Raw genomic sequence first — 144,179 nt, forward strand, 5'->3', positions numbered from 1 at the left:
TTCGATACGCAAGTATTTCCTAAAATAAGTGGGTAAAAACATCAGCAATCTCATTTAACGGTTTCATTTCGAAAGTTCAAGGCCGATACAATGGCTTTGTCAAAAACAACCTTACATCAATCAATGCTAACTGACAGTTTTCATATTAATTGTTTGCCCATTATTTACTCAACGTATTCTCTACGATGTTTTGCATTTTTTTTACAATACCAAGAAGCACATAGTTGTAATCGGTCGGCAGGAAAGGCTCTCTCTTAACCTTTCCCAACCTTTGCTGTTTTAGAATCCCGTACACCCGATTTTTTTAATGAACTCATAAGCTTAAGGTAGGATTCTTCTCCGGTTTCTGACAAGATGAAACATTCAAAGCATATTTGCTTATATGTCTTACATATTGAGGTGTAAGGAATTTAAAAGACCATATTTTTCTTTCCTCGTCACAATTGTACAACTTTAAATAGAAATGGTAAACTGTGTTTGAAAACTAGCAGGGACTATATTTTTGGCGGAATAGTGGCGAATGAAAATATCTTCTTTTCTGCCTCTCAAAATTATAATAGAACAATAAATTTAATTATAATTTTTACACAATCGAAGACTTGGAGAAATTTTCAAATGTAGGTTAGATTAATAATGAGGGATTAAACTTTCAAAATATATCAAATAAATATGATTTTCAAATAAACTAGAACTTTATTAGCTTTTAAACGCTTCCTATCAAAGTGCAGATTTGAGCCAAATATCTATAAAAAGTATTTTTTCTCTCATAGTAAACGATCAAAACTTTTTGTTTTTGTATCATTTTGTACATTTCTAAGACTACTTTATTATATGTGAAAATAAGAAAACGTTAAATATAGGAAGCATATGAAAATAACTAATATATCCTATTAAAAAAGTTAAGAAAAACAGAGAAAATTCGGATTAACCAATATCCAGTTAAGTTAAATTATTCATGTAAATTTGGTAATATCATGCTATAGACCCGATATAGTAATATGTTTTTAGGCAAAAAGAACAATCATTAATCTTTTGAAATAGAAGTAGGTATCACATGATTGACAACAGTTATTTTTTATTCTTAATGTCAAGGAGAAAGATAATGACCTTGACCTGACCTTGCCTCCAATATAAAACGGTCAAATTTAATTTCACTGATACCATCACTTACTGATATTGTCTTCTTGATTCTGTGAAAATTTCATTAATTCTTAAATATTAGAAATATGAGAAGAATCCTACCTTAAATAGTGTTTATTATACCCCATTTCCTTTCAGCAGCCTAAATCGGATAAAAAAGAAATTTTAAAATACTATCAGTTGGCCCTGCTCTTGTGCACCAAATGTGATCAAACACATTTCAAACAACTGTTTTTGGAATATGTATAGGTCTAAGCTGTTAATTTGCCGTTTAATCCTTAAAAAATATATCAGTAAAAGTTGAGACAGATAAACCAGAATGAATAGTAGAATAGTTTTGACCATGTTTCCGAGTACATACATGTACTTTAATTTTGATATAGAGACAAATTAGGTTTCCCACAGTAGACAATATTGTGAAAAATTTTGGCAAGATAAAGATATGCTGAAAATAAATCATGGGAATTCTTAAACTTTACTATTGCATCATCGAATTATCACTTGTTTATCATACCTAACTAAATGTGTCGGGGTTTTTTGGTTTTGATTTTTTTTTACATTATTAACATTAGAATGAAATCTTTTATTACTCATAATTCATTTGATTCTTACTGAATTTTTATTTTGGAAAGCGCACAAACATGATAAATGATACAAATGTAACAGGAAGGGAGAAAATGCATGGCTGGGCCGGGAATTGAACCCGGGACCCCTGCATTTTCATTCAGGTGCTCTACCAACTGAGCTATCCAGGCCGATATCCACGGTCCAAAACATTATCTTCCTCCCACCTTAAATGGTCTTTGCCCTTGAAGACACAACCCAGGTTCTTATTACCCCCTGGCAGGACTTTCTACCGCAATTCCAGAGGTGGTCAACGGCACCAAAGGATGGCTGAATCGGGAATCAAACCCTGGACCTGCATCTCAAGTCAGGTGCTCTACCAACTGAGCTATCCATTCCGATATCCGCGGACCAAACTATTAAACAAATAACATTGATTGACTAGAAATGCTCCCTTCCATCTTTATTTCTGCAATGCATAAGAACAGTTCATTGTTCTGACTCAGGAACAAACGGTTGTCAAATAATGTGTGTTAAAGCATTATGTTTTATATATTGTCTTTATTTTAAATTTTTACTCTCATATTGAACATTCATTGACTATAAATACTTTTAAAGATGTCTTTCTCAGAATGTCAGAGCATTGTTCAATTTTATAAACAGAAAAAATAAATGGCTATTTGAGTATTTCTACTTCTGCGGAAAGAAAATCGATTCATAAGTAAAAGATTTTCTAAGACTGTAAGAAGGATATGGAGATAACGAACAGTATTCAATCTCAAAGTCCATAAAACAATGCAAAACAAAAGCAGAGCAAACACGGACCCCCGAAACATCAGAGGTGGGATCAGGTGCCATGGAGCATCCCCTGTTGACCGGTCACACCCGCCGTGTGCTCATTGTCATGATCAGGAAATAGCGGGAAAATCTGTCGTCAATTCAGTGTATAAATAATGGACTAACAATTGGTATGAAAAATGTCAGTCGGCATTTGACTCAATGATAAATTTTATTTGCTGACAAGGTCATTGTATCGACCATAGAACTTACGAAATAATGACTGTTGATATTCTTGTTTCATCAACTTGCTTGTCAATAATTTACCTCGTTTTAGAAATTGTTCATACATAGAGCATGCTCTTGCGTATCGAACCAAATGATATATACACACGCCGTATGCAGGTGATGAAGGAATATTGCTGCATAAGTAAGGGAAGTTGACGATAGAAAAGTTAAAGTCGTCACGTTTATCATATAACTTAGTTGTTAGGTTACCATTAACGTCCTTTTCAAGTAAAATATCCAAGTATGAAACAGATGTGTCAGACTCTGTGGTATCTTTTATCTTTTATCTCAAGGTCCCCTGGATATATCGTATCGAAGTAGGAATAGAAATTACCATTGTTAATTGACAATACGTCGTCGATATATCTGAAGGTCGTGTTGAAGGCCACAGCAAGTGTTTTCTTCTTTTCACGCATAAGATTTTGCATGAATTCTGCTTCATATGAATACAAAAATAGGTCTGCTAATAACAGAGCGCAATTAGTTCCCATGGAAATTCCAATAGATTGTTGGAAGTCTTGGTCTCCAAAAACCACATAGATATTTTCAATCAGAAACTCAAGAATCTTCTTGTGTGTGCGATCAGAATCTTTTTTAACAAAATAATTTTGCAAATGACCAATTACCAGGTAAGTAAATCTACGAGTTCCATTTTTATTGAAAAAGCAGCTGTCAATGAAATCAAAAAGCCTGGATTTTAATTTATCGTAGGGAATGGTTGTGTATAAAGTTGAAAAGTCGTAAGTTTTTAAGCTGTTGATTTTGGTAAAATCTTGTGATTTAAAATTGTCCAAAAGTTCTTTTGAATTTTTTAGTATCCACATCTGATTTACACTACTTCTTGAATATATGGTTGCACAGTACTCGTGAAGTTTTTCCTTCACTTCCCTCAATATCTTAGTGAGGAGTAACGAAAGAAATTAAAGTACTTGTATCTGTATTGAAGGACATGCTAAATGAAAAAAAAGAATATTTTTAAGACAAACGTTTATTTTTAAATTGCAAGAATAACGTTTCCCCCTTTATTGCAGCGATGATTTAAATCTAATAAAAATCATTTATGTCATTCAATGAAATAGAATTTTGTTGTTTTTTTTTAAACGCCCACCCTTTTTACTGACTTTAGACATTAGTTTTTTAATTTGCATTAATAAATTGTTTCAAAGGTATTATAGGGAATAGACAATCTTACAAGAACCAATGGCTTTTTGTGAGGATTTTGATTGGATTAAAATCCGTAAAAAGTACGATAACTCTTCCAACAAAACCAAGGGTTGCGATTTCGCAATGAAAGGTTATATAATAATTGCGTCTGCGATAAAGGTGCATATCCTACAAACTGCGCTGGGTTATGCAGGATTATCCAACAGTGTAAAATCTCAAAAATTTCTCATAGCGGCATAAATTGAATTACCTGTGATAATATTGTTTTATATAGAGAGAAAAAAAAATGAATGATTGGTCTTACAATTACTCACTTTGTTGTAATAAAAGATTGTGAAACGAGTTTAATTTTCATTTTATTTCTGAATTTTTCTCAAACCGGCAACCATTATGCAGATTTTAACACTGAAGATATAATGTAAATTTTTATCTAAAAATAAAAGACTTAGTGCAATCAATGGACATTTTTAGGGGTTACAGGTCACTGCTGCAAATATACTATTGTATTATAAAATATTTTGTTATAGAACAGATTTTACTGAGTTTTAGTAATAGAAATTAAAAAAGAAATATCTTCTTGCACTGTACTTATTCTTCAAATGAATACTCGGATTCATTACAAGCTTAACAGATTTAGTCTCTGATACTTTGATCTCAATAATAAATACAATAATTGCAAAAATAAAAATAAAATAGTAAGAAAATAGCAGTTGTTTGCATTGCTTACTGACGGATGACTAATATATAAATTATGACATTCAATGCACATTCCGTGCTATGCAAAATTAATGTTAAATGAAAGGCTGTATCATTCTTTGGTTTTGTCTCTGTAAAATAAAGAAAGCATAATTAAGTCTTGCATAAGAAACAATGACATTGAGATAGAATTTCAAAGTAAATGTCGGTTTCTTCTATTTCGGACACAAGGATTCCACCACGGTAAGATAAACATTTCTTAAATTTAATTCTTAAATTTGTTCCTCATTATATTTCCTAATTGATTATGAATCTGATTGAAAATGCTTCATCTTGAAAAAAGAAAAGTTATTATTTTGGTATATATCTAACTTTTTATCATAACTTCATATATATGTATCTGACTGCAATTTTTCTTTTGAAAATTAGTGTTTAACTGGTTCTTTCTTTTTGTCTTTTTGATTAAGTCTAATAGAAAAATTGACAAAGGTCAAATAACAAACACAACATTTTTCAAACATTTGAGCAATGTTATGTAATGACCTTTATATTAAGGTCAATGCTGAAGTATACTTATAATGTCTTTTTGGTCCCTCGAATTTGTTGTTTTCTAATTGCTTTGAATACAAAAAAAGTTTGTTAAAACATTAAAATATTATTAAAGATGTGAATCAATAATAATAAAATGACTGATAAGATGTGTGATTTTAATAATATAGATACATTTTATCATTACGTTTTATCGTACAAGAATTTTGTTAAAATATTTTAACGCTTGATATAATGATCTGAAAGTGTTTGCCTATGAACAAAACATATTGTCAAATTCAAAGAAACAATAATTTTGAACAGAGAAGAAATTCTACTTTGTAAGTTTCAAAAATAAGAAAATATATCAATCTTGTGTAATACTATATAATTTACCTTTATTTTTGATGGGGATTTTTAGCAACAGTTTCTATATGCACACATCAAGTTACGCAAAGCATAATGCAAAGTCAAAAGTCTGATTTTTTGTTTTGAATGAAAAAAAAAAATTGCCTGATGCAAACACAAAAATATAAATAAATCACAGTCAGTGATCGAAGACACTGAAACATAATTTTAAAAATTAAATTCAAAAATAAAACATACTTTTTAAAATTAAAACAAATGAAGTTAAATAACATTGTGAAGAAAAAAAATCGGGATACTTTCTTTATTTTATTCAAAGTACAACTAATACATTTTTGATGAACGAATTCGTGGAAAGTTAAAAAAAAAAGAGTAAAAGGGCTTCTTTATTTCCTGGTTAATTTTACATCGAATTTGATATATCATTTATTGATGTAATTTGATTCAAAACTTTTATACCATAATAAGAATAAGATAACAACCACTAGTCATGATATAAAGTCCATTACGTTTACTTATCAAGATTTATATTTTTTAATACTTTAAATCAGTTTTTATTCGCGAGAACTTTATTTTTGCATTCTTACGCGAGACAATGAGCTTCTCGTTTTCATTCTCGCGTATAAAAGTATTCCTTTCGATTATATAGAGGAATAACAACAATTCGTGAAATTTATCTCTCGCTAATAAAGAGTCAATGACTATCTCGCAAAAAATAAGGTTTCTTGAAAATTTAGTGATCTACAGTATTCATATATTGAAAAATGTCAAATATTATCATTTACGATGCAGACCAGCATCACTACAAACACCAAAAGATATAATGAAAAAAATGGCCAGTATACTGATTTATCATACGAAAGCTGAATTGGTCAAAAATGTTTACATGTTATATTTCATTTTGCTTAAAACGTGCCGCATTAAAAAAACTTTTAGTATAGGGTTGTTTGATGGCACCTAACAATTGCGATGTGATTGTATTTTTTTCAAGTTTTATCAAACAATATCGTGTAATTAAAATCTAATTTATGATCAGAAACTGTAATAGCAAAGGTAGTGTTAGTACAAAGGTAAAAGAAAAGCAAAAATCCCCTCATTGAAAAAAATGAAAGTCAAATTTCAAAGGATAGAAAGGGGCCATCATCGGTTTACTCTTACTTTCCATAATCACAAAAATGTCTGGATTAGTGTCAAAATGTGACAGTGTAAGAATAACTTATTCTTTGAGAGCAAAATTACTTTAAACGGGTAATAATTATGCATTAATTCCAAAAATTTACTCTGCATTCATGTGGACAACCTCGGCATATTTCGAGTCATTCTGTAGTGCAAAGATATGAATCATACCATTATTTTTCAAAGTTATTTTAGTTTTGTTTCAATATAATATTATTTTGCATACATGTATACACTAAAAAAATATTTGTTAATCTACATAATTATGTATTATTAAATAGATACCGAAATAAAAATGGGTTAAAAGAAAAATAATATATTTTTACAATTATTTGTGTACATCTCATTAAACTGTGACTTTACTTTAAAACTGATAAATGTAGGTACATGTACATGTAATGTTAAATTATGTTAAATTCCACTTTATCATTAATTAATATTAACACCTCAAATACTTTGAAAATCAAATATGTTTCTCTTCCAAAATTTCAAATCTCGAATTTATTGTGTCTTAGAGGAGTTTTTTTTCTTTTGTCAAGAAAACATAGTTATAATTTCTGTATATACACGCGAATAGGTAAGACTTTTCGGCGTAAGTGATCAAACATTTTTGCTCTGTTTGAGTAAGGAGTGTTTTTTTTTTTACATATGTGTGCTAAAAGTGAAGATAATTTATTTTTTCTCTATATACTTCATTGAAAACAACAATTTGTAAAATAACATAAATAAAAAATTGACGTATAGCTGTTAATTTTTTTAAAATGAAATTATATACTTTGAAAAAGTTACTTAGTAGATGTAGTATAAAAAATTTGATTTATTTTAGAGGTATTGTTCTTGCCATTTAGAGTTTATTTGCACCGAACAAAAGATAAAAAAAAAAAACTTAAGATTAATCTCTGTTCCTTGGAATACATTTTCATATTATGTTTCGCAATACTATCATTTCTAAATATTTTCCCAAAATAGTTTTTGAACAAGGCATATAAAGCTTGTATATAAACTGCAGGCTTACAATAAGGACGATAAAACTATGTTAAGGACATATATTTTTGTCTTTTTCCATGGAGTTAAAGAGTTCCAATTCTTAAAAAAATTGTGTGCTATATTTTAATGTTTATATTTGGTGTTGTACTCTTCTTCTAAAACAATATTGAATAAAAGAAACACCTATAATATACGTTAAGTATTTCAAATATATTTTTCTTTGAATCGCTGAAGAATTTTGATTAATTGAAAAGCCCCTTGTAATGCATGTTATTTTTTTTGTCTATGAACATCTGATGTCACTATAATCAAAAGTTAAGAATATCTTGAAAAATTATCAGTAGGTAAGGTACGCTGCGTATGTCTTAATGTGGTAAATGATTGATGTCTTTAAATCATTTAATTTTACTGTTGGTGTTAGAAACAAAGTTTAAAATACCTAAATACTGTAGATCACTTTATTATCATAACAATTTATTATCCCGTCTCATTTATAAGCGAGAAGAGATTTTCGCTACTTACGTTTTTTTGCTTATAACATCCTCACTAATACAAACATACACGACAATCTAATTTTCGCTAGTAGACAAACTCACGTTATTATGCAACAATTATGTTCTCACTAATAAAAAGTAATTTACAGTTATTGCTTTTAATAGGTCACAACTTTAAATATTATTGATAGTGTACTGTTAATCATCAAATTATCTATTAAAATCTTATTTTTGCGACATTTGAAAAATTGATGCCAGAAAAAAAATTCAAAATTGTTTTTTGTGAATATAATTTACAGAAATTCTTTAAAATACAGCTGTACATGCATATGCGAAAACTAAAAAAAAAAAAAAAATTAAATAAAAAAAAAATCGCTCCGACATAGTTTTAAAATTTTTATTGGGATTTACAAATAAGTTTAATTATGCAAAAAAAAGAAGGTTTTTTTGTTTTGTTTTTGTTTTGTTTTGTTTTGTTTTCAGTTTTGTTTCATTTAATTTCTCCCTGAAAGACATTTCAATTAGAGATACGTTGATACAGTATTTTTTTTAAAATTAAAAATACCTACATATTCATCATGCTTACGTACATTCTAAATGTTACAAAAACAATTTTTATGTGTTTTTTTTCTTTATATTACTACAATTCGTTGATAAGCAATTAATAAATCAAACTAATCTTTCATGAAGTCCTTCAAACGGTTTCTTTCACGTTTTCTAGTCAATAAAATTGAAAATAAAAAAATACAAATAAGTCATTATCTTTTCTTTAATGAATACTTGTATTTTAAACATATACTAACAACACCATAAAAAGTGAAATACATGTAGAAATATATCTAAAATGTCGGTGAAGTATGTACGTATCAATGTGTATAGAAATTAGATAGCTGCACTGTAGAGGCGCCATTTGTCACGATAATTTTTGAAAGGTCATGAAGTGGCTAACCAAAATCATCTTTAGAGTGAAAAGGTGTCACCTAAATCATTTAATTATCCAATAGACAACTATGGGGATTAACTTCAGAAAAGTACACGATTGAAATTCTGGGATCAACCCTTATTGTTTGATGAAAGATGACAATGTTTTTTTTTTTATTATTATTATTATTATTAAAATTCACTTGCTTTCAAACAACATGAAAGTGTTTTATTTCACTTTTATAAAATTAGCAAAAACAAGCTGCGGTGATCTTGCTTATAAGCATTAGAAGACATAAATCAAATAAAGTTCGATTTGAAAACAATATCAGAAATTTTACACTCTCTTTTGATCTACTTTCTAAATCATTTTGATTGGAACTAGTAACAAAATTTTTTCAATGAAATACATCTCATGCTTTGAAAGTTTTCTTTATTGTTTTAAGGACAGACGAGATGTTCCTTAATAATATATAAAATTTTCCAAGAGTTTGTCATTGAAGTATTGCTACTTAAACATGTTTACTCACAAAAAACTGAGGCACATTACCAGACATTTTTGCAAGATACCAGGGGTAGTTTTTCTTATATAAACCTTTTGGGAAGAAAAATAATTTTCAAATTTCAAAAGTTTAAGTGTTTGGATTTTTTCAAAAACGTTTGGAAACTGATTTAGAAATCAGAATGTTATTAAAATTTTGAATATTTTTTTTTATACATTATGAAGATATACAATACAGATTTTGAGGAACGTCTCGTCTGACCTTAAGGTATTTCTACATAAACAAGTGACAGCAATCTTTTAAATAAAGTCCTTGCTGTAACATTCCCAATAACTGTAGGGATATTATATTGAATCCGTCAAAAGAAAAATACGAGAAATTTCTATTATATCATAATTGAAATGTAAAATTTGACATCCCCTCCCCCCCCCCCCCCAAAAAAAAAAACAAAAAACAAAAAAAGACAAGAAAAAAAAAAAAAAACAATATTTTTCGTCTATATCTGTTACTCTCTTTTCGATACATTTAAATAACTTCATTAAATTCCTTTCAATGTAAATTAACGTTAATTACAACTGTAATGAGTATTTATTAGTGACTTTCAACTTTTTTTCATGTGTATCATTGTTTCTATCGCTTATCTCTATTACAAATTTTGTTTACAAAAATGCTCTTCAAGTAAAATTTGTATAATTTCAAATAGTTTCAAATCCTCCTAATTAAAAGTAAAATAATAAATTCAACTCAATGGGGTATAGGGTTCGTTATTTTAATTTTTCTTTTATAATATTTCATTTGGTCTTTTTTCTTTTTTTTTTTTTTTTTTTTTTTTTGACAAATTTGGGATATTTAGTGAGAAAAATATGTTTTCTATTTATCATTCATTTCAATGAGTACATTATCAAACGAATCATTTTTAACGATCAAAATACTTTACTGTACTTTTTCAAAAACCCAAAATCTGAGCATATGGTTTCAATCAGCTTTAAAAATGGACGCTCATCAAGATAAATTAAATAATTTGACCTTATTTTCAAATTAAAAAAAAAATTAATATTCCATATTTGCCTGTAAGTTCTTATATCTATAAAGATTTTCATATTTCTAAATGAATGTAATAGTATAACATATTTAACTTTGTAAAACGAATGCATGATATTGATATTACAAATGTAAAAAATGATTTCTCACATTTTTGCTTTAAAAAAGTAAATCACAATACAAAAAATCTTCTTGATTTAAAATTAGGTGATTTACTGCACATGAAATTAACATTTTGCTGACATTTTAAAAGAATAAATACAAATAAATAGGAAGGAAATTATCCTTGTTAAGGCAAAAATATATGCTCCTAATTCTGTTTTATAAATTAGATATTGATCTTTTCCCGTCCACTATATACATGTATTTGTGTGGGAATAACTTTAATAGATGACGTAGATTCTGTTACAATTTATTCTTTAGCATATCATTCACAAAGGTCAAGAAGGACATATGTTATAAACAAAATTCGGACACCTTAAATGTAGGTTAAATAAGTAGTCCAAGGTTAACAGTTGAACCCAATTATTTTTTAATCTTTTAAACCTAAAGCACTTGTCATAAAGTTTTTATCTGAAATTTTAGTGCAATTTAATGTCACATGCACACCTGTCTCCAGAATGCAACTCAAATATAAAAAATATATATATTATAAATGACAGAATATACTGTCGTACTGACGAAAAAAATACATGCAACGTGAAAAAAATTACAATAAATAGACTTTAAATCTAAAGAACGAACGTGTGTTAGAATTTTATTTAATTAAGGAAAGGTTGATTTTTTTCTCCGTTGGAGTAAGGGTGTAATGAAATCTGAGGCTTAAAACATGAACTTATAATTATATAAACAAGTCAAAATGGAAATGCTAAAATTAATTTTATGTGTGTTTTGCTTTAATATGATTTTGAAATATATTTGCATTCCATACACCATAGTTTTTTTTCAACAGTTGCCCGAGAAAACTTCATTACTTTTTCTAAGGAACTGTATTTTTTTATTTTAGGAATAAATACTCAGTAGAGAAATGATAAACCAAATGTCATATTTAACACATTCAATAAAATATATAACAAAACATATTCCCTATTTCACAATAAAATTAAAATGTACTCTTGAAAAAAAATACCGAAAATGAATTTAAAATCAGTTTTAATGACAAATATATCCAAAGAATGTTTGCATAATTCTTAACTTATATTTCCGAATACTGTCAGAATATTAAAATAATGTAGATTTCAAGGAGTTAGGAAACATATTTTCTCAAGTTCAGTTAATTATTTTGTAAATAATAGATAAAGTTTTAAAATCCAATTTTTTTTTCATTGTTTTAATTTTTACAGAAAGACGTTTTTTTCTAGAAAAGAAGCATTAGATTTAAATCATTAGAGCTAAATGGTAGAGAAAAAATATGTTGAAAATGAAAATAATTAACATTGAATTAACAACAAAACTCTATAATAAACATGACTTCAATTTTTTGCCATTGTTAACTTGCCATTTTCATTGGGCAGAATACAAATATTCTTTCTTAGGGACTATATTTCTCACATCTGATTCAAAAAGTAAGAGCATGTTCTGTCTGACTTTTTCATATCGACTGATAGGCTGTTATGTCCGCAATTTTCCCCCGTTTTTCCGAACATGCCAAGTAGCACATGGCTGGTGTGACAGCTCGGCAGGGGATGCTCACTCTTCCATGGCACCAAAAATTGACTCCATTAAATGACATTTTGAACCATGTTTATTTTTTCAAATAAAAAAATGTTTTAATATATATTTGGAAGATATATTTGCCTTATAATCTTAAACAATTGATAAACTTTTGAATGGGCGTTTAATTATTTTTTTTAAATTTGAAGAAGTGGAAGGCGTTATTGTTTTTTATGCAAAGTAATAGCCATTTCATTCTAAAAAATCAATTACTCTCAATACAAAACATGGCTTTAAATGTCTTTTTACATTTATCATTTTTCTGTTTTAGACATAGAAAAAAACTTTTAATGCATAAATTAACTGAATTTACAAATTTAGATAAACCATTTGGTTTCAAACACGACTAATAAGGTTAAATATGTGAAATAACAAATTTTCTAGCTTCTATGTTTTCCCCCTCAAAACAATTTTTTCATTATTTTGATATTACATTATTATGATGATTTATTTTGTGGACTAATTTTAACTAAACACTGTACAGACATTTCAGAGATCAGAGTCTGAAGATAAATATGTAAATATTTTTTAGTATATTTACAATTTAAATTAAATTTGTATGAGAAATCTTTTTCATTATCAACTTTGCTGAAATTCAAGAAACTACAACAGGAAACCAAAAAATTTAGAAAACACAGTGGGCGGCGAAATCTTAATGTAGTCAATTAAAACATTTTCTCATGCATGAGTAAAGAAAGCAGTCCCAGATAAAATATGTTTGCTTTTAAGAACAAAGTGGACTCACGACAGTCTCACAACAGTGATGTCCAAAAGCAAATCAACACGAATCCTAAAGCAGTCTCAAGGACTGTTCTCGGCCAGGCAACTTGGGTGCATGTCTGGCTGAGTAGTTTTGGTACTGTAAGTTCATGATGCAAGGCTATCAACTGTGTTGTTTAAAGTCGGCATTTCACAAATCCTTTTGTCAATACAATGACCTTGTTATAATTAGCCAATACAATCAATCTTCAATTAAATCTGAAACATTTTCAAGCAGATTGTTGGGCCATTTTTATGACATTGAATGGTGTATTGATTTGTCTCTTGGTCACATCTTAAAAGGAGCACATGGTGCGAATGACTGGTCAAAAAGGGATGTTCACTCATTGATGGCTTTTGATTCTACTTCCAATTTTTTGATTGTCCATGTTTTCTCTGATCCAAATTTACATTGTATATGTTTTGGACTTTTGCGCTTGATAACTGTTTGCTATCCTAATATTTATATGTTGTATGTGAATGAAGATTATGATTATTATTAGCCGCTCACGTTTATTTAGAAGAAACTTAACCAGTGCGATTGTAGTATCTTTATTCGCAAAATGTCGTAATCAGGATAAAACATAGATATAACTAATCGTTATCAAAAGTCCATTCAAACTGTATTAATAGGGATCACAGCAATAGGTCATCTTAAAACACAAGCGATGGCATCAATTACCACAAAGAAGTAGTATCCTCTGTTGATTAGTCTTCAATTTTGATTACCTTTAAAAAACGAGAGAGAAATTTCTTTTTTACGCTTTAGTAGAGTAATATCGTAATACTCCTATTGTCTACTCTATTTACTCAAATGGAACACGCCTTACTCATACATGTACTTTGGAAAACATATCTCTAGATATTTTGTTTATTAAAATACATAAATACATGTCTTCGTGTAAATTTATCATTCCAGTGGGTAGCCTCAGGCTCCGGATTTTGAAAAAAAAAAAGTGATATATGCGTAGAAAACTCATAATTTTAGATTTACCAATTGGTTTGTATCACAAGATTTTCTTGGCTACAATCATGTACATGATCCAAAGCACCCCCCCTCTTTTTTTTTCTTAGACCCGGTGCTATTTAAGTGTCAAACATATAATTTGAGAATATATATAACTTAGTTCTAATATCATAAATTTTTAAAAAGCATGCGAAATTGTTTAAGTATATATGATTAAGTAGGGTGCTATCTTGATCTACGGCTAGGCAAGAAATGTACCTTTAGTTTTAGCTTCTCTAATATTCAAACCTCATTTACACTGTAAAAATTATAATGCAGAAACGTTAAGTAGATAATTATATCTGACTTTACCTTTGCACAAAAGGTGACGCCCTTACATCACTTCCAATTAATTCTTTCCTTTTGTATCGTCTTCATAATTTACCATCAATCATAATCTTGAAAGATTTGAAAGAAGGATGAATACAGCAAATAAACTTATAAAAAGTAAAAATACAAGCAATTTTTGTATCGAAATAGTTTTTAAAATAATGAGAAATATACATACATAAAATAATAATCTATAATCAAATATTTAAAAAAAACAATTGTTTTTCAAAACAGTATAACTATATTACTTTTTTAAAATAATTAACAATCGATTAATCTATAAGATATAAATTAATTACTTTGTGATACTTATTAGTAATAATCTGTTCACTATACCATCATATATAATATTTACTGATACGTGTATTAAAAAAGCCATAAACAAACAATATTATTTATTTTTATTTCTTGCTTGAAAAGGAATTAATTATAGGAATGTGGCATTTCAATTCAGGTATTTTCGCAACATTTTTTTCACACAGCAAATTCGTTTTGTTTCTTTTTGGTCTTTTATTGCTCTTTTACAGCCTGCATATTGTTGGGATATATTTAAATAGTTATGAAGCATGTAGTGCCCTTTTTATTAAAATGTAAGTTAAATATCAATTATAGTGTTTATGTTTATATATAGTAAATATTTATCTGACTGTTACAATCAGAAAAGTAGAAATTAATTGAATACACCTGCAAAATAATTTAACGAAAGGTGTAAATTATTTTTTCTGGTAGCACAAACTAGCTTTTGTAATTAAGAGGTTAATTAAGAAAATAACTTAATAAAAGTATGTGGTACCTAAATGCTAAAATTTAATTTTAAGAAAAGCTTAAAATAAAAAATTAACCAATTTTAGTTTCATATTGTTTTTCTTTCCATTTATTCATAAATAATGAATTTGAATTGGATTTTACATTAAATTTCATTAATTCGTCAAAAAATGATTAAATATTAGATACCTGCAATAAATGAATTTAAAGATTTTTCTATAATTATTTATATTTGCTAAAATATTCTAAAAACATGATTAGATTAGTCATTCCATCCTTTAATTAACTTTTACCAAAAAACACCACTTTTTGTAAAATTTTGCACTCTTTATTGTTGCTTTGAATTCATAATTTAACAATATATATACAAGTATATTCTATTTTACTGGCTAGAAAATTGTGAAGATATAATGTGATATTTTAATTGTTTATTGATTGCAAATATGTTGTGTCGCCCGCGTGGTGCAGTGGTTAGAGCGTCTGCTCTAGAGTCGCAAAGTAAGGAGTCAATCCTTACGTCGCGGGTTCGAATCCCACTGTGGGACGTGCAGACCGATTCTTTGGATGATACCGTATGATCCGAGGTCCCGTGTCGCAGTAAGTGCAGGCACAGACAAGATCCCTCCCTGCTCAATGGCCACCGGCAAGTGGTAGCGTCTCCATATGAGTGAAAATTCTCGAGAGGGACGTTAAACAACAAGAATCAATCAACCATATTTGTTATTTTACACCCCGTTTGAGATTTTTTCCCCGACTTCTATAGATAAACGTTGCAGAGTTAATGTAAGAATCATATTTCTAAGTATTTCAATGTAATATTACTCTTTCCAAAATAAAATTTTTCTATGTCTGTCCAGCAGTGGGGTAATTTACCAGATCGTCTACATAATTGAGCATTTCACCCCTATCTTGATTCATTGAAAATACGGTAATGGATAAAGGTTTTGATATTGCTTATAGAACAAAGATTATGAAGTGAATAATATGTAGCTCAAGGAAAACAAATCCATAAATTAATTTCCATTGTCACAAACTGACCTTTTGGAATTTGACACTAAACACGTGTCGAATTAAGTAATTTAAACTTTGCAGAAGTGAGATAATGACATCGTATTATGTGTAGGAAGTGACAGTTGTATATAAAAGGCAGAACCCTGTCGTGCCTGACACAAATCTTAGAATTCTCTCATTAATCCGGAAGATGGAATCGATACAAATTTTGTCGGTACTTTTACTTATTTATGAAGTTGTGGCCTCCTGTACAGAACCTCGCCATGATCAACAATATTTTTGCAGGGCACAAAATGGTAGGCATTTTTTTTTTTTGTAAACTGTTCTCTTTTTTCTTTAGTAGAAATTCCATTATCCTTATTTGATATTTATTGCAAGATGATTTTAAAGTTTAAGATGCACTTTAAATTTTCTGTATCAATTTTTAAATTAAAACTAGAGTTATAAAAGCGACAAGTTTTATAATGCTACGGAAGTAATTACTGTGGAAGTATTTTTTTCCCGTGTGGCATTAATCTACGCTATGAACATGATCATAGAGTTTCCGCAGAAATTTATCCCAGTGCTCTTAAAGTACATTTAAAGAATATTGTGGTAATCTACGAAAATAAGAAATAAGAAATATCTTTTTTACCAGTGGATGGAAGAAAAATTGCAATTCCGAGGATTTTCACCCTCCTGGAAAAAAGTACATTTACAATATTTAATTTTTTTTCATTGTTTCTGTTTAAATGTAATTAAAATGGGGGAATCAAGTTATTTTTCTTTCATTTAATTTCACAATAATGGATTAGTTTTAATGAATCTTGTAAAATAATGTCATTCTTTTTTGAGAGATAAACGTAAATTAGATATAACTAAAAAAAATTGATGTAAGTTCTGTTTCCGTGGCGTATCATCAAATTTACAAAAAGTCATAAAAAGGACAAATTTCATTTTATGAGATCATTTTATAAAATTGCACCCAAAATGTACTGAAAGAATTTGTGCATTTACTTCCCAAATGCATATTTGTTCATAACCTTAAACCAAATACATGTACAATGTGTCATTCATTTGACTATTTGAATCGGACATTTTAGCATATGACTGTTGATTTTTATTCTAAAATAGGTTTATTTAGACATATATTAATTTAAATTAATGTTATAATTATGAGAGTATTGAAGTGCACCGCTTTTTAATACAGCAATTTTTATCATTCTGGATTATGTCAATTATTAAGTTTGCATTTATTAGATTACGAAATAAAAATGAAATTTATATACTCGTTGTCAAACTTAACTGGCGTCAGGAATATTTTAACTGAACATTTTTGAAAGCCGTTTTTCATTTTCTTTAAGTAAATGAATACTTTATATTATATTATCCTAAATGTAAAAAAAATCTAATGTATGAAAAATAGTTCTTTTTTCGACAGAGGTTACTCATATATATTACTTACAAACATCTCAAAATAACTCCATTTAATTAAAAAAAATGTTTTAAAAAGCAAAATCATAGACATGATTTATAATGTTTATGGGGATGGCATTTTATAGCTTGAATTGTTTGTTCGCCTTCAGGAAAACAATATTTCAAAAATATGATTCAAATACTATAGTTCTTTTCTGTGAATCTGCATCAGGTTTTGTAATACTGAAAATATATAATTAAGATATCAAAAGTTAAAGAAACAAAATGATCGATTTAAGAAACAAAATAACATAATTACATTTCGTTTATTTAGTATCTCTAAGTGTACATTTATCTTCATATTAAAGTTACACGTATTATTATTTGAATGGTTTCTTTTGGACTCGCAAAGACTTGTAAATTAACAGTGAAGTAATAACTCTGTAACGTAAGACACGAAATGATTGATTGATTGATTAATGTTTTACGCCTAATCGGCAATATTTCAGCCATATATAGGCGATAAAAATTAACATAATGTGGCAATTTTTTAAAAAGTTTTTGTGTTTCTCATAAACAAAATGAAAATATTGAGAAATAACAAAATTGGAGTTGTTTTTTTTTTTTGCAGCATTTACAGCCTATGTTGATGATGTTACGGGTCCACCCGGTGATCCGTTCGATAGGACGTATGCAGTTACTGTGAGAAGAGTATATAAAGTAAGTCTAACTAAACCAGGCTCGTTTATTTTTATTTTATTACTTATGAAATGAAAACTATTTTGATAATAAATAACCTTTATAGTTAATTAAACGTCAAACAAGTTTCAAATTTACGACAGTCTCCTTGTTGTGGTTTTTATGTCAGACAATGGTATTGCTTAAATACACCTAGTACAAAGTGCCTAAATATGATTTTCAAGAGCTGTTAATTTTCTAATTGTTTTATATTAATGTATATAAACCGTAAACAATAAATTAAATTAACACCTGAAAGTAGGACATAATATCACACGCAAAACAAACAGGTGCAAGAAACCGAAATTTCACTCACATATTTAAAAAAAATCTATTTTTTTTTTGTTTTTAAGGGAACCAACGTTTCACCAAATACAACAACCACCTTGTATGGAAGGTCAACTTCATGCGGTCCAACAATTCTGGACTTGAAAAAATATTATAAAATTTATGGTAGGAATTATAATAATTATCAACAACAACCACAATAATAAAACAGTTTTGGTAGATCATATTCAATTATCTAAGAATCAGTTTGATTCAATCCATTATAATGTACAAGATTTGTGTTTTGTAATTTTTATCAAAATAAATGAAAAACATTTTCCATTGTTCTTCATTAGATGAAAAATATTATTTTTTTCCTGCGTAAAAGAAAGATACAGGACGTGCCAGGAATTATCTCCTATATTGATTCAATTCTTTCTTAAAAACTCCTTCAGCTCAGGATATGTCTTCATTGTTATTGATTGTTTGATTAATAATTATAATTTATTTCCTCGTGTTTCAGCAAGGACGAATGGTCCTCGATTGGAAATCATTAGCCATGAGGAAATTCCCCCAGCTTTCGAAGGCCGAATAAAGATGTACGACTGCTCTTGTCAGGTAAGTTTGAGAGAGTTCATACTTCAAGATCTAATAACCAGAAACTCTTTAACCACAAAATATGAAGAAATGAATGTATTTATATTTCACTATCAGAAAGATAAATGGCGTTTTGTATCGAACCACTTATAATTTTTCCATTTTTAAAATCAAAGCGTTATGCTAAGAAGGGGTTAACGATTTCCAAAATTTCGTTAATTGACTTTAATATAAAAAGTTAATTCACAGAAAGATGATCATTAGAAAAGATATAAAATCTCATACATATTTTATGAATAAGTATATTATTTCATTTCCCCTTAATAAATTATAAATTAGCTTCACTAAGATATGTAAAGAAACTTTTAAAAAAATAACAAATTACTCCCAGTATCATCGCTGAAAGTCGTTTTGATTTTAGAAAATAAGATGTGTATTAACGCCATGTATGCAGCAAGTAAACGAAATAAGAATTACAATTTTTACCTTGCATTGAAATCATTTATACATTTTCTTGCACTTCACTTCAATTAATATTATTTACAATAAAGGTCGTGAAAATCCGAAAGTCAATCCTAAAATGCAAACATTAAAGATTTAAAATGTAATGAAAATATCTTTCGTATTTGTACGCCCTTCATCATCAAGAAAAATTGTTACAATAATGTTGCTGTGAATTTGTATTTTGTCAAGAACTTTTCGTATACTGTAAATCATTAATGAAAAACCATAAACGATATTGACGAATCTTTCTTTTTTTTTGTTATAATTAGTTATTCCACTTATATTGGTAATAGAAATAATTATGCATGTTTTTTTTTTTCTACAAATATGTAATTTATGATTGCAGATTGAAATTCATGCAACCAGAAGTTCGAACTCTATAAGCTATGAAGATGACACGAATAAGTGTATTGTGACAACAAGTGGTAGAGATTGTCAATTTAGAAATGGATATTGCAAAAAGACAAATAACCTTTGCACTTGGAAACTGTTTCCACGTGCTCAACGAACAATGAATTGTATTCGACATTGATAGAAAAATATTGTTATAGTTACTGTATATAATACTCATTACATATGTTGTGTTTCATTTAATTATTTGAGATATTTCTATTAAATTGTTTGTTTTGGTGTTACTTTATATCAGTTAATATGTAACAATAAATTATGCATAATTCATTTTATGACCTCGTGTTTCGTGGTTTTTCATCCTCTCTAATGCATATTTTCTTAATATGTAAATGCTAGAAGGTCAAGGAATTCTGAGTTAAAAATTACCTCAAATATTTCTTAAGTCCTTGCATGACACTCTTTGAGACAGAAACCTTTTGTCGAAATACTTCGGTGTTTCAGTGCGTTATGCAACATAAATGGTTTAACATGATAAATATAATTATAATCGATTTATTTCTTTTATATACAACTGCACTATATTTATATAATTATTATTTCAAAATCACTCCCAGAAAATGCGTACTCTTTCCTAAAGTAAAGTAGGAATCACTTTTAAGGTAAGCACTGAGTTTAAAAATTGTTTTTAAAAAGGCACCGCCAAGATGATTCAACTGATGGAAAATTCAAAAACGTGCGCTTCTTCAGAAGAAATTGCTGAAGATGGATAAAGCCGAAAATGAACAATGAGTGTTACAAATATGTCGTTGCTTTAAGTAACGCAATATGTTAATGCCAGAAGTTGGTAGGACACTTAACATTTTAATCATCAATTTCGGTAGAGCTCTGACAGAGAGAAATATGAATCTAAAAAAGCAAGTAAGCAGTCGATCCAAGGTTACGTCGCAGGTTCGAATCCAACTGTGGGACGTGGAGATCGGTCCTTTGGATGAGACAGTATAAACCGAGGTCCTGTGCCGCAGTAGGTGCTGGTAGAAAACGAAGAAAACGAAAACAAAGAATCATAGAATGGAAAAGAAATATCAAAGTAAGAAACATTTTCAAAGCGTAGTTATTCTCCGTATTTGCTAGTTCTCATATAAAGTAAGATATTTTTTGTCTCAAAAAAAGTCAAGAAAAAGAAAGGAATAATTTATTTCTTGTGCTTTTATTTTTAGAAAACATTTTGCATTACTTTGCATTACAAAACATTACAAAAATATGATGAATGTGTTATTGGACAGTATGCTTTTTGTCGACCGCTTGATCCAAACTGTTTAAAAGGTCTTGAAAGCTCGGGCAAAAAGGTTCAAAGTTATTACAAACACATGTTAGCGTGGCAGTCAACAAATATACACAATGAATTTTTTCCTAAGCAGTACTACATGATTTTTTTTTCCATATTTGTAAATACATGTACACACATCCACTAAAAATTAAATCCCATAATAGTTATTATCCTTATTGAAGATATGGGGTCTTCTATCACTGTAACGGATGCACATATTTTAAAACATTTTACGCCATTTAACAGATGATTTATAAGAATACAACATTCAACACTAAAATGTCTTTATTTGTATTTTATTTCAGTGAAAAACTGTAAGCATATTCATTTCTGAAAATAATGCCTAAAATACTTACACAAGTATTTTTTTCTGTTCTTTGATTTTTCAAGGTAATTTCTGCATAAAACTATGATTTTTATGAGTTATAAATGTATCAATAAACCTTATATAATTTTCGAATGAGGGATACACATTATATTCAATATGTTTAATATTAACTCAAGAAAGAAGCTAACATACATCATATGACACAAAAAAATATCCAACAGTATGAGAATTACATTACTTTAGGTGGCAACAATACGCAGTTCATATTTATAAAGGGGAAACAATTATTTTTTCACACCTTTCTCAAAGTCATAACATTTTAAAACAAACTTATAATTTATTTTAAAAAGATTATGTACATTTAAAACCATCGAACAGTTTAAGGCACAATTATTATTATAGATTTTGTTCATATTATTTATTGTTCTCTCCAACCCCTTCAAAAACTTGGGATTGTTTTAATTATCTTACATGTATATAATTATCTGATATTATAATAATTTTTTTTTTAATGTTACACTACATATAGGTAAAAAAAACAATGCAGTGTCTCTTGAGAAATCTACGTACATGAATGCAAAACATAACATTTCTATAAAAAAAAAAAAAAAAAAGAATCTCTTTTAAAGTGCTTCGAATGTGAAACCATATTTTGAGAACAGATAAAACTACAAGAAAAACATTTGTTTCAAGGGCCGTCTAAATAATGATTCTTTATTCATTAATCTATAAATGATTGAATCATTTATTTTTATGAGAGAAAAAATCATATCAAAAGCTTATTTTTCTTTTGATTTTGTTTTCACAACATAGTTTAACAGAAAAACTCATGTAATTATCAATAGCCATAGGTATTAATGTTTCAATATTAAAAAGAACGTAATATTTTTTAAAAATATTTTGTTTTGGCTATATGAGACTTAATTTGCCAATTTTTTGTTTAAAAAAGTTAAAATCTCTTGTTATGTATTCAGACGTAAGCAAAGTTCGTTTCTACAAAAATAAATCAGACGTGTTTAAGCTTTTTTTTTAACATTTCTCAAGATTAATTTTTAAATTAACAAATTTACAGTGAACTTGTACAGATACATGCAATGCAATTATACATCTCTAAGTCTCTAATGTTTACGAATAATTAAAAACACGTTCCGAAACGTTAATATCTTAAGTAATGGGGAAGACACGTATATTATCGACATATGTGTGTTTTTTCTTTGACATTCATTCTAAATACGACAGCTACGTACCGTAAAAGTGCTATGTTTAGATTACGTAAGTAACGAATGCAAATAAAACAGGATGTTTTGATTTAATATTTCAGTTAATGTTTCAGTAACTGTTTACCTTAAGCGACCTAAATCTAATTTAAGCCAAAAATAATTTTTAAAAAAATACAATTCTTGCTTTAAAAAAAAAAAATAGATGATTTGCATCTACATGGACTGGAAAGACTTACTGATAAAGTTAACTGACATTGAATATATATGTTATATTTCAAATAATTTTACGTTCATTTAAAGGAACCTAATAAAGTGCAACCTCTCTTTGTGATCGGCACGTAATGCCAGACGAAGACTTATTATTCTCTTCCATATCCCTTTCTGGTTCATCTATATATAAATTGATTCATGTTCATACTTATATTAAATGTATTAATAAAGACTTTTATATCATTATAAGTATCTTAAAGTACTTGTGATTTTAATTAATGACCATTTTTTGCATTTTTTTTTATATAAGCGTACATAAATTTACGAAGCAACAGAAAAAAGATGTGTTGAAATGCATTGTAATAGGAATTGAATAAATACAATATTATTAGCATAAACAAGCCTGAGAAAAGTTTTGCACTCAAATGAAGAACAAGTTCATCGACACACTGTCTGCTGTGTGACATGTTCGGTTTTTTTTACTACTTTGTTACGGAAGTACACACGATGTGTACTTTTACAGGACCATGATTTGGTCCTGTTTGTTGTGAAAAAAACAAGAACAAAAATCTAATTCTTTGAGTCCCTCACAGAATTATGTATCTGAGTGTAGTCTACTCGTGTGCCAAGTTATATTGAAATCAGACCAAAACTGTAGGAGAAGTAGCATTTTGAAAGTACTTTACAGATATTTCTATTTTAAGTAACCTAGCTCGACAACACCGTTCATCGAAATCAAAAACCGATTTAGAGAATTATGTATCTCAGTGTTGTCTACTTGTGTGCCAAGTTATATATACTGAAATTAGACCAAAACTGTAAGAGGGGAAGAATTTTGAAAGTATGTCACATAAAATTCTATTTTTAGTAACCACGGAACCCCGTTTATCGAAATAAAAAACCGATAAATAGAATCATGTATCTTAGTGTAGTCTACTTTTGTGCCAAGTTATTTTGTAATCAGACAAAATCTGTAAGATACGGAAGCCCATTTAGGACCTATCAAAAAATATTTTTGAATTCGATATAACGATTTTTAGAATTCATTATAACCAGAAATTTCGAATTTTATTTTTAGATTTATTGAATTCGTTATAATGAATTTGATTTGTTATAACAGATTCATTGAATTCGTTAATACGAATTTAATTTGTTATTACAGATTTATTTAATTCGTTATAACGAATTTAATCTGTTATTACAGATTTGTTGAATTCCTTATAATAAAAAACAAATCGATAAATAGAATCATGTATCTTAAATTCGTTATAACGTTATAACGAATTCAATGAATCTATTATAACAAATTAAATTCATTTTGTGCCAAGTTATTATTGTAATCAGTTATAACTAAAACAGAATTCAAAAATATTTTTTGATAAGAGAAGTAGCATTTTGAAATTTCTTTTTACAGATAGACAGCTATAGACAGACGGCTAATAAAAACGATAAAATACTAGTTTTAGATAGACTTAAAAATCCAGTTGCTCGAACTGTATTTTGATGATTTACGGGTATTTATAAAAATATAAATATTGCACAAATAAAAATAAAAAGAGTTCAAATAAATGATCCTATCAATACTCAGAAGAAGAGAAGTAGATTTTTTAAAAAGAGCATGTTCACCATTTAAAAATCAAGAGAGTCGATCCCTTTCACCAGAACTACATAAGGGACAGTGGAATTCATAGATTTAGAAGACGCCCCTTGCTCATCAGAAGCTCTTATTATTCATATGCAGTTCATATGCTCTTATTATACAGGGGAGAGTAAAAGCTTCATACAGAATTTATGTATTGCACTTTATAATTAATTGAGCCCCAACCTACATGTAACACTACATCTCTTATCCTGGGGCCATGCATTTCGCAATTTAGGCGAAATTCATAGCTTAACTTGTCATATATTGTAACAATGCCATCAGACTGGGTTTGACTCTTCATTTCCAGAAAATACTTAAATAAATTGTACTAAAGTTTTTGTCCCATTTCATAATCTCCAAAATCAAGGTCAGGGACCATGATATTCAAATTTTTGCCTTCCCTTTAAAATTGATCAAGCGGTTTAAGTATTTATATATATGTATGCTGGAAATGGTCAATGTTTACGGAAAACTACGGACAACAGCAATAGGTCATCTGAGTGACCCATTAGGAGACGTAAAACTAGATGTCACTTAGGGAAATATATTTTTGAAGGTCTTTTTGTTTTTGACAAAATACCTCATGCTGTTAGAGATCTTGAAAATTAATGTTCTTATTATCATTTATTCTTAGATGTTACATGTACGTGTACATGTATTTACCAAAATTTGTTGAAAACGGCACACTAGTACTAGCTAGACCAAGACAAAAAGCTTTTACATGTAAAATCAAAAGTTTAAATTAATTGGTACTATAGTAAATAACTAAAATTACTAAATTGCTACTGGCAAACAATTGACATTACTGGTAAAAGTATTTTGACAACCTCATTTAAAGGCAGGATTTCGTAATATTCACTTGTAAGTAAATAAGCTTATTTTTTGTCGTTCTTCGGCTGCATGTCGAATTTCATTCCAATATTAGTTAAGACCTTGTTTCTGAATACTAAATTGGACTACAGAATGTTAATTCCGTGTACCTGACTTATACATTAAGATAACCACAGGTGTCACGGGTCCACAGAGGGTATTTACTTCTCACAGGCGCCTGATCCCACCTATGGAATTTCATTTCAAGCAGTTCATTTACCCCGCTCGCATTGAACGATTTAGCGATTTACATGTTTATGAGCGGATCAAGTGATCTTATTTTAATCCGAATGGTGATCTGTGTCCTATTTTCAGAAAATAACAAACCTTGATCAAGCTCTACATCCGTTGAAACAATACCAATCGGCAGCAGAGCTCAAACAGACATTTTAAAACTTCAGAGGTGAAAATCAGGTCCATGGATGAGTGAGAATCTCCTGTCAAAGGGTCACTCCCACTGTGTGCTCTTTATAATAATCATGAATAATCCACAAACAATACAGTGTGAACAGATTGCATTAATTTTGTAGACATAGCCATTGCACGGACCATAGAACTTGCGGATTGATGGCTTTAAACGAGGCTGTTGAGTGTTGATGATATGTATCATCAAACTGTCAATAGTTTGCCTCGTTCTTTGTCATCTTTAAAATATTACATGTAAAGACACTAATTTAAAAAAAATTCGAAAACATAGATTGTTTCTACATAAAATTCATCTGGAATGCTTTTAGCATTTTTGTGGTTTTTTTTTTTTTTTTGGTTCATTTTTTTGCATTCTTATTGTTGATTTTTGTATTTATTTAAATGCATTATCAATGTTATTAATGCAAATCATAACAAATACTTGTATTCACGTTTTAGTCTGAACTTAATGTATAAAGATCCCACATTTTCGTGGAGTTAAATTTTCGAGGTTTGGGAAAAATATATTGGTTTGTGGGAATTTGATGTCATGATTGAAAATGTTTACTAGTAATGCATAATTATGAAAATTTACATTTCGTGGTGGTCATAAGTTCGTGGGTCTCTCCATAAATCGAAACAACGAAAATTAAACTCCTCACGAAAATTAGTGATTTCACAGTCTTTGCTTTTATAAAACGGAGCAAAGTTTTCCTGCTATTCACTAATTTTCAATAGCAACTAAATTCAAGTTCTGTACTTTAAGCTGGAGAAAGTGGATACCTACAAACAGACAAAATATTCACTCTAAGACATGTTAATCCTTCTAAGTAATATCATAATACTAGTTTGTAAATAATGTATTTAAAATATATGTTATATGATTATGCAAATAATGCAATGTATTATGCAAATCATTTAGATATGACTGAATATTGAAATATGTAATAATTACATGAAAGATTTTAAATAAATATGAATATTACTCTAAGCAAAGTTGTAACCAGTAGATGTAGAAATTATTGCAGTAAATAAAATGAAAAATGTGTAACAAATAAAGATATCTTAAATGCATTTATTTATTATTTAAAACTGATCATAAAGTTTAAATTTTAATTGATTCTTATTATTCTAAATTATATCATTCCAAACAATTACTTGTACAAATAATTCAAAATATATTGACATAATATACTTAAAAATAATAATAATAAAAGTGAATATAAATTATGACATCATGACAGTAAAGTAAAACATATATATTTTAATACGGATAATTTTTTGGAAAAAGAAATGCACAAACAATTTTATTTCCTATCAAACACTAAAGGCAGTTCATTGTTTTTTTAGGCATATTCCGTAGTTCCTTTCAAAAACCCATAAAGTGTGTCAATGTTATTGAGGAAAATACTTGCTGTAAAATCATTTCTCTTCAAAAATAAATATTTTCAAGTCGAATTGTACAAATTATACAAGGAAATAATAAAATGCAGTCATCATGGTCTTTGGTGTGGAAATTGAAATATAAAAGTTTGAAATTTCAATAAAACTTGGATTAAATGGCCCTTTTTGGTACAATGTGTTGTTCCCTTTCCATTGGAAATTTCAAACAAAGGAAATATTGATGGCTAAAACTAAATTATTTTTCTGTCAAATAAAGGCAGTTTAGGTAATTATATGCCTCTCCTCCATTTACGGCACGTCTTCATAAACTAATATAAAATGAATTTATATATATCATATAAGCACCATTTGCTTGCCATTTAAGTTTAGTAAATTTTATATGCATTCTTGGAGAAAAGGATGATAGGTTTTTATTTCAACTGGCGTGGATTTTTAAAGATATATAATACATGTTTTTCACATTTTCAAAGAATTAGATTAACTTTTGTTGCTTTTTAAAAGAAACACTTAAACTCATATAAGATGCACGTTTTGTTAATTTAAAAGTAATTGAAATATGAATTAAAGTGTAAACCTTTATCAATTTATTTCAAATATGTATTGACCATTTATGTTTAGTATATAGTATATCTAGATCTTCTCATAAAAGAAATTAAAATTACCCTTATATGTAGTGGTCTATATGTTTAAGTTAAATAGGATATTGTTTTGTTTTAATTGGTTTTTGTTTACTCTGCAAAAAGCGGAAATAAAATGTGCAAGGAAGGGTCGTGGAGAGACTTTGTCAAAAATGGGATGCAAGTGTATATATTGGAGATATCTACATGAATCTGTTTATCAAAACTACAGGAAATGCTTACAGTAGTCACCTCATATCCCTGCTGGTTGTCACTGCATGCTTACTACAGAAAGCAAATAATGATTAAATGAAAATAAAAATATAATCCTATAGATCAAATTGTTTTCATTCTATGCTTTGCTTACAACAATATGAACATGAAAAAAAATATACAACACACATAAGGCACAGAATTTCTTTTCATAAATAAAACTCATTTTTACAACAAAACAATATTGGTCAAATAAACTAAAATAAAGACTAAGCCTGTAAAAATATGGCAAATAAATATAAGCAGATCAAAGCTTCTGGCAGAAATTAAAGGGTGTGACAGGAGACATCAACGGGTACCTACTTTTGAGCACACATTAAAGTTAAGTTCTGTACGGCCATTAATGTAGACTGGGCATTTTGTCCTGTTATTAAATGTCTGTCTATGATCACATGCACTGCATCCATGTCACTACCTGAAATGATAAAACATCTCAAAAGATTCTATCACTTTTTTTTTTAGCTTTCTCATTAAAACAAAAAAAAAAGTTTTTGTGTAGGAATACATCAAATCAAAATATAGCTAGAACATTTGAGAAGTTGTACAAAATATGTTCAATATTGTATCAGTAGTCAGTAGACTTACTATTGTATTTTCCCCCATGATCTTTGATGAAGTCCTCCACAATAACAGGAAGTGATGCGAAATCTTGATTTCTGGCCAGTTCAAACACAGAGGGCTGTATGTAACATAAAATTTTTAAAAAAGTAGTGATCTCTGCACCCCCACTAATACATTTGTAATACCAAAATTAAATCCTCGCTAAAAAGTCTGCTATTATATGGTAATTTTACTGTATTCAGTGTGATTTAATTTATTATAAAGCCTACCCCTGTTAGACTGTAGTCCTTGAATCCCCAGTGCTTGCTGTCAGGCAACCTTGCACTACAAAGAGCTGCAACACCCATTCCTATTGCACATATTGGCTCTAAAAAATAAATATAATGCAAATGCATCAAGTTTTTAAACTCTATTTTTTTTCCAGAGACACCATTTGCATACAATGTACATATGTAAATTGCACTACAATTATAAAGATACAGCAAAACTCAGCTATAAAGTATCTCAATTAAAATGAAGCCTAAAGACTTTTAACCAAATTTTATTGTATTCTTTTCTTCTGGGTGTTGTAGATATCTCAAAGCTTATCATTCAAGAAATGAATGGTAAGATTGCAAAATTGATGTCTTACTTTTTTCTTTGATGAAATGCGTGATGATTTGTGCGAGTTCTGTGTTATTTGCCAGATCATGTACAGCTCCTGGAGAGGACGGTATCAACAAAGCAGAGTATCTGGCAGCTACAAAAAAGAAATCAAACATTGAGGACATTTTTTCTTTAATTATTGTTAAAGGTGAAGCATGGTCAATTTTATGCACAGATTGCCTACCCTCATCAAAACACTTTAATTATATGTATTCCAGTATCCTTTTCAAAGCAATATGCATTTGTCTTCCAGTTCCTAACATACAAACATTTCCTTCAATTATATTCCAAATAATCTTATTTTTCTCTTTCATTGAGAAGTCTATGAGTGAATATATTTGTAAAAACTTACAGTCAACAGTTTCAAAGGCTATTGGAGTAGAAGAAGATTTGCTTCGGAATTCATTAAACCATCTTCTGTTGTTATCATCTTGCTGAACATATTCTATATTCTTACCCTAAAATGCATAAAATTATTAAAATACAAGTTCTTTTACAACTTAGATGTAAACTTTCTTTATTATATAACATCAAAAAAGTTTTCTTTTATCAAATTTGATATCTGCATAATTATATTAATTAGGGCTGGGCAATAATATCGATATTTCAATATATTGCAATACAATGACAAAAAATATCGTATCGCAATACAATTTTGTAATATCGATATATTGGCAATATACATAGATTAAGGAATTTTGTTATTAAATATAAAAATGGACTTATAAAAGTTTGTTATTAAGCCAAACAGTAAGTCAGAAGTTGTTTTGTGGTAAAATTTCATGAACATAACTTAAATGAAATCAACAAGATTTTTTTCCGTGTCGGTTACTTATCATAGTTGTGTACATTCTGCATGTAAATTAAAGTAAATATAGTAAGAAAATGCCATTTTTATTACATTGAAAATATTGCAATACATATCGCAATACATTTAAAAATATCGCAATATATCGCAATACGAATTTTCAGGCCAATACCCAGCCCTAATATTAATAGATAGGAACTTCAATTTACTTAAATTCAAACTTCATAGATTTGATCCCTATGCATTCTGTGTCGATTTTAATTAGATTGAAGGAATTCTTAAGTACGTTCATTTTTCAATTTCAATATAATTACACTGCACATTTTTTTCTTTTATTTTATTTTGCACAATGCATATGCACATTTCTCAGAAATGCATGACATGTTTTGCAAAGCTTTAAAGAGTAGGTTTTTTTTTCTTTTGGATTTAAATGACTTTGTAAATGAACTTACATGAGATGAAGCCAGCTGTATGGAGAAATTTGAACTTGCTAGAGTGTATGCCTGAATGAAAGAATGGGCTGAAACTCCTGTAATAGTTGAATTATAAAGGTATCTCAATATTTCTTGATATTTAAATTGAATTTGATTCAATTTGTGTATATAAAAATAATTGTTGAAATAATCATGATATCAAGGCTGACACAATATCTTGAATTAAAAAATATTCTTGGAAAAAAATGCATTTATCTTGCTTAATCAATAATCAAGCTATTTTTGGCTTTTTAAAGCTATATAGCTATTTCAAAACATATACATGAAGCTATTTCAAGAGACTGTGCCTGACTTTATACAATTTGCTGATGTTTAGACACGCCCACTTCTACAGATAAGACTTTATTATAAGAAACGTTTTAAAGTATAAAATACTGTTGATTTGATAAAAAAAGAAAACAAAATGGAATGATACTCGTGTGTTACAATGATATCTGCTCTGACTTTGATGCAAAACATTGTATTTTACCCTCAACAGCCGAACTAAGTACCATCAAACAATGCAACCTGGGCGCAGACATCTTTGTTTATGATCAAAACAAAACTTCGATCTCGATGCATCAAGTTTTCAACAATTAATTTAAGCACTTAATATTGATGAAGATACTGATTGAAAATTATATAACATGAGTTGTAAAAAAAAAAGACACAGGAATTTTATTGTGTTGAACATAAAGTGTTTATCGATTACGGAAGATGACCGTCTTTGGTTTTATATTCGAGCCTTTTCTGCTTGCTTTGAACTTCCGATTGTTTTTGTTTAGTTGTTTTGACTCAGCTGTTCATCAACTTCTTGGGGGGAAAAAAAATGGATGAAACGATTGATGATATTCAGAGCGATTGGACAAATGGTTTAGAAAAATATCCAATATATTGCAGAGATAATGGAAAATATATAACACGAGACACGAAAGTAAAGAACAGTCTTTTCGACAAAGGTTCCAGCTAGGGACCCACTACCATACTTGCCAGTCTACCAGAGACATAAATAATTATGTTTCTGAACGTTTTTTTTTTTTTTGTTTTTAAATCAAAGACCTTTTAAAGAAATCCGTGCATACTCATTGAGAATTTATGGAAGCAGAGACATAAATAACATTTATGTCTCTGATGAAAGTAATGAAATGACAAGAAAGCCAAAGTAATTTATGGTATTCCCATTTTGGGTGTTTCTGCATCATGAGAAACTATAAAATAATCTTAATGACCTCTGGGGGTAGAGAGGTGGCAGGTTTCATTTCCTCTGTTGCCCTCAACACTAAAGCTTTTTTTTGTGATCTAGCTAGGTGCATGTACATTTGTTTACAGTTGTTACCATCAGACTATGATGTTACACTACATACCAGAATAGATCCATATATATTACATGTACTTCACATAATTACTGTGTATATCTGATAAGATTCAAAAGAACAACTCCTTCCTCTGCGACTGGAGAGCAGATACTCTAATCACAGAGAAATTGTTAAAAAAAAGTTTACATCACCAACGCCAACCACAATGATTATAACAGACAACAAATAAATTTTGATCAGATAAACTCACTCGAGCCTTCAGTTGGCTCAGGTGAGGTAAACAGAATAGAAGCAATCTAAAACAACAATGAAACTGTTTTATATATCTTGTTTTTCTACTACTTATTAGCTGTACATGCACCAATGCGCTTAACAGATTGTTTTAAATAGGGACCTATATACATGTACTAGTAAGGCCATGCAAAGTTAATTCTTTGGTTTTCAGACCTTTTTTTCAAGAAATATGATGAGGGGGGAGGCATTTTTTTTTTTTACTTTTTTATTGCCCCCAAAACTTGGGACAGCTTTTTACATTGTACAAAACCTCAACAAAATGATGAGGGAGGTGATTTGTTGTTTTATTTTATTGATTTAGCAATAAAAAGGGTAAATGAAGCACCCTTGGAAGAGATGAGGCAGGGCCTGAGAACCAAAAAATTAATTTATATGGCCTAATCATTGACAAAAACTAAGCAAAGGGCAAACTAGTTTACATGTATCTAACTTCAACTCATTTCTTTAGTTTCAGTATGTAAAGCACAATATCCCAGGCCCTGGCACACAATGGGAGAAATTTGAATCTCTGTTTGAAGGTTGTTCTTGTAAGGAATGCCTCAGCGACTGTCCCTGTATCCAGCGCTTTGGAAGGAATTACTCAGAAGATGGAAAACTCTATAGTAAATATCTCCATGGAGAAGAACAGAAAGTGATTGTTGAATGCAACAGCAACTGCACTTGTTCAAAAAACTGTGTGAATAAAAATGTTCAGCATGGAGTACAGATAAGACTTGAGCTTTTCTGCACTGCAAACAAAGGTGCAGGTGTTAAAACTCTTGAGGATGTGAGTCCTGGAATGTTTGTATGTGAATATGCGGGGGAAATTTTGACTTATGAAGAGGCCAAGAATCGTAGCTTAGCTCAACAGAAAAGAGACATGAATTACATTATAACTGTCAATGAACACTGTAAAAGTGGGGTGATAAAAACTCATGTTGACCCCCGGTACTTTGGGAATGTTGGCAGATTTCTGAATCATAGTTGTGATCCTAACTTGACAATGATTCCCATTAGAGTTAACAATGAAATTCCCCTGTTGTGTTTGTTTGCCAACAGAAAAATAAACACAGGAGAAGAGCTGACATTTCACTATGGACTTTCAAGTGAAATAAACGTGAAAAACAATACACAATTGGAAGTAGAAGACTCAAATTTAATACCCTGTTTATGCAATGCACAAGGATGTTCTGGTTATCTGCCCTTTGATAAGACTCTATTTAATGACCATTAACTTAAAAAACAGGAACAAATAATTTTTTAAATATTTTTTTTTTTATTTCAGAAATATCAAATAAAAATATGAATATTATAAATATGTTTCAGATTTTTTTTTTGGGGGGGGGGGGGGGATAGATCCAAAGGTCATTTTTGTACATCATGTTTTTAAAATCTTTTCATATCCAAGAAATTCACTCAAAATAAATGATTCACTCTGTCATTGTTATTTTATATCTGCATATGCACTCTCTTTTAAAAATTACTATCATTTTTCTGGAGTTTGATAGTTTCGAAATAGTCTACAGACTTCAGGTTTCCTGGATAGCATGTCAGGGGTGGTGCCAGAGTTGTCTGCCTTGATAACAGCTCTGTGCTGTAGGAGAAACTGACAGGTCTTTGAATGCTGAGCTCCCGCAGCAATGTGTAAAGCTGAAAAGATAGAAAACTCTAATTACGGAAATGAAATTACTATTTTTTTTTAATTATTTTTTTTTAATTTATTTTTCAGATATACGGTACATGACAGAAATTCTCCTGAAATGATTTTTTTCTGTAAAATTAATTTGAAAGTTTCCTGTTTGAATTCTTAAAGGCCGTGCAACAATATAACGTATAGCGTTTTTTTGTTGGCGGGTGTAAAATTTGGCATTTTGCCTGCTCAAAGGTATACCAATAATTTTGGCGTAATTTATTTTAGCGGATGCAGGGTTTCAGCTCTTTAAAAATGGACACTTAGAAGAGTACTGACTATTTTGGCGATTAAAATTTTAGCGGACTATCATAAAAACACCAAAATTAGCACCCTGCTATACGGTATAAAAACAATGATGCATTCATAAATTTCATACTGGAATATTAGAAAATACATGATCACTCCATGAAGCATATTTGAGCAAGGGTAAGAAAATCTTATACAAGCCTCCATTACATATTAGTCTATAAAAAAAAGGTCACAGCATAAGGCTGTTTGGAGGACTGAATATAGCTTTAGTTAAGGCACACCATTACAGTTGAAATTATGATGCTTTTGCATAACAAAGCATTACATGTGTATAAATCATTATAAGTATGTCACAATGCTTATAAAGATTTGGGAATGCATATGGTTGTTTTGGGGACTGAATATAGCTTTAGTTTATTATGTTACTTTTATTTGTTCAATAGTTACAGGATAAATATACTTACCTGTTCTTCCCTTATTGTCAGTGAGATTTACATCAGATCCAGATGCCACTAGAAAGGATATCACAGATAACTGACCTTCCTGTTTATGAAAAGTATATAAAATTAGCTTTAGATTGGTAGGTATGCCTATAATTACATTACATTTACATGTACAATTTATTAACCCCCCACCCCACCATCAAGTTGATATGGTGATGCAATTCATACATAAATACATATACCTTTGCAGCTACAAAGAGAGCTGTAAATCCTTTTGATGACCTTGAGTCGACCTTGACCTTTAAGCTTTCCACCAGAAATTTGACTGAAGTTAGACATCCAGACTGAGCTGCTAGGTGAAGAGGCTGTAATCCAAAGTTATCCTCCTCATAAACACTGGCCTACACAAAAAAATGAAAACTCCATCAAGGCTCAAGCCAGATGCCAACAGTAATTTCAGTAAATAAAGATATTCCAGAGCAAATACATGTATTCTTTCATATACATGTACACGTGTTCATGTATCTGATACAGATATTCAATTATTTAATATCTGATCAAGGAAGCAATTAAATAAAAATTCTTTTATTAATACCTAATGATAAACATGCACTACCTTGTTTGGAAGGTCCAAGTGACTTCCTCTCCAAAATTCAATGACATTTGGTTGGCAGTATATAATTCAGACAAACAAAATAGTCTCTACAAACATAAGAACATTAAACAAAATCTGCTGTATCAATCTGGTTTTGACCAGTGTACCTTTTGTCTGCTGATCAGGGTTTCTGCTACATGAGTATGACCTGATCTAATGGCGTCCATCAGAGGAGTAGTCCCAGCACTGTCCTTGCTGTCTGGGGGATAGCTCCCTTTGTCCAAGAGAAAGGAGACAACTGGAACACAGCCATGTAAAGCTGAAAAGATACAAACAGAACTGAGGCTCATAAAATGAATTAGTAAAAGGTTTTAGGATATTATATTGCTGTATGATTCACCCCTTTTAGGGATGGAAATTGAATTCATGGATGTCAATTTTCTATCTTACAAGTTCCTGAAATATGTGATGTTCAAATACAGAGTATTTGTAGATTCCTTATTTTTTCTTGAGTACTCATTAACTCGAACTGGCTATTTAATGTCAAATCGCGATAGTAATATTTCGTGAATGGATGGTTGAATGACAGAATTTACATTGATTTGAACACCATAAAAATTAAAGCGAGTAATATTAATTCGCGACTGATGCTTCTCGCGAAAATTACGTGGAAATTAATTCCTCGCATATAATTAGGAATCTACAGTACAGAATATTTGTATGATGAAACTTTTCTTATCTAATATGTAGTGGGAGATAAAATTTCTGACAGATCAGGGAATTTGATTGGATTGAAATTGCCTGATTTTATATATACATGTATTGTTGCCAGATACATTGTGTCGCAGTATACTTCACAGTACACAATCTATCATTGAATAAACAAAACTTTCTTTCACTAATGTAAAATCTTTGTTACATGTATGGTCGTTTGAAGGTCACAATATTTTTTTTCTTGATTTTTGCCAGAAAAAAAATATGAAAGAAACTTTGGTAAATTTCAAGTGAACATGCACTTCAAAGACATGAAATAATTGAAATCCAACCTGTTTTTTTCTCCAGTAAAACAGATAGCATCTGATTGGACTTAATTTACCTGCAGTATGTAGAGGGGTCCTTTTATTCTTACTGGCAGTGTTCCAAACTGAGTTGTCATGCGTAAAAAGAAGCTGAACAATGTTTATGTGGCCTTCCCTGCAATTCAAAGCAAAGAGTACATGTAATTATAAAGAATATAGCAAGTTTTCACACAAGAAGGTCTACAGAATTAATTAATAAGCCAGATACCTTATAGATATTTTCTAAGATGTGTGCAGATGTATTAATATTAGCAAAGTCATTTCCACTAGCTATAAAGCTGTTTTGAATATTTTTGGGGGTGTTTTTGTATCAGGACTTTTTTTTTAACAGTGAGTTTATCATGTTAAATGAATCATTCAATGAATGTTTTAAATATCACATCTTTAGGGAATACCTTTTTTACCATCTTTACTGAAGGAAAAAGCATTTTGAATTTAGGATTTAATTTAATTGAGCGACATTAATTTTACCAGTAGGCAAACAAATGATGCATCTATTATATGCTTTTAAAGTTTTATTTCCTAAGACTCTTCTGACCTGCAAGCTATATGAAAGGGTGTCCATCCATCTTTGTTTCTTAAGTGGACACTGGCCCCAAACTTCAGAAGAAGCCTTATTACATCTTCATTGTCTTTGGTACAGGCAAGCATCAAGGGAGTCCTGGAATACACAATTCAAACTATCAGTCAGCACATCCATGTCTAGTATTTTAAAAGTAGTCCTCTTACATATATATACAAGGGGTGATCAAAAAGTTTGCGAACTAATTGAATAACTTCATAAAAAGAAACAATATTTGGTTTCAGTGTTGGTTATATTTTAAATCAATCTTCTCCAGTTTTAATGCACATCACCCACCGTTCTGCGCATGCGCGAATCACATGATATTGGCAGTCACGTGACCCCCTCCTTAGCGTTCTGTCACAAAAGTTGAAAGATTTTTCTGAGTTTTATATTTATTTCCATGTGAGTTAATTTTTATACCAAGAACAGTTCATTTGTCGGAAATAGTCAAATCTCGGCAACAGAATGGGTGGATAAGAATATCCTTTCCAAAAATAAGCATGCCGACCATTAAATCACAAATCTTCTGTCTCGGAATAGACCTTTATTCAATGAGGATAGAGAATAAGTGCCTCCTTTTTATCAAACCTTATACATGTTATATGTTTAAAATCTAAAGTAAACAATATTTTAGGTATTTAATAACTATATTATTGTTCAAATATTCAACTATTTTTCAATTGTAAATTGGAGGCCTTTGATAGCAAATTGCTTAATTAAAATCACATATCTTTTCAAACTTGCTTTCACTGGGCAAGATGACAGGTATCATATTTAACCATCTGCCTTCCTTCACTAGAACGATCAATCCAATCATTAATTGAATTTATAGGAACCCATTTATCTTAATAATCTGTGTACAAATAATTATATGATACCGCAGAGGAATTTCTGAGTTATACAATATATTGTACAGTCGTTTGTTGAACGAGTTCGACTTATACAACCATTTTTCGTCACAAGTGACCTACATAGTGACGTCATTTTCACATTGTGACGTCACAAACAAGGAGAAAAACTTTATTCAGCATACCCTATTTATAGATCTTGTGTATGGCTATGTGTGTACTGAATTTCATTCTAATCTGAATTGTGGTTTTGTAGATATAGAGATAGTTTGCGAACTTTTTGATCACCCCTCCTATTTTTGCTAGCCAGTTAATTATATTTTAACTGGAGTAGTCTTGTGTCAAAACTCTAAAGTTGCAAAGCTCTCACTTTTTGTTGTTTACATTGCTTGATAAACCTGCGAACTCCCCAGAATTGTGGAATTTTACTCAACCTCTCCATCAAAAAACATGGTTACACAAAAATAAACAGTAGATATGCCTATAATGAAAAGTGTAAGCACTACATACAACTATCAGTCTATAATCAATAAGCTACTGGTACTCACTAACCAGTCAGCCCTCTTTAAACTGTCCACCTGCGCCCCTGCCTTCAGTAAACTCTCCACACAGCCTGTCTGACCAGCCTGGGCTGCTTCATGTAGGGGCCTTTTACCGTCGAGATTCGAGGTTTCTATATCGGCGCCAGAGTCTATGAGATACTGCAGAAGAGGCAAGTGGCCACATCTAGCTGCGATGTGGAGGACAGTGTCACCCGACTTGTCGTATTGTGTGTTCAATGTCCATGTAGGTTTTCCTTCATTATTTGTATTTACCGTTAATGTTTTAAAATATTCAAGATCGCCATGCTGTGCTGCCTTGAAATATTCATCCATGAACAGAATTGACTTAACATCGAATGGACTTTTGTTTCAATTCTGTCTCAAAATATCTCGACACTAGGACTAACTCCCTAACTCTAAACTCTGTCATGCTGTTTACATCAAAATTTTACTCGGAAGAGAATCGCGGACGATTATGTCCAAAACCAAAACCGCCGCTGATAATTTCCCGGATTAACATCTCTCTCTCCACAGGAGTTCGCGTACCTCCTGTGCTCTCTCTCTTATTTTTTTTTTTTATTTTCACTCAATATTTTATCGACAAACAGGGGCACACTATCTGAAAAATTCGATTTGCGATTAATTCCATTCAAATGGAATTGAAACAGGAACAACATGTACGTGACTTTGTATATATTTTGTTTTTTAAGAGGATTTTTCCCCTTTTGAAGTATCTTAAAGTATTTACAGCACTGCTAAGATAAGAATTCTATTTTCCATTCTGATACTGCTCAGAGAGCTATCTTTGTGAAGTGAAATGTTTTATGATGATTCTAAAATATCCAAGCATATTGTGACAAATGAAATTAATATATTCTGAAATTCCAAAATTAAAAAAAATAAATCAACCACAAACTTTACACTTTTTAAAGTATTTTTTTTTCTTTTACATCAAAGACCCCTATATAGGTCTGATTTTTTGTTTCTGGAGATAACTTTGATCAATCTGCTTATAAATTTAGCAAGCGTTTAAGACATTTGATAAAAAAATATTTCTTTGAAATCATCATTTACTGTCCCATGGTTACATCTTAATAGTTCACAAAATATTTGCAACAAATACTAAGTAATAAGAAAAAAGTTCATTGTAAACAATTACTTTTACTCGGTATGTTTATTTATTTAGCTTCTTCTTTTGAATGCAGCTTTATAGATTTATGTTGTACTTTTTATGATTTTTAAAGGTGAAAATACATTTTATAAAAAAAAAATACTGCATTGAAATAAGTTTAACTATGAGTAAATGTGCTAAACTGTACTGTAATGCATTAAAAAAAACTGTTTGTCACATGGGTGTTGATGCTTAAAATATTTTTGTCCCCTAGTTTTCTTCGATGAAAAAACTCATTGTCCCATGTCTGTTTGTACCGGTCCCATCATTGTGATAAATTTTGTCTGGTCCCTAACAGTTACACTTTGAATGATGCAAAATATATACTATAGTGTTTAAATTTACTCGGATAGAATATGACCTAAATTTTTACCAGAAGAAATTGTATTGTGAAGAATTCTATTTGAAAAAGAAACCCGTATACCACAAAATCTCAGTGCAGTATAAAATGATAACATTGCATATAAAAATTGTAACAATTGACATTGAAACATTGATTTTTGGAGTTCAAAGCGATACCTACTTTTCTGTGTTGTACTGTAAAAAGATCCATTATTTGAAACATTTAATATCAGGTTACAATTTGATAAAATATTTGCGTGTTATTTTTTTCAGTATGGATTTGCTGATGCAGGAAAACATTTTTTCCCATCCCTATCATCTTCTTTTCATTCCAACATGAACATCAAATTGTTACTGAGCCTTTGTTTTTTAGCTTACCTGTTCTCTTGTGTACTTTCGTAAGATGACTTTTCTATATGTCAATTTTATATTTCTGTTTTCAAGTGTCGCTAAATTTGTGTTCACACATTAATTCAGTGAATGGTGATTATTTAGATATTGTAACAAAAAGACTGGAATCAAAACCTATAAATGTTTGACCATCTCAAAATCTGGAGGATATTGGTCACCATCGAGGCATGGGTACAGGTATGTTTAAATTCATTTTAGTAGATAAAAAAAAAACAAAGGTATAAATAAGAAAATATATTTATTACAATCAGGTTTTCATACATGGTTGAATAACAAAATAATGACCACCAAACATATTAAACTAACTATAACTGATAGCATATTTTTCACTTATGATATTGTAAATGGATTCAATTCCAGGTCCCAAGATCACAAACTAAAAGCAGACTTAAGTAAACATTTTAATAACACAGAAGTAACAATAGAATCGATAATTGCAAAATAAAGCTTTAGAATTTTATTAGTAAAACTTAAGTTAAAAAATATCCGGATTAACATCTAAAAAGAATTTCTAAAATACGTAACCAAAAGAAGTAGTCTTTGTATGTTTCAAAATGGTGTCAGGGATAAAACTTTGAGTTTCTGCTACTGTACATGTATATGTGAAAGAAATTAGGTTTCTGATTTTTTTTTTTTTTTACATGTTTGTTTTTTTTTTTAAAATTCTACGCATTAATTTAGTTTTATTTTGTTGGATACTTAATTGTTGCAGGTTAAACTTCTCTTAAGAGTAATTTTTCAGCATACTAGTATGTTAGATTCCCTCATAACTTGGTTTGAATATTTCAGTTTAGTTCAATACACTACATACATGTAAATAGCTTGCTTTCGTAACTATGAAAATTTAAACTCCTTCAGTTTTTTAAAACAACTTTCAGAGGAAGACATGTAAGAGGGAGTTTCAAAGTAAAACACGGCTCTCGCTTTAAAATCCGACGTTTCAACAGACGAAGACGATTTTACAGACGACGAAAAGGAAGTGTTCGACGTTCTCGCAGAAGACGTGGGTATAGCTATAGGCGACGGAATTCTGCTCGACGGTCTCGAACACGCGTTTACAGGAGCAGATACGTAAGTGTTCGACGATCTCGAAGACGCAATTACAGGCGAACTTATGGTACTGTTCGTCGATCTCGAAGACGCACTTATAGGCGAACTTATGTTACTGTTCGGCGATCTCGAAGACGCGTGTACAGGCGTCGTACACAAATTCGGATTTACAGGCGACGTTATAGAAGAGGTTCTTATCGAAGGGGTATAAACCGTCGTCGTTCTGGTAGAAGATCTAATTACAAGAGACGTTCCAAGAGAAGAGGTAACCGACATGGAAGAAGACATGGAAGAAGACATGGAAGAAGACCCATTTTTGTGTATAAAATATGCAAAACAACCTGCAAAGGTACAATTTCATTTATTCTAATATTTTTTAAAAAAAAATGTCTTTTATATATTGAAATACCCCGGTATTGAAATTTTGAGAAAAATTTCCCGTAAAAGATATACATGTATTTTCTTTATTGAAACGGATGCAGAAAATATTTGTTTTGATTGAAGGCAAATATCTTCACTTTTTCTAACTATTTAAATCTAAGATGTTATATTTTCATGTTTTGTTTATTTTCTTTACAACACAATACATATATAAACGGAGAACGTTCGAATCGTAACCGGTAAACCTTTGCTTAATTCTCGTTTGCTGCGACCCTACAGTTTGTTTATAGGGACAAGTCTATAAGACGCATACATGTAGTAGTAAATGTTCTTCGGCCAAGCCCTTGAAATTAGATGCGAAATTCACTGGTTTTCATGAAACTTTAAAACTCGATTTTCAGTAACTAGTTAGGCGTAGGTACAATCAAGATCCCCGCAACAAATGCCCCAAGGTGCCTAGAATGCATGTTCTAATTGAGGACCGATATGTCGACATTATATGAGTGAATTTTTTTTTTTTTTTTTTTTTTTTTTACTAAGAACAACATAATAAAAATTAATATGCAATGGAAAATATTATTAATGTACCCCATTGTAGATCTCATTTAATATTTAAACATTTTTTTCTTTTATTTTCTTTTCCTATATGCTATATAGGTCTCATTACAAGCTAGACCCTCAAATGATCTTTCCCGAAAACCAATTTTTAGACGTGCAATGCTCACGGTTTTGTTTGTTTGTTTTTCAAATATAGAGTAGATGATTTTAAAGATCAGTGAGTTTTCAACAAAGTCCCCCGAGCCATTAAAAATCAGATAATAAACTGAGATTGGCTCTCTCTCATGCAACAGTCATTCAGGAAATAGTCCTTCAGGGCTATATATAAAAAGTCCAAATTATGTTTCTTAGCCGAAATTTTGTTCAGTTATCTTAAGATTGTGATTGGTGATGGGGATTTCCATTTTTTTCTTTATTTTTAAGTAAATGGAGGGTGGTCTAGGTGGGGCAGCTGGATGTCATATGGAAAATGTAGTAATAAATGTGGAAGAGGAACCCAGAAATACGTAAAATATAGGACATGTACCAACCCGAGGCCACGTAACGGAGGCAGCAGATGTTACGGCAGTAGCATTAGATACATGTACAAGTCCTGTTATCGCCGCCACTGTGGTAAGGTTAAGATCTTACAAAAGCTTTTCCAATTCTTTCATAGGTCGGAAATTTACATCAAATTGTTATTTTAAGTTTATATTCATTGCAGCTTTCTTTATAAAAGTCACTGTAAATCAACATCATTTAACAACCCTTAACGCACACAAAATCCTGTCACAATAGAAAGTATTTGTAGAATACACGATAGAAACTATAAACTCTTCATTAAGTAAAAACACCCAAATCTACCGTTTCTGCGCTCACATTATTAAGCAATTGCAAGAGCAATTGTTTTTAAAACACTGTAAAATCAGCATGTACTTAAATTAATATGATTGAAGAGAGAATATAAGAAAATGGTAATAAAATAATTATAATTATATTGTGTTGTATAACAGCACTTGTCCGTTCCGACAAAATATATTATATTGTGATATTCCGTTTGTCAATTTTCTGTAGATCCAAAATGGTCTTCATGGGGCAAATGGAGACCAGTAGGAAAATGTAACTGTGGGAAAGGATCTCAAAAATACGTCAGATATAGGACATGCTTATACCGAGGACAACGTTATGGACGCAAAAGATGTTACGGCAGGAAGAAAACATATACATATAAACCATGTCGTCGCTCTCCTTGCGGTAAAGCTTATAACTTTTTTATAATTGACAGTATTTAATCTCTTAAAATTCAACAAAGTACCATATTGTTCTGTACAGAATTTTCAAAATTGATTTAAAAACAATAATTCGAAGATGCTTTGTAGGGAGCCCTATATTGAGCAAACTTGCATACATGATGCATCTAATGAATATGCAAACTACTTGGCTGGGTTCGGATGCTTGGTCTGACCTACATTTTCCGGATGAGTGAACAGGTTAAATGTTTTAAAGCAGGTTTCTTTTCCAAACAACTATGAGCTCTATGTTTAACAAATTTGCATGGATGATACTTCTAACGATGCACACTTATATGGACGTCCTTCGGATGTTGAAACTGACCTACATTTTCCGGATTAGCGTATAGGTTTAATTTTTTAGAGCAGGTTCATTCTAAAGTAGGCATAAGCCTTATGTTGAACGAAACACATGGAGATAACGAGCAGCATTCAAGATCAAACCACTAAAACAATACAAAATAGGAGCAGAGCAATCACGGACCTCCAAAACATCAGAGGTGACGTCAGGTGTCATGGAGGAGTGAGCATCCCCTGCTGACCGGTTATACCCTCCGTGTGGTCCTCGTCATGATCGGGAAATAAAGAAATTTGCGTAGATTACTAGAATACATCAAAGGATGTACACTAATGGACTTTCTTCGGTTTCTGGATTTGGCATACATTTTCCAAGTAATTATTCAGAATAAAGGTTTGAATTCCAGTCTATTACCAAGAAACGTTTAGGCTTATCTTAACCAAAATTGCAGGGATGATGCATCAGGCAATGAATACTCTCAAACTTGCTTTAGATGTTGGATTTGAATGACATTTTCTTGATGGGTGACTAGTTTTAAGTTTTTGGATAAGTCGAATCCCTAGTACCTGCAAGCTCTATCAGATCAAAAAGGTGAAAATGTTGCATCTTGAGATATAAACTTCTTGATTGTTGGTTAAATAAGGGACTTTGCCTTACTTAAAGACAATATTCGTTGAGTTTAGCTCAGTTAAAAGACCGACGACATCCAGATGTTAGAATTCAATGTTTACTGATACACAATTTAAATAATTATAACTCAAGAGGATATACTTTTTATAAATCTGATATTTACTTTTGATATCAATTTACTGTAGATCCAAAATGGTCTGCATGGGGCAGCTGGAGAGCAGTAGGGAAATGTAACTGTGGGAAAGGAACTCAAAAATACGTCAGATATAGGACATGCTTAAACCGAGGACTACGTTATTGGGGCAAAAAATGTTACGGAAGGAGGAAAACATATAAATATAAACCATGTCGTCGCTCCATTTGTGGTAAAGCTTATAACCTTTTATAATTGACAGTATTTAATCTCTTAAAATTCGACAAAGTACCTTATAGTTCTGATAAGTTCAGATTAAAGTTTTTGGAGCAGATTCATTCTAAAGTAGGTATTAAACCTGTAGAGGTGATGCATCATGTGATGAACGCCCTCAAACTTGCTACAGTTGCTGGATTTGTTTGATTTTCTCGTTGGTTACTAGTTTGAAGTTTTTTGATATCTTATCTCTAGTTCATGTATCATGTAGATGTAGCTCTATCAGATCAAAGGTGCAAACATGTCGCACCTTGAGATATAAAATTTTAGAATGTTGGTTCAATAAGGGATTTTGCCTTACATAAAGACGATATTCGCTGAGGTGAGCTCTGTTAAAGATCGATGTCATCTAGATCCTAGAATGTATAGAGGATATTCTTTTTTGTAAATCTGACACAAGTATCAATTTACTGTAGATCCAAAATGGTCTGCATGGGGCAAATGGAGAGCAGTAGGGAATTGTAACTGTGGGAAAGGAACTCAAAAATACGTCAGACACAGGACATGCCTAAACCGAGGCCTACGTTATTGGGTCAAAAGATGTTACGGCAGGAGGAAAACATACAAATATAAACGATGTCGTCGCTCCATTTGTGGTAAAGCATATTACATTTTTAGCTCACCTGAGCCAAAGGCTCAAGTGAGCTTTTCTGATCAAAATTTGTCCGTTGCCTGTCGTCGTCGTCGTAGTCGTCGTTGTCGTTGTTGTCGTCGTTGTAAACTTTTCACATTTTCATCTTCTTCTCAAGAACCACTTGGCCAATTTCAACCAAACTTGCTACAAAGCATCCTTGGGAAAAGGGGATTCAAGTTTCTTCAAATGAAGGGCCACGCCCTTTTCCAAGGGGAGAAAATTCTGAATTGGAGAAAAATTAATGGCATTTTTAAAAAATCTTCTTCTCAAGAACAACTGGGCCAGAAAAGATGAAACTCATATGGAATCATCCTCAGGTAGTGTAGATTCAAATTTGATCAAATCATGACCCCCGGGGGTAGGATGGGGCCAAAATGGCTGATCAAAGTTTTACATAGGAATATATAGGAAAAATCTTTAAAGATCTTCTTCTCAAGAACCACTGGGCCAAGAAAGATAAAACTCATGTGGAATCATCCCGAGGTAGTGTAGATTTAACTTTGTTCAAATCATGATCCCCGGGGGTAGGGTGGGGCCAAATGGCCGATCAAAGTTTTACATAGGAATATATAGGACATTTTTTAAAAAAATCTTCTCAAGAACTTCAAAGCCATGATTAGTAATATTTATATGGAATCATCCTCAGGTAGTGTAGATTCTAGCACGTTCAAAGCATGATCCCCTGGGGGGTTAAAATTCAAGCCCCCCCCCCCCCCCTCAGTAAACTTTCAGTTCTGATCTGATATGTGCTTTTTCCTAGCCGATGTGCTCAGGTGAGTGCTGTGGCCCCTGGGCGTTTTGTTATAATTCATAGTAATAAATATGAAAATTTAAAAAAAAATACTTTAGAGTTCTTACACATGTAGTTTTGACCAGATATTTCTTAATCAATAAAAAAAAATAATTCGAGGATGGTCTGTATGGAGCAGCTGGAACTGGCGGTGTTGTTGTCGGTGTCCGCGTCAGTGTCGACATCGGCGTCAAAGGTTTGGTGCAGTTTCTTCTTTACCCTAACGTGATTGGAGTTGCATGGAAAATGCTTTTAGCGTTTCATATACCAGTCGAAGTTTCAGATGTTAACGTTGCAAGTATCTATATGCACAATATTGACAAAACTTGCATATATGATACAACCACCAGACTGCTTCGGATGCTGGATCTGACCTACATTTTCCGGAAGAGTGAATAGGTTAAAGTTTTTGATGCAGGTCTCATTTCCAAGAAACTATGAACCAAAGTATGGTGACCAAACTTACATGGATGATACATCAAAGGATGCACATTACCAGGCTTGCTTTTGATGCTGTATCTGACATGCCTTTTTCTCGATAAGTGAACAGTTTAAAGTTTGTGGTGCAGATTTCATTTCTAAGTATTGTACACAAACTATTATTCGTGTAATCCTTTATTCACGATTCGTCAGTTCGAAATCATGCAATCCGCGACGATTAATTTTCGCGACCTAGCAAACATTCTCTACAATACTAAGCATGATGATTGGTTAATTATCAACGATTAATATTCGCAAGTTAAAGTAGGTCACAGAACTCGCAAATATCAAATAAGGCACGCGATTAAATCTATCATTCAAATGCTACATGTAGACCAGGCTTGCTTCAGATTCTGCATCTGACATACATTTTCCAGGTACATGTACATATAATAAACAAGGTTGAAGTTTGGTCTTTTACCAAGAAACCATTAAGCTTATTATAACCAAATTTGCACGGATAATGCACACTCTCAATCTTGTTTCAGTTCCTGGATTTTAATAAATGCCGACGGACGATTTTTGTACTAATTGTTAGTCAATAGTTTACACACCGATTTGACGACGGATTTCCCATTATTTACTGATCATAACAATTATTGAATTGCGTCATTCAACTTTCACTGTTAAAACATCATTTAATTTATGTCTATTAACAACATGAACAACACAGGTTCTGAAATAAAAAGAATAGGGGTTTAACGTGAATTTAAAATAGTATCTTTGAAGAGAGATTATTGGAAAATGTAACTATAAACAGTGGGTTATGTGCTGTATTATACCCCTCTACATCTTCAACTAAAATATTATTGCGGTATTCAGTTTGACAACATAGCGATGTTATAAGATCGACGACTTCCTGATATTAGACTTCAATGCTTAATGGTACTGAATTGAATAATACTCAGTAAAGAGGATATTCTTTCTATAAATCTGATATGTAGATATGATATCAATTATTTGTAGATCCAAAATGGTCTGCATGGGGCAAATGGAGACCAGTTGGAACTTGTAACTGTAGGAAAGGAACTCAAAAATACGTCAAATATAGGACATGCTTAAACCGAGGAATACGTTATGGAGGCAAAAGATGTTACGGCAGGAGGAAAGCATATAAATATAAACAATGTCATCGCTCCACTTGTGGTAAAGTTTATTATAGTTTTATAAGTGACATTATATAATGCCTTAAATCTCTTAATATTCAACAAAGTACTGATAAGAATTTTTCTAATTACTATTATATAAAAAATAATTCATAGATAGTCTGTTTAGAGTCCTGTGTTGAACAAAATTGCACGGATGATACATCTAAGGATGCATACGTGTATATTACCAGGTCGCATCAATGCTGAATCTGATCTCCTTTCTAAATAATCATAAAACTGAATCTGAAACTGGTTTATTTGATTAAACTTCTATTTTTATATCAACATATTCAAAATCTGTATAATAGATATTGGAATATACTATGTACAGATATATAGGGATACATGGAAAGTAATAATTAATATAGCATTAAAATCCCTAAAGAAGTAGGTTTTTAAATTGTTCTTTTTAAATTCATGCATAGATTTTGATTTGTTATGTCTAAAGGCGGTTTCGATTCTTTGCACGATTTTGGTCCGCTCGTACGAAAGCTCCTGTCGCTGAAAGTTTTCCTTTTGTTAAATAGTACTGTATAACAACTTTCGGAATTTCGAGAAGAACGCAGTTTTTGATTTGAGATTTGCTTTGACAAAAGTTCCATTAAATATCCTGGTGCTATTCCCACTGAACAGTTATACATGAAAGTAAGAATTTTGTATAATACTCTAGATCTGACTAAACTTTCGTGGATTACAAATCCAAGAATGAGCACGACCAGGCATACTTCCATTGCTGAATTTTCCGGATGAGTAAAAAGTAGGGATGGCAATGGATTCCAGAATTGTTAATCGGTTAACCGCAAAACGTTCAGACCGATTAACCGGTTAGTCGTATCAAGATATACATTTTGACTAGTGTTGGCAACGAGTACCCGGTTATCCGGTTAACCGTCGAACGTTGCGAGTATCGGTTAGTAAAACTGCTATTCGGTTACTCGGATAAATTTAATTCTACATAGTAAAGGCATAGAAAATGAATGTGTTATAATCTGAAAATGTATACTAACTTATACATTTTCCTAATTCTAGGTACCGTTAGACTTGATCTAGTGCATGTTTGTAGTGAATCAAATTGCTTTGATTAGTTTTCACAGTTTATTTAATTGATAGTTTTGATTGCTTATGGTATGTACATATTTTGAAGGCCTGGATTATAATTACCTCATTTCATAATTTAACGAGATGCCGCCGCAGACATAATTAGCTTGGAGTTGTAACAAAAGAACAGCTGATTCAAAATCTGTTAAATCACCTAAGCTTAAATTATTCGGAAACCAGCGATTTACCGGACACTCCACATAATAAATATTAATTATGGAGTATGAAAATAATTATTCTCCTTGATTGCGACATGTTTCAGGGGCTGGAAAAGAAAGTGTAAAATGGTGATTGATGATGACGTATTTATTTGTCTTCTTTGTGTGTCTAATTCCCTATTCATTTTCTTTAATCTAAGACGATATCGTATGTATGTATTATGTGTATAATGTGTATAATTTCTTTATACAGTATATTTATGCATCACTACTACCGATAAGTATAGAATAAGATAAATAATATATATTGATACTTTTACCAAAAATCATCCGAGTAACCGGGTACTCGATCGGAAGATGAAGCGAGTAACTGGTTACAAAAAATCGTCCGATTTGCCAACACTAATTTTGACATTTTCTTTTCATATACACAAGAAGGCTAAAAAAGAAGTTAGAAGTTACATTTTGTTTATTATTTTGATCTGAGAATTTTATGTACATAAGAGTATATTTTATTTTAATTTCAATAGACAAGAAAAAATTAAGAAGACCATGAATCTTGTTTGAGAAATCAGACAGGATAATTTTCCAACGTAGATTTAAGAGGTTAATTCTGCATTATATTGTCACCATAATCAAAACTATGTCTGAACTCTCACTTTATTTACAATTTACAACGATTTTTCTAACAGTTTAATTTAAAAGATAACGGCAAAATATAGACAAACAATAATTGAAAGTGCTTAACGGTGATGTTTTTTATGTCATTGGAAAATCACAGGACTATGTAAATAACTGCATGATGTTCTAAAACAGTAATTAACACTTTACGCATTGACCAATTACCCCTACGATCTCAATTTGGAGAGCAATATATAATTACCTCCAAACTTCTTAATAATAAGATATGCAACGGTTTCCTTTCCAAAAAAAGAAGCAATTCTAAAAAAAAACTGCGCTCAAATTTACATATATTTTATTTTTTCCGACTAACCGATTACAGATTTTCTAACCGATTAGCATCGTTTCGACCGATGAATCGATTAACCGGTTACGAATTGCCATCCCTAGTAAAAAGCTAAAAAGTTTAAGAGCAAGTTTATTCTAAAGAATGTATGAGCCTTACGTTGTGCAAACTTCCATGGATGATATTTCTAAGGATGCACACTAATGGACTTGCCTCGGAATCTGGATCTGATACACATTTTAAATTTCCAGGTAATGGACCAGGTTAAATGTTTGGTAGCAGATCTGTTACCAAGGAACTTTAAGGTCTATTTTAATCAAATCTGCATGGATGATGCATCAATGGATGAACACTCTCAAATTTGCTTCAAATCCTGGATTTGAATTACATTTGTTTGATGGGTTACAATTCTTTTACCAAATTACTGCAAGTTCGTTCAAATCAAAACTGCATAAATGTTGCATCTTGAAATGTAAACGTCTAGATTGTTGGTTAAATATGGGACTTTGCCCTACGTAAAAACAACATTTGTTGAGGTGAGCTCTGTCATCTCTGATTACCTATGTTTGAAATTCTCATCATTGCAGATGTACACACATGAAGCTACGCAAAGGAGGCAAAGAATGTATGAGCAGTAGTTGAAGATACAAATGCAAGACAAGTTATCTTATAACGCACATGCGAAACCTTGTCACAGTAGAATACACTAGTTGAATATACGAAAAAAAACCTGTAAACTCTTCAATAAGTAAAATAACCAAAATATTTATATTGTTTAAAACAATTACAAGACGATTGTAGTTTAAATATGAAACAAGCATTTCAGCAGTCTCGATCTGAAGTAATAATTTTGTAAGTTCTATACAATGACAGTTTATCATTGAGTCAAATGCCGACTGACGTTTTTCATACTAATTGTTAGTCAATTATTTACATACTGATTTGATGACTGATTTTCCGTTATTTCACGATCATAACAAGGAGCACACAGTGGGAGTGACCAGTCGGCAGGGGATGTATATTCACCCATAACACCTGATCCCACCTCTAATGCATTGGAGGGTCTTGGGTATTGTTTCCTCTGTATATGGAGAACAGTATTCAATCTCAATAGTCCATAAAACAATACAAAATAGGAGTATAGCAAACACGGACCTCTAAAACACCTGAGGTGGGATCAAGTGCCATGGAGGAGTGAGCATCCTCCGCTGACTGGTCACACCCGCCGTGTGAGTCTTGTCATTATCGGAAAATAACGAAAAATTCCGTAATCAATTCAGTGTATAAATAATGGACAAACAGTTACATGTAGTATGTAAAATGTCGGTCAGCACTTCATTCAATTATAAATTGTATTTGCTGATAAGGTCATTGTATCGACCATAGAACTTACGAAATGATGACTATAAACAAATCGGATATTTACATTTAATATCAATTTACTGTAGATCCAAAATGGTCTTCATGGAGCAAATGGAGACCAGTAGGGAAATGTAACTGTAGGAAAGGAACTCAAAAATACGTCAGATATAGGACATGCTTTAACCGAGGACTACGTTATGGAGGCAAAAAATGTTACGGCAGGAGGAAAACATATAAATATAAACCATGTCGTCGCTCCATTTGTGGTAAAGCTTATTGCAAATTTATAAGTGACATTATTTAATCTCTTATAATTCAACAAAGTATATTACATTCTTGATAGCTCTGAACAGAATATATACAATTAATTTAAATATATTAATTCGGAGATGCTCTGTATGGAGCCCTGTATTGAGCAAACTTGCATGGCTTATGCATTGAAGGTTATTATTTAATCTCTTAAAGTTCAACAAAGTACTTTATCGTTCTATTAACTCTGAACAGAATGTATAAAATTAATTTAAAGAGAGTAATTCGAAGATGATCTGTATGGAGTACTATATTGAGCAAACTTGCATGGATGATGCATTCATGGTTGCACAGCAGGTTCATTCTAAAGGAGGTATAAGCCCTATGATGAGCAAATTTGCATGAATGATACATAGAAGGATGAACATTCTCAAACTTGCTTAAGATGCTGGGTTTGAATTACATTTTCTAGATGGGTGATAGTATAATGGCTTGTACATGTACCTGCTAGCTCTATCAGATCAAAGATCAAAGATCCAAGCATGTTTTATCTTGAAGTTAAACATTTTAGATTGTTTGTTAAATAAGGACTTGGCCTTACTTAAAGACAATGTTAGCTGAGCTAGCTCTGTTAAAGATCGACGACATCCAGAAGTTAGAATTCAATGCTTAATTGTACAGAATAAAATATTTTGAACTAAAGAGGATTTGCTTTTTGTAAATCTGATATTTATATTTGGTGTCAATTTTCTTCAGATCCAAAATGGTCTTCATGGGGCAAATGGAGACCACTAGGAAAATGTAACTGTAGGAAAGGAACTCGAAAATTCGTCAGATACAGGACATGTCTAAACCGAGGCCTACGTTATTGGGGCAAAAGATGTTACGGCAGGAAGAAGACATATAAATATAAACCATGTCGTCGCTCTGTCTGTTGTAAATCTTACTACATTTTTAAAATTTATTGTCTTTATTTCTTTTAAAATTCAACAAAGTACTTTATAGTTCTGAGAGGAATTTTAAACATTTATTTAAATAGAAAATATGTATGGTGCCCTATATTTATCACACTTGCATGGATGATTCATCTAAGGATGCACACTACTAGGTTTGCTTCGGATGCTGGATCTGACCTACATTTTCCGTATAAGTGAACAGATTAAAGATTTTGAAACAGTTTCATTTTCAAACAACTATAAGCTGTATGTTGAACAAACTTCCATGGATGATATTTCTAAGGATGCACACTTATGGACTTGCTTCGGATTTTGAATCAAACATGCTATTTCTGGATGAGCGCATAGGTTAAAGATTTTGGTGCAGGTTCATTCTAAAGTGGATATGAACCCTATAATCAGCAAATCTGCATAGATGATACATCTAAGGATGTACATTAATGGTCCTTCTTTGGATTCTAGATCTGGCATACATTTTCCAGATAATTAATCAGGTTAAAGGTATGAACACAAATTTCTTACCAAGAAACTATTAGGCCTATCTTTACCAAATTTGCAGGTATTATGCATCAGGCGATGAACTTTCTCAAACTTGCTTCAGATGCTGAATTTGAATCACATTTTCTTGTTGGGTGACTAGTTTAAGCTTTTGGATAAGTCTAATCCCTAGTACCTGCTAGCTCTATCAGATCAAAGCTGCAAGGATGTTGCATCTTGAGATTTAAACTTCTAGATTGTTGGTTAAATAATGGACTTACTTAAAGACAATATTGATTTAGGTGAGCTCTTTTAAAAGATCGAGAACATCTAGATGTTAGACTTCAATGCTTAATTGTACAGATTAGAACATTCTAATTAAAAGCAATATTCGTTGAGGAATCTGATATACTGGTATGCATTTACTGTAATATCAATTTACTGTAGATCCAAAATGGTCTGCATGGGGCAAATGGAGACCAGTTGGAACTTGTAACTGTAGGAAAGGAACTCAAAAATACGTCAGATATAGGACTTGTCTAAGCCGAGGACGACGTTATAGAGGCAAAAGATGTTACGGCAGAAGGAAAACATATACATATAAACGATGTCATCGCTCCTCTTGCGGTAAAGGTTAGTACACACATATATGATTGAAAGCATCGATTTTCTTGAAACTCAGCACAGTACAGTATTTTTTTAGTTCTGATAGTTATGAGCAGAATATGTTTAGATTCATTTTTAAAAAATCAAATCTTGTCAATATGGGATAGCTGGAGCCCCATAGGTATATGTAACTGCTGGAGGCGAACTCAGAAATAAGTAAGATACAGGACATACCTCAGTGCTTCAACATTCATTTATTAATCTTGTTCTAGATGCCGTTGCCCTAAATGTGATTATTAATGGAATCAATTTTCCATTATACAAGAGAAAGAGTTGATAATTTCAAATTTTTTTCTCAAATAAGACTACATTCTCAAATTAGACTAAAATGAATACTTTTAAATTACTTGGACTAGTGATTGCATAACCTTGAATCCACACCACCTGATCATCCTTAAATCATATTACATATGATATGTCCTATCAAGAAGATGATTTTTCAAAGATATTTTCGATATACTTTAATTCCCTGAGGCTTTATACTTCCTTACTGGGAAGAGGAAGGGAACACAATTTTGATTAATCTGGAATCTACATTTTATATGACATATATGACTTTACAGAGCCTCACTTTTTTAATTAAGAACAAATTATATTATACAAATGTATATTCCCATGTGAAAATTTCATACCCTGTTGACGCCGCACGCTACAATATACATTGTAGTACAATCTAAATAAAACCAGACTTTTTAGACCCACAGATTGTATACGGCGCAAATTTATAAGAATTCTGAAATTCATTAGATTGCGTTCTGGTACTGATTTAAGAAAATTCAAATTTACACTACCTGAATATTCTTCCATAAAAATGACTTATCGTCGTCCTTCTGATCTTAAAAGGATTTAAAAACTGAAATATTTCCTGTATAATCTCGGATAAAACTTTGATCTCCGAAAAAGATCCCACTCCAACTTAGTGACATTTTTAATTGAACAAAATAGATCTTACCTATATATCATATAAAAGGTTCTGTTTTTTTTGTTTGTTTTATACCCAGTGGTATTTCCGAAAGATTTTTTTAATGATGTCACCAAATTTTAAAGAGTCTTTAATTATCTTTCTGTGAAAGTCTGTGACCCTTCATAAAAAAATCGATCCCTTTTTCAAAGATATTTGATGGTAAGTTTAGTTAAAACTGACATAGGAATTTTTAAGAAGAAATTGTTAATGTAAGAAAATATAGAAGGCATGCTCAAAATGATAGGCATCCCAAGATGGAAACGGAACACTGTTTGATCAGGAAAAACTATCTAGTCTGGTCCCCTGGCTCACCCTTGCCAAGGCCTAGCGTCGAGGATCATATAAAGCAAAACGGGGACAGGGAACCAGGCTAGAGAAACATTTTCATCCTTTGGTTCAAGTAAACTAAACTCACAAAAGATTTTAACTTCTCACGAATGTTTTCTTTTTTTCTTTATTTATGCACTTATTCATTTCTTTTTAAAGTAAAGACATGGTCTGAATGGGGTAAATGGAGACCTGTTGGAAAATGTAGCAACTCATGTGGAAATGGAACTCGGAAGTACGTAAGATACAGAAAATGCTTAAACCCTAGAATAAAGTTCGGAGTCAAAATGTGCTTTGGTAGAACATCTATGTACAAAAGTGAAACTTGTTACGGAAAAGATTGTGGTGAGTACAAGTATCTTTCAATTTTTTATTGTGAAAATATTTAACATTTATTTACAATGTTAAATCAAGAAGAAAAAAATATAATCTTATGTTAATATCAATTTTAATTTTAATTTGATTCAATTTTAATATGAATTTTAAAATATATCGGATAACTAAAAAAATATTGCTGCCATAAAGATGTGTAATTAAATATGTAAAATTTGAGAAATAATGAATTCATGGAAAAAGGATTAAAACAGGACCATGAATTAAGCCAACTAGTATTAAATAATTATTTAAGAACTTATCTCAGAAACAGCATGGCAAAATTTAATTAGCTTGGAGTCTAAATATAAGTGAATGGTTCTCGAAGGAACGGTAAACAAACAAAGCAAACAGAGCAATTCATACTATACACGGTAACATTTAATGTAATGAGCTTTTGTTCAAAACATACCATTGGTTAAAACGTACTATTAGTTTGTCAAGAAAATAAATACTACATTGGGTTGTGAATTTAGTTGGCTTTGAAGTCTACGGGCAATACCATTGTTCCAAAACCGAAAAAAATTATATCAAATCAACGAAAAGTCAAATTAACTACCTTATCTTAATATTAACCAAGATTTAATAGTATGAGAAACAAATATTTCAAATTTTAACTTAAAGAATAATATTCTCCATTTTACTATTGCTAAATGTCTCTCCTAACAATATACTGTATACAAAAAAATACAATTCTTTTCGACACAAAATTTCTAGGGTTAAATTTGTGTTTAATGTTCCTTTTGTTGAACTTGAAATTATTTCACAATTATATTGTTAAATAATGTTTACATGTATCAACAACTAAAATCTTGAAGACCTTTCCGTTTATTTTACTGAATATTAAAATCATTTTGAGTTAGGACAGAAAGGTTTAAAAGGATCTCTTTCTATCCTCAGAATATTGCTTGAACTTGAAAAAGTAAATGCATGTTTTTCAATGTTAAAAATATTTAAATAATCATTATTTTGTTTCTGTATTTGGCCGTATGAATCTTTAAAAAATCAAAGATGCCATCAGATTAATATATTTCCTTGAAAGGAATCAAAAATAATTTCCTTTACCGTAACTATGATACTACATATTTGTTTGACCATAAAGTAGAAAGAAGATTATATTTTTAAAAACATGACAGATACAAGACAAAAAAAGACATCTAGTAACAGGCGAAGACAAGACTCCCTTATATGAGAAGAAGATCGTTTCATTTTTTTTTTTTGGCTAAGATGATCTGAATGTCATCCTGCTACTAAAATACTGTAAAATTACAAATTTTCATGTGGTTTAATTTTCCTTGTTTTTAATGCATATAGAGACCCACGAATTTATGTCCACCACGAAATGTAAAATGTTACATACATAACTACTCAACAATTCTTCATCCACGAATTCAAAACCCCACAAACCAAGAGTTTTTATTCAAACCACGCAATTGACCCCACGAAAATATGTGTTTTACAGTAATTGATTTTAAGCTGAAATGTTTTACATTTCTTAATCATGCAATACATTATCTATATTCCATAACTTTTAAAGGAAAAGAATGGTCTGAATGGGGCAAATGGAGAACCGTTGGAAAATGTAGCGAATCATGTGGAAATGGAACTCAGAAATACGTTAGATACCGAAAATGCTTAAACCCTAGAAAAATTTTCTGGGTTAAAATGTGCCTCGGTAGAACATCAATGTTCAAAAATGAATCTTGTTACGGACAACATTGTAATAGAGGTGGGTATTGGTCAATTTAAAAATATATGTCACAATTTGAATATTCATAAATCTTATTCTACATGGTACGGTAAGAAAATTCCACTTGGTTTTAATATATTGATTTGAAATCGTGATTAGGAAGTGTAGATTATATTTTGCGTAGTCTTGATTCTCATGATAATTGTGAGGGGTTTCACGGGAGTCCTTTGTTCAAAATAGTAATACATAAGAATGATTACAATTTTTTCCAAGAAGAAGCATGTCCGAAATTTAAGTATAAATGTGTAAGAAGAACCCATCAATTTTGGCTTCATTTGCTATATTAGAGCCTTTTTTAAAAGAAAAGTATTTTACAAAGCAATTTTTCTACTACCAAATATCTTTGATAGGTAGCACTATATTTTGAAACCTTGGAATCGAGCCTCTGAATACTGCAAATTAGTTTGGAATGGAAAAAAGATACTTGTAACCAGGAATTAGCTACTAGGATGATTTAGGTACTCATAAGAGTCAGAGAAAAATCAGGGGATGTCATGGGGCAGTCAGGGACAAAGGGAGAAATAGGAGAATGTCAGAGAGAGACAGATTAATGTTTGCACCTGACATGGGAACGTCAAGGGACTTGATTTAAGTCTAAGGGTAAAACCAATGCGTGCAGTAGTGGAACTCGATCAAAATCTTGTTTTTTTTGTCAGAACTGAATCATATTTGTGAGAAAGGAATCATAAATGATTTATACAACAAATACTCATAATAGCGACCTTCGAACACAATTTAAAATCTCAAATAGGAAAAATTATTTTGCGATTGGTTTTAGTTTTTTGAGTACTATTATTTTCTTCATTTGTTGTTATTGTTATTTTTCTTCCTAAAAGTAAATTGATATTTATTTGTTTTGTAGATTATTTTTGTTATAATTGAGTTGTGTGATCAGCTAATAGGTTTCTAGGAGTTTGGCTTGGTTAGCGAGGGTGTTCATGGCAAGTTCGTGTCTTCGTGATTCCGGTTTGCTTAATCACTTAAAGGAAGATAGGAATACAGGTTATTAGAATGTTTATTAGATGAAATGAAATGGAAATACGAAGAGACCGAATACAGGCTAGCAGAGCCTTTATATACTCCAGATCCATTTCAGTGATAACCTGTTTCCTTTTAGTATTCTCGTGACTAGGTTTCAAATCTAAATCTTTATTAATCCTACCGACTGCTTCAAAATCATGACACTCGGATTAATTATAATGTATGATTATGTGTTGTACATAATATTCAAGTATTTATCTATATGACCAAGGTTTCCTTACTTTCATGCACCGCACAATGCATATACCAATTTTTAAGTTAAAATTTCTTATATTAATTACTTCATCGCCCAAAAAAATTTGGTGCTCCAAATTTTATAGTAAATATGTATATGTATATGTATATTAATATAATACTTAACCACATTTCTTAAGCAAACATTATGTACATCTGATGTAGAACAAAAGTTGCCATTCATTTAAAGTCCTCAGATGAAAAATAAAATAGTATATGTTAACATAACCCATCACCTAATGAAATTCACAAACTGCATGACTCAAGAAATATAAGTTGATGAAAAATACACTCACATATATATATTATATAATGGACATCTTGTCTGTATTTAATCAATAGAGTTTAAACATTGTTATCTATTGTAGTATAAATGTTAAGATAAAGAAAATGAAAAAGTGAACAAACATAAAAATGAAGTTGTACTGAACCAACAAACGAGCAAGAAGATAGGCGTATGTCTAGTTTTTAAAATAATCGAAATATTTTTGCGCGGCCGTATTCGGTATGGGCATCGTTATATTGCCGTGTTTTAGTAAGATGTACGTCATATACGGTTGTTTCATTACTCTCATGACTCGATAGCGATTTATCCACGATAATTTTACGCATGGAGGTATGTCAATAGATGAATATTGCAGCTTGTTTGTTACCCTAAAAGAGGTAGGTTCACGTACTCCATAAAATGGCCCTGTCAATATACCAATTAAACGACCAAGTCCTTACGTCCTATTTCGATCATCAACATAAAGTAGAGACTTAGTGCTTTCATTTCCTATAAAAAAAAAGTCCTCTAGAGTCCAAGTTTGGAAACTCAGGCGTTGTGAAATTGTAATGTTCTTGAATTTTGAAGAAAATGGGTGAAATTGAGCATCTTCAACTTTTGATAAAAACATGAGCCCACCCCGCGATCCAAAAATTCTTTCATGGATTAGAATCTTCTGAAACAGTTCTTTCATTATATAATTCAACATTTCAGATCAGAGATTGGGGGTTATGCAAAATATTAAAAAAAAAGCTTAAATTTTTGGTCATTTTTAACGAAATATTCAAGATTTGAGGAAAATGACGAAATTCATGACGTCATAATACATAGACAAGAGAAAAAATTACGTCATTTTTATTTGATATGAAGTCACCAAGGGTCCAAGTAAAATATAACATATTTTCAACTTAAACTGAGTAGTTCTGATTTTTTAGAAATTTACAGGGCCAAAAATGGACCAATGTCAACTTTGTTCTTTGTCCAGTCCGTTGTCAGAATACGGGAAGGCCATTCATTTATATATAACTTTGTGAAGTTTAATGTTACATCTGAGGACTTTAAATGAATGGCAACTTTTGTTCTACATCAGATGTACATAATGTTTGCTTAAGAAATGTGGTTAAGTATTATATTAATATACATATACATATTTACTATAAAATTTAGAGCACCAAATTTTTTTGGGCGATGAAGTAATTAATATAAGAAATTTTAACTTAAAAAGTGGTATATGCATTGTGCGGTGCATGAAAGTAAGGAAACCTTGGTCATATAGATAAATGCTTGAATATTATGTACAACACATAATCATACATTATAATTAATCCGAGTGTCATGATTTTGAAGCAGTCGGTAGGATTAATAAAGATTTAGATTTGAAACCTAGTCACGGGAATACTAAAAGGAAACAGGTTATCACTGAAATGGATCTGGAGTATATAAAGGCTCTGCTAGCTATAGCCTGTATTCGGTCTCTTCGTATTTCCATTTCATTTCATCTAATAAACATTCTAATAACCTGTATTCCTGTCTTCCTTTAAGGTATGTCTCTTTGACAATGTATCATATCACTATCGCACTTTATTTTATTGTCTTATGTTTCTTGATTTCATTGTATTAATATTATTCTGTAATTTGCTATAATATTTGTTATAATAATAAGGATAATTTTGTTTCAGATTATTCTGTAATCTCTCTTCGTATTTCCATTTCATTTCATCTAATAAACATTCTAATAACCTGTATTCCTGTCTTCCTTTAAGTGATTAAGCAAACCAGAATCACAAAGACACGAACTTGCCACGAACACCCTCGCTAACCAATCCAAACTCCTAGAAACCTATTAGCTGATCACACAACTCAAACATAACAAAAATAATCTACAAAATTTGGCGTCAAAAATTTGGTATTTTGCTTTTGACACAAAATTTTAAAACAGACATTCTGTTCGACACAATGGTCAGTGGATTGAAGTTTCTTCTTATATATGAGGAAAGAGTTCTTAAACTAAGAGAAAAATGTTCGTTCCAAGGATATTCCCATTTAATATCTAGTCCTCATTTTTTCAAATTTTTACGATTTAAATAATTTTTGAATAATTTACTTCAATGAATTTCTACATACAGTCTTTTATTTTTAAAACTTATTTATACCTTTTAGGCCTGTATGTACATTTGGGATGAAAACTAAGCTTTTTTTCAATATTTTAAAATGCTGACAAATTTATAGTTAGATATGCACATTCAATATCTTATCCGTGATGTATTTATAATATGCAATGATGTAGCTTAAAATATTTTAAAATAAAGATTCTAACATGTAAAGGGAAAATGCCAATGAGCACCTGCATGTAGTACATGATGTATAACATAGTATAACAGAAATAAAGTTGATTTATAATATGTAAGAAGAAGAGGCCTTAAATGAAAATGGCATTTGTAGAGGTAAACAAAAATACAAACATAAAAATCCAAAAATATTAGGAAATGCATTTTTTATAATTATAGACTTTCTGTTCCTACACTAATTGCGGGACTTTGCAGTATTTCGTCATTCAATATTCCTGTGTAATAAATTGTCAATAGAATCTAAAGGAAAGTTTTTGGAATAGTTCTGATAGCAGTAAAAAAAATTAATTTCCCCCGCGCTTGCGCGGGATTTCAGCTAGTTTCTTTTTATGTTTGAGAAAAATGTTCTAAAACTAAGAAGAATATGTTTCAACGATCCAAGGATTTCAAACTTAATATACATTTTTTTAAAAATATATAAAACATGAAAAAAATGAACTAATTATAGTTCCAATATTCATTAAAAGTAGTAAATTGGGTTTTTGTAAGGTCGCAAAGTTCACGGAGGTTGGTCTACTTGGGGAAAATGGATTCCAGATGGAAAGTGTAACAAATCTTGTGGGAATGGAACCCAGGAATATGTAAAATATCGGTCATGCACAAACCCAAGACCGAGAAATGGAGGAAGGAGATGTTCCGGCGGAAACTCCAAGTACGAACGTAAAGCCTGTCATGTTCAAAACTGCACCAGAGGTAAGTTTACTTGAATTCAAATTGAATACGTAATATTGCGAGTACCTCGCAGTTATCTAACTTACTACCGCTCTTTCGCGGGGGAGTTGAGAAAGCTCTAAATCTCGCAAGATTTCTGGCGCACATGACATTGTTTACAGTAGTGACAATCAAATGATTCGAATAATTTAATGCCTAAAGTATAGTGCATTGCCAAGGATTGAGCTCCAAATAGTACATTGTCAAATAAGGAAAGTTTAGAATATTTTATCAGCATTAAAATGTGACGAATTTCAATGAAAATTTAATTAGAAGAGTCCGTTTAGTTAAAATGTCATTAAAAATATACAATTTTAGGATTAGCTTCTCTCAAGAATCGATTAGGCTGGTTCAGCGATTGATAAGCAAGGTATTCCACCAGAATTTGTTTTACTGCTCTGTCCTTGTAAATTCTACAATGGTCGATCTTGCATTGTATTCAATAGCACAGTTGCCCCTATCTTACAGACCTTTCCTACCTTCATCGCGAAAGTGTTCCGCTAAGTTGAGTAATCACGATATCAAGTATTGGATAGAAAAAATTATTTATGAAAATATAGTGATTAATATCAATGCTTCTCAAAACAGAAGATCAGACTAGAGTAAAATTATAGCCAGTTTTGAGTTCTGTTGTTGTTTTTAATAACATACTCGTTTAAAAAAAAATTCGGGGTATATAATGAATTTGAACTGAAAAAATAACAAGGAATAAACGAAGGGAGATGGTAATTTTTTTCTTCGAAAAAGAAAAGAAAAGAATATAATTCAAAATGTTTAAGTGCGAGGGTTTATTTGAAGAAATATCCGGAAAAAATAAAGGTTCAGATTATCATTCGGCAACCGCTAATATTATTTTTATGAAACTAAAGTTATTACGTTCATGGTTTTCATATAGTTGTTGATGGAAGATGGTCATCATGGGGTAGCTGGAAACCAGCGTCAAAATGTAGCAAATCTTGTGGAAATGGAACCATGACCTACGTAAAATATAGATCATGCACGAATCCAAAACCTCAAAATGTTGGCAAGAGATGTTATGGAGAAAGTTCTAATTATACCTATGGATTTTGTTATGGCTTTCTATGTGAAAAAGGTACATATTTATTTTAAATATTGCATTTCAAGATAAATACAAAAAAAGAAAAAAAACATTTCTACAGCTTATTTTAAAAAAATATTCTTTAAGGTCTTTTTATGAAAGTATTTTGTATAATTATAAGGTAACGAGCTTTTATTTTGATGCACTGTATTGAAATACAGTGTATTAAAATTGAGTAAGATCCCCATCCGAAATGATTTTCTTGTGAAAACCAAAAGTTGCCAGAAGTAGCAAACCACTCAAGAGGAAAATGGTGACTCTCTTTTTGGTTATTGAATTTGCTAGTAAACTTATCGATGTCATTTCTTTAATTTGGCATGAACTGCGTTCAAAAAAAGCTACGTAGTTCTCAATCGCATTATCTCGGGTCTTTCCGTCAGAGGTCTGAAAAACAACCTCGAATGTATTAACATCACCGGATCAGGATGTTAAAAATATTATACATTTCCTGTTTTTTCAAATATAGGATAGACGGAGTTAGATGTTCCTTCTATAGTATATTTTATGTAATATCATTACATTGAATAAAGTTAAACTCTATATTCTACGGATGAAAGGTCTCCATGCATTTATTTCAAAGATCGTGAAAAGGTTGTCATGGGGTCTTCCTAATGCATTCGATGTCGTTTTTCCGCTAGTTGAAAAGGCCCGAGAAGTTGCGATTGACGTAATTCTATGTAGCCATTTAATTTATTATCTAGAACTACTATGGCTGTGCTAAAATTCTGTAGGCAAAGCATATCTTTTTAAAGAATTTTTTGATATAAAATTCTTGCGAGTACTCTGTAATTAAATATCACCAGATTTCCCTTGTCTTACAAAATCAATTTAATGGCAAATTTAAAGTGGAATTTTGTGATTAATTTATATTATATTATTTTTTGTTCCAATTATTTTTTAACTTTTTTTTATCTTTTGCAGCATGTGAGGATGTTCCAATTAATCGAAGTGAAGTTTTTATTACGAGCAACAATTACAATGGGATCAACATTTACAATATTTTCAACAGATCTGGAATTCAACTGAGACCTGTAAATAACAGCGTCACTTTTCATGTTAGATTTCAATCTCCTGTGAATATAACAAGTCTGGAAGCAACATTGATAAACCATGACCAAATGGACGTCGACCTTTTCAGTGCAAACGGGACCCAGTTAAAACGGAATGTAAGATTACAATGCTCGTTCACAAGAATATATCTCCTTTCTTGACTTTCATTATACACCTTTTTCTTATGTAATGAATAAGCATCATTCGCAAAATGAAAGCATTTTCACTGTGTAGAATTAACTTTTATTTTAGTATTCTGGGTTTTTTTTGTATTTATAGAGTTTTAGCCAGACAAACTAAACATATTTTGTATTAAAGAAAACTACTATATATACATAATTCTTAGGGAGGTAGACTAAGCATCGTTTTTGAAGAGGGCATGAGAAAATTCATCTTACCTGAATACTTAACAAGCAAAAAAGGGGGGTACCCAAAATTATACTTCTTCTTCATGTGGGAGGGAGGGGGAGGGGAATAGAATCCAACTTCTTTCAGTACCAAAGTTTTTTTCATGCATACTATATTTCTCTCATTTAACCGGAATTTCAGCGAACATTTTTTTTTTTTGGAAAAAGTAATGTCTGGGGAAAAAGGCGGTGGTGCTACATGTACGTACCTGATCATTGTTAAAAGTGTTATGTAATTTCAGGTTACTGAAAGCAACAACTACAGAGTGATTGTCACTCAAGTCAAAGTAACAGTTTCTGTAAATAATCCAGAGGAGGATATAGTAATTTCAGGACTGCGTGCCGTGGCTTGTGATCGAACTGGTCAGTATAACACTTTTTTTGAGTTCTTTCATCTTCAGTCCCTTTATTTGCATGTTCTCCGTTGATCAGGCAATAATTACTCTTGGTTATATATATTTCAAAATGCTTTTTTGGTGGATTTTTTTCATATTGAAGAACAGTCTGATTAAAACCAGCCCCTTTCTTTCACTCGTCGTGAAAGGAGAAGGGGGCTGGTTTTAATCAGACTGATTGAAGAAAAAAAATAAATTGAGGCATATACTTCAGAAAATGTTGAAGAAACATTGAAATTCTATATGAACTGAAAATTTCCCTAATATTTCCCGTTGGATTTTATTTAAACTCAAGCTTGATATTCTTTCCACTTTTAAATTTAATGCTCTGAAGTACAACAGCAGAAATTAAACTGCTTAGTTCTGAAATAAGAATACTCCGTATTCACAATATATCTGTGAAATAAATCTGTTTGAACATGAAGAAAATTACCGAATAGAAAACTATCTTAAAAAATCTGCGAACATTCAATTCTTCGATCAAAATATACAGACCCCTGGAAATTTCAGAAATGGAATCCTAAGGAGGACTATTTTTTTCCTGTCGACCGCTCCAATCCTCCATGAACCATTTGTATTATTGAATAGACATATTAATCCTTTGTCAAATTTAGCATAAAAACGAAGATGTAACGATTATCATCAAATACTTAAGCCAAAATACGAATATTGAATTATCTTTCTTAAATGTTTAGATGAAGAAGTCTTTCTCTGCCCGAAGAAAAGCGGCTTCTTCACGCATCCAACAGACAAAACCAAATACTATAATTGCAATCAGGGGGAGCCGACGGAAATATGGTGTCCTGAGGATACCTCATGGAATTCTTCATTGAAAGTCTGCAAATAAACCTCAATGCTCATGTTTGTTCGAGTAAATAATAAAAGGAAGAGGTTGATTAAGTTTACCATTTGTTTTCTTTGGAAGAAAGATAAACCCTTTGTAAATGAGAAGCAACATACTATAGCAGAGTATAGAGAGGAAAGTTGAAGGTATTAAAAATATACTTCAATCTGCCTTTCGTCAGAATTTTTTTTATTAATGGATTACACTCGAACCCTTTTTAAAAATAATTAAAGGTTTGGCACAGTTACAATTTGTTCTAGACATCGTTAGTTTTCCTTTTATATTACAATGTGTTTGATTTGATCACTGTTGACGAGAACAAAACTAAGAAACGTTGCTCACCCTGATGCCCCACTTATAACAGAAAAGGGTGAGGACTGAAATCGAAGATCAAGGTCATGGGATCAAAAAGTTTTGTTACTCAATTTAAGGACTATTCTCTTAGAATGTGCATTTAAATTATAGAAGTTCAAGCATTAATCATTTTTACTTTACGGTCAAAGTTAAAGGTTTTCACAAGAAGGTCAAACTCAAAGGTCATGGTAATAATTGTTTATACTCATATAGAAGGTCTTGTCACGAGAAACATATTCGTAAACTTTTGGAATATGTAAGCTCTACATGTAGCTTCAACTGTTCCACGGTACAGCGAAGTTTTAAATATTTGTAAAGTATGTCAAAATCTAAGATCAAACACAAATAGCCAAACTAAATTGTATCCAACTATTGGATTAAAGCAGTTAGCTATATAGCAGTGCGTTTGATCAAAGCATTGTTCGTTGTCTCGATTTTTCATCCACCTGCATGCATTGCAAGAACATTGCGTTGTCATGGCAGTGGTAATTGAAAGAAATATTCAATGAGCGATATACAAGGAATAAATTGACAAATATGTGATAAATAAAAATCACGACGAAAAAAAAATCAGAATCAAACTATTGCTGGACGGAAAGTTAATGTTCAATTGTATTTATAAAGCAAAATTTCAAATTGTACAACATAGCGGTTAGAGGGATCTTATTGTATTTCTTTAACGATGTGATCAGATATTTTCTTTTACTGTTTAAATGTCCAATGGAAGACAAGTGACATAATGTAAATCACTTTTTATTTACAATTAGTTTGATTTCATGTTATTACGCGAAACAGTGTGCTCGCGAAGATATCATTCTCGCGTATACATGGATTAGTATTGCTAATTACTACCTGGGGCAGTAACCACAATTCGTGAATGTTCTGTCTCATTTATAAAGAGTTAATGTCTACTCGCGAACATAAGGCGTCGCAAAAAATTTTCACAGTACATTGAATACATGTAATTGCAGCCCTTTCAGTAAAACTCGGTTATATCGAAGTCACTGGGACATGTGAAATTACTTCTCTTTATCCGTAATTCGTTATATCTTAATAAGGAATTCATTGACATTATATAGCTGAGGATCTAAGATAACTTCGATATATCCGTTGATTCGTAATATCCGTGTTCGTACTAAACGAGTTATACTGTATCACATATCAGAATACAATTCAAGCCCTAAGAAACAATAAGATTGCATGGAAATAGATTTAACATTGCAATCCAAACTTGCATACTTATTTATTTTCGTAAGAAAAAAAACTAAGTAAAATATTATCTAAAACTTAAAATTTATTTCCAAAAACCAATACCCATCTTTGAATCATCTTGCAACCTGAAAGTATAAATACGAGTGTTCCAAAATCACGATTAGACAATTCTATGATTTAAGCTATAAATTTTGCTAAATCTTCATCTGAAAACACTTATACTTTTTAAAAATCTCTCGTTCGAGTAAAAAAATCCATTTGACAAAATGGTGGTGGTAGGGGCACTCAAACATAATATCCTGTTTATATAAACAAGAAATGATATGAATAAATATCAGAATAAGATTAAATCTTTTCATATTTAATTTTGCCTTTTTGAACTCTATTTTTAGTAACTATCGTTTAATCAATTCATTATATCTAAGAGATGCAACAAATGATTACTTAGTCAACACATGCGACAGCACGTAGTTCCGATACAGATATTTCTTCTTCAGGATCATGCACAAAAATTGAAATTTGAATTTTGCTGATAACTGCTGTATAATTGTTATGTTCTGTGACCTGTTGGAATGCAAATGCAAAATTGGTCAACTGGAAAACAGGAAAAAAGTTGATAAGTATAATTCATTCATGATATTCAATTTACTGAATTATGTTTCGTATTTTACCTTTTCCTTGATGATTTTTCCAACATTATCATACAGTGTAACATTTACTTTTTCATGATTTATAAGTATTGCTTCAAGACTTGATATATTCAAAGGTGAAGCAAATATAACATTTAGAAGTGTGGTTCCATTAACAGGCGTCAGCACGATTCCCTCACTGCTGAAAATGCTGGAAAAGTTTCTCCCTGTGTATTCACTGCTGGTAAAGGCTACATCAGATTGGTTTACGTCAAAGTTTTTACATGCTAAAACAGAAATAACATGATATTTGTACTTTAGGATATGCCTTCCCTAACTTATACGAAGCTATTTTTAGTGATAAAGAAAAACGGTTAGATTCAAAGGCTAACCTGAGTAACGTTGATCCTGATTTTTTGAGCGATGGATAATTTTTTTTGAGGAGCTTATATTTTATACCTTTCTTTTTATAATTTTTTATGATTCTTAAAGAAATTCCATTTATCGTAATGTCACAAACACACCATTACGACATCAATTCTACATTTCGGCTAAAAAATCGTTTTATTAAAGCTTCAGATGTATAAAATTTTATTATAATATTTTTTACTGCAGTTTTTTAATTTCTTTAAAATTTTATTAATTATGTAAAAATATTTGCTTTACAGAAGTTAACACGCTTCATTTTACCATGATTTGCTAAGCATCGCGCAATAGAAATCTCAGCATCGCGCGAAGCTTGGAGCAATAGAAACCACTGTAGCCCCTGAAAACTTAATTTATTTGGAGAAGCTTTCATTTTGCAAAGTGGTTTTTAAAGGACCACAGAAACAGTTTATCCATTTACATTAGTCTTGACTTTGAAATAAGCTGTGGCTATGACAAGATCACAGAAGTTATAAAATAGTTACATAAGACACGTGACATTTTACACTAAAAGGGGGGGGGGGGGGAAGAAAACAGATGAGATAAACTTACCTTTGTTGCATTAGTAGTCATAAATAAAACAATTCCTTTTCTTAATATTTCTCATTATAGAACTTTGGATGTACATTCATTTGGGCTTTTAGAAAAGAAAGCAGGTGTGATAAGCCAACATTCTGATTTAAGGAGGCTAGGGGGTCAACAAATTAACCACCAGATTTAACTTATCTTTTTAGATACGGTATCTTAAGCTGTCAAATATCATTTGGCAAAGAAAAAATTCATACATTTTAGTTTTAAAATTTGATCATTTTTGTATATCTTTATATGGAGCTCTTATTTTAAAAGAGATCGAAATAGTCTAAAAATGGCTGCCACCCCAGCCTCTTTAAGGAAAAGATAATAGTTATTAACTTTCCAGAAATTAAGGATTAAGTGCGTTTTGCAAAACGATAAAGAAATTTCTTTCAAAAATAATCAGTATACTGCCTTAACACACCTGCTAAAATTCTAATTATATTTACTTTGATTGTTGAAATTGGAGTTATTGTATAGCGTTGTGACAATGTTTGTTTCTCCTGTAACTTTATTGTTGCTGGCGTTTGACTTTTCTTGGCTACTTGTTACATTGCTTGAATCCAAAGACAAATTTGTCACCATATTGGTAGGTAAAGTAGTTGATGACGTTGTAGTAAGCAGTGACGTTTTCTGTTGAGAGTCGGTTGATGTCTTCAAGTTTACTTCTCCAGATTCATTGTTTGGTAAAATAATGGCTGATTGGGTTGCACTATCTTCTGGCTTCTTTTCATTGTCTTCAGCAGTTGTAATTGTTTCAACATTCGATGTGTTGTATGATAATGTATTATTATTCATTACTATAGTTAAGTTTCCTCTTGTATTATCTTTGTCAGATTTGTATTCTTTTTCATAAACAACCGTTGTCAGACCATAAGGTTTTGGAGTGCTTACAACTCGCAAGTTTTCGGGGAGATCGGTCGTCGTTTCTTCTTTGCTTTTCGTGCTACTTGCATTGAATCCAGAATCAATTGTTTGTTCTGTGGTTATATCAGGAGGCGACTGTTTTGTTGTCAATACGAATCCATTATTTGGGTCTTCCATCTCTAAAGATTTATTTCCTTGCATATTTTCTTCATTCATTTCTGTTTGAATATCAACCTTTGAGGCACTCTCTTGAACTGGTGTTGTGATTTCATTGCTATCATGAAAATTCTTAGGAGTTGTTGTTTTGTAAGCTCCAGAGTTGTTGGATTTTGCCCCCAGAAATCCATTAATATAGGTTGTATCAATTGTTGTTGTACTAACGGGTGCCATCAACGTAGTAACCATTGTTTTCTTTATTGGTGCATCTACAGTTGTTACGTGAGTCTTTTCTTCCTCTGATATCATTGTAGTAATTTCAATATTCGGAGCGGATGTAGAGGTAAGTTGTTCGTAACCTAATATTGTTTCGATGAAAAGAAATATATTAATTACTATTCTACCTTATTAATACAACTGACTTAAACTATATTATGTACTTTTCAAAACAAATCTTAATAATTTAGTGATAAAGGATTATTCATTGTGTGGGTAGATACATGTGTAATTACAATCCTTTTGGCAACACAACTGCATGAAAACTACCATAGTTACCCAGATAGCAAGACATAGTTGGGCCAACGTTGGCCCAATTTTTTTTCCAACGTTGGCCCACTGTTGGTAACCTTACGTTGGCCCACGGTAATTTTGCTCATCGGCCCAACGTTGGTCCAACATGTTGGCATATTGTTGGGCCAATGTAGGTATAATTGTATGCCAACTAACAGCCAACCTTAACAACTGCTTGGTTAGGTTGGCCCAACGTTGGCCCTATGTTGAAATGTCAGATGGCATATTGTTGGGCCAACGTAGTTATTAGTGTATACCAACTAACAGCCAACCTTATCAACTGTTTGGTTAGGTTGGCCCAACGTTGGCCCTTTGTTGAAATGTCAGATGGCATATTGTTAGGCCAATGTAGTTTTTAGTGTATGCCAACTAACAGCCAACCTTAACAACTGGTTGGTTAGATTGGCCCAATGTTGACCTTTTTTTTTTACAATGTCAGATGGCAAATTGTTGGGCCAACGTAGTTATTACATAGAAACATTTGCAATTGTTTAAGTGATTCTTTTACAGAAACCTATTTTATGACTGTTTAAAATAATTAATACACAATTCCATCTGCATTCATAATGCATACATGGACATGTTCAATGAAAACATTACTAATGATTCACTCTGATATTATTTTATATACATCAATTCAATCATAATTTACAAAATAAATTTTAAAATGGACAATAGAGGTAAATTATGAAAAATTATCAATCAAAAGTTCAGGGCTCACTTCCTTTATTATAGTCCTTTTGTTGTATTCCCGCTCTTTTTCCATCCCTTCGTCCCCTCCCGTTTTCTTTATTTTGATCTTTATCACACGGACTCATACTTTGTACACTTCTTTATGCATGGTCTTCGATTTCATTGTTATTTACATGTACCGCCACATTTGTTTTCCTTGCAGTCTCTGACTGAATTTCCTTGTTACAATCGTGTCTGTAATAGACAGTTAAGAATTAGATAGATAGAAACAACTTAAAAGATGTTATTTAACCTTAACTTACACTGCTTGTTTGCAAAAACATGACAAGAATGAATTCCGAGTCAATTTTAACAGTTAACCTGAATGAATAAATATACTTACATCGCTTCTAAATGCAGCTGTATAGCAAGTGTATAATCCACAAATTTAAATTTCACCTCTTTTTGCTTGCCCTCCATTATCACCACCTGTGAACAATTGAATCTGACAGCTCACTCCACAGTTTGGTCACGTGATAGCGAACGCCTAACTTTTGTTTCAATTTAATTATAAAGCTGTGTCATTTTGATTTATTTATATGTAGGCTTCATTCACATCCTGTTCCTGAGAACGTATTTAATCTTCTCTAAATTTTTATGAGTACAACGCTCATGAAAAAAAAAAAATCAAGGGTTTTGTTTCAAATAAATAATCATTCAAAAAATATAATAAAACACTCTTTAATTGGTGCTGTGATCACTTAAGTTGATATTTAAAATGTTGAATATATCAGATCTAAACAAAAACAGTCATCCAACAAACATCGTGCCAACGTTGGGCAAACATACTACTACCAACTTTAAAAGACACTTTCTTTAAGGGTGTATTACAAACATCGGGCCAACGTTGGGCCAACATACTACTACCAACTTTAAAAGACACTTTCTTAAAGGGTGTGTTACAAACATCGGGCCAACTTTGGGCCAACATACTACTAAAAACTATAAAAGACACTTTCTTTAAGGGTGTATTACAAACATCGTGCCAACGTTGGGCCAAACTACTACCAACTTTAAAAGACACTTTCTTTAAGGGTGTATTACAAACATCGGGCCAACGTTGGGCCAACATACTACTACCAACTTTAAAAGACACTTTCTTTAAGGGTGTATTACAAACATCGCGCCAACGTTGGGCCAACATACTACTACCAACTTTAAAAGACACTTTCTTTAAGGGTGTATTACAAACATCGGGCCAACATACCATTACCAACTTTAAAAGACACTTTCTTTAATAGTGTTTTACAAACAGTGGGCCAATGTTGGACCAACATCAACATCCCTCCTTCCTTGGGAAGTAAAGTGAATGGAAGTTGCTAACGTTGGACCAACGTTGGGCCAACATAGGAATTCTGTCATGATCGAGAAGGTTGGCATGGTGACATTGGTCCAACGTTGGCCCAACATTGTTCCCCCAACGCCAACCATACAACCTTTTGCCAATGTTGGCCCAACATAGTCTTGCTATCTGGGTACTTAATTCTGAAGGGCAAGTTTCACATTTCTGGTCCAGTGGTTTGTGCTTGAATATGTTTGCATCCATTTAAAAAAATTAAATAAATATTTATAAGTAAATTACATATACTAATCAGTTGAAACACATATAGTTATAGTTTAGCTTCCTTAATAATCATATTTGTTTAAGGAGATTTTTGAATTCAAATATCACACAAAACAAGTCAAAAATGAATAAATATAACAATAACTATCTGTGTTCCTTTCCTTAAGACCCACAACTTTATACATCTCCTAAGTTTCTTAAAATATATACATCTACCTGGACAAGGCCAAGAAGTGCAGGATTTTGTTTCAATGTTTATTCCTGACCCACTGCATCCTTCCCCTCCGTAGGCTGGCTCAGGGTTTGAGCAGTTTCTGAACTGCTTCCTAGACATCGTTCCTCCGCCACATGTGACGTTACAAGGGGTCCATTCTGTAAACTGTCCAAACTGGGTCCATTTACCGTCAACTGCAAATGAATGCATATTTAAAACGCTTTCAAGAAACATTGTTTAGAAATTGAAGTGCATCGTGTTTCATAATTTAGTGTTATTAGCTTTACAGTTTAAATGTTAATTCAAATTGTAATGTTTTTACTTTTACATTCAGAGTGCATTCATCTGATCAATATCACATGTACAGAAAATATACTTTACGGTAGTTTTTGACTTGTTTAGTTTTTTTTCCGGGACATGGTCTCCCGCTATGTTTTGATGACCCAAGAGTCGTCATTTGACAAAGTGTAATGTACGAAAAAAAATTCCTAAAACTTTTCCCCATGCCCTACATTATGGCCTATATCCTACCACAGAAGGGTCATCATTTGACAAATTTGAGTCTACACTACCTGCGAATGTTCCAATATCAAAATGACTTATAATGACATTGCTGGTCTTCAAAGTATTATTCAAAGTATTTGTCCAATATTTTCCTTTGTAAAAATTAAAACAATATTATCACAGATAATTCAATTTATGCCGCTATGAAATCTGTTATATTTTACACCTTCGGATAATTCCGCATATCCCTGCACATTCTGCAGGATATGCGCCTTTATCGCAGACGCAATTTTCATATAACCTTTCATTGCGAAATCACAACCCTAGCTTTTCTTGGAAGAGTTATCGTCCTTTTTACGGATTTTTAATCCAATCAAAATCTATGTTTTTGTTGAGCCATTTTTGTTAGCCTGGTAGTGCGTTGGAAAAAAAAAAACCACCACCCACCCTTTTGGGGGGTTTGGATTTGTATTATTTTGCATTCAAATCAAAATTTGTATTTTTCTAATAACTTGTCATACATTTCTTTGATTGGCGCAATTGTTTGGACGCCTCCAAGGATTTACTCATTTATATTATATTTTATGCATATTTACATGTTCTCTGATATGTTCACTGCATGTAAATTTCTAGTCAGTCCCAGGGGGATCACACTTGTACCTTTCACCTATGTACATGTATCCTGTATTGTTTAACATTAGGTGATCCCCCTTAATGATTTGTTATACATTTTACTTTATGTCATTGAATTAAATGACATAATCAACAAAACTGCATATCCATGTTTGGTTAATTTTCACTGCATTATCAGGCTGATATTTCTCATAGGAGGCATAAATCCCCATTTTCGTCCAACCCTACCCTTATTCATTCTAAACTGCATGAGAATAATTCCATATCCTATGGGTTTTTAATTTTTGTTCTTAAAAAAAAAGATTTTTCTATGTTTTCTTACATGAAACTTTAACCCCCATTTTAGCATATCCCTACCACCGACGGGGGTCATTATTTTAACGAACTTAAATTTACACTACCTGAAAATGTTGCCATTGATCCCCCATTGTGAATCTACCCTCACCTCATGGATCATTTGAACAGACTCTAATTTAAATTATATTTTTTAAAAAAATATATTCCTATGTACAAAAAATGATCAAATAAATAATGAATGAAATATTGTTCTCACTCGGACATGGTTTTGTATTGCAAGTCTTGCGTTCAATTTTTACACTTTCCCCGGAGCAAGATTTTCCCTCATAGGCAGGAATTGGGTTTGTACATGACCGATTTTGTTGTCTTGAAGTTATTCCACCACCACAAGTAACATTGCAGGAAGTCCAGTCCGTAAATGATCCAAAGCTTGTCCAATTTCCATTCACTTGAAATCAATATCTTAATTTTAAATTAAAGTATTTCATCTGTGTATGTGGAGTGGGAGGAACATGCGTTTTTTTTTTAATATTACTATTTGTAACATAACTTATTACTAACGTTTTATCTCAGATATATGTTTATAAAGGTATGATTTAAATTCGATAAAATCTAAATGTTTCAAACAATCATTTTAAAGAGTGTCTAAAGTTTTCTTATCGTTATTAAGAAGTTCATTCCGCTAAGAAAGTCCCTAAAGATAATATCCGATGCATGTGCTTTTTCTTGCCCCCCCCCCCCCCCCCCCCCCCCCCCCCCCCCCCCCCCCAATCCAGGCACATTTTATTAAAAACGTAAGAATAGTTTGTATGGGTAAAACTTATCCGGTCTAGCATTCTAGAATTTCTCGATGGATTTTATAATTAAGACATAATGTCTTGTCCTTAGTTTGAAAATATGGTCTTGGATTTAAGACTTTTGACCGATATCAGAAATGTTATAATTTTGAATACTATGTATTTTCAGCAATGAAGTGGTCAGCTGATTGATATGATTAAATAATAGAGGAGGAAACGAAATGTATTTGGGAGTAATTAGAACCAAAATAATCTAAATTTAAAGTCATACGAAGTTCACTAGTACTGATCTGTATACATTTTCATATGTTGAATAAGTCTCCAAAATATTTTTTAACCTGGACAAGGGTTGGAATTGCAGGATTTGGATTCAGTGTTCATTCCTGATCCATTGCAACTCTTTCCTCCATAAGCTGGTTTAGGGTTTGTGCAGTTTCTGAACCGTGTCCTTGACATTCTACCTCCACCACAGGTGACGTCACAAAGGCTCCATTCGGTAAACTTTCCAAACTGTGTCCAATTACCATCAACTGCAAATAAATTGTATAAGAAGAGACGTTTTCATATACTTGGTTTTCTCATTTTCTGCATTTTCTAAAATATTCCAAAGTCATACAAAGTACACTTGTACGAATCTGTATACATTTCCACGTGTTGATTAAGTCTCCAAAATATTTTTTACCCGGACAAGGGCTTGAATTGCAGGATTTCGATTCTGTGTTTATTTCTGACCCATTGCAACTCTTTCCTCCATAGGCCGGTTTTGGATTTGTGCAGTTTCTGAACCGTGTCCTTGACATTCTACCTCCACCACAGGTGACGTCACAAAGGCTCCACTCCGTAAATTGTCCAAACTGTGTCCAATTACCGTCAACTATAAATGAATTGTGTTATAAGAGACATTTTCATAGACTTAGTTTTCTCATTTTCCTGCATTTTCCAAATTAAAGGATCATAAATTTAAAAAATCAAAGGCCTGAAGGGCCACAATGGCGCCACGCTTTAGATATGGCATTGAAACTGTGAAATTACTGGATTTCAAAGCATGTTTAAAAGCATGCATATGTCTATAGAATTATATAAGCATAGTTGTAGATAAAATACCCCGATTTGAGCATTTATAAAATAAAAACATTCAACTCATTAATCCGAGATTCTTCCGACTCTAACCCCTGCCTTTATATTGTTACTTGTGCAGGGGTTAGTACTTTTAGGTCCCTGGTGTTAAACTTGAAATTCCAATTTTAGGGGGTTTAAAATTACTTTTCCTCTCTCTTAGGCCTAATTAATTTGATTAACTTGTGCAATGTGTACTAAATGTACAGTAAGATCTACACTGCCTTCGATCACTTTATTTTATGTAATGAAAGTTGTTTTCCGAGATTCCTTGACATGTACATATAAAATATCGTTTCTTTTTCTCTTTGCTCAATTTGTTCCTGCTGGTCCTGATAACAATTTTGTTCTATCGGAAGCCATTTTAAATTTTGATTTGTCAAAACAATCCCAGTTAATTGTTTACACCTGCACTGATAATTTACTGGCCTACTGCACATAGCCATCGGCATTGTTTACGTAGACCAAGCTTGGGTTGTAACTGGAAGTTAAAAGTACAACCTAATTTACGAACCAAATCCGGAAATCGGGCGATAAGCATGACCCGCCATGTCATAAAAAAATCAGGTTAAGGGTCGAAAAGTAATCCGACGAAAGTGGGTGAGTTGGCAACTATCTACAGGACTGTTGAAATTGTATGATTTTCAAGCAATTTATGGAATAAACGCAAAAATTGGCATGTATATTCCTACGCCAGATACATGAAGGTCTTGGTTCGAGTACTATATTATTTGGAGCATGAAGAAAGCGGTGAGCAGTCAGAGATTTCCTCATAGCTAGATGTGCATCAAGCTAAAGCTCGACGCCATAAAAATATATAAAGCTTACCTATAAAATCACTCAAAACGCAATTAAAGATTGATCATTTGTTTTAAATGTCTTCAAAAAATATGAATCGGTTGTACACATGATCAATTTTAAGATGATTACTAGTTATTACTCAATTGAATTTCGAATTCAGAACGTAAAATTAAAACGTTTTTGCATTTTTTTTAAGCTTAGCCACTCACTTTTTCTTTGAAAATAAAAAAAATTACATGTTCGCTAAGAGCTAGTCTCTAACACTACTTTTGTCCTTTGCTGGACTGAGGTAATTCAAAAGATAAAAAAGTGAAGTTTGTTCATACTTTTAGATACATGATAAACTGAAGAAAAAACATGTTTAAATATACAAGTTTTTCAATTAAAGGATAAATGTAAACCTTATAAAACACGGAAATCAGAACATGCTTGGACACGGATTTTTATTGCATTGCTTCCTCTCAATCTTTATACTTTTCCCAGAGCAAGATTTTCCTCCAAACGCAGGAGCAGGGTTTGTACATGAACGTAATAGTTGTCGTGAAGTTATACCACCACCACAAGTAACATTACAGGAGGTCCACTCGATAAATGGCTTAAAAGGTGTCCAATTCCCATCAACTAAGAAGCAAAAATATATTGGTAATAATTTAGAACAACGTAATTAAAAGAAATGTTTTATACTATGCACAGAGAGATGCATACAACTCTTGCTTCTGATAAAACCGTAAGAATTTCGGGGGGAGGGGGGTCATTCCCTGTTTACAGATTTATTTTTTTTTATTTTTATTTCACATAAATCACTATTGTTATTTTACCGTTTCATTTCTTCTAATTAAAAAAAATATTTATTTAATTGTGTATAACAATTGATTATACAACCTGGACAATATTTGATTTAGACATGATTTTGTTTCATAAGGATTTTATATATTTATATTAAAAAAACCTGTTAACGTTGATATAAAAAAGGTGAAAACGTGATAAAAAAGAATCTTAGCTGGATATGTCTTTTATCCAACTAGTTGCGCTTTTCTTAATCCCTGGCCCCTCGGTTCAGTGATTAAAAAAGCACACAATTCATTAGATTAAATCATATCCAACAACAAAGAATAAATTACAAATGGTCTTTTGCATAAACGTGATTTCACTGTCTATCTCTTGATAATAAAATCAAGACTATGGAATTTATATGTTATAACATGTTCACGAGTTTACCTTTTTGATATTTGTTAACAAATGTTTGAATTATGTAAGTAAGTAAATGCTGTACATAAATTTAACAATTTTGGTTCAGTATTCAAATCATGATTATTGTTTTTTAAAAAAGTTATTAACAAAACTTGCTTCAGCTATATTATTTTTTAAAATATCAATTCAAAATTTACCAGGGCAGTTGTGCTTATTGCAGGTGATATGTTGATTTGACAATCCAACACAGTTCTTTCCTCCATATTTGGGTCTCGGGTTTGTACAGTAGCGATATCGCCTTTTAGTTCCTCCACCGCATGACTCGTTACAGAGGGACCAACTTCCCCAAGTACTGTATCCGCCATTAACTGTTGATACATTTGATTGATATCTGATTCATGTGATGACAATGAAAAATTATTTTAAATTTACAATCAGTGCAACTAAAAATATCATCTGCCACTGGCCAATAGTATCTTTTTTCGAGTAGTACACAACTCTCTGAGTATAGAGTTGTTCATTTCTGTATATGCCAAAAATACAAAACTAAACGGTATTTTAAATCAAAAGTCTGTTACAGTACTAATTTGCACAAAAAACATGTTAACGTGTTATTATATTATTTATATTTTGTCGCCAATACAATTGCGATTTACCTGGACATTTCTGGTTATTGCATGATGTGTTTTGGTATGACAACCCTTTACATTTTCTGCCCCCATACTTAGGTTTAGGTTTTGTACACGACCTATATCGAGTTCTAGTTCCACCTCCACATAATTTACTGCAAGAACTCCACACTCCCCAGCTTGTGTATCCACCATGAACTGTTTCGAAAATAATTTTTTGTGTTTTTTTTTTAGTTTGAAGTTTAAAAAATAATGATTCAAAACACACTTTTAAAAGCCTTCGGCAACTGCAGTAACTACATATAGAAATTAAAATCTTTTATATTACTTTATATTTATTATTATTATTATTATTATTATTATTTTCCTCAAATTGTGAATAATGAATATATAAATCTTCAGACAAATATAAGAGGTATTCTTCAGGAATATGGCCAAACAAAATTTTAAGAATAAAAAGACATTTTGTTCGTTTCTGATAATTCCTTCAGATAATGAACCAATATCAAACTTTAACTTTTGGATGCTACCCTTTCAGTGTGCGATTTAGATTAAATACTCACCTGGGCATTTCTGGTTGTTACATGTTTTATATTGATATGAGATTCCTTTACACTGTCGTCCGCCATGCATAGGCTTTGGACTTGTACAATATCGGTACCGAGTTTTAGTTCCGCCTCCACATGATTTACTGCAGGAATTCCAATCTGCCCAGCTTGTATAACCACCGTGAACTGTTAACATAAACTTTTACCTATCAGAATTTAGTACATCGATCAGTTATGTACTAATGAGCAAAATTATGGAATTTGTCAAAAGCGAATACATGTAAATTCATGGTAAAGTTTTGTACATTTTGTCATGCATTCCATAAGTTACATTAACCTATTTAGAAAGGGTTATGTCAAATCGTTAACTTCTTAATGTAGGAAAGTAACCAAAGTGCCGATGTTGCAATTCTGAAGTCTCAGTCTAGATTTGTATTTCGTTAAAAAAAACACTGGTACAGTTGTATGCCTATGTGTACACTGTGTATCCATTGTACATTTCCTGTATAATGTGTAATGCAAGAAACATATAGAGATTAACATGTAAAAATGTTCAATCAATACCCAAAGAAAAAAAAAGGAAAAGCTTAAACAGAGATGGATTTAAACATCACAAAGAAAACTTTCTTGATAAAAATATAGTAGTACTGACCAGGACATTTATGGCTGTTGCATGATGTAAGCTGTTTATACGATCCTGTGCATTTCCTTCCGCCATGCTTTGGTCTGGGATTTGTACAGTATCGGTAACGATATTTAGTTCCACCTCCGCATATTTTATTGCAAGAATTCCATGTTCCCCAGCTTGTGTAACCACCATGAACTGTTAATAATAAAAGTTTACATTTTAATTCATCAATATTAGAGCAATATATAAATGCTTATAAAGATATTATATTACATTTGTGAACTGGGGTATTTTGAACATGTGTAAGGCATTTGTAATATATGGTTTGTTTAATTAGATTAATTTTATGTTTTCTTTCACAATGTCATTCTTGTTTCATTTGCTATTTTACGTGTAAATAAACCGTATGATTTATTACAAGAAAGTACTCAAATTGTTGATATCTTCAGAGCAAAACAACGAAAATGTGATCTTTCAACCATAATGATTTCCGATTTATTCTAAATATTTGAATCTCGCATCATTATCACCATTAATCCTCAACTCAAAGATAAATAAAATACCTGGACAATATTTTTGAAAACATCGAACTGATTTATAGGTTCGAGAAGATCCACTACAGCTCCGACCTCCATATCGCGGTGAAGGTTTATTACAGTATCTCTTCCGATACATAGTCCTCGTACCATATCCACATGACTTGTTACATCCACTGTATTGGGACCAACTGTACCAGCTACCCCAATGGCCGTTTACTATAATTAGTAGGAAAAAAGAAGGTTCCGTTTCAATAAGAATCTGGCCCTGTTACATTTCGAAATGAGATATTGTTCTTAGAGAGTCAAAATTCCGCTTTCTACTCATAGTCAATGCACTATAAAGTTATACAACTCTCAATCTTCTTTTTACATGACTTCTTTTATGTCAGTTGTGACATCATGATCTTTTAAATTTTCTCATATTTTCTTAAAGAGTTGCAATAACCCAAAGCCGTATTTTTTCTCTTAAAATTATATCGTTGTTTCTAATGTGAATATATTTTTATGTTTTAATTTACTAAACATATTTTGGGTTTGCCATAGTAAAATAGACACTGCCATTTTTTCTATAATAATTAAGGGTACTAGTATACAACTCTTATTCTCCTCCTCATCTTCGCTATCCAAGGGTGACGATCCGCTGCTCGTTAAAAGAGGAGAGGAGCGGATTGTCAACCTTGCCTAGCAAAGATGCCACCTCCTATACCACTGGATAAAATTATATGATACTATCACAGATTCTGTATTACATAATTTCATTGTACTTTTTGACCTGACACTTAATTCGGGTCTCAAAGAGCAAGTTATATGCACTTTACAATTATTTGTCATTAATATTCCTTTAACTTACCCCCCCCCCCCCCGTTCACACACAGACGCCGCTTCTAATACGATCAAAGCGTGGCCGAAAGCGTGGCCGATCGTGACAAATCGCAGGAGAAACGTAGTGGGGTCTTCATAAGCGCAGTATGATCGCAGTAGGGTCTTCATGATTGGGGAGCTCTACGCTCTCGCCACGCTTATTTTGAACATGTTCAAAACAAGCGTAGTGGGATCGTGGCCAACAGGAATCGGGGTAAAGTCGTAAAAAGAGCGGAGTAAAATCGCCGCAATCGTACAAGCAGCGCGGAAGCATCGTGGAAAGGTCTTTGTGATCGTAGTAAAAGCGCAGTGAAAGCGTAGTATAATCGGTAACTTATCAAGTACGCTCCTACAACGCTCACACTACGTTCTTACTACGTTCCCACTGCGATCTCTCTACGTTCCTGGCGACCCTTCAAAGACCTACAATGACGTTACGCCGATCATACCACGACCTATCAGGCAGCTGTTTGTTTTTATATTTCACCAAGCATCATCTGTCAATTACATGCAAAGGGTGACGAAAGAAGTGACGTTCATTTTCATTTGATACTTCGAACTTGCCACAGTAACAATATAAAATGCCCCGAAAACCGCGTGGAAGAGGCCGGGAAAAAGTTGCAAGTTCTGTGACTCAAGACCTCACAAATCCTGCTGAAGAAAATCCTGAAGCCGGGAATGAGCATGATGAACCTTCGACTGTTGAAGCTGGTGCTCTTCCCTCCACGGAAACGCCTCAGCCTGATGATCCCTCTGTTCAATTCAATGTAGAAGAAAGTAGTAATGTTCTTCGGCAGAAACGCAGGAAAATGCAGACAGACCTTACAGAGGACCTGGAGCAGACTATGGTTGAATGGCTCAGTGCACATCCAATCCTTTACAACAAAAAGCTAAAGGGGTATAAAGAAACCCAGAAGAAAGAATATCTCTGGAGGGAAAAAGCTAATCTGCTTGTAAAAGACGTTGACATAATTAAAACCTGGTACAGTAGCATTCGAACAAGGTATGGGCGGCTGAAGAAAACGCGATCCGGTGCTCCCGATAAGGAATTAACAGAAAGGGACAGTTGGATTCTGCGTGAGTTTGGTTTCCTGCAGCCCCATATCATTGAAGTCAAAAAACGCACCGCTGTTAGTGTAAGTAGATAACCAAACATACATTATAGGTTCGAAATAATGTCATATGCTTGAGTGTTGATGCCTTTGGAACAAACGAATTTCCAAGCAAAAACTGGAAAAAAATGGCTTAACAGGCATATACCACCCCCCACCCCCCTCATCCCCAACTTTTTCCACACAAAACCTCTACTATTGAAAATGTTCATTGAAAGGTTGGTTGCCCCCCATTGTATGCAAAAATTCTGGCCCTGAAAGAACTTGGTACAGAAAAAAAATTGGCCTCTAACCCCCCCCCCCCCCCCCCCCCGAAATAGTGTTTTTGTTATCCTTTTTTATGTTTTATTTTTTTTTGGCTTGTCAACTTTTTCAAATAAGTATTTTTTTTCTCTGGCTCCCCCCATTTCAAAAGTGATGCTACATACGTTGCTGTTTAATTAATTAAAAAGCCAGCTGTACAATAGAACAACGCGATGTTTGTTAATTAAGGAATGAAGCTTATTTCAACTTTTGTTATACGATATAACATAACTTGAGGCAGTTTACGCTTTATAAACCGCGAAGCGGTTTATAAAAAAGCGTAAACTGCCCCAAGTTATGTTATATCGTATAACAAAAGTTGAAATAAGCTTCATTCCTTATAATTTAATTTCAATGTAGACAATGATACAATTTTTCCATTTTTTTACTTCGGAAAAGGCTTCAAATATAGCACATTTTAAAAGTTAACGTCCAGCGGAGTCATACGTTTTTAACGTAACTCATTGTGACGTAGGCAAGTTATGTTATACAAAATGGATAAAACTGTTTAACCAATCAAATGACGTGTTACCAATGAAATTAAATTATTTTTCATTACAGAAGAAAATGTTGATAATGTATCAATTCTTACTTATTTTCGTAACAGATGACGGCGAAGTTGGTCCCAACAAACCCCGAAGAGACTTTGACATCAGACTCTACTGATGCCCAAGCTGATACCGCTTGTACAGGCTCTCTTTACGTTAACGCCCTCGATTATTCCGCTACAACGGTATCCACTTCCACAAGTGTATCTTCAACATCAACGTATTCAAAAGCCTCCCGAACTCAAAACCGAACCTCTGATGATGCAATCTTAGCAGACCTGGCAAGTAGTCGGGAACAGCTTATTAACTTGCAGCGAGAGTTGCTGGGTCGCATCAAGAATACACCTGAACCGAATGAGCGCGATGCCTTCATGGAGTGGGTTAAGAAAGCCGTGGCAGGCCTAAATAAGTCTCTTTGGCGCCGCTTCCAGACTGACGTACAACAACTGGTGAGCCGCTACACTGACATGCAGGAGAAGCAGCAACAACAGATCCAGCCCAGACCTGATCTATCCTCAAACAAGGATAGTGATCCCTGTTCCATACAGTGGCAGCCTAGTCCCACACAATGGCCATCCCAAGTCGTCAATACAACTTCTGTGTGGGGATCGCAGGAACGTGCTTGGGTGCAGCAGCAGCAGTTTCAGCAGCAATTTTAAGACAAGCAAGCAGGTACCCCTCCTGTTAGTAGACCGTCACAAGAGGGATCAAGTGTGGTGTTTGCAGGCCTAAGCTCTCTTTTAGAAGTGGATGACGGACAACATGGACGCCAGCAGCAGTAAACGCCAATCAATACAATACATAGAAGACACATGCAGTTCTAGCAATATCACTTTATTTTTGCAGCAGTCTAACTTCTAAAAGCTATTTTGAAGTCGTGTCAGACATGCAGTTAATTGACATTAGTAGTTCATTTTGATTTTAAAATCAGATCAGTTAGATTTTTGATGTACACTGTTTATATGTACAATTTTGTGCATATTATTTAGTTCAAAATTTGTAATTATAAAGCCAATATACACTTCTACTTGTGTAAACTCGATTGTATTACTGTTTTTTTTTTCATTAATTGTAATGTTTGTCTGTGCGTCCTGTCTTGTGTTCTTTATTTGTATATGTTTTACGAATGAGATTATACCGCACATATAATTCTTCAAAAGTGCAACACTATACAAAATAATACATACTAGTGGGGAATCATTCTCTCCTGCCATGGTACCAATCCTACCGGGCTGTTAAAATATAGAGTTTAAGTAGTTCCCTTTGTCTCTTCCCAGCGATGCTGTCCTTGTTTGGTCCTCCTGGCATCTGTACCTCGTGCATGTTAGCTTCTTGTCTCCAGGCACCGAGCTCCGTATTGTGATTATCATCTTCCTGGTCAAGTTGGGCATTTTGTAAAGCCGGGTAGCGCAATCTCATGAGGTTATGAAGGCAAACACAACACTCAATGATGTCTTGTATCACTGCTGGGAATTGCTGCATGATTGTAAGTAATACCTGCCATCTTTGTGCCAAAATACCAAAAGCATTTTCAATCACACGGCGACCCCTTGATATTCCGTAGTTTGTGATTAAGTGCTCTCTGGTTAGACCCCTTTGCGAATAAGGTTTCATCAAATATGTCCTCAACACAAATGTATCATCTCCCAGAATAAAGTAGGACATCGGCTCGTTGTCATGAGGAAGTGGGTCTGGCACTGGAAATCCAATTGTTCTGTCTTCGAGGCACTATTTCAACTCAGATTCGTTAAAAATTTGAGCATCAGACATTGAACCAAGATCTCCGCAGTCAATCCATAGAAATTTATAATCAGCATCTACCAGTGCTAGTAGCACTACGGAAAAGAAGTGCTTGTAATTGTGGTAAAGCGAGCCACTGTTCGGGGGACATCTGATGGCCACGTGTTTGCCATCCAGGGCTCTGCATGCATGTGGGACATTCCATCTGTTCTTGAACTCGTCTGCTATGAGAGACCATTCATCTGGAGTTATTGGACATTTTATTACTTCGTCTTTAAATTCCGCACAAATAGCCTGGCAGACCTCAGGAATGAGACACGCTATCGTATTCTTAGCCACTCTGAAGTTATACATTAAACTAGGGTACTTATCTCCTGAAGCGAAATGTCTTATAGTAATGGCAAGTTTGACACCTGGTTCAAGCGCTTTCCTCCAGCCTGTATCTTTCTTCTGAATCATAGGCCCAACTCTCTGGAGCAGCTCATCAAACATCGCTGGTTCCATCCTCAAAAAGTTGAAGAAAGAATTGGTGTCTTCCATTCTGAGTTCTCGCAGAAGTGTGTCATACTGTCCAAACTGGAGCCTCCTATCTGCAGATAGCCATGGCCGTACCCAGTATCTCCTTGGCCTTCTTCTGCGCCTCAACCTGTAAACTACCTGTTCAATATCAAGATCCACTAACATTTGTTGTTGCTGAAGTAAAGCCATATGAATCAGATTATCATTTATACGTCCGTTAATGTCTGAAGTTTGGACAGAAGAGAACAATATGTTTTAAACCCAAGATATATATACATCATCGCCTTAATCGTACTAGAAGCGTATTACAATCGTAGTATGACCGGCACCACCGTAGCGATATCGTCGTACAGTCATCTAGGTCTGTGTAGCGTCGTAGTATGATCTTGAATATCGTAGCGGCATCGTAGCATAAACGCAGTAAACACGGCTGCTGGTCGGCAACGGTCTTCGTAACATCGTAGAAGAAGCGTGTTATCAGCGTGTTTGACGTAGGAGCATCGTAGTAAGGTCGTCATAAAGACCATAATTTGCCAAATTGCTCTGTTTAGACGCCGATCGGCTACGATCTGCACCGATCTAAAACTTTTTAAGATCGTGGCTTGATCGGGATGATCGCCGTAGAGTCGCAGCTCTGTGTGAACGGGGGTTAAGTTAAATGTAATCATTAGTTTCCATAGTGTAGATTTTCATATTATAGTAGAAAAGGCACTTTCTGACAGGTTTAGTAAATTAAAAGGTAAATTAAGAGGTGCACAATGGCGCTATGTCACTAAGATTTCTGTTAAGGTCTCATTAAAGAATTATATGCAATATATTGCATATTTTTGCGCCCCCCACCCCCCTACACACACAACTGAATCATTTTTTTTTTTTTGAAAATTTATTGAAATGTGCTGAATTGTATCCATTATATTATATAAGAAATCTAAATTAACAAACAAGAGGCCCATGGGCCACATCGCTCACCTGAGAAGCTTTGACCATGCTGTAATACCTATTGTGACCCCACCCTACCCCAAGGATCATAATTTGGAAAATTTAAAATCTACACTATAGATGCTTCCACATAAGTTTCAGCTTTTCTGGCTCAGTGGTTCTTGAGAAGGAGATTTTCAAAGATTTTTCCTATATATATTTATATGTAAAACTTGGATTCTCTATTGTAGCCCCGCCCTACCCCCGGGGGTCATTATTTGAACAATTTTAAATCTACACTACCCAAAGATGCTTCCACATCAGTTTCAGTTTTTCTGGCCCAGTGGCTCTTGAGAGGAAGATTTTTAAAGATTTTTTCCTATATATGTCTATATAAAACTTTGATTCCCTATTCCCTATTTGATCGCCCAGCCCTGGGGATCATGATTTGAACAATTTTAAATCTATTCTACCAAAAATGCTTCCAAACAAGTTTCAGCTTTTCAGGCCCAGTGGTTCTTGAGAAGAAGATATTCAAAGATTTTTCCTATATATTTCTATGTAAAACTTTGATTCCCTATTGTGGCCCAACCCAACTCCCATTTGATTTGAACAATTTAGAATTTACACTATCCCTGGATGCTTCCACATAAGTTTGACATAAGTTTCAGCTTTTCTAGCCCAGTGGTTCTTGAGAAGAAGATTTTTTAATGACCCCACCCTATTTTTGTCTTTTCTTGATTATCTCTCCTTGTGTGGGGACTTGGCCCTTCATTTTCACCACTTAAATTTCCCTTTACCCAAGAATGCTTTGTACAAAGTTTGGTGATTATTGACGCAGTGGTTCTAAGAAGAAGTCGAAAATTTCTATATAAAATTTGGATTCCCTATAGTAGCCCCGCCCTACTCCCAGAGGTCATAAAATCTAGACTACCCCAAGATGCTTCCACATAAGTTTCAGCCTTTCTGGCCCAGTGGTTCTTAAGAAGAAGATTTTCAAAGATTTTTCTTAGATATTTCTATATAAAAATTTGATTCCCTATTGTGGCCCCGCCCAACCCTCAGGGGTCATGATTTGAACAATTTAGAATCTAGACTACACCAATACGCTTCCACCTAAGTTTCAGCCTTTCTGGCCCAGTGGTTCTTAAGAAGAAGATTTTCAATGATTTTTCCTATATATTTCTATGTAAAACTTGGATTCCCTATTGTGGCCCCGCCCAACCCCAGGGGGTCATGATTTAAGAATTTAGAATCTACTCTACCCAAGGATGCTTGCAAAAAAGTTTCAGCTTTTCTGGCCAAGTGGTTCTTGAGAATAAGATTTTAAAAAGATTTTTCCTATATATTTCTATGTAAAACTTGGATTCCCTATCGTAGTCCCGCCCTTCCCCCAGAGGTCATGATTTGAACAATTTAGAATAAAGACTACCCCAAGGATGCTTCCACATAAGTTTCAGCCTTTCTGACCAAGTGGTCTTAAGAAGAAGATTTTCAAAGATTTTTCCTATATATTTCTATTTAAAATTTTGATTCTATCGTGTGGCCCTGCCCAACCCCCGGGGGTCATGATTTGAACAATTTAGAATTTACACTATCCCTGGATGCTTACACATAAGTTTCAGCTTTTCTGGCCCAGTGGTTCTTGAGAAGATTTTTTAATGACCCCACCCTATTTTTGTCTTTTCTTGATTATCTCTCCTTATGTGGGGACTTGGCCCTTCATTTTAACCACTTAAATTTCCCTTCACCCAAGAAAGCTTTGTACAAAGTTTGGTCAAAATTGACCCAGTGGTTCTAAGAAGAAGTCGAAAATGTGAAAAGTTTACAGACGGACAGACGGACAGACGACGGACAAAATGTGATGAGAAAGGAAAAATATTATAGTTTCAAAGGTATTTGGTGGTTTTTATGACATCACAAACTATCCGGATTTGATGTTATTTTTCAAAAAGAGAAAAAAAAAAAGAGAGAAAATTTGCTCAATTTCTATTATGAAATTTATAGAGTGCAGGCCTGCTCCAGAACAATATTTACATATTTTTTGCTATTATCATTCTATACTTTATATAAAAATATTGTGTTGGAGCAGACCTGCGCTGGCTGATTTTTTTTACTCAAAATATCCAAGTAATATTCACCTTTTCGTGTAAAACTCGTGGAAAATTTAAATTAACGTCTTTTTCCTGACGTCATATTAAACATATAGCGTAATGGCTTAAGAAAACATTCAGTGCTTTGAAATATGCAGATATTCCTCTGTTTTAGAGCATTATTATATTTTTCTCTATGATTTCTATTATTTTGGGGCAAATACTGGTCATTACTACATATAGTCCATTCATTTAGTGGTATAAGAGGAGTTTCAGATAATAGATGAGTTCCTCAATGCCTAATAAATATACGGACGTACAGATGAACGGACGGACGAAGATACCAGTTACTATATATCCTCCCGCTTTTTAGCGGGGAAATACTTAACATATCCAAGGTAAAAAAATTTAAATCACAATCTCACTCAAATTTTCCTAGATACAATAATATTAACCGCCCTTACCTGGACATTTGTGGTTTTTATATGACATGTACTGATATGATAACCCTCCACATTTTCTACCTCCATACTTTGGTTTTGGATTCGTACAATGTCGGTATCGATATTTATATCCACCTCCACAGTATCTACTGCAGGAACCCCACGAACCCCAACCGGTATAACCACCGTGGACTGTTTATTATACAATTAAAAGTTTCATGACGCACAATTTCACAAGCTTGATTTACAGATAAGACAAGAAAGACATTTGTCTGGAGCCATTACATATGATTTTTGCAGGTAGGTACATGTACATGTATTCAGTATGAATGTATTTTTTCAAACATTATAATTTTCTTTCTTTACAACAGAAAAAAATACTATAGTAGTCAGTGATTCAAACTCTATTCTTAAATGTAATATATGGAGTTAATAAACTGCATTCAAGCTCTAATCAAAGTCCATTAAACAATGCAAATTTTGAGAAGGGAAAACACAGACTTCCTAAAAATCAGAGGTGGAATCAGGTGCCCTGGAGGAGTGAGCATCCTCTACCAACATTTCACAATATGACAGTAAGCACCATTACAACAGTACAATGAAACTTATGTCTATATATTAACTGTGTTATTATATTTATTGTAATTTCCATTCTTATGTCGATACGATAAATCCTGGTGACCTTGAGATAAAAGATACCACAGAGTCTGACACATCTGTATCATATTTGAATATTTTACTTGAAAACGACGTTAATGGTAATCTAACAACCAAGCTCTATGATAAACATGATGACTAACTTTTCTATCGTCAACTTCCATTACTTATGCAGCAATATACCTTAATCACCTGCATACGGACTTTATGTATCTCCGTTGATTCGATACGCAAAAGCATGCTCTACGTATGAACAATTTCTAAAACGAGATAAATTATTGATAAACAAGTTGATGAAACAAGAATATCAGCAGTCTCGTTTTAAGTCATTTTGTTAGTTCTATGGCAGATACAAGGACCTTGTCAGCAAATACAATTTATCATTGAGTCAAATGCTGACTGAAGTTTTTCATACTAATTGTCAGTCCATTATTTATACACTTAATTGACGACGGATTTGTCAATTGTTTCCCAATCATGACAGGGAGCACACAGCGGGTGTGATCAGTTGGTAGGGGATGCTCTCTCCTCCATGACACCTGATCCCACCTTTGATTTTTTGGGGTCCATGTTCGCTCTCTCCTGTTTTGTATTGTTTGATGGGCTTTTGATCTTGAATACTCTTCGTTATCTCCATATGTCCATCTAAAAATCTTATTCTAACAAAACTATGAAATTTTATATGAATGTGAAATAAGTACCTGGACAATACTTTCGGAGACATCGAACTGATTTATAGGTTCGAGAAGACCCTTTACAACTCCGTCCGCCATAACGCGGTGAAGGTTTATTACAGTATCTCTTCCGATACATAGTCCTCGTACCATATCCACATGACTTGTTACATCCACGGTATTGGGACCAACTGTACCAGCTACCCCAATGGCCGTTTACTATTGAGTAAATAATACATCATCAAACTTGATGTTTTGATATGCTAGTAGTGTGTTAGAGAAGTCATAATTTTAATGATGTCAAGAAGCAGAATTGAATATAGAGTTCACTTAGGGCGTGCTTGATTGGTAGCTTGAATTTTCGGAATTGGCGGAATTACAATCAAGTTCGCCGGACTTCAGTTCTGGCGCAGTTCTATCAATTCCGTGTTGAGAGGTGGTGTGAAATGAATTAAAGATGGCGACTACTGTGTACATTTGTCAAGAGTGCCGATTCAAACATGTATGAAGTTTTTCCCTGTATTTGGACCCTAATACAGTCCTATAGACCTATTTGCAGATTAAAAATTTAATATTGTTCTCATAATATTACAATTCAAATCATGTTAATTTAAAGTTAACATAAGAGCTGTACAGCAAACATCATGATATTCTGTTCTTCACATCATTCACTCGCACTTTCATCCTCCATTGCGTCTTACAATAAATCATTTAATAAGATAGGAAGAATTTCTTTATTTGTCGAGCTGCAGCCGCCAATCGTCGGAAACCCAGGGGTGATCTCATCTTTACTTATCACCCGTGGGCAAACTCGCCGAAAAATCGTCGCATGTAATTATATATGCATGGGTCATTTGATTGGCCGCTTCACAGAGTCGCGATGCCAAACAACGAATTACAGTTCACGTTACGTATGCATGTTCGGCATTGCCAAAAACATGAAAAACTCATTCCGTAGTTAACGCAGCTGATAAATCCACTCACCGGTGCCTTTTGAGGTAAGAAAGAGGTACTCCTATATAATATCTGACGGACATTAATGTCAGTGACCTGTACGAATTGACTTTCATTCTATTAAATCAAACTTTGCATGTTTTAACGAGTGTCAAAATATTGACCATAAAAAGCAAAGTAATAAACGTATTTTTCAAAATTGAAGAGTTCCAACTTTCTGGTTGGTTGACTAAAAACAACAAATTAGCATATTTTACGGCTATATTTCGGCGTATTTGCCCCCGGGTGATAAGTAAAGACGAGATCACCCGTGGGTTTCCGACGATGGCTGCAGCCATATTGTGAACTAATTCCGATTCCACTTTTACTTGAATGATAGAATTTTTGGAACTCTCGGAATTGAAATCTGACTTTACAATCAAGCACACCCTTGATTTTTATATCATGATCAGTCATTCATTTGCCTCAAAGTCATTAAGTAATATTAAACATGAAGAACATAGTCTAATAGTATACACTGGTGACAAAATATTGTACCATGCTTTTATCAGAATTTAAAGTGATTGCAACTATGCAGTTTCTTTCTTTATTTGATAGTTTGTAATTTATAATAATTTTTCTTATTCATTAATATGGATGTGACCTCGGTATTAGGGGTATCATCCGACGGACTCGTGAAAATTAGTGGCATTTTGCTTAATTATAATAACAACTGTCGTTGATCAAATTCTTTCTTTGAAGCAGCACTAGCAAGAGAATCACATTTCGAGCATAGGTATTCAACGTAACAGGAGGTTCAATAATTTTATCTGAAGTTTTACTTAATCAAAGACATATGAGCAGTGATTCAATGCCTATTTCAAATTTGAAATTGTGCAGAATTAAAGTGAAACAAAATTTTATCAAAACCTTAAATCTTCAACTCAAAATAAAATTGTACCTGGACAATGTGTTCCATAACATCGAACATATTTATAGGAACGAGAAGATCCTCTACAGCTCCGTCCTCCATAACGCGGTGAAGGTTTATTACAGTATCTGTTTCGATACATAGTCTTTGTTCCATATCCACATGACTTGCTACATCCTCTGTATTGGGACCAACCGTACCAGCTTCCCCAATTGCCGTTTACTAATATATTAATAGAGATGTCCTTATAAATCGGATTTTTCGTATTTAGTATGTATGTGTCTTAATTCTACATTCCTAGTGTAATCTTTGTAAAAATAAAATCAATTACATGGAAGTAAGTAATTTAATGAAGAAATCAGAATAAAAGCATTTTAAGTTTATGTTTGCCATACGTGTAAGTGCAATCTCCGAACATCTCAACTATGTACAAAAGAGACAAGAATGACAATCGTCAAAACCAAAAATATATTAATTTGTTTTGGACGCACACATGATCTGAAAACCATTCAGATATTAATCTTTTTTTCACAGATTTGAAAGTGGTGATTCAATGACGGTTTTACCATCTAAAATATATAATTGTCAATGAAACATAAACCCACATCCTCGAAAAATTGCTTCTTACATATATCATCATTCTTACCATTCAACTCAATTTGAGAGGTATATATTTACCTGGACAATGTTTTCTGAAGCATGTAACATATCTATAGGTACGAGAAGATCCACTACAGTAGCTTCCTCCATTTTTCCGAGGAGGACTGTTACAATATCTCTTGCGAATAAAAGTCTTTTTACCATAGCCACATGATCTATTACATCCTGAGTAGTGGGACCAACTGTTCCAGCTACCCCAATTGCCATTTACTAACAAATAAAGGAAAACTCCATCAAACTAGAGTTAGAGATTTTTAAAAAATGCATAAGGCGAAAAAAAGGAAATGTAGAACTAACCCCGTTTGTTAGTCGTCTGATCGCTGCTGGGTCATTCATTTTTTCAACTCAACGCATCTGCTAAACGCATTATGTTTCTATGTCCATTGGTGACGAGATATTTTATCATGCATTCATACTTAAAGTAGAAACTATGTCGGAAAAGTCTTTCTCACAAGATTTTCAAACTTTTCGTAATGATAAATTAGCGCTTAATTGCTCATCGTTCAGGTAAAAGCACATGGCATGTTTCCTTGTTATTAAATGTAGTGCAGCCTGTTAAACATGGAATGATAATTACATATTGCAACTTCACAATTTCAGCCATTTTTAGGGGTATTTGTCATGCAAAGAAGACAAAAAAAAAAAAAAAAAAAAAACACCACAAAATTACTTCTTTAAAAATCGTTGTTTTTTTGCTTATGAATTGAACAGTATTAAACAATATTTCTCGAGAATAAATTCTTTTTCATTCAATGGACATAAAAGATCAGTCCACATTAAAAAAATATAGACAAATGAAATCTATCTATTTTCAGTCAATTTTCCACCCTAAATTTATAAATATTTTCCAGAAATCTTTCTCAATAATTACAAAAAGTGATTAAAATATTTGCCTTTTCCCCCAAACTAACAGAGATAAGTTATTTTCCACTGCTACTTTTTCTTGACCTTTTTGCACCTACACAGAATTTAATTATTAAATGACAGTTTGAGGTTACATTCAGATTTACAATGTGAATATTTATCAAAAAAATCATATTTTTATTTTATAAGATCATATTTGACAGAAAATTTGTAATCAAACACCAATCATTAAAAACATTCATGAATAATTATCAAATAATTATGAAACGGAATGTACATAATTTCATGATAAATAGGACAAAATTAACATATTATCTTCAGCACATCTTTGACTAAGACACATTTATCAAGATATTATACTATATACTTAGCAACTGAAAATTTCTTAGAATTTTTGCATTCCTTCAAAATAGTTAACAATTGTCACAAAAAGTTGTGTAATTTCATTACATGAGATAGTCTTGGATTTTTAAATTCAAGATCTAGTAAATAAAAAGTAACTACAAGTTTCTCTGAAAAGTTATTTAGCTTAATACATGTAACCAAAACTATATAAATTGGATGCAGGTATTAAGGTTTTCAATCCCTAATAGGAACAAATTCAATGAAACTGAATACATAACAGATATGTAGGCATTGAATACCCAGTTTATTTAGACATGCTTCCCATATATTACTATTAGTATGTATAGTGGGATGTGTCCTAATTTATGACCTTGAAGTTTGGTAAGAGTTATCTCCCCTTTTTTTACTTAATGAAAAAAATTCATTCTAAAAAATTTAGCTGGTAAAAAAATTGTTTTCGATTGTCATTCTATTTTTAATGCTTAATGTATCTTTCCACTACAGAATTTATTGATATGCAAATTATTTGAAATTTTATTTTGAAAAAAACGCTTTTCCCCATAGACTTCAATGCAATCTTTGTTAATTAACTACTGCTTAATTAATTTCATTTTTTAAACTTTCTCGTGGGCAATCCTTTTTCACAATAAAATACTTTAATATAATATCAGATAATTATGTACTTGACGGACATTTAAGGGTAGGGAATTTGGTCCCATTAGGGATGGAAATCCTTAAGTTTATTTTTGCATGATTTTAAATTGAATTCCATTTATTTCAAAATGCTTTATTTTCTACCATTTTTGTTGAAGCTGTAAAGTACGAGAAAAGGTAACATTAGATTAATTATGACGTCATAATGGATCTAGCACAGACTAAAGACATTCACTAGATATGATGTCATACGACGTAGGTTCTACGTTAAATGCTTCTAAAAAAAACTTTTTTCCAGAATATTTTCAAGACTTCAAACATTTGTCGTTATTGAAAGCCCTACATTATTACACTTTCACAAACTAATTTTTCATATCGTGTCTCAAAACTAGGATGTAGGGGTGTATCTAGTATATTAGTCAAAGACATTAAAACTATGAAAAAAAATGTTCGGAAAGTCTATATAGTAAGGTAAAAATGTAATAATGCAAAACCAACAAACCAGTGATATCCTCTGGTATTTAGTTATTTCAGCTGTATCAGTGTAGAATGAAAACATAAAAAATAACAACTGTAGCTATGACTACAAACGCAGTTTAATCGGTGAAAGGATGTGAGGTATAAAATTTTCATTGATAATCTAAAATAAGAATTGGAAATTTATCAAGAAAAAAAATAGAACCTAATTTGATTGATTTATCTATTTTTTATATTCAAAGACATTACATACCTAAACTATAAATTTCTGTTTCATGAAAATCGTCTAGCGTCCATTAAAATGACAATAACAAGAAGTTAAAAAAAAAACCTCTTTTGGAGAAAATGGATATCAATGCGTTTTTATTGTTCTTTTAATCTGAGTAAGTGAATGCATAGCTGGGCGAAGCAGAATCTTTGAACTGAATTGTTCTAATTATCAACAAAAGAATTTAAAATTAGTTTAAGTATTATTAACATTGAATTATCTTGTTCTATAATTTTTAAACCAAATAGAAAAGCATATCGTCAGTTTTCCCTCTCTATGGGAGAGAAAGAGTTAGAGATAAAGAGACAGAGAGACAGAAACAGAATGAAATTTTATATAGAACAAGATGTGTTTGTGAAACACTATGCGCCCGGCGGCAACAAATCTTTTGAAAAAGCTATTTTTAGCATATATGTCTCAGTCAAGGCCATTGACATTTGAAAGAAATCGATTAGTAAAGTATGGATACCAAGTATGAAATCTCTATCTCTTGTGCCGGTTCAAAAGTTATGGCAAAGGTACGAAAAAACTATTTTTAGCATAAAGGTCACAGTAAAGGTCACAAGGTCATTGATTTTGGTGTCATTTGAAAGAAATTAATTAGTGGACTATGCATACTAAATACACAGTCTCTATCTTTTATGGTTCGAAAGTTATGGCAAAGGTACGAAAAAACTATTTTTAGGATATAGGTCACAGTAAAGGTCACAAGGTCATCGATCTTGATGTCATTTGAAAGGGTTTAATAAGTGGAGTATGCAAACCAAATATGAAGTCTCTATCTTTCATGGTTCAAAAGTTATGGCGAAGGTTAAAATTTGCAGATAAAAAGCTATTTTTAGCATATAGGTCACAGTCAAGGTCAGAAGGCCATTGAACTTGCTGTCATTTGAAATACCTTAATTAGTGGAGTATGTATACCAAATATGAAGTTTCTATCTTTCATGGTTCAAAAGGTATATCGAAGGTTAAAGTTTGCAGACAAACAGACAAACAAACAAACAAACAAACAAACAGACAAGCAGACACTACTGGCTTTTAAAACCCCTGTCCGTATGAAAATCCACTGTCTTTCTCTGTATCCTACAGCATTTTCACAGTAATCTACGGTTATCTACAGTATGCTACGGTATGCTAGTTCTGTATATACAGTAAATCTCTGTATGCCACTGTATGTATCCCCATCATGCCACAGTTACATACAGTAGGCCCCGATACGCCTATAGTATGTCACTGTACGGCTACTGTTTCCTACAGACAACTACGGTAAACCCCAGTATATGCCCCAGTACGCCCCTGTATATGTTCATTGAAGCAAAAAGAAGAAGTTTACACACTCCCAGAACACTGTTCGGTTACCTAAGATGTGGGATTATCAATTTAGTACACAGAATTACTCACCTAAGAAATTTTTGAACATTATTTTAAACACATATCACTTTTTTTTAATTTGTTAGGAAACTTATTGTGTTCTTTTATAACTCTGAAATAACTATGAAATATTAATAAATCGTTGCTTCAAAAAATATTTATCTATCAATTTTTAAAATTAATAATTAAATTATTCTTTATCTATTAATTGATTTATTAGTTAATTAATTTATTTGTTTTGCAAACACCTATTTAATCCATAAAATACTTGGAGTGACTTTGTAACTTTTGAAAAAAAAAAAAAAAAAAAACACGGCCGGGGTAATGCTGCATTTTGGAAAATTGTAGTTTTCAAAATTGATATAGTTTCTTTGAAAAAATAAATATAATTAATTAACGGCAGGATATTAATCATTTTAAAAACAAATCAATCTATTTCTTGACAAATGCAGAGCTGCATAGTAGACACGGCACAAAATAAATAAGGTGAAGTGGTAAATGAAAATTAAATAAAATAAATGACTTTAAAAATACAAAATTAATAAATGAACTAATTATTTATCTTATTTATTCATTCTGTTTATCAATTTATCTACAAATACATAAATAAACAAAATAAATAAGAAATAATTTATTTATTTTTGTAATTGACAAGACAACAAAGTTATTAAATATACACCCCCCCCCCCCAATTGATTTTTTTAGTTTTATCTTTATATGAGAATTATTTCTCCTAAAATATGCTACAAAGTATTTTTTAAGCATATTAAAACAAATTTCAATTATTATACGTCCATGATGGATATCAAAATAATCGTCAGATTATGCACAATTTTTATTTGTCAATTGCAATTTCACATATTCACTTTGTTTTGATTGAAAAAAAAAATCGGTTTTCAAAACCCTAACACGACTATGAAAGAACTTCAAAGCCATTGATTGTTTACAAATGACATGGAGTACACAGTAATGACACCTATTGTCTTTTTCACTTACCACTATACCTTGTTTATTTTGTGGCAGAGAGCGACAGTGTCCACTCTGCGGCTGTTTGAAATAACATTTTCTCTTCTTTTTTTTTATCAATCAATCATTTATTTGAATCTCATCACCATTTTACAATAGCGTACAGAGACTACAAAAAACATATAGGTGATTTTATATAAAATAATAGGTCTAGAAAGGCATGCGTGAGTAAGAAACTTAACAAAAACAAAAAAATTGTAGGTTACTATAAATGTGAAGTATGGGAATTTAGGCCGGGGAGCATATTTTATTTATTTTCTTTACAAAGGAGCACAATTTTCTTAGAAAGCAGTGTTTATTGTTGTTCATAATGTTTTTAAAACTAATTATATTCTGGAATGTTATGTGTTTTTCTGTTAAGCAAAGTTTTCTTTCTGTTTGTAGCGAGTTGCACTTTAAAATGTAATGACACTCATCTCCGAGTTCTTTTAGATTACAATGGGGACAAATTCTATCTTGTCTTGGTATGTTAAGCCAGCGTCCACTTTCAATTGGTAAATGATGATTACACGTTCGAAATCTACAAAATGTTATTAAGTCCTTTATTGATAAAATATTAAAATAGTTTTCAAATTTTAGTTCGTCTTTGTATATTCTATAATTTAAAGCTTTGGGTGAGGTTTGAAGGTTTGATTGCCAACTTTGTTTGAATTGATCCAATAATGTGAGTTTAACTTTCGCCTTTAACCATTTAATATTAATTGGGTTTTGTTCAAGCCATACATTTGAGAGTCCACAGTTATTTAAGATATTTCTAATATTTTCAAGCCAAACAATTTTCCCTCCTATTTCTTGATTTATAATGAAGCCTAATTTATAACATAAATTTGCAATTTTAATTTCCTTTCCAGTGATTAATTTTGACCAATAAGATATCATGCGCGTTTTTATTTGGATTTCCATGGGGTGTCGGCCAAGTTCGCCATATATCATAAAATCTGGGGTTGAATCTTTTAAATGGAGTAAAAGTTTACAAAATTTTAGGTGAACCCTTTCTATTATTGCATTATTTGAAAATCCCCAAACTTCACATCCATATAACAAAATAGGTTGCACAATTTTATCAAATAGATCTAGCTGACACTGTATTGATAGGTTATGTAATCTTCCTTTTTTTTAATACTTCGTATAGTGCTTTTGTTGCCTTTTCAGCTATTTTCTTTTTTGCCGTTATAAATGAGCCAGATTTACATAATATAACTCCCAAATAGTTAAATTCTGTTACTACATCTATTTTCTTATCATCATACTGCATCTGTATATTTTCTTCACGTCTACTTTTACTGAATATTAATATTTTTGATTTGTCGATATTTATCTTTAAATTCCATTTTTTACAATAATTACAGAAGCTATCTAGTTGTTTTCGTAGCTCTTCAGAAGATTCTGCAACCAATACAGTGTCATCTGCGTATAAGATTGCAAATAATTTAAAAAATATATTTAGTTTGTTTTCAAACATCTCTGATATAGTTGACAAACCTTCAATATTGGATGCATTCAGGAAATCGTGTAAATCGTTAAGATACATAGAAAATAAAAACGATGATATATTTTCACCCTGTCTAACACCATTTGCACAATGAAAAAAATCTGACTGTTCTTGATTATAGACAATTCTGGATTTTATCTGACTGTACATATTCAAAATAATGTCATATATTTTGCCGTTAATATTGTGTGAAAACCGTTTTTTGTCAAACAAATCAAAACAAAATAAAAATATCAAAAAAGCTATTGACAGGTTAAGATTGTGCATAATGAGACGATTATTTTGATATCCAACACAGAAGTAAAATAATTAAATGTAGTATGAATATGCTTCAAAAAGACTTTGAGAGACATTTTAGCGGAAACTTGTTTACATTAAATTAGCCAAATAAATCCAACTTTCGGGATTATAATTAATTAATTTGTTTGTATCGTCAATTTCAAAAATAAATAGATAAATATATTGTTCTTTTTACAATGATTAGAAACGTGCTTTAAATCAGTTTTATTTATTTATTCACCAAGCATTTAAAAATCAATTATTGAATTGATTTTAAAACCTAAAATTTTCTTAAATGCAGCATTGGTCTTGTTGTGTAGGTGTGTGTGTGTGTGTAATTTTTTTCTCCAAAAGTACAAAAAAGCCATTCCAAGTATTTTATGGATTAAAAAGGTGTTAGAAAATAAATAAATGGTAAATAAATAAAATAAATAAATAATTTATCACCATAAAAATGTCAAACACCTAAATTATATTTTTTAAATTGACAATACAACATAATAATCAATTATTTATATCCTCAAAAATGAGATTTTTTAGGTTTTTTTGTATAAATATTTTTATCCTAAACTATGTTACAAAGTATTTTTTAAGCATACTAAAACAAATTTCAGTTATTTTAAGTCCACGATGGATATAAAAATAATCGTCAGATTATGCACAATTTTTCTTTGTCAATTGCAATTTCATATTTTTACTTTGTTTTGATTGAAAAAAAATCGGTTTTCAAAACCCTAACACGGTTATGAAAAAACTTCAAAGCCATTGATACGATAAACTTTACATCAGCGGTAAACTGTACAAGGGAGGGACCACATGGGAAACTGAGGGTGACAGAGATGAACACGACGAAGACGAGCCCGTGGCGAGTCAAACACAGGGTGCCGAAAATTGGGGAAGTGATGCCTAGGGGACAGTAAAGAATGATTGTGTAAAAGTCATTAGTTGGAACATAAACGGAGGGTTTTCGTCTAAATTCAATGATAAAAATTTCCGTTGTTTTATCCTCTCATATGACATCATCCTTTTAACGGAATGCTGGATCGAAAAGGAGTTCTCAGTTGAAGTGGAAGGATTTTATAGTTTTGTTTTTCCTAGAAAATTTTCAAAATCTAAGCAAGGTGGAGGTTGTATTATTCTAATTCGTAAAAATATTAAGCAATATGTATCTGTTCTTGAAAATATGTATGACACTATTATATGGCTTAAGCTTGATAAATGTATATTACAAAGCCCTGAAGATATGTAAATGGCCTGTGTGTGTATATACCACCAAGCAGTTCTAATTTCTACCAAACTTATGATTGCGATATATTTAGTGATCTCAAAAACCAAATTGTTGAATATATGAATTTTGGGAAAGTTATGTTGATTGGTGACACTAATGCAAGAACAGCAAGCGCAAATGATTTCATAATGCATGATATATTACATAATGATGTTTTGAGAGAATTGAGTGAAGTTTTATTTTATGGCGTAGATACACATATCCAAAGTAGAACAAATCCTGATATGGTCGTTAATGATCTGGGTAACAAATTATTATCGCTTTGTAAAAGTAGTGGGCTGAGAATTTTGAATGGGCGTCATAAGTCGGGTATGGACAAAGATTATACATTCGTTGGCCCAAGGGGCATGAGAGTTGTAGATTATGTTATAACTACCCCTGATGTATTTCCACAAATTGATCAGTTTATTGTTGCAAATTTTAACATGTATTCAGATCATGCACCTCTTCATCTTAGATTGAAATCAAAAAATATTATATGTAACTCAATTGTGAATAGTGAGAGTGAAAACCAAGTTTATTCGCAATTCGTCTGGAACCAGAATTTGTTTTTCCAAGCCAGGTCAGCTTTAATTGAGAATTCTGAAGATCTTGTGTCATGCTTACAAAACACCCCGTCGGAGTCCCAGTCAAGTATAGATGTATCGATCGATTTGTTTACAACACGTTTGACTGACCTTATGAGACCTTATTTTGAAGTTAACAAACTAACCGGTTCATAATCCAGGTGAAACAAGCTCTCATTCATGTGTGAAATTACCAGACAAACCTTGGTTCAATGTAGAACTCAAAGAAAAGTATAGGATTTATCGCTCAGCACTCACCCGTTTTGATAATACGAAAAATAGAGAAAACCATTTGAATTTAACCGAGGCTAAAAGAAATTACAAGCATTCTGAAGCAAAACTTAGACGCCAGTATTTACGGAAAGAAGGCGATTTATTGGATCATTTCCGGAAAGATAACCCAAAAATATTTTATAAGCATTTTTGAAAAAGAAAACAAAAACATACATCAATTGATTTGGAACTATTCCAAAGGCATTTTAAAGATTTATCTACATCTTCTACCAATATGGATAACGAATCCCCCGTGGACACAGGAAATACCGTGTTTGAAGAATTAGATACTGAAATCACTGAAAAAGAAATATCGGATGCTATAGATTGTCTTAAACGAGAAAAATCTCATGGCCTTGATTATATTTTGAATGAATACTTTATAGAATTCAAGAATATATTCTTACCATATTTACATATTATTTTTAATCGTATATTAACATCTGGTTATTTTCCAACACAATGGTCTGATACAATTATTGTGCCTGTTTTTAAGAAGGGTGATCCAGACGATCCCAATAATTATCGAGGTATAAGTCTTATTAATTGCTTTTGTAAATTGTTCACCTCAATACTGAATAGAAGGCTTATACTATGGGCATCATCTAATAGTGTTATTACAGATGCACAGTTTGGTTTTCAACCTATGTTAGGTACTACAGAAGCAATATTTGCGCTACATTGTCTTGTATCAAAAGCACTTCAAACTAAGAAACGGTTTTATTGTTGTTTTGTTGATTATAAGAAGGCTTTTGACTCCATCATTAGAGAAAAATTATATAGAAAACTGAAGTATTATGGTATACAAGGGAAACTTCTTACAATTATTCGTTCCATGTATTCTAGAATTAGAAGCTGTGTAAAATCCTCTGATCGTACATCAAATTTTTTTGAAAGTCATGTTTGTCTTTTACAAGGGGAAGTTTTATCGCCCATGCTGTTTGTATTATATGTTAATGATCTTGAAAATGAGTTCATAAAGCAGGGTAACACGCCTACTGATTTGCAGCTATTAAGCCTTTATCTTTTAATGTATGCAGATGACATTGTATTGTTTTCAGAATCAATTGATGAATTACAAAGCATGTTAAATACACTAGAGTTATATACGCACGAGTGGGGTCTAGATGTAAATGTATCAAAAACTAAAGTTGTTGTTTTTAGAAATGGTGGGAAAGTCCGCGCACATGAAAAATTATACTTATAATCATGGTGAAAATATAGAAATAGTGGACCAATTTGTCTATTTAGGCATTGTGTTTAACTATAACTGTAAATTCCTCATTGCTCAAAAACAATTAGCGACACAAGGTCGCAAAGCTATGTTCGCTCTCAAATCAACAATGAAGCAGCTTTATCTGTAAATCATTGTACTTTGTTTTCTATTTTTGATACCTATGTGTGTAGTATCTTAAACTATGGATGTGAAGTTTGGGGATCCCGCAAAGGCCAGGACATTGAAAAGGTTCATCTTGAGTTTATACGATATGTACTCGGTGTCCGTAAAACTACAAACACGTCCATGTTGTACTTTGAGACAGGACGTCTACCTATGTACCTTATTCGTATTTATCGAATGTTTAAATTCTGGTTTAAATTATTACAGTCTGAAAATTGTATTTTAAGAGCTGCTTATGATTGGTCTTATTGTAGTTCTGAAAATGATAAGCAAAATTATCAAAGTTGGGCAAAATTTATCAAGGAGCAATTGCATTGTTTGGGCCTTGGGTATATGTGGAACGACCAAAGGAATCTGAATAGTCGTATCTGTCCTGCCAATCATTCGTCAAAGACTTAATGATCACTTTATACAGACCCTATATAGCAAAATGCAAACAGAATCAAAATGTTATATTTATAAGCATTTAATTGACAATTTTTGCTTGCAATATTATTTAGAAAAATCGATACCAAAGATGTACAAAAAATGTATTTCTAAAATGAGGTTGTCCTCGCATAATCTGTTTATTGAAACGGGTAGGCATAAAAATATAACAAGAGACAAAACATTCTGTAAAATATGTACTACAGAAATTGAAGATGAATATCATTTTTTACTTGTATGCCCAATTTATTCAACATTGCGATCAAAGTTTTTGAAAAAATATTATTGGTATAGGCCATCTATGTACAAATTAATACAGTTGCTAAGTGTGAATAATGTAAAAGAATTATGTAATTTAGGGAAGTTTATCTATAAAGCCCTCACGCTTAGAAATGATTTAATAATGTAATTGTGTGTCATTTGCTGATTTGTGTTATTTACTTCTATATTGTTCATATGATTATATCTGCTATATTACATGTCATTCTCCATATGAACTGGAAAGACTGTTAATACCAGTTTGTATGTATATATGCCAGCCATTATTTCCTTTATTTCTTTTGTTTATATATTGTATTAATGCTATAAGACGTATGTCTTTTGCAATAAGAAATTGAAATTGAATTGATTGTTTACCAGTGTATCGAGGTACACAGTAATGACACCTATTGTCTTTTTCACTGACCACTATACCTTGTTTATTTTGTGGCAGAGAGCGACCGTGTCCACTCTGCGGCTGCTTGAAATAACATTTTCTCTTTGTGAGAAAACCGATTTTTTTCGATCAAAACAAAATAAAAGTATCAAAAAAGCTATTGACGGGTTAAGATTGTGCATAATGAGACGATTATTTTGATATCCAACACTGAAGTAAAATAATTAAAAGTAGTATAAATATGCTTCAAAAAGACTTTGAGAGACATTTTAGCGGAGACTTGTTTACATTAAATAAGCCAAATAAATCCAACTTTCGAGATTATAATTAATTAATTTGTTTGTATCGTCAATTTTAAAAACAAAAGATAAATATATTGTCTTTTACATTGATTAAATACTCGCTTTAAATCGGTTTTATTTATTTATTCACTAACCATTTTAAATCAATTATTGAATTGATTCTAAAAACTGTTTTTTTTTTAAATGCAGCATTACTATGTTGTGTAGGTCAATTGCAATTTCATATTTTTACTTTGTTTTGATTGAAAAAAAAATCGGTTTTCAAAACCCTAACAAGATTATGAAAGAACTTCAAAGCCATTGATTGTTTACCAGTGACATGGGGTACACAGAAATGACACCTATTGTCTTTTTCACTGACCACTATACCTTGTTTATTTTGTGGCAGAGAGCGACCGTGTCCACTCTGCGGCTGCTTGAAATAACAGTTTCTCTTTGTGAGAAAACCGATTTTTTTCAATCAAAACAAAATAGAATTTTGATATCCAACACTGAAGTAAAATAATTAAAAGTAGTATAAATATGCTTCAAAAAGACTTTGAGAGACATTTTAGCGGAGACTTGTTTACATTAAATAAGCCAAATAAATCCAACTTTCGAGATTATAATTAATTAATTTGTTTGTATCGTCAATTTTAAAAACAAAAGATAAATATATTGTTTTTTACAATGATTAAATACTCGCTTTAAATCGGTTTTATTTATTTATTCAGTAACCATTTTAAATCAATTATTGAAATGATTCTAAAAACTGTTTTTTTTTTTTAAATGCAGCATTACTATGTTGTGTAGGTCAATTGCAATTTCATATTTTTACTTTGTTTTGATTGAAAAAAAAAAATCGGTTTTCAAAACCCTAACACGATTATGAAAGAACTTCAAAGCCATTGATTGTTTACCAGTGACATGGGGTACACAGAAATGACACCTACTGTCTTTTTCACTGACCACTATACCTTGTTTATTTTGTGGCAGAGAGCGACCGTGTCCACTCTGCAGCTGCTTGAAATAACAGTTTCTCTTTGTGAGAAAACCGATTTATTTCAATCAAAACAAAATAAAAAGTATCAAAAAAGCTATTGACAGGTTAAGATTGTGTATAATAAGACGATTATTTTGATATCCAACACTGAAGTAAAATAATTAAAAGTAGTATAAATATGCTTCAAAAAGACTTTGAGAGACATTTTAGCGGAAACTTTTTACATTAAATAAGCCAAATAAATTCAGCTTTCGGGATTATAATTAATCAATTTGTCTTTTTCACTGACCACTATACCTTGTTTATATTGTGACAGAGAGCGACCGTGTCCACTCTGCAGCTGCTTGAAATAACAGTTTCTCTTTGTATGAGAACCGATTTTTGTCATACAAAACAAATTAAAAGTTTCAAAAAGCTATTGACGGGTTAAGATTGTGCATAATGAGACGATTATTTTGATTACCAACACGGAAGTAAAATAATTAAAAGTAGTTTAAATATGCTTCAAAAAGACTTTGAAACACATTTTAACGTAACATTGTTTACATAAAATTAGCCAAATAAATCCAATTTTCGGGTATACAATTAATAATTTTGTTTGTATATTCAATTAAGAAATAAGAAAAAAAAGTTTTTATGCAATGATTGAATACATGGAATTAATTAGATAATTTTTTTTAAAGAACATCAATAAGTTAAAAAAAAAAACAAGAAATTCCCCGGCTGTGTTTTGTTTTTTTTTTTTCACAAAATTACAAAGTCACTCCAAGTATTTTATGGATTAAATAAGTGTTTGCAAATTAAATAAATAAATTAATTAACCAATAAATCAAACCAAAGAATAATTAAATAATTAATTTTAAAAATTGATTGATAAATATTCTTTGAAGCAATGATTTATTAATTTTTCATAGTTATTTCAGAGTTATAAAAGAACACAATAAGTTTCCTTACAAATTAAAAAAAAAATACTACTATGTGTTTTAAATAGTGTTCATAAATTTCTTAGGTAAGTAACTCTGTGTACTAAATTGATAATCGCACATCTTAGGTAACCGTACAGTGTTCTGGGAGTGTGTAAACTTCTTCTTTTTGCTTCAATGAACATATACAGGGGCGTACTGGGGCATATACTGGGGTTTACCGTAGTTGTCTGTAGGAAACAGTAGCCATACAGTGGCATACTGTAGGCGTATCAGGGCCTACTGTATGTAACTGTGGCATGCTGGGGATGCATACAGTGGCATACAGAGATTTACTGTATATACAGAGCTAGCATACCGTAGCATACTGTAGATATACTGTAGATTACTGTGAAAATGCTGTAGGATACAGAGAAAAACAGTGGATTTTCATACGGACAGGGTTTTTAAAAGCCAGTAGTGAGACAGACTGGACAAAAACAATACACGCCCCGGATCTATTGATCCGGGTGCATAATAAAAAGTGTACCATAAAAAAGAATAGTAGTTTTTTGTAGTGATAAGATCGAGGGGTTTCTCAAAGTAATTCATTCTTATTTTGTGTTTGTAATTTATATTAAATCAAGTTGAACTTCTATGCTATTTTATTCTAACCATGATATTCAACTTTTCACGCACTGATGACCGTAAAATAATATTAATATTTTTTAATCTCTTGCAAGTAGTTTCAAAGCGTTATATACATTTATATCATAAAATCATACTACCTCGGCAGTCCGTGTAGCACCGTTTATATTTAACTTCTGAAGATTTCCTGTGTATATCAAATAAAACAATATCATCAATCCTTCTCTTTTTATCATAATCTGTAGAAAACGGCATTTTTTATGCTTTACTGTAACATAAAATAGAAAAGTATACCACTAACTTACCGGTAATACGTACATCTACTCCAATTAAACCAGCCACATTTCTTGGTATGTCTAGACTTTGAATAAGTGTAATAATGACATTTGTATGACCTTTTCCCTGTCCAAATATTGCAATAACTAGAAACGAGAGTGAAAAAACTTTTAGAATCTCAAAAATTTAAAAATTAGTGAACTATGAAATAAAATATGATATATCGTACGCTAGTGCACTTGGCAAAAAATCAACCAAAGCGAAAATTAGTAAGAACGCTTTGACGTTCATCGCTGGAGAGAAAATGAGCGACAGAGGAAAGCATGTGTGTTGTTGATTCGCGTGCTGACTATACAGTTGCCTGTATTTGCATGTTACACGTAATATACTAATAATGCAGAAATTTAATAGGGTGCTTTTTTCTTAAAGTTGAGAGCAATCGAAATTTAGCCATAACAGTAATAATTATCTTAAGAAAAAAATATTAATTAAATTTTATGTTAAGAAATCTTTAATTCTTTCTTACTAGAAAGGTTTTTTTAATTTAAATACCAACCCCTCTCCCCTGTGATTAAATTGTCTTAAATAAAATAAAAAATTCTGAGAAATATTATGTGAAGCATTGAATCTAAACATTATTTTTCAAAATCCACAATATTTATATGAAAGAGGTCTTATTTGTGACCAAATTCTGTACGCTGTATTAAAAACTATTACATTCAATAGGAAATGAAATTAAAATCCAAACAGAGACATGAGAAGACATTAATTAAGCATCTGATAAAAAAGAATGAAAATATGATAATCTGTTCATACACGTGTTACACTGTACATGTACGTTCTAAAACATTGTAAATTCAAAATATGATGACCTATCTCTGATTACGTAAGCTCTCGATTAGAGATTTTTTTTCATAAGTAAGAAATACTGTAGAAGTACTTTTTTCCGCGTGGTATTAATTTACGCTATGTACGCGGTCAAAAATTTTCCGCGGAAATTAGTCCAAGCGTACTTAATATTAATGTAAGACTTATATTGACAGTATAAGAAATCCGCGTAATTTTCTACCCGTGGATTACACAGAAATTGAGATTCTGCGGAATTATGAACCCGTGGAAAAAAGTACGTCTACAGTAATTTGAAAATATTCTTAGTTCTTTCTTTTTTATCAAAAATTTACTCAGATATATAAATTCTGTTGGAAATCGTAATTCTCTAATAAGCAAAGCGTAAAAAAGTGTATGAATATACACAACAAACGGTGTCTTTCGTTATGAGTTTGTGTGTCTACAGGATTCAAAAATCCCTTCGGCTTCTAATTTTTTTAACGCAATAATATTTTTAACTTTTAATTTTGCATAACTTTTGACACTGATAATATATATTTTCAGACTCGTATTTTCCTCCTCATTCCATGCTATTAGGAGAAACTTCAAAACATGGAAAACATTTCAGGCATTTCTAAATGTATATAAAGAACGATATTTTTTGAAAGCTCTATCGTTCAGATATTCATTTTACCGTATACATGTCCTTGAATTCTATGCATATCTTAATGTTAATTTCAGTTTATTGTGTGTTGTACTTCGCGGTATCTATGAGGTACTATATTTTTTTGGTACTAAAGTACTTGAGATATAACAGCAACTACTTCTAAATAACAGCTTTAAAAATTCTACCGTAGATATTTCATGTATTATGCCGCCGTGATTGCACACTGATATTACGTGTTAAATCCATGGCATGTTTAAACTTGATCTTACATTCACATATTTTATTACTAATGGAAAATCAATAGAACCTGAAAGATCAGTTCTGGGAATATTCACAGGAAGGTAAGGCAAACACTTACTCACCTCAGTTAATTTGTGTGTCTTTAATCCTCATATTAATTCTAAAAAAACAACAACATTATTTCCAAATACCCCTTTACTTTAGAAACTCGAAATTCTTTGAGAACAAAATCCGATAAAAAAATTTTGCCAGCTTTCTAAAATTACTTAAGGAGTTTAATTGAAATCTGTGCAAATTCAAACTTTTCCACCGCATTCGACCTATACATTAGCCTTGTATGTACTGTCTTGGAATGCCATTGGTTTTTAGAAAGTAGTAGTACATCAAACGGAGTAGACATATAATTTGGTCAAATGATCTATTGGCTCATAGGAATACCATTTCATCTTAAAATTCACTTTTAAATTAACGAGAAAAGAATTGTACTTGTATTAAACGACGATCACCTGTCTGACACGACAACTGTTCATGATTTTTGCAATTTTAACCTTTATTTAACGACTTACAATTTTCGATTCCTTTCGATTTCGGTCATTTTTTTTTTTTTGGGGGGGGGGGGGGGGGTTCAGACATCCATTGACATTTTACTCATAATCATCCACCTTTCCAATGATCGATTGCCATTTTGAATCTAGATGTACGAGGTTGATTCCTATGAATATCATTAAGTGATATATTAATCTAATAGAATTTCAGCTGTACGATTGTATCAAGCTGATACTACAAGTCATGTAACGTTAGCTGAATATTTTACATAATTAATTTAATATTAATTATCTATATAATGTATTTTCAATTATATTTTAAGCTAAAAAAAACTGTAACTAATTGCATTTTATATCAAATTAATATTTGCATTTGTGAATTATTTTATACTTTGAAGTCAGCTGATGGATGTCGAACATTAATAAAAGTTTAAAATTTGCTTGAATTTTAGTTTGCCGCCTTCAGCTACGATTGGCCTAAAAGTTTTAGGTCAGATTTTAGGTTAGATTATTACGAGAATTATCACATTTTAACTTACAGCTGGCTGCATACATTTATCTGTTCTGTTTGGTTAACTGTAGCTCGAATTGAGAAGGGGATTATGATGGCATTTATATAACAGCTTAGATATACTAGTATATATATAATTATGTTTTAATTATCTAAAAGTATTCATTATTTGGTGAAGGATTCTTCAATCTAAGGCTGTTTTGGTAGTTATTGATAAAACTTCAGGGGCTCATTTTAACACTGAACTACAACGAATGACAGAAAAAAATCAATAAAAACATGTGTCTCATTTTAAGCATATTGCTTTCATCTTATAATGCAATTTTACTATGTACTTTAAAGGTTATAAAATGCTAAAATGTTCAAATTATGAAAATTGTATAAAAATGCTTAACTTATAATTATAACATGGCATCACTTTGCAAGCAAAAACAATAATAAGGTACAGCGTAATATTCTGATATCGATCCTTCTTTTTTTTCATAAAAGTAATATAACTGCTGATCTTGTTTTCATCAGATTGAATACACATCATCAATTTTCATGTAAAAATTTTAAAATTAGAGATTTCAACAAACGAAATGTTTAACTTAATTTAAACAATAAATGAATGTAACTTAGCATCATGTAAACGTCAAAACAGTTAGATAAGGATGAAATACTAAAAAAATTAAATAAACGATACATAATTATAAAATGTAATATTTATTTGCATTTAAAATATAAAAATATTTATTTTTTTATTAACTGTATATTTTATTTTAAGCCCAGCCAATTAATTGTTATATAACTTTTTTGTAATATGTATTGTTGATTTTAGTTTTAGTCATTTGTTATTTGAATAAATAACAGTTTCACTCATTTGTGTTTTTAATGATTTATACATGATGTTAAGCAAAAACAAGCTTCGAATAGCCAGAGTTGTCTTGTTTCATGATCAGGAAAATTTGTGGATAGATATAAATTTATTTAGATGCATTTTGATCTCGTAAGCATATACTTTCTTATCTTCAAAACGTGTTCATCCGGCATCATAAACAGCTGTGCCGTTTTTATTGTCTCCGTCAATGATTTATAAATAATTTTTTTCCTTGTTGCTGAAAAATAAATCCGTTTGTTTAAATTTTATTTCAGTTAACAGGTTAAAACTTTGATACTTGGATTTAATATAAAACTTTACTTGAGAACTTCTTTGAGATTTTACAAATTAGGGTAGGGTGGTGTAATTTCGACTACCTAGTTAATTTCGACCATTTTTGAAAGATACCATGAAATTTTTTGTTTGTAGCCTATTTTCGTGTACGTTTTATGTATTTTTAATTCGTGTTACTTATGTTCAATTCTAATATGTGTGTGAATACACAAGTAAATGTTCCTTTTGATTTAAAAATATACAAGTGTAAAAATTGAAGAACATGAAACATGACAACCTGAAATTCAGAGTAATAATACTTTGATTTATAATACATATAGTAAAAAATAATTTGATTTACGATAGTAAAAACGTTGATAGTATAGTGAACTATAGTTAACTTTAATTTTTTGTTGTAAGGATTATTGTATTTTAAGATCAATGTTCAGCCTCTTCATCACAGGTTTTTGTCCATTTACTCCAAGTATTATTATAAATAGAAGATTACAAAGTTTGAAAATAAATTAAGTTGAAATAAAGATTATGATCTGATAACCATGTTTTTGTTAAAAAGAAACATTTCTTAAAGCATATAGGAATCTTGTTTGTGTTAGCTCTTTGAAGAATGGATTGGAAAAAAAGTTTTAGGTATTTTGCACATAAATTTATTTTTACCCCCTTTTCAAACGAATTGTACTTGTATATTATTGTATCTCTTACATGTAAATATTTATAAAAAAGAATATCTTATGTCAGTTTTGGAGACTAAACTGATATCTGAAGTTCAATATATATAGACATGTGAGGATTGATTTAAAACTAACATCGCATTTAAATTGATAACATTACATATAATTATTGTAAAAGGTTTTATAAAATCATAAAATCTTTTATAATATTTCAAATAAATGTAATGTTATCAACAGAATGTTATATACTTGTTAGCCTATAGGTCTATTTTGATATTTACTTTATATTTTATGCACAGTTGAAAGATAATCAACAAAATGTTACTTATTGATTCACTATCTATTCTAATTTTTATTTTCAAATTTATGGTACAGTTATACAAAATATCAAGTTTTCTTCAGATTCTATTATGAAAACAAAGTTTAATTAGGTTTGGCCTAGTTTCATACAACAAGAATGTTATTCCTCCCTTATCATTTTTAATTCATCTTTCAATTTTTTTTAATTATTAATTTTTCTTCTTTTTAATCTACACTGTATTTTTTTTTTATAAAGCGCCTTATTTTATTTTTATTAATTTTTTTTTTCTCCGCGTTTTTCTTTAAAAAGATCTTACGTCTCTTACGTTAGATTCAAACTTAAGTGACTTTAAAAGCTGATTCTGTATTGACTTTATTTTTTATTTTTTTTTTCCTCGTTTGAAATATGGAAAAGTAAATCACACTAAATGAGGTATTCTATCCCTAATATTAATATATTCAATGAAATTAAATACACAACAGTTGTGAAGGTGTTGAATACTTAGTAGGTTTCGACATAATTCCATTTTATTACTAATTAGCATGCAAGGGTAAGATGTGTCATAATTCATGACCTTGTATTTTGATATGATTTATCCCCCCCCCCCCCCGTTTTTAATTTATGAAAAAAATCTATTGTAAAAAAAATTGTCTGGTAAAGAAATCGTTTTTAATTATCATTCTATTTCCAATGTTTCAATTCATCTTTCCACCAAAGTATCTGATGATGTTTTTTTTATTTGTACTTTTATCATTTTTTTTTCTAAATTTCCCCATAGACTGCAATGTTATCTTTGTTAATTAACTACTGCTTAATTAATTAATTTTTTTTAAATGTTCTGGTGGTAAAAGTAATCCTTTTGTACTATAAAATGCCTTAATTTAATATCAGATTATCATGTACTTGATGCACATTTAAGGAAAAGAATTAGGTCCTTTTAGGGTTGGAAATCTCAAAACTCAAGTTTCATAAAATACCAAATGTGAATGAGAGTCACAAGATAGATAGATAGTTAAAAGTAAAATATGAGTGGAAACCGTGTTTCGAACATTACTTTCTGCTGAATCTGATTCTAAACTAGATCGTCATATATAAACAGTAAAATGAATATGCGAGTGTTAAAAGTTAGTATTAGAAAAGCTTAAAACCAGATGCATCAGCAAAATTAAGTTAACATGTACATAGTACGTTCTTGGAAGATCAGACAATGAGTTTTGAAGAAATGACCAGTGAGAACATCGATACATTTTCGTTGCACGGTCATATGACGAAATCTAACGTTTGTTTATCTTGACATTTTAAAAAGTTTTGCATGATACGCATATCTAAGAAATAAATTCGGATATAAATAGTGCACTTCGCGTTCACCATAGATTTCCGACAAAGGCACGCAAGGTGTAACTCGGCTTGAAAGGCGGTTACGCTTCAAATTCATCAAGCTAAGGATTCTATTTCGAAGGGAATATTTTGTGAAAGGCTACTTATGATCAGTATTAGTGAATATGTCTGGGAATATATTTATTTGTGAAAATTTAAAATCAAAACTGAAAGACACAAGAAACATGTCCGAAGATTAATGATAAAAAGTAGGATAAATTTCGGTCGCCGGAAAGGGTATATCATGGCTGGATCCGATGGATGGAGACCTTTGTCAGAGCCGGTTTATTTGCAATCAAGTATTAAATTTGATCGAAAACATTCAATCTACGATTTCAGTAACTGCAAAGGCATAAAAATTTATGAGGTAAAGACGGAGGCACTGGCGACAGCTTATTTTGATATACGATAACGATGAAGTGTTTGTCAGCTGTTCGTGGCGTGATTGCAATGCTTTCAATATTTTCCAACAAATTTACATATTTATCACGAGTAGAAATTAATGGAAAAAGTTATAGCTCATCATTAAGAGTTAACTATAGGTCTACCAAAAACATAAGAATAGAAGTTAGAAACTGAAGCTGGCAAAAGTGACATAAAACTTGTAAACAAAGGCTAGTTACTATCAGTATCGGGATATTTGCTATGTACACAGGTTAAATCGCTCGCTAAAAATGTATGAAATACTTGTTTATATCGTAAATAAAACAATTATTATTTTACTTGCTTATTTTGTTCACTTTTATACCCGGAAAGCAAGTAGATCAAGTTATTTTATACATTTATGTACCGGAAGATATTATTGCACCACATGATTAGGTCACATATTGACCTATGACCTGTGAGTAACTTCATACAAATATGTTTACATAATAGAAAGATACCACAAATGTATATATATATATATATATTTATTACACACTTAGTAATAAATACGGGTTTTTTTGCATGTGCGATATGGCTGACGTCACAATAGCCGTATCAGCCCTGCAGGGCTGATATGGATTTGCGGGGCTGATATAGGTTATTAGCCCTGCAGGGCTGATACGGCTATTGTGACGTCAAAATCACACCCTCAGTAAATTAAACCACAAAAACAGTACTTGTGATCATACACAATTTTTGGTAGGTTCATATTCTCTTAATTTTAACTTTTTAAAAATAAGGTTATTTTAATTTACAAATACATGTAATAGATTAGTTTCAAATTAAGGATCGAGTGCATTGAAATAGAAGTAGAAACAAACCCAAATCGTATGAGCGATAGACCATATACATGTATGTAAGAAGTCCATGCATAATTATTTACTTATTTTATTCTCAACTTAATGTTTGCTGTATTTTATTAATAAGTATGTAATAAACATATTAATACATACCCTTTTCCATATCACATCCTGTATCAGCCCTCGACCAATATCAGCCCTCGGGCCTTCGGCCCTCTGGCTGATATTGGTGTATCGGGCTGATACAGGATGTGATATGGAAAAGGGTATGTATATGTATTATTCTCTATATATCTGAATGTTATGTTAATGCTTTGGTCAAAGTAGAAAAAGATATAATTAAGTCAACACGCATTTAAACTTTTGTTGTAATCATTACTTTTTTAATGTGTCATAGCAGTTGCGAAATACTAACTGTAAATCATATTTTACAAGGATTGCACATACATCGCCCTCTTGCAGTTAAGGAAAAACTGTTCAATTCTATGTTCAAATGGACAATAAAATGCATTTATATGTTTGAATCAAGCTTAAGGCATCATAATTCATTCGTGTGCATTTCACTTTGAACATATGTTGTTTCCAGATAAGTAGGCATATAACATGGACTTGATCTGTCAACTGTTATTCAGAGTTTAAAAAACAAACATAACCATGATATAATGCAATGATTTATATTCAACTGATTATATTTACTTTAGCCCCCATTTTCACAAATGTTACTTTGTTGTAATAACTGTACTTTATAAATGTATGGATTTCGTGCACAGTAGGCCATACTACTACTGCAAGATGATTGTTCGTGTGTTTGTTATATATAGCTTAATAACATTGTCCAGCTTCACAGAAGGAAAAACTAAAAGTAGGTAATTATTAAGTTTTTGAAACATTTAAACTCTTTCATTCGGAAATTCTATAGATACAGGGTTGTATGGTTGCAGGATATTGAAATACAGTTTTCAAACACGTTTTTTCTCATATTTTTCATGAAAAAAATGCATGAATATAGGCCCAGAGCTCGAGACTTCAATTAGTTTTTCTATCAAGGTCAATACAAGCTAAACTGTATATGTCTGAGCAGTGCAATTCATTTATCTTATTACATTGATAAAATCATTATTATGTTCACGAAAATTTAAAAATTATTTTGACCTCCTTTAGAAGAAGAGATCGATCCGTAGATATACAAAAATGATCAAATTTTAAAACTAAAATGTATGATTTTTTCTTTGCCAAATGGTAGTTGACAGCTTAAGATACCGTATCTAAAAAATAAGTTAAATCTGGTAGTTAATTTGTGGTGAATCATTTGACCCCCAGCCTCCTTAAGATATTTAAATTGCTGTCCTTGGTTAGTATTACACGTATCGGGCATAGAAATTAGGCTCTCGTAATTAAGGAAGTTAAATATTTCAAAATCATGATTTAAACTAAGTAATAATTGATGTAAAATTTGTGAATTTTATTTTCATTTACACAATTAATTTGATTTATGGCTTAAATTTAATTTATGATTTTTTAAAAAGAATTTATAATTTGCATTCCTCAGCTAATGCTTGGGTATGTCTTATATCGCAAATACATGTACTACATTTAATAGATAAACATTATTAAACTGAATAAAAATAATTAAAATTTGAAAGCACTTTCTTAATGTCTAAAAATAATTCACATTATGTCATACGGTGTAAAGAACAATTCAATTTAGTTTACGTGAAAGTAATGGCCAGTCTTAGTACATAAAAGTGCACTTAAAAGATCGCACAGTAACAAGAAAAAGATTTCTGATTTCAAATGTACCATTATTATAATAGATAATAAACTCTTAAAATTGAAAAGTTAGATATACTTAATTTTTTTAATAAAGAAGCTGACGAGTTATATATCCGTAATAATTCAGTAAAGAAAAATCCCTTTCAATCTGATTCGAAACAATCAACGCAAACACCGGTGTACATACCTTAATTGTTGTTTTATATTGATATCCCAGATTGTGTCCATGGAACTTTTAGTCCTCATCCGAACGACTGCACAATGTATCAGGCTTGCGTGCATGGATATCAAATGAACATGACTTGTCCTTTCGGAACTGCATGGCAACAAAACAACTCCACATGTGCAGATGCTGCGGAAGTCGGGTGTAAATTTGAAGATGACAAATCTGGTAGAACATGATTTTCATATTTAATATATTTAAGTTTCTTTATGTATACACGTATTAGGTAAATGTTTGATAACTTAAAATGTACATCGTTTAGTCAAAGACTTTTTTTAATATGTCGTGGTATAAGAATCACTTTTTGTTTATTCAAAAACGTGAAAGAATTGTAAAGTCTAAGTATAACTTGATTAAAGACAACAGCTTACTACAATCCATTTGTAAGTAAATGAATACATGCCTTTGTCTTTAATTAAAATTCTGTTAAAATAGATTCAAAAGCGTTTTCTTGTCCGAGTACCTTTGGAGAGTTTCCTGACCCAAAGAACTGTACCAAGTACTACGTATGTTCTTACGGAACGGCAACATCGATGGAATGTCAGAAAAATACAGGATGGGATCCGAAGCTTAAATTGTGCAATCATTTATCAAAACTGTCAAACTGTTCTTAACGAGGACACTTTCTTTTATCAAATAAAGAAAAAAAGATGCTTCAAATGTTTACGTACTTTGTTTCAAGTTTACATTTAGTATTTCATCATTTTAATGTTCCTTTTGAAATATTTCTTGAAAGCATAAAAATCATATACATACAGGTATATATCTCATTTTTGTCCCATTTTTATAAGCTTTTTACTTTTCCTCAACCCCCTCTCAAAATTGAATATGGTTTGTTTGACTAACAGAAAATTTAATCAATGGATTTAGCTCTTTGATTCTTAAGAAGACCAAAACATTATGATGATTCTACAGGGAAAGGTAAATTCAGCAAGGGTAAATTGTTTTTGCTTGATTGTTCCTTTTACTTATATCTTGACGCCATATCTTGCCAGTGGAGCCTGCAAAGTTATACATTAACTATACTTGGTACTCGAGGCTACTGAGCAGTAAGGGATCATTTTCTTGCAAACACGTACTGCAGCGCGGTACTTAACTCTATACGGACTAATCCTAACTAAGGAAGGTTCCGCAGCGCGATCTGAACCTGCCATTCCGCTACTTGATGCAAACACTATAACTATTGCAACATGGGTAAAATAAAATAAGCTCATGATTATATTTTAATCAGTGATAGAAAAATTTTGCTCTTTGGTTAAATAATTTTATTCTTATTTGTGATTGTATAATTGCCGTTAAAGTACATCTGTATGGACTAAACATTCTTGCTATTAATTATAACGTAGGTGAGAAACTTCCTTAAAAAAAGAAACGTGAGCTACTTTGGATTTTGGCTCACCTGACCTGCAAGCTCAAGTGAAATAACATCACCTGTTCTCCGTCGTCAGTTTGTTCGTCCTTCCTTCTGACTATTAACTTTCATATTTTAAACCTCTTCTCAAGAACCACTGGGCCAATTTAAAGCAAACTTAATAAAATGTTTAATATAATGTATTCTTGGGTAAATGAGAGTTCAAATTGTTAAAATGAAAGGCCAAGACCCTTACCAAGAGAAGAAAATCAAAAAGAAAAAATAAGTTGAGGTAATTAAAAATCTTCTCAAGAACCACTGGGACAGAAAAGCTGAAACTGATGTGGAAACACCCTGAAGTAGTTTAGATTCTAAATTGTTCAAATTCTGATCCCCAGGGATAGGGCGGCGTCATAATAGGGAATCAAAGTTTTATACAGAATATATAGAACAAAACTTTTAAAATATTCTTCTAAAGAATCTCTGGGCCAAAAAAAGCTTAAACTTATGGAAACACCCTGGTATAATGTAAATTGTTCAAATAATGTCTCCGGGGTAAGGGCGGGGCCACAATAGGGAATACAAAAATTGCTTTGAAATATATAGTGTAAACGTTATAATCTTCTAAAGAAGCACTTGGCAGGAAAAAGCTGTCTTATATGGAAGCATTCTTGGGTAGTGTATAATTTTAATTGTCTGCATTATGACACTAGCCGGGGTACGGTGAGATCATATTATGTATTTAAAGGGGAAAATCTGGTAAAGAACAGCATGGCAAAAGCTATGCAGGTGAGCAATGTGGCCCTTGATCCTTTTGGTTTATTCATCTTTAAGAATTATTATTTGATACACACCAGTCTACCTTTTGTTCCATGGAAAAAATGTATATTGCTTACCTAGTTTATTCCATTTAATATATACTTTATATATATGATCATTTTTAAATTTTGAAATAGTTTCAAATGAATGAAGACCACTTGTAATAGTAAAACTATTCAAAATAGTAAAATGCTGGTGTTTCTCTTTATTTTGTACAGAGCTTTGGAAAAGCATATAATTTATATCATCTGTAAAAAGCAATGTCCAACACGTAGAATTGCTTAGCACGTTTTTGGTCTTCGATTTCCCTGCTTTCTTACAAGTTTTTGATATGAAATGTATGAAGATGACGTACATTTTTCAAACTCAAAAGTCCATTAAACAATACAGAGTTGTTTGGACCTCCAAAACATCATAGTTGAGATCAGGTGCCATAGAGGAGTGATCAGCCCCTATCGACCGGTCTCATTCGCCGTGTGCTTTTGTCATTATCGGGAAATAACGGAAAATTCTGTCAACAATTAAGTGTGTAAATGATGTGCTAAAAATTAGCATGAAAAACGCCAAGAAGCATATGACTTCATGATAAATTGTATTTGTTGACAAGACTGTTGACATTCTTACTCAGCAATTTCTGACAATAATTTACCTCGTTTTATAACTTGCAATTGTTCATATTTACAGCTTGCGTTTGCATACCATATTAAATGATACAGGCGCGTAGCATCGTTTTTAAAAGTGGGGGTGAGGGCAGCCAGAGAAATTTCTTTTTTACTTACCTGAAGAAGTTGACATGCCAAAAAAAAAGTTGCCCAAAGTCGAAAGTCCTATTTCGTGGGGGTGGAGGGGGGAGGTAAACTTTTCTCAGTGTCAACTACTTTCAGTACCAATTCTAATACTAAAGTTTCGGTACATCACTAAAAGTGGGGGGGGGGGCAAAAGGCTTTCAATTAACATTTTCTATAGTATAAGTAAGGTTGGGAAAAAAGTGGGGGGCAGGCCAACCCTTGCCCCCCCCCCCCCCTCTTTGCTACGCCCCTGTGAGAGATATAAGAGGTATATTGCTGCATAAGGAAGAGAAGTTGACGATTGGAAAGTTACCATCAACTTGATTGCTTGATTTTCATTAACGTTTTTTCAAGCAAAATATCCATATACGAAACTGATTGGTCAGACTATTGTATCTCTTATCTCAAGCTCACCAGGATGAAACGTATGGGAATACATGTATAATGCTGCAAAAGTAAGAAGAGTTGACGACAGAAAAATTAAAGTCATCACGTTTATCATAAGGCTTGGTTGTGTGATTACCATTCAAGTGTTAAACAGATGTGTCAGACTATGTGGTATTTTTTTTATCTCAAGCTCACCACGATACATCATAACGACAGAAGAATGGAAATTACCATTGGTATTTGACAATACGTCGTCGATGTCTCTAAAGATTGAATTGAAGGCCACATCGAGTCATTTCTTCTTTTCTCGTATAAGATTTTGAACAAGTTCTTCTTCATACATTATATGAATACAAAGATAGGTCTGCAAATATCGGGGCGCAATTGGTCACACTGGGTATTCTAATATATTGTTGGAGACCTGGCCCCAGGGATCATTAAATATCTTAAGCTTAAGTCAAAATCTTTGTGTTGTATTTAAATGTTAAGGGATCATGAAATATCTTAAGCTTAAGTCAAAATCTTTGTATTGCATCTAAATGTTGTAGAAGTCATATATCCCTAAATGAAAGTATTTATCCACATTATTTTCACAAAGTGCTGTTATCTGCACATTTAGAGATTAATTCAATAATTATTTAACATTTAAGTTTAAGTCTGTTTCATGATCATGGGGCCTGATCTAAAAAAAACCACACATATATATGTTATCAAGCAGAAACTCAAGAAACTCTTTAATCTTAACTTCAGAGTACATAAGGGTACAATTAGTGTGTTTTTAACGAAATAGTTTTGCAGATGACCAATGACAAGTTGAGTTTCATGTGTTACATTTTTATAAAAACAAAAACAAAAAATGCTGTTAATGATATCAAACAGTCTGGACTTTAATTCATCGTGGGGAATGGGTGTTTATAAAGTTGAAAAGTCTTAAAAGTAAGTTTTTAAGCTGTTGATTTTGGTATAATCTTGTGATTTCCAAACGTTCATTGGAATTTTATAGTGTTGACATCTGATTTTGACTACTTCTCATATATATTGTTGCATAGTTCTCCTGAACTTTCTCATTCGCTATTGTTAAAATTTTAATGAGGAGTAAAGGGAGAGGTTTGTTAGAACATTTACTGTAATCCACTATATATATATATGTAATTTTTGTTTGTAAGGATTTTTATCAGTTTTGAAATCAAATATAGATACCTACAGAATTCAAATTCATGATGTTTGTTGGGAATATTAAAGATATTTAAAAGTGGCTTATGATTTTGTAGAATTTCCTCCTTAGGAAGGGAGCTATGGGATTACTACTAGTAGAATTAAATCCCAGGTAGTGGGTTTTACAAAGACAATTTTGTTACCTGCTTTTTCAGCAGGGTTCAGCACATATGAGAATTGATGTTGAAGTCAAAATCGTAAGTAACACCAAGCAGTTTGACTTTTTCCTCACAGGCAAGAGTTGTTTTTATTTCGCAGAGCTATAGCTTGAAATTTTTTCTGGGTTTTTCAACAAACATTTTATAAACCTAAAACAGTCGATGAGAATATCACTTTCCTTTTCAAATGTAGTAAAATAAAATTTTCAGTATAAATAAAAGAGGTCAAAAAGCACTGAAAATAAAGTAGGAAAAATGCTATCTGAAAGATCACTGATAAGGCAACAGACAAGGGACCTTTTACTGACTTTTCAATGGGCATTCAGTTACACATGTCCTATTTCGTCGACTGAATGGTGTAATTTTATCTTGTGCGGATTTCGTCAATTTCCTTGATCTTGCATAATTGACAAGCACATGGCAGGTGTGACCTGTCGAAAGAGGATACGTAATCCTTGATGGCACCTGTTCTCAATGTTGACCACAATTTTGATGTTTTACTCTACATGTATCTCAGTTAAAATTGTTCAGTGTATTTTTGAGATTAATTACTGTTCATTAGCTTCACATTTATCCAGAGATATCATTAATTAGGGATATGATTCTATAGAATTTTGTCGCACGGGATAAAATTGCACAATTCAGTCGACGAAATAGTACATGAGTAGTACTTTCAAAATGTAATGTCAAGTCGATTGGTAATTTTTTCTTATGTAATTCATTGTGACGTAGGTAACAAGTGGTTTTAATTTATGCAGAAACCACGATTTTTTATCCAATCAAATGACGCACTACTAGCAATTTATTTGATAAAATATAGAATTGATATACCAACAAGAAAAAATGCGAACCAATTTTTTTTTATCTTTTTCATTAATTTAATTTGATTTTGCTAGTAACGTGTCATTTGATTGAATAAACAACTAGTTTACATCGTAATATCTGTGCTAAATGTACAGTGGAGTCGCCAATTCCGGGTCGTCTCCAATTCCGGGTCACTCGCGTGTATTTTATGCCTAGTGTTAAAATTTAAGCGCAAAAAACTTAATGAATACGCTGGTCATGAAGATCTGGGCTTTCTGTTTGTAATTAATTACAAAATTTTGAATATAAACTTTAAGAGAGCATCCGACAATCGAAATTCTGAAACGCACGCATGAAAGACTTGGATGTTTCTGCTGCGGTGACGGGCTACTTTCGTTTTTGTTCATTGCAGAAAGGCTGATATAAAAGTTCTAGATAAATAATGATAGCTCGAAAGTATGGCAAATATATTTAGTTTTAACCCAGAAATCAACCATAATGATCGCTGTTCAAATAAAAGTATTATTATTATTATTAAATCAAACTGTAGTAGTTTCTCCAATTGCGGGTCACGCAATCTCGCGGCATGAACATGCCAAAATTCGATGTACAAAACCAATCGACAACCATGTATTTACCTTGATTATCAAAAGTTTTCTAACTGGAAAACATTTTTTTCTAAAAATTAAAATCGAGTTAACCCTTCAAATACATTTTTTAATAAAATAATTTAATTGTATTGTTTTTAATCCTAATACATTTTTATACCCGCACTTTCTAAAGAAAGTTCGGGTATATTGTTGTTACTCATGTCCGTCCGTCCGTCCGTCCGTCCGTCTGTCACACTTTTCTTCCCTGAACTCCTCCTACATTTTACACAGTAGCTTAATCATCTTTTAAGAGATGGTTGGTGGTGTTATGTAGATGTGCAGTAAGGTTTCGGAATTTTGATTTTGCCCCGGGGGGTCAAATGGGGGTCGAAAAATGATGTTTTTTATGCAAAAAGTCCCGTCTTCCCTGAACTCCTTCTACATTTTACTCAGCAGCCAAATCATCTTTTGAGGGATGATTGGTGGTGTCATGTAGATATGCAGTAAGGTTTCGAAATTTTGATTTTGCCCTGGGGGGTCAAATGGGGGTCGAAAAATGACGTTTTTTATGCAAACAGCCCCATCTTCCCTGAACTCCTCTTACATTTTACTTAGCAGCCTAATCATCTTTTGTGGGATGATTAGTGGTGTCATGTAGATGTGCAGTAAGGTTTCGGAATTTTGATTTTGTCCGGGGGGGTCAAATGGGGGTCGAAAAATGACGTTTTTTGTGCAAAAAGTCCCGTCTTCCCTGAACTCCTTCTACATTTTACTCAGCAGCCTAATCACCTTTTGGGGGATGATTGGTGGTGTCATGTAGATGTGCAGTAAGGTTTCGGAATTTTGATTTTGCCCCGGGGGGTCAAATGGGGGTCGAAAAATGACGTTTTTTGTGCAAAAAGTCTCGTCTTCCCTGAACTCCTTCTACATTTTACTCAGCAGCCAAATCACCTTTTGGGGGATGGTTGGTGGTGTCATGTAGATGTGCAGTACGGTTTCGGAATTTTAATTTTGCCCCGGGGGTCAAATGGGGGTCGAAAAATGATGTTTTTTTATGTAAAAAGCCCCATCTTCCCTGAACTCCTCTTACATTTTACTTAGCAGCCTAATCATCTTTTGTGGGATGATTAGTTGTGTCATGTAGATGTGCAGTAAGGTTTCGGAATTTTGATTTTGCCCCAGGGGGTCAAATGGGGGTCGAAAAATGACGTTTTTTGTGCAAAAAGTCCTGTCTTCCCTGAACTCCTTCTACATTTTACTCAGCAGCCAAATCACCTTTTGGGGGATGGTTGGTGGTGTCAGGTAGATGTGCAGTAAGGTTTCGGAATTTTGATTTTGCCCCGGGGGGTCAAATGGGGGTCGAAAAATAACGTTTTTCATACAAAGTGCCCTGTTTTCCCTGAACTCCTCTTACATTTTACTCAGCAGCCTAATCATCTTTTGTGGGATGATTAGTTGTGTCATGTAGATATGCAGTAAGATTTTGGAATTTAGATTTTGCCCCGGGGGGTCAAATGTGGGTCGGAAAATGATGTTTTTTGTGCAAAAAGCCCTGTCTTCCTTGAAGTCTTCCTTATTGTTACTCAGAAGCCTAATCATCTTTTAGGAGAGTTAAATATTTTGAAAATTATGTAAAACATCAACGTCAAGGGGTAACAAGATGTGTTTGTGAAATACTATGCGCCTGGCGTCAACAAAGTTCAAAAAGCTATTTTTAGCATATAGGTCACAGTCAAGGTCACAAGGTCATTGACCTTGGTGTTGTTTGTAAGAACTTAATTAGTGGGGTATGCATACTAAATATGAAGTCCCTATCTTTTATGGTTCAAAAGTTATGGCAAAAAGTAGAAAAAGCTATTTTTAGTATAAAGGTCACAGTTAAGGTCACATGGTCATTGACCTTGGTGTTGTTTGAAAGAACTTTATTAGTGGAGTATGCATACTAAACATGAAGTCCCTATCTCTTATGGTTCAAAAGTTATGGCAAAAAGTGGAAAAAGCTATTTTTAGCATATAGGTCACAGTCAAGGTCACAAGGTCATTGACCTTCATGTCATTTGAAGGAACTTTATCAGTGCAGTATGCATACCAAATATGAAGTCTCTATCTCCTATGGTTCAAAGGTTATGGCAAAAAGTGGAAAAAGCTATTTTTAGTATAAAGGTCATAGTCAAGGTCACATGGTCATTGACCTTGGTGTTGTTTGAAAGAACCTTTTTAGTGGAGTATGCATACCAAATATGAAGTCCCTATCTCCTATGGTTCAAAAGTTATAACAAACAGTTGAAAAACCTATTTTTAGCATATAGGTCACAGTCAAGGGCACGAGGTCATTGACCCTGATGTCATTTGAAAGAACTTTATTAGAGGAGTATGCATACTAATTATGAAGTCTCTATTTCTTATGGTTCAAAAGTTATGACAAACAGTTGAAAAACCTATTTTTAGCATATAAGTCACAGTCAAGGTCACAAGGTCATTGACCTTGATGTCATTTGAAAGAACTTTATTAGAGGAGTATGCATACCAAATATGAAGTCTCTATTTCTTACGGTTCAAAAGTTTTGGCCAAGGTTAAACTTGACAACAGACAAACTGACAAACAGATAAACAGACAAACAGACAGGACAAAAACAATATGCGCCCCGAAAAAATTCGGGCGCATAAAAAAACATCGCATGCTGGGAAACACCTTGAATTCTTATGAGTAATTTATGTACATGTCAAATGTGAGAGTCATATCTCATCTCAATCAAAAGTTATAAGCAAATGCAACATTTTTGAAAAGTAGGTTAGGCTTGATCGCTTCAAGGTCAAGGTCACAGTGTAAAAGTCATGATTTATTTGAAAAGGTCTTATCACAGGTAATAATAAACATGCATTATGATATGAATGCCCTAACTTTTCTCTTTCAAAATGAAGAATTTATAACAATTTAATTTTTTTGCAAGTTGGTCAAACTTCTAGGTCACATGTAAACCCACCCCCCAAAAAAACCATGCCATTCTCACAGGTAAATATACTAATACATAAGTTTAATATGAATGTCTCTTCTCATTCAGTAGATATGACCGTGATAACCAAGGTTAAATTTTTTGAGACAGATGGACTGAGTCTGACGTACAAATGTACATATTTCTATATGAATTGGGTAAAATTGGCCCAGTGGTTCTAGAGAAGTTAAAAATGTAAAAAGTTTTCAGACAAACAGATGGACAACACGTCACGACAGACATTATATGCTAAGGAAACCAAAAAAGCTCAAATGAGTGTTTTGAAAGGGTTACAATATGGTTGGAGTATTTGAAAAGCTGTTTTTTTCCTGCAGAGATATGCATGACCAACATATTTATGTTTTATATTTTCTTTAGTAATTTGTTTGTTTGTTGTGAATACATCTTCCCTCATATGGAGACACCACCAAATAATAATGAAGATAAGATGTGTTTGTGAAACACTGATGTCCCAGTATGGAAGCCTATGGCGAAGGTTGAAGTTTCTCAAATATATGTCAAACTCAAAGGTCAAGGTCAAAGGGTTCAAATTGTTAGTATCAGAAGAAAGTCTTGTCACAAGGAATGCACATGTTAAATAAAGAAATCTCTAGTAATTCCTGTTCAAAAGTTAATTGCCAAGGTTAATTTTTTTTTTAAGTGGTTCAAACTCTAGGGTCAAGGTCAAACATATTTATACCTGTTGACAGTTCAAAATGAATACAATATGTCATGATAAGTATGAAAGCCCTAGCACCTACTGATCAAAATTTAGGCAGAGTTTAAAGTTTGGTATTTTTCTTGTAAAAATGTGTATCCCATGTCAAGCGATCAGAGGTAAAAATTAATGGTACCCAAATAAAAGGTCATTAAATTGTCACAAGAAATAAACCTATAAAATGTGGAAGCTATATGTATAGCCCATCCCACTTAAAACTTATGGGCAAGCTAGCTAGGATTTAATTTTTGCAGACTTATAGACAGACATACTATAAACACAAGAAACAAAATATGTATAATAATTAGTCAAATGGAAAAAAATATACTATTTAACTGGAATCACAAAATAGATTGTTATTTCAGGGACAGGAAGTGGGTAGGAAGATTGGAATCCCCCCTCCCCCCCATCTGGCATTTGCTTTGTTATTTAAACAAGACTATATACTGTAGCAAGTAAAAAATGACTCTTGACATCCTCTCCCTATAAACTTCGAAAACATTGACCTCACTATCATTGTTTTTTTTATTTGTTTATTTGTTTTCAATTTTTTTCTCCTGCTTGTCACGAAATTCTGGGCTGGAATTTTTTGACTGAGATGTGAACCCCCCTCCCTACTCCCGAAAAAAAATTCTGGATCCGCACCAGTATTGGCAGTAACTGAATGTCACATCGACAATGTGAGATAACTTCACAATATGAAATTCGTCTAGTGTGGCATGCGATGATCTTTGACCCTTTTTAAACTTTAACCTAATCGTTTGGGTGTATTTTACTTCCCACTATACTAAAATTCTACTTACCGACTCCCTGTGTCTCGTAAACTTCATGAAATATAAATCCAATTATAACACAAAATGAATTAATCCAATGCACACCAGACTGCAGCCATGTGCCATTTTGGCGAACTTTCGTCGATTCCGTCACCTTATCAGATGAAGTGGGAATCGGCCGAGGTGTGCCAAATGGTGTTTAATCTATAAATATCATAATGGGTGACGCAACGTGATGTAATGTAGAAATTTACATGTTCACATGTATAGTACAAGAACAAATTTTAAATTAATTCATTACAAACGATATTAAATTTTAACAAACCTTTTCCGTCTAGCCTATTCCAAAAAGTATGTGCTGTGTGATTGTGGTGTCGAGGGGGGGGGGGGGGGTAGTAAATTTAAAAAGGTCCAATTATGAGCAAAACATATATCAAAATCTAATTTCAGACGCGGATCCACAATTTTTTTCCGGGGGGGGGGGGGGGAGGGGTCCACCTCAGTCAAAAAAAATCCTATCCCAGAAATTGACAATCCAAAAAAAAAAACCTAAAGTAAATCTCACCCAAACGTCAAAAACCTATATCGTGGAGGTGGGGTGGGGGTAGTGGTGACTTCTATTGCCGCAAATGTTTAACTTTTCATACCTATTTTACACATATTCGTGTTTACCAGGGGGGGGGGGGGGGGGATCTGCATTTTCCAAGGGGGGTCCATTGTAACTTTTTCCTTGTTTTAGTATATACATTTTTTAACCTTGTAAATTCCAGGGGGGGGTCCTGACCCCCCCCCCCCCCCCCCGGACAGATCCGTGCATGAATTTACATCATTAATAAAATTCAGACTGGTATATAATGAATTAAGCATGTATAAAATAAATATAAGAGGTTCTGAGTTATAGGTCACATAGTCTGAGAATTTCATAATCAATTTGATTAATACATGCAAATTATAGAATTATTTTGACTATTTCCTTGGAAAGCCGCCCAATATGTAGGAGCGTGTATTTAGAGGCAAACACCTTAGTGCGGGTATTACTGTCTCATGACAGCATCTAGTTTAATTCAGCATCAGTATGGCATGTCAAACGTTGCAATATTTGATAATCTTGTGATGTATATTCAAAATCTTGTGATGTATCATCAGTTTTGTTGTAATTGTTTTTAAAAAAACATTAAACATATTTCTGTGGTTGTTTTACTTTTTCCAAGCTGCATGAATTGTTTTATTTTTCAACATCATAAAAATCGTGTTCCGAAACGTTCCATGAATATTACACGACCGTAAAGTCACATGACCCGGAAATGGAGAAAATGATTCGTAACTGGGGAAGCTAGGCCGTGCTGAAATACCCCTGTAAATATTGTTCCCGTGCAGCTATTTTAAAAACGAAAAAATGTTTGGATGACTCAGTATTTGTTCTTTCAATACATATATTGCATGAAATATAAATTGAAAAGATTTGCAAAATATCAAAGAAACACCCTGACGTGACCCGGAATTGGCGACTTCACTGTACCTTCGTTTCCCGTTCAGAATGAAAAATAAGATGAAGTAATTCGAAACAGTTTGTTGTCATATATTTCTATTTTAAGGTACACTGATACTCTGATAAGAGAGACAACTCTTAATGACACAAATGTCTATTATTCCCTTATAAATTTGTCAAGTTGAAGTGCCTCTTTTGTCAAATTTTGCCCCGCAAGTCATGCTATAAATGTTTCTATTTTATTCAGCATATACATTTCCTTTGGAAAATCATAAAATTTAAAGAAAAATTTCATATGAGTGAGCAGAGGGTTTGTGAACCTTCATGTGACTATTCAAGATGAGACAAGGCTGTGCTTGTCCCCTTAATTTATTTAGATTAAAAAAATATATTTTAGGAATAACTTAAAATCGATTCATGCGTTAGGCGTTATTACATTACAAAAGGCCATATTAAGTGCTCCGTAGCGCCAAAAGAAGTGCACCAACCTACGAAAGCGTAAATGGCTCTACACTTGTGTTATAACTTTGTATATCGTCTAATATCTTATCGTCTTATCAATATATACAGTGTTACAACTCCTCATGTATACACATAATTGGAGTTGTATTAAGATGTTTTACATAATTAAAGGTAACTTTTTGGGGGTTCTATAGATTTTATTGCTTAAAGTTTTATCGACTGAAATATCATATTGATTTTTCAGATATTGATCGAAACAAGATATTTTATCATCAATATAGTATTGTCAATATGAAAAAATAAATATATAGTTATATCGATATTAATATATGAATATATGTGACAAAGAAGTCAGAATAATGTGTTTTTGAATTAACTTTGCGGGGGCGGGAATTCTAACGAATCTTCACTTCACTCGGGCTTCAGTGAATGCTTCTGTACCATATATTTGCCAGTATGTACGATTATAGCTAGGCTGAATCAAATTCCATAATATGTTGAAATAGTGAGATGGAGATACATCAACAGTTAGATTCATAGGGGGATATTGTACCGATCACTACTTTTAAAGAGGGGGAGGTAAGAGTATCTTTGTGCCCCTCATCCATCTTTATTTAAAACTGAGTACAGCAGAGATTCACCAATATATCCCAAATATAAATTTAAATTTGGCTTATACTACACTTCATTGTTTCAACTTTTTGACTAAACTTATATATATTGGCTGAAATCACAAATTATTTTATATCATTTAAGCAATAAAAAATTAAGATCTGATGTGTTGATAGTTATTCTTTATCTGATATATTCTATCATGGTTATTTTTTTTATATTTGATATGTTCTATGGTTCACTGCTTCTATTTTCGGAACTCAGTAGCGGGGGGGGGGGGGGGGAGGGGGGGGGGGGGGGGAGAGGTTTCAAGACTGGCGGTTCGCGTTCATGAGTCAGATCCTATGTACATGTATACCAAAAAGTGGAACAACATAAAATATTTACAAACTACATAGCCAGTGTAACTTTTGAAATACTGTTCCTTTCTATTTTTTCTTCACAAGCGATTTATAATCCCCTACTGAACTCAAGAGATGTAAGCAGTGAACCATGATAGAATATATCAGATTCCCTCTTCAAAAGTGGTGAGGGGTACAATAACCCCCTATGACAATGCCTATTAACTGTTGATGTCTCTCCATCTCCCTTTTAAAAAATATTTTTGAATTTGTTTCAGCTTACAATCGTACACGATAGCAAATACATTGTACATAAGCTTTCACTGAATCTCGAGTGAAGTGAAGATTCTTTTGAATTCTGCCCCCTCGAATTTCAAAAACACTTTATTATGACTTCCTTCTCACAAATACTCATATATAAATATCGATATAACTATATATTTAATTTTTTCATATCGACAATACTATCTTAATATGAGTATCAATATATGAAAATCAATATAATATTTCAGTCGATAAAACTTAAAGCAATAAAGTCGACTGAACAAAAGAAGTTGAGCTTAATTATGTAAAAACATCTTAATACAACTCAAAATATATGTATAAATAAGGAGTTGACCGCTTAATATATTGATGAGACGATAAAATATAAGATAAAATACAAAGTTATAAAACAAGTTTAGATCCATTAACGCCTCGAGCTCCGTACCAACCCCCATTTTATACTTCCATTATAAAACACTCTAAAATCAAATAATTTTGGGGGGTCAAGTTTTTTTAGTTCGAAGGAAAAATATGGATTGAATTTAACTTCCTGGATGAAGAATTGATGAGAAATAATATCTTTAAAAAATTACATTTTATGGTGGAAATCAATCCATGGGTCTCTTCATACCTCATAAATCACGAATATCAAACTCCCACGAAAATAAGTAATTTTTGGTATCCCACAACCGTTCTAAATAGCCTTCCTCAGTCCTGGGCCTAAACTTTAAAAAAAATAAAATTTCGCTTTTTTATACTGTCCTCGTCGATGGTAAGACAAATAGGTTCAAGGCGCTTCCTACAAGACTTTTACAAAGATTTTTTTTTGGATGTATTTAAATGATATGCTAGGAATGCACTGTCAGTTATATTTTTATATATATACTTAGAAATAAATGAAAAACGGCGTATATTGTAAGACGTAAATATTCACTTCTTCATTATGTGGCACTGCATGTAGCTCTCCGGATGTCCATCTATTTTTTTTTCAGACGAGGGAGTTACAGATCTGCAGCTAAAGTATTCTTATTCAAATTTTTTTTTTCATCTCCAGTTTTTCCCCACAGGTTAATGTACTGTTCTTAAAGATAGTTTATTATACATGTGTAATGATTTTTTTAAGTAACTAGAGTATTTACATAGCCAAAAGCGTGTGCAACTATTTTATTCAAACCAACACACAAAATTACAAAAAAAGAAAATAATTATAAGGATAAAGTATTGATAAGTTTGGACGTATTTTTTGTTCCATGCAGAATATAGGCATAGGTCATCAACTTATTTGACAAAAGGTTGCCTTCATTTCAGCAATCTTTCATATGTAGAGTAAGCTCTTGCTTTTCGAATCAACTGAGAAACATAAACCCTTTGAGCAGGTTATAAATTACAATATAAGTTCATTGTAAAAGACATTTTCAATAAAAATATTGGCCATCGAGTTATCCATTAATTTTTCTTGTTATAATGTAGTACACCATTAATGTCTTTCTGTAGTGAAATATTAAAATGTGAAAGACATGTATGAAATCTATTGAGATAACGAACAGTATTCAGGCTCAAAAGTCCTAAAAACAAAAGTGGAACAGAGCAAACACGGAAATTAAACACGAATTGGGATCAGTTACCATGGAGAAATGAGCATCTCTTGCCTACAGCTCACAAGCACCCGACATGTGCTCCTTGTCATGATCAAGAAATAATGGGAGAATCTGTCTTCGATTCATATTCTTTGGTTTCTTTTATTTTGATATCAAAGGGGTCCATCAAGTTTAAATAGTCCTTATTTAAACAATTCGAGTATGTGAACAGAGAGTTACATTTGACTCCTGGCAATTTCAGAGATGTATTGCATCAACTGCCCAAAAGGAGTTCATGTAAGCAATTCCTTTCGACGGTCATGAATGAAAAGTACTATTGTCAAATAAAGGCATTTTAAACGTTTTTTAAATAAATTTTCTCATTTTTGTTTATAAAATACATAGAATGTGTAGGTTTTAGCATATTCACCCTCTGAACACCTAAACATTTAAAGTTTACACTCTTTCTATTAGATTTAGACAAAAAATAACAGTTTTGTATATTAAGCAGGGAAAGCGAATATTAGGAACAGTAATACAAGTTTTAAAATATATATTGTTTATAACTGTATACTGTGGAGATTACGACTAGTATTCAAACAGAAAGCCCATTTTAACTATACAAATCGGGAGTCAAGAAACCACGGACATCAAAAAAAAACATCAGAAGCGGGATCAGATGGCATGGAGGAGTAAACATCTCGTTTCGTGAGAGTGTTATCCTATCTTAAAAAATTCTGTTTCTCTGTCCATAAAAAAGAAAGTCAGAAAATGTAAAAGCAACCAACTTTTATATTTCATAAGCTCTAATACAAAATAGAGGCTCAAAATACTAAAGTTAATTTAGTTGCACTTAGTTTTTCGCTTATTGCAGATCTTTAGTTTCGCATCCCACGTTGTTGACTTTGGACAGTATTTGATAACTGGTTTTCCCCAAACACACTGGTAGAACTTTCTGCATGTTTTAGGATTTGCAAACAATCCATTTAATTTTGGACATCGGAAATTTGTCTGACCATCTAAAACAAACAAATGTACATTAAATATTGTTTTGTATTCAATCAGAAGAGCTTTAAAAACCAAATATTTAATTTTCTTACCTTTGTTCTGAAAATGGTGAAAAGGATTTTTCCTATTCTTACAATTAACCTCATCAGCATGAAGGCATTTTCCGGAAGCTTCTTCCCAAAGTGTTCCATATGCACAAAGCATCGTTAAACGTACTCCGTTCACGCAGATAATATACCTGGAGCAATTGCTTGGGTCTGGTTTGACTGTATTCCTCTTACATTTGACATTAGTTTTATTGCGGTCAGAAGTTTGCTTCGGTTCTAAAGTTGTTAAATTTTTTACATCTGAGAAAATTGGATTTTCGGTAGTTTGGAGAATTGATGAATTAGAGTTTGTTTTGTTCATCGCCTGTATCGTTACTTTGAATCTGTGTACGCTGTATGTTTCATTCCTGTTTGTTGCATTCAATTTCACTTCAAATTCCGTTGCATTTTTGTTGGTTACAAGCATGTGATACGTCTGATTAAAACCAGCTACAAAAATTGATGCAATTAAATTATTGTCAAGGTTTTTTTACTGGAGTTTATTTAATGTAATTCGAAATGTAATAATTGGATTTTTCAAAAAGAATTTACTCTCATTCGTGATACCAATCATTGGCAAATATTAACACTACTAAATTCTTTGAGGTAAATATTATTTACTTAACTGATAAGGAAATACAACTAATATTTATCACCAGAGTGGAAGTGCATTAAAATACAATGTGTCAGGTCATTTTCAGGGATAAATCTTTGATGGGTTAAGCAATATTTTCTCATACAAGTAATGTGGATAGGACATTTACATCTTTTCTCTCATTTTTAATTATTTTGCAAGTCAATGGAATAATAGAAAATGCATTAATATACCAAACGATGGAGTCTAAAGTTATTTGTATTTAAATATTTTGTAACATAAGTGACTTCTCGGGAATTTTTTTTTTTCATTTACACATATTGAATATGCTGAAGCTAGTAAGTACTAGTAAGGTTTGTGTTTTGCAGCAATATATACATTGTGAAGAGGAAAGACACGGGTTTGGTATAGAGAACTTGCTGGATATAGCTTTGGAGATTTGTAATGACTTTTATGAAGTTTTAGAATATTGTACTACAAGGGTGAATAGAATTACTTCCTTGAGCAGATTTGTAAAAGTATTAAAATGTAATGTGATTTTGAAGAATTTTATCTTTAAAAGTGAAGTGCAAGTATAAGAAACTAATTAATTTAACTATAATTGGGTTGTATTTTGTACTTCAAATCAATCTTAGGCCTTTGTCTTTCTATTTAGATTGTCTTTGGAATACATGTATTTCGTTTACCTGATAAATACATATTGTCTATATATAGCTACGGCGGATGTGGCCTACAGGGGATAAATACTACGCCTAGGCACATGATCCCACATTGGAATATCTGGAAGTGAGACTTATGCTCTGTTCACATATTTTTTAAAGGCCGAGGTTTTCAACCGTACGGTTTTCCTCAGGTAAGTTTGGTGTGGGGTGGAGCTTAATCGGAGCGGCTGAGAAGCCCCGAGGGAACGACGCGGGCTTGTGTATACTACCTATATACACAGGATGTTACCTGTTGATTCCCCCTATGAAACGGGAAAAGAATCATCTGCATCGTTTTTTTTTCTTTCGGGATTCATTATTAATTTCAAACATTTTAATAAAAATACAAAGCAAGATGTTATATTCCGAGTAATTTCTCTTCTAAAACTTATTATTATACCGTAACAGGTTACTTCGTCATCATGTCTCGAAGAAAAGCGACACGTACCAGGATTGTCTTATAAATATAAATTCGCTTGACTCATGAACAATGTTACAATGTTGTCATACATGTTTTAAAAAATAATTTTATCTAATTCCATGACACTAGCTTCAAACGCAGGTCGGTTTATTTTGTTAATTAATGGAGGAATCAATGTACGTTAACTCATGTTTTGACACGGAAATTAAAATAGCAATCATGATATGAAATCCTCCCTTTTAAAATCAAATTTATAATATATTATATAGCCATAGATTTTCTTGTCATTTATTTATTAATATGATAGATTGATTATATTTATGGCATATTCTTATGAATTAAAAAAAGAAAAGAACGATTTGATTGCTTCTTTATCACGTTGGCATACAATGCGGTAGGCATCAAAAGCCTGAAAGTTAATTCGATGGTCGGTACGATCTCCAGACAAGGTACACAAGATATACACAACAGCAGCAAGCTAAATGTCAATCATATCAAAGTATCCAATCCCAGGCTTAATTTCAGATGATTGACAGAGGTTCTAAGACCAGGTAAATGCGAAGGAGGTGCTTATTTCCTCCCCCTTTAAGATAAATCGCTCGCCTTTAGTTATATTCCCATTTTTTCCCCCAAATTAACATTTATTTAACAATACAGGTTACACAATTGTACATTTCTCATAAAATTCTAGGTTTCTTTTTACCAACAAAGGCAACTTTAAATATATTTCCTTTGAATATGATATGGGTTTAACATGTCTTAATTCATAACAATTAAACTTACCGTCTGAATATACGTAAGCCCAGTTAAAAATGCAGATGATATAAAACATAAAAATCTTCATGTCTCTGCAGGTAAACAAAAATAATTACACATGTACATACGTTTCACATTTGTTACATGTTTATTCACAATCAGAATCAATTATTTGCTGCATGCAAAAGATAAATTAATTTGATACTAGATAATATCTTATTGGATATTTACAAAATATATCAAATGTTCTTATGATTCGATTCTGAGAAGCTCAAAATTTTCGACATCTCGTTACATACAGTAATTAAAATCACATTTGCGTTGGAGTACTATATATCAAATTTCAACAAAATGTATAAATATGAAAATATGTATGCCTAACTTGATACACACAAATTGTTCTGTGAGCATTGCTTTCAAAACTTCGTTGTACTTGTGTATTATAAGGTATTATATTTTTGATGCTTTATTAGAGTTCATTTCATAAAATTTTTGTCATAAAAAACAAAATAAAATTGAATTCTCAATTGACTAAGCTGTATTTTTATTTAATAGAAAATGAGAACATTGTGCTGCTATCTTTGTCTTCTATTCCTGGCAATTCCTCAAGAATGGCTAGCTGTAAAGGGATATAATTTGATGACCCATTTGGCACACCAAGCAGATGCTTTAGAATATGGATTAAAATTGGCAGGAAAATACAATTATGGGTATGGCTACAGAGGTATGTGACTATAACTGTTTTCCCCTTATTTTAACTTTTTATCATATTTGAATATAAATTTAATGTAAAGTAAGTACGATTTTAAAATGAAAAAGAGATGCACAACCTGTTATTCTATAAATATTTTATTTTTATCTTTTGGATTTTTTAAATTTGTTAAAACATATATATGTAATTAATTTATAATTAAACAGGTGGTGCAAGGGTAGCATTTTCTGCTTACACATCCAGTAGTACATCATACTCCTCCGGATCCACTGTCAAATTTGGAAATGTTGTCACCAACCAGGGTTCAGCATTTAAGAGTTATTACTACTTCCAAGCACCCCATGCAGGACTTTATGCATTCTCGTGGACAATTCGACCCTATTCCTCCAACTACGCCTATACCAGTGTCCGTGTTAATGGGTCATCAAAAGTCCGTAGTAAATGCTACACAGGAACCACTTCGTATACCGATTCCTGCTCCAACTTTGCGATCCTCAGCCTTAAGACATCTGATAAAGTTTCGATTTATTCAGACTCAACATCCTACATACAGAGTTCCTATTCCTCGTTTTCTGGTTGGGAATTGTGAAAAATGAGAATATATTGTATTCCAAATGAATAAAGATATAACTGTTAAAAAGAATGTGTTTTATGTTTTTGGCTAACAGGAAATATTTACTATAGGCGAAGTTATATAACAATTTGCCATTAAAAGTTAATGCTGTAAAAAATTTAAAAAATGCTATGAAACTTTACATGTATAAGCAAAAGGTATTCCTGATAAATTCATAATCACTTGTTGACGTTGCTAAGCGTATATTAAGTTGCCAAAGGGTATTGAATATTCACAAAATTACACTTCAACGAAATTTTACGTGAATGTGATGCATTAAAAGCATGAAACGACATGTGGTCGTTCTTAAAAAAAATATTAAACAATGCAAATCTTTGAACAATGCATAAATCACGAACACTTGTTAATTTTAGAGGTGTGTCAGGTGCTAAGGAAAAGAAAAATCCCCTGCTGTCTAGTCACAACCGCCATTAGTCATTCCTTCTAATTACATAGACGAATATTTTGCAATTGAATTCGGTACAAAAAGAATAACTTTAAAAAAAGCTAGGAAATACGTTTATCTGTCAAAAAGACAGTTTGATAGTGTATATATACCAACAATTCATTATATTCCTATAACTTACAAAGCCTCTCATGAAGTAGTCGAGATCCTTGTACCGTCGACTTATTTTGTAGTAGCCTGCTTTGATAAAAAAAAACTACTTAGTATTCGTAACCAAACCATGCCTCTTAGGAGCAAATATATTAGGAGACATATATTCACAATATATGCAGGTGGGAGCTGAATATAAATAAAAACATATGTAAGGAAAGTTGAAAGGCTTAATACTTCTCATTTATCATAAAATGGAGTTGTTATTGGCTCTCATAATCTATATTCAGTAAAATAAGTTTTCGTGACACAGTTGTGGATGCCTCTGTCATGTTTTTTTTTTTCGAGTACCCGAGATTAATCAATCAGTATTTTGAGAAAAGCAACTTTTAATAATTTATTAAATGAATTAGATGGTGTCGATGCATCTGAATGTAGTGATGAAGCCCATTTTTTTTCTTTTGTAGAGGTTTTGAAAAAATTATTGCTTCGGCGAAAAATTTAAAATCTAGTCGGTTAGTAAAGTAGCACAAAAAGTGTTTATCGGTAAACCAACATTTTCTTAGAACCCTAACTCCAAGGCCATAAACTGAGAATAGACTAAGGTCAAAATTTAGATTTCGAATATTTTCAATGGTCGATACAATGACTTTGTCAGCAAATACAATTTATCATTGAGTCAAATGCTGACTGACGTTTTTTTTTTTAATACTAATTCTTAGTCCATTATTTATACACTGAATTGACGACGGATTATTCCGTTATTTCCCGATCATGACAAGGAGCAAACGGCAGGTGTGACCGGTCGGCAGGGGATACTCTCTCCTCCATGGCACCTGACCCCACTTCCGATGTTTTTAAGGTCCATGTTTGCTCTGCTTGTGTTTTGTATTGTTTAATGGACTTTTGATCTAGAATACTGTTTATTATCTCCATATGTTTCATTCATTATGATTCTAGACCAATTAGAGTCTTGTAAGTTTGTTAAAGAGTTTACCGGTAATACAATCATGATTTGAATTTTTTTTTTAAATTTCGAAATTTATTTCAAAAGTTACACTGATTTGAAATTTTACTTAAGTTTGTTTTTAGTTTATGGTCTTGGGGCCTGATCTCAAAAAAATACATACACTGCAAATGAAAGTAAACGAGAACAGGTGAAATTGAAAACGAAGGAGATTTGTGTGAAAGTGCCAAAATGATAAGGGCAAAAGTAAACCTGTACATGTACAGTATGTATGGCATGCAGCGGAGTTAGAAAAGAAATATATATTCAAGAAGAGTTTTTGTCATAAAAAACACATTTTATGAAATTTGGTTGCTTGTCCAAAAATATTTCTTTGAATTTTAATTGTTATGAAACATTGAACTATAATTAATAATCATTGCTATATTTGTTCATTTTTTATCCTTAATGTCAAAGCATAGTTGATTTGTATTGTTGTACTTTTTAAAGATATTTTTACATTCAGGTAAGCTTAAAAGGATTAAAAAGAGGATGAAATTTTATAAATAAATGGTGAAAAAAGTTCAAAAAGTTACCGATACTTCTAATCTATTGTTCAGTCATCTGTAGGCCATAGAAGTGGTTTAATGTAGCTAAAATTAGGTTCGGACATCAAATCACAATTTCTAAACCTTCAAACCTTTTCAAACCACTGTAAAATGTTTGGCAAAACAATCAATCTAAGAATGTTGAATCCGGTTGAGTTGGCGCTTTCCTTACCATCTGTTATCTCCAATAGTATATCGCTGTTCGAAGATGTTTGTTTTTCACCGATTCTACATTGTGGTTTGCCCTCTGATGTTGATTATGAAGTGATTACGTCATTGACGTTTTCAACTTTAAAGTGATTTTAGAACAGAAGATCCAAATTTCACAAAGTAAAACAATCAATTAAAGTGAGTTGAGAGTAGCATGGTTTGAAATAATACAACGACTCTCTTCTTTATCATCAAGCTTGCATTTAGATTTATTTACATGATAGGTTTTTTAATTTTAACGTATCTTGTTGATTTTTTTCCTCTAAATTTCTTTTTTTTTTTTTTATATCTACTCTGAAATTCTTTTTGTTTCGAAATACACACATTACCAAGTCCCTGTACGTTAAAGAGATCGATTTGGATTTGAAAATTTTCTCTTGATGAGAAAGATGAGATATTTCATTTATAAAGTTTTCGTACGGCAGCCTTTTGCAGAGGAAAACGTTTTCCAAATACATGTTAAATTCCAAGGTCAAGGTTAATGTTTCAAAAATGTTGTCAAGGAATGAAAATGTATCATTAAAGCAAATCTGATTCGCATAATAAGAAGAAACGTAGGCTTGACAAAAACTGAAAAAAAGCAGTTTAATGGGAAGCAACACTTACCCGAAGAAATAAATTGATCTTTTCAAACTGATAAAATTTGATCCAAAATTGTTATTCAAAATTTGATAAACTGAAACAGAAAACGCAAATGACATTGTCTGCGTGTCAAAAGCTTTAATTTTCAATGCACGCAAATTGCTAATTACATGACACATCTTGCATGAGGAAATTCAATATTCAAAAATAATCACCATAACACCTAATCGTATCTATCATTCGTTTTGATTACGTTAATTATATTCAAAGTGTAAAGAGATACAGCATAATAAACATATTTTACATATAAATTTTTCAATTTGTGCTGAAGTCGAGCATATACCGTTATATAAAAAAAGTCTGACTAAACCAAGTGAGTAGATTAGATATATAATAAAAATCGTATTTACATATTTAAATATCAGACTGTAATAATAATTATTGCTAGTCTTTTTAATTTTACCCCTCAAGGAAAGATGCGAACCCTGTTGTGTTGTTACTTTTCGCTCCTCTTGCTGACGATACAAGTGGAGTTTCTTTCTGTCCAGGGATATACGTTAATGCAACATTTGGCCAAACAAGCTAACGCTCTGGAATATGGACTAAAATTGGCCTCCAGATCAAAGTGGGGATATGGTAAGTGTTATTGTAACTAATCTAATACGATTTATTTGTCATCGTTAGTTTTGTCATTCTGAATGAAATCTGATACCATTGTTATTGTTCTATTGTTTATTACTTAAATATGTAGATATGAACAATTTCAATAATGCTTTCCAGCAATTATTATAACCACCTAAAGCACAGCAAACCAACTGTTGAATACAAAACATTTCCTGTCATAGAAATAAAAAGGTAAATGTAGGTTTAAAAATTAAAGCATTTGAGAAAAAAAAGAAATGAATAGACATTAAATGTTGCATTTTTATTTTTTCATCATTTTAGGTTATGGAGGAACCAGAGTAGCTTTTACAGTAGTTGCATCCAGTTCAAAGAAAGTTAGTAGCGGAAACCACGTCTACTACAACCAAGTTGTTACCAATGAAGGGCAAGGTTTCAAAAGCGGGCATTACTTCCAAGCTCCACATGCTGGCCTTTACGCATTCACCTGGTCAACTCGGCCCTATTCTACCAATCAAGCAAATACCGCGATCCGTGTGAATAACTCTTATAAGCAGTATCAATATTGCTACACCGGCACTTCTTCCTATACGGATTCTTGTTCCTCATTCGTGATACTGAGCTTGAGCACAGGGGATAAAGTATCTATCCGTTCTGTTTCTTCTAATACATATATATACTCAAGCTACAGCTCGTTTTCCGGCATGGAATTGTAACAGTAATGATTTGTTATTATGAAAATAAAGGGAAATAATCATCTGCACCCTTGTTTTTGTTTTGCATTATGTTTTATAGTATGCTAAAAATATAATATTAGTACAATGTAAAACTACGTAACTTAAGTTTCTCTCTCTGAGACCGTATCAACTGAGATCCCGTACAGCAATACGTGCTGAAACAAAAAGATCCCTCACTGCTCAATGCCAAGTAAAGGACATAATTTGCAGCTCTCCACCAGCAAGTGGTTGCGTCCTCATATGAGTGAAAACTTTTCAAGAGGGGTGTTAAACAACAAACAAACACACATTCAAACAAAGTCAATTTAAATTAGAGTCTTATTGCTTTCATTTCCTTATACAGATGTTTCATCTGAAAGTCTACGTATTGAAAGACAGGAGTTGTAAAATTGAAATGTTCTGAGTTTTGAAAAAAAATGGGTTCATTTGATTATATTCAGCAAGAATTGAAGTATGAATCCATTCTTTGATCCAAAAATAGAACGTGGATTATATTCTTCCAAAACAATTATTTCTTTGTTAAATTGGACATTTTGGATCTGAGGTTGGGATGTATGCAAAATATTTGAAAAAAACTAACTTCTTTAACTTTAAAGATTGAAATGTTTGGGAATTGAAGAACATGAAGATTTGTTTATTTTTCTCAATGACGTATTAAGCCCATACAACATTCCTCTTTACAATTGTTTTATCATTTCCGGTATGCATAAAAAGTAACACCATGCAGTTGGTAACCGTGGGTATTACATAATGTGTGATCAAGATTTCCCCTTCCGTTTACTTTCTAGCCTAACAAATATCTACTAATTTAAGAATGAACTCATTTTAAGAGAAAAATCTATGGACATATTGATTTTGCAGAAAAGCCTATTTTCCGAGCACGAGAGGCCGTTATGCTTTTCTGTGAAGTCGAAATGTCTATGATTGACCTATGAGAGTGCTACGTAGTGATAGTATGTTTTATAATTAAAGAGATTGTCAAAGTTATAATTGAAATTTATAGGGACACATAGAGAGGAGACTACAGCAAAGCATAACGTTTTAACAATCATATGTTTCATTTTTTTACTGACCGAGAAAAAAATGGGATTGAATTAATTGGAAAAGAAAAAAAAACTTTTTTCGATCGCAATTTTAACGTGCTATACAGTATTTGTTTTGATTATTTTTTTTTGTATATTTTTTTAATGTGTTACCAACATTGCGTATATCAATATTGAAGGCATTGCTACGTCTTATCTGTATGTCACGATTAAGAGTAGACAAGCAAATTCAAGGAATTGTGGTCTCCCGCTTTCGGTGTCTTTGTGGGTGAGATGTCAAATATGAACGCCCTATCATATGTCATTTACAAATTATGATCAAAGTTGATTTTTTTTAAAAAATAAGGTCAATCGTGAAGGCCAAGGTTAAGGAGTCAGATATCATAGCATGCTCGGAAATATCTTGTCATATGTAATGCACATGTCAAATATGAGAGCCCTATATCTTCTCAATCAAAAGTTAAAAAGAACAAGATGCGTTTGTGAAGCACTGATGACCCCCTATGGCAACAAAGCGAAGAGTAAACTTTTCTTAAATGCAAATTAAATATATTGGTACCCAAATTTAAAAAAAAAATTGTCAAACTCCAAGGTCAAGGTAAAAGGGTCAAAGTTCTTGGTATCCAATGAAAGGTCTTCTCACAAGGATTACTGTATTTATGAGAAGTATGAAAGCCCTAGCTCTAACCATTCAAAAGTTATGGCCAAAGTTAAAGTTTTTAAAAATTAGGTCAAACTCCAAGGTCAAAGTTGTTGATATCCAATGAAAGGTCTTTTCATAAGGAAAATAAATATGTGAAGTATGAAAGACATAGCCCTTACCATTCAAAAGTTTTAAAAAGTGGGCCAGACTCCAAGGTTAAGGTCAGAAGTTCAAAGTCTTTGTTATTCAATGAAAGGACTTCTCACAAGGATTAAATATGTGATGCATGAAAGCTTTAGCCCTTACCGGTTTAAAGTTATGGCCAAGGTTAAAGTTTTTCTTAAGTACGGAATTCTCCAAGGCAGAGGTCAAAAGGTTTAAGCTGTTGATAAAGTTCTTTCCCCAAAGAATACATATGTGAAATATAAAAGTCGTATTATCTACCTTTCAAAAGTTATGGCCAAAGTAAAAATTTAATTTTTTTGTAAACTGAGACAAACTCCGAGGTCAAGGTAAAAAAGGCCAAAGTTGGTGGTACCCAAAGAAAGGTTTTGTCACAGGGAATACACATGGGAACTATAAAAGTCATAGCTCCAACAAATCAAAAGTTATCGGCAAGGTTAAAGTTTTTGTGACGGACGGACAGACAGCTAGACTGACAGACTGACAGACAGATGAATGAGTTAATGTCCCCTCGCTTTCGCGAAAGCGGGGGACAATAAAGCTGTTTTTTCTCTCTCTAATAATTAGGAAGTCCCGGAATATCTGCATTTTTGTAACTTGACAAAGTACTAAAATTTCTATACAGTTATTGACTGGGAATGAGGGCAACATATGATTTGTTGA

At 32.0% G+C, this 144,179-nt stretch overlaps 11 protein-coding genes and 1 non-coding gene across 14 annotated transcripts; 7 read left to right on the plus strand and 5 right to left on the minus strand.

Annotated features, from left to right (window-relative positions):
- Positions 1 to 1,822: 1,822 nt before the first annotated feature.
- Trnaf-gaa (transfer RNA phenylalanine (anticodon GAA)) lies at positions 1,823 to 1,896 on the minus strand. Its single transcript has one exon. It is a non-coding gene; the product is annotated as a tRNA-Phe (tRNA).
- A 14,507-nt stretch (positions 1,897 to 16,403) lies between these two features.
- Positions 16,404 to 20,382, plus strand: LOC134239469 (uncharacterized). The gene is made up of 5 exons (XM_062721651.1): positions 16,404 to 16,525; positions 18,256 to 18,344; positions 18,716 to 18,815; positions 19,153 to 19,247; positions 20,077 to 20,382. Exons 1-5 carry the CDS (start codon positions 16,420 to 16,422, stop codon positions 20,260 to 20,262), a joined length of 576 nt encoding a protein of 191 aa, XP_062577635.1. The 5' UTR covers positions 16,404 to 16,419; the 3' UTR covers positions 20,263 to 20,382.
- A 6,098-nt stretch (positions 20,383 to 26,480) lies between these two features.
- On the minus strand, positions 26,481 to 31,407 carry LOC134239470 (glutamine amidotransferase-like class 1 domain-containing protein 1). Of its 3 annotated transcripts, none has more exons than XM_062721653.1 (9): positions 31,355 to 31,407; positions 30,844 to 30,920; positions 29,936 to 30,041; positions 29,570 to 29,677; positions 29,208 to 29,305; positions 28,963 to 29,056; positions 28,681 to 28,792; positions 28,348 to 28,389; positions 26,483 to 26,866 (listed from the first exon to the last, which is right to left on the minus strand). In XM_062721653.1, exons 1-8 carry the CDS (start codon positions 31,404 to 31,406, stop codon positions 28,353 to 28,355), a joined length of 684 nt encoding a protein of 227 aa, XP_062577637.1. In that variant the 5' UTR covers position 31,407; the 3' UTR covers positions 26,483 to 26,866; positions 28,348 to 28,352. The 3 variants fall into 3 exon arrangements, with proteins under 3 accessions (XP_062577638.1, XP_062577637.1, XP_062577636.1); XM_062721652.1 differs by having other exon boundaries at positions 26,496 to 26,866; positions 28,357 to 28,389; XM_062721654.1 differs by lacking the exon at positions 28,348 to 28,389 and having other exon boundaries at positions 26,481 to 26,866; positions 31,355 to 31,406.
- A 247-nt stretch (positions 31,408 to 31,654) lies between these two features.
- Positions 31,655 to 33,697, plus strand: LOC134239471 (probable histone-lysine N-methyltransferase set-23). The gene is made up of 2 exons (XM_062721655.1): positions 31,655 to 31,798; positions 32,923 to 33,697. Exons 1-2 carry the CDS (start codon positions 31,694 to 31,696, stop codon positions 33,685 to 33,687), a joined length of 870 nt encoding a protein of 289 aa, XP_062577639.1. The 5' UTR covers positions 31,655 to 31,693; the 3' UTR covers positions 33,688 to 33,697.
- Positions 33,698 to 33,819: 122 nt separating this feature from the next.
- On the minus strand, positions 33,820 to 38,860 carry LOC134239472 (ankyrin repeat domain-containing protein 16-like). The gene is made up of 7 exons (XM_062721656.1): positions 38,478 to 38,860; positions 37,051 to 37,173; positions 36,530 to 36,627; positions 35,601 to 35,752; positions 35,081 to 35,239; positions 34,860 to 34,938; positions 33,820 to 34,103 (listed from the first exon to the last, which is right to left on the minus strand). The coding sequence occupies exons 1-7, from the start codon at positions 38,798 to 38,800 to the stop codon at positions 33,940 to 33,942; spliced, it is 1,098 nt and encodes a 365-aa protein (XP_062577640.1). The 5' UTR covers positions 38,801 to 38,860; the 3' UTR covers positions 33,820 to 33,939.
- Positions 38,861 to 41,715: 2,855 nt separating this feature from the next.
- LOC134239450 (coadhesin-like) lies at positions 41,716 to 53,847 on the plus strand. Its single transcript, XM_062721631.1, has 8 exons — positions 41,716 to 41,761; positions 42,804 to 42,992; positions 44,762 to 44,941; positions 45,402 to 45,581; positions 47,856 to 48,035; positions 51,709 to 51,888; positions 52,628 to 52,800; positions 53,752 to 53,847. Exons 1-8 carry the CDS (start codon positions 41,716 to 41,718, stop codon positions 53,845 to 53,847), a joined length of 1,224 nt encoding a protein of 407 aa, XP_062577615.1.
- A 4,030-nt stretch (positions 53,848 to 57,877) lies between these two features.
- On the plus strand, positions 57,878 to 65,824 carry LOC134239451 (netrin receptor UNC5D-like). Its single transcript, XM_062721632.1, has 6 exons — positions 57,878 to 57,914; positions 61,761 to 61,964; positions 62,878 to 63,075; positions 64,003 to 64,247; positions 64,781 to 64,901; positions 65,629 to 65,824. The coding sequence occupies exons 1-6, from the start codon at positions 57,878 to 57,880 to the stop codon at positions 65,778 to 65,780; spliced, it is 957 nt and encodes a 318-aa protein (XP_062577616.1). The 3' UTR covers positions 65,781 to 65,824.
- Positions 65,825 to 67,407: 1,583 nt separating this feature from the next.
- Positions 67,408 to 75,832, minus strand: LOC134239473 (papilin-like). The gene is made up of 7 exons (XM_062721657.1): positions 75,644 to 75,832; positions 74,765 to 74,956; positions 73,077 to 73,268; positions 69,421 to 70,353; positions 68,015 to 68,259; positions 67,788 to 67,907; positions 67,408 to 67,468 (listed from the first exon to the last, which is right to left on the minus strand). Exons 1-6 carry the CDS (start codon positions 75,759 to 75,761, stop codon positions 67,788 to 67,790), a joined length of 1,800 nt encoding a protein of 599 aa, XP_062577641.1. The 5' UTR covers positions 75,762 to 75,832; the 3' UTR covers positions 67,408 to 67,468.
- A 1,854-nt stretch (positions 75,833 to 77,686) lies between these two features.
- LOC134239452 (uncharacterized) lies at positions 77,687 to 93,356 on the minus strand. Its single transcript, XM_062721633.1, has 6 exons — positions 93,168 to 93,356; positions 80,243 to 80,413; positions 79,606 to 79,776; positions 79,070 to 79,240; positions 78,611 to 78,781; positions 77,687 to 77,843 (listed from the first exon to the last, which is right to left on the minus strand). Exons 1-6 carry the CDS (start codon positions 93,354 to 93,356, stop codon positions 77,769 to 77,771), a joined length of 948 nt encoding a protein of 315 aa, XP_062577617.1. The 3' UTR covers positions 77,687 to 77,768.
- Positions 93,357 to 115,855: 22,499 nt separating this feature from the next.
- On the plus strand, positions 115,856 to 117,817 carry LOC134239474 (protein obstructor-E-like). The gene is made up of 3 exons (XM_062721658.1): positions 115,856 to 116,020; positions 117,149 to 117,322; positions 117,590 to 117,817. The coding sequence occupies exons 1-3, from the start codon at positions 115,912 to 115,914 to the stop codon at positions 117,766 to 117,768; spliced, it is 462 nt and encodes a 153-aa protein (XP_062577642.1). The 5' UTR covers positions 115,856 to 115,911; the 3' UTR covers positions 117,769 to 117,817.
- An 18,644-nt stretch (positions 117,818 to 136,461) lies between these two features.
- LOC134239476 (uncharacterized) lies at positions 136,462 to 137,417 on the plus strand. The gene is made up of 3 exons (XM_062721659.1): positions 136,462 to 136,509; positions 136,618 to 136,786; positions 136,981 to 137,417. Exons 2-3 carry the CDS (start codon positions 136,621 to 136,623, stop codon positions 137,361 to 137,363), a joined length of 549 nt encoding a protein of 182 aa, XP_062577643.1. The 5' UTR covers positions 136,462 to 136,509; positions 136,618 to 136,620; the 3' UTR covers positions 137,364 to 137,417.
- Positions 137,418 to 140,760: 3,343 nt separating this feature from the next.
- On the plus strand, positions 140,761 to 141,633 carry LOC134239477 (cerebellin-3-like). The gene is made up of 2 exons (XM_062721660.1): positions 140,761 to 140,925; positions 141,235 to 141,633. Exons 1-2 carry the CDS (start codon positions 140,766 to 140,768, stop codon positions 141,624 to 141,626), a joined length of 552 nt encoding a protein of 183 aa, XP_062577644.1. The 5' UTR covers positions 140,761 to 140,765; the 3' UTR covers positions 141,627 to 141,633.
- The last annotated feature ends 2,546 nt before the right edge of the window (positions 141,634 to 144,179 follow it).

The sequence above is a fragment of the Saccostrea cucullata genome, unplaced genomic scaffold (assembly GCF_032062105.1).
Source record: "Saccostrea cucullata isolate Sc308-1 unplaced genomic scaffold, CSIRO_AGI_Scuc_v1 ctg991, whole genome shotgun sequence".
NCBI lineage: Eukaryota > Metazoa > Mollusca > Bivalvia > Ostreida > Ostreidae > Saccostrea > Saccostrea cuccullata.

Excerpts from the sequence above, each read along its gene's own strand:
- LOC134239473 (XM_062721657.1), bottom strand. The coding sequence starts at position 75,761 with ATGTCAAGGACACGGTTCAGAAACTGCACAAACCCTAAACCAGCTTAT. Across the intron at positions 73,269-74,764 it reads CAATACAAAACCATGTCCGA|TTGACGGTAAATGGACCCAG; the intron begins GTGAGAACAATA and ends ATTCATTTGCAG. Across the intron at positions 68,260-69,420 it reads CTCCAATTTCAACAATCAAA|CATGTAAAAACTTTGACGTA; the intron begins GTAAATATAATT and ends TTTCTGTTTTAG.
- LOC134239450 (XM_062721631.1), top strand. The coding sequence starts at position 41,716 with ATGGAAGAAGACATGGAAGAAGACATGGAAGAAGACCCATTTTTGT. Across the intron at positions 44,942-45,401 it reads ATGTCGTCGCTCCATTTGTG|ATCCAAAATGGTCTGCATGG; the intron begins GTAAAGCTTATA and ends AATTTACTGTAG. Across the intron at positions 48,036-51,708 it reads ATGTCATCGCTCCACTTGTG|ATCCAAAATGGTCTTCATGG; the intron begins GTAAAGTTTATT and ends AATTTACTGTAG.
- LOC134239451 (XM_062721632.1), top strand. The coding sequence starts at position 57,878 with ATGGGGCAGTCAGGGACAAAGGGAGAAATAGGAGAAT. Across the intron at positions 61,965-62,877 it reads TGTTCAAAACTGCACCAGAG|TTGTTGATGGAAGATGGTCA; the intron begins GTAAGTTTACTT and ends GTTTTCATATAG. Across the intron at positions 63,076-64,002 it reads TGGCTTTCTATGTGAAAAAG|CATGTGAGGATGTTCCAATT; the intron begins GTACATATTTAT and ends TATCTTTTGCAG.
- LOC134239469 (XM_062721651.1), top strand. The coding sequence starts at position 16,420 with ATGGAATCGATACAAATTTTGTCGGTACTTTTACTTATTTATGAAGTT. Across the intron at positions 18,345-18,715 it reads CTGTGAGAAGAGTATATAAA|GGAACCAACGTTTCACCAAA; the intron begins GTAAGTCTAACT and ends TTTGTTTTTAAG. Across the intron at positions 19,248-20,076 it reads TGTACGACTGCTCTTGTCAG|ATTGAAATTCATGCAACCAG; the intron begins GTAAGTTTGAGA and ends TTATGATTGCAG.
- LOC134239477 (XM_062721660.1), top strand. The coding sequence starts at position 140,766 with ATGCGAACCCTGTTGTGTTGTTACTTTTCGCTCCTCTTGCTGACGATA. Across the intron at positions 140,926-141,234 it reads CAGATCAAAGTGGGGATATG|GTTATGGAGGAACCAGAGTA; the intron begins GTAAGTGTTATT and ends TCATCATTTTAG.
- LOC134239470 (XM_062721652.1), bottom strand. The coding sequence starts at position 31,406 with ATGTCTGCGCCCAGGTTGCATTGTTTGATGGTACTTAGTTCGGCTGTT. Across the intron at positions 29,678-29,935 it reads AGCCTTTGAAACTGTTGACT|CTGCCAGATACTCTGCTTTG; the intron begins GTAAGTTTTTAC and ends TCTTTTTTGTAG. Across the intron at positions 29,057-29,207 it reads AGGACTACAGTCTAACAGGG|CCCTCTGTGTTTGAACTGGC; the intron begins GTAGGCTTTATA and ends TGTTACATACAG.
- LOC134239476 (XM_062721659.1), top strand. The coding sequence starts at position 136,621 with ATGAGAACATTGTGCTGCTATCTTTGTCTTCTATTCCTGGCAATTCCT. Across the intron at positions 136,787-136,980 it reads TTATGGGTATGGCTACAGAG|GTGGTGCAAGGGTAGCATTT; the intron begins GTATGTGACTAT and ends ATAATTAAACAG.
- LOC134239474 (XM_062721658.1), top strand. The coding sequence starts at position 115,912 with ATGGATTTCGTGCACAGTAGGCCATACTACTACTGCAAGATGATTGTT. Across the intron at positions 116,021-117,148 it reads CACAGAAGGAAAAACTAAAA|ATTGTGTCCATGGAACTTTT; the intron begins GTAGGTAATTAT and ends TTGATATCCCAG. Across the intron at positions 117,323-117,589 it reads ATTTGAAGATGACAAATCTG|ATTCAAAAGCGTTTTCTTGT; the intron begins GTAGAACATGAT and ends CTGTTAAAATAG.
- LOC134239452 (XM_062721633.1), bottom strand. The coding sequence starts at position 93,356 with ATGGCAATTGGGGTAGCTGGAACAGTTGGTCCCACTACTCAGGATGTA. Across the intron at positions 80,414-93,167 it reads CTTCAGAAAACATTGTCCAG|TTCATGGTGGTTACACAAGC; the intron begins GTAAATATATAC and ends TATTATTAACAG. Across the intron at positions 79,777-80,242 it reads CAACAGCCATAAATGTCCTG|TTCACGGTGGTTATACAAGC; the intron begins GTCAGTACTACT and ends TTATGTTAACAG.
- LOC134239471 (XM_062721655.1), top strand. The coding sequence starts at position 31,694 with ATGGATGAAACGATTGATGATATTCAGAGCGATTGGACAAATGGTTTA. Across the intron at positions 31,799-32,922 it reads ATATAACACGAGACACGAAA|TTTCAGTATGTAAAGCACAA; the intron begins GTAAAGAACAGT and ends TCATTTCTTTAG.
- LOC134239472 (XM_062721656.1), bottom strand. The coding sequence starts at position 38,800 with ATGGATGAATATTTCAAGGCAGCACAGCATGGCGATCTTGAATATTTT. Across the intron at positions 36,628-37,050 it reads CCCTTTCATATAGCTTGCAG|GGAAGGCCACATAAACATTG; the intron begins GTCAGAAGAGTC and ends TTTGAATTGCAG. Across the intron at positions 35,240-35,600 it reads CCCTGATCAGCAGACAAAAG|GCCAGTGTTTATGAGGAGGA; the intron begins GTACACTGGTCA and ends TTTTTTGTGTAG.